This window comes from Muntiacus reevesi, chromosome 14 (genome assembly GCF_963930625.1).
Source record: "Muntiacus reevesi chromosome 14, mMunRee1.1, whole genome shotgun sequence".
NCBI lineage: Eukaryota > Metazoa > Chordata > Mammalia > Artiodactyla > Cervidae > Muntiacus > Muntiacus reevesi.
Window position 1 is genome coordinate 40182335 of NC_089262.1, and position 144179 is coordinate 40326513.

General features: G+C 36.1%; 1 pseudogene; it reads left to right on the forward strand.

The window, feature by feature from the left end:
- The first annotated feature begins 18785 nt into the window (after positions 1-18785).
- On the forward strand, positions 18786-83167 carry LOC136146421 (transcriptional adapter 2-alpha-like; annotated as a pseudogene).
- The last annotated feature ends 61012 nt before the right edge of the window (positions 83168-144179 follow it).

The following is a 144179-nucleotide window of genomic DNA, read 5'->3' on the forward strand; positions in this document are numbered from 1 at the left end:
AAATAAAAGGCATCCAAATCAAAAAAGAAGTAAAACTGTCACTATTTACAGATTACATGATACGACATATAGAAAATCACAAAGACTCTGCCAAAAATATATATTAGAACTAATAATTGAATTCAGTAAATTTGCAGGATACAAAATTAATACATGGAAGTTAGCTGCATTTATATCCACTAGTAACAAATTATAATTAATCTATGAAAAAGGAGGCAAGTATATTCAATAGGGAAAAGACAGTCTTTTCAATAAATGCTATTGGGAAATTGGTCAGTTACATCCAAAATAATAAAATGGGACCACTTTCTTATGCCATATATAAAAATCAACCCAAATGAATTCAAGGCTTATATGTAACACCTGAAATGATAAAACTTCTAGAAAAAAATATAGGCAGTAACCTCTTTGATGTTGATCTTAACATTTTTTGTATATGTCTTTCCAGGCAAGGGCAATGAAAGCAAAGATAAACAAATAGGGCTGTATTCACTGAAAAAGCTTTTGCACAGCTAAGGAAACCATCAACAAAATGAAAAAGCAGCCTACTGAATGGGAGAAGATATTTGAAAAGAATATATCAGATAAGGAAGGGATTGATATTCAAAACAAAGAACACATACATACATATCAATTAAAAAAAAACTGCTTAAAAAATGACCAGAATATTTTTTCGTAGACAACATACAGATTCCCAACATTCACATGAAAAGATGCTCAATATCACTACTTATTAGGGAAAAGGACAATGGGATATCACTCCACACTTGCAGAAATGGAATTCATCAAAAAGACAAGAAAGAAGTGCTGGTGAAAATGTGGAGGAAAGAGAACACTGGAGCACTTGGTGGGGAAGTAAACTGGTGCAGCCACAATGGAAACCAGTACAGTATTGCTGCTGCTTAGTCGCTAAGTTGGTCCACCTCTCCTGCGACCCCATGGACTATAGCCATCCAAGCTCCTCTGTCCATATATAGAGGTTCCACAAAAATTAAACATTATGCCACCATATGATCCGGCAATTCCACTATTGAGTATTTATCTGAAAGAAAGCAAAAAACACTAATTTGAAAAGATAAAAGTTCCCTTGTGTTTATTGCAGCACTATTTACAATAGCCAAGATCTGGAAGCAACCCAAGTGCTCCCCAAAAGATGAAGATAAAGGTTTGATAGATAAAGATAGCACAGATAAATATGTGTATCACACACACACACACACACACACACACGTGCTCAGTGCTTAGTCACTTAGCTCTGTCCGACTCTTTGCAATCCTATGGGCTGCAACCCACCAGACTCCTCTGTCTATGGGATTATTCTGACCAGAATACTGGAGTGGTTTGCCATTTCCTCCTCCAGGGGATCTTCCCAACCCAGGGTCTGAATCCACGTCTCCAGTGACTCCTGCATGGACAAGCAGAATCTTTACCACTGAGTCACCTGAGAATCCCATACACACATACATATGAAATATTACTCAACCATAAAAAGAATAAATCTTTCTGGTTGCAGCAAAATTAATGTACCCAGAGTATTATGCTAAGTGAAAGAAGCCAGACAAAGAAAAACAAATACCATAGGACTTCACTTACATGCATAATCTAAAAAAACAAAACAAATGAACAAACAAAACAAAACAAACTTATAGATACAGAGAACAAACTGGTGGTTGCCATAAAGGAGGGAAGTAGTAGGATAGACAAAACAGCTGAAGGGGATTAACAGGTACAAATTTTCAGCTATAAAATAAATGTCATAGGGCTATCATGTACAATGTAGTCAATAATACTGTAAACTTTGTGTAGTGACAGATGACAACTGACCTTATTGTGGTGATGATGTCACAATGGATAAAAAATATGGACTCGCTACATTGTACACACAAAACTAACATAATTTGGTATGTTAATTATAACTCAATAAAAATAAATAAATAAAAATGAACCCTTGAGTACCATGTTTTTAATGTCTTTTTATTATTTTATGTGACAAAATAGGAAGCATGCATAAACACTTCGGTTCCATTACGGTATGATGGTTATCTCAAGTAACTGCACATATGCAATTATTTAAGTTGTGAGTTAAATTAGCCACTTTTTTCATGGAATATCAGTTTTCTTTGAAAGAAATAATCACAGAGATACTGGTTCACACTGGAAACAACAGCATTTTTTTCCCCAAAATGAACAAGTAAGCCTCACAAAGAAAATAACTAGTAGATTTTTTTTTTTTTTTGCTAATAAGACATTTTGAGCTTTCAAGAAATTCTTGAAAACTTAACTGTCACCATAGGCTATGGTTTTTCCAGTGGTCATGTATGGATGTGAGAGTTGGACTGTGAAGAAAGCTGAGCACCGAAAAATTGATGCTTTTAAAATATGGTGTTGGAGAAGACTCTTGAGACCCTTGGACTGCAGGGAGATCCAACCAGTCCATCCTGAAGGAGATAAGTCTTGGGTGTTCATTGGAAGAACTGATGCTGAAGCTGAAACTCCAATACTTTGGCCACCTCATGTGAAGAGTTGACTCATTAGAAAAGACCCTGATGCTGGGAGGGCTTGGGGGCAGGAGGAGAAGGGGACGACAGAGGATGAGATGGCTGGATGGCATCACCGATTCGAAGGGCATGAGTTTGAGTAAACCCCGGGGAGTTGGTGATGGACAGGGAGGCCTTGCGTGCTGCGATTCATGGGGTTGCAAAGAGTCGTACACGACTGAGCAACTGAACTGAACTGAACAAACTATGTCAACGTTTGGGAGATCTCCATATCTCAGTAAACTAATATTTTCCAAATGACAAATGAATATTACAAAGTCTAATATGGGTAAGAGCTACTTTTAAAATGTGAAATAGAACAATGAATTTTAGCATAATAAAGTAAGAAAAATTCACTGATAAGACATTTCACATTGCAAAAACCCTGTAAGAAACTATCACTTATTTAGTTGGTAATAGTATGCAAATACAATATCTAAAATGTTCTGGAAAGGCTGTTATACCCTTTTCCAACTATTGCTCTGTGTGTGTCTGAATATTCATTTTCTATGTCAGCCAAAACAACCGAGTGCAACAGATTGAAAGCAGAACCGTTATTAGAATCTGCTGCCTTCCCAAGCCAGACATATTTTTTAATTGTATAAAAGTAAAAACAGGGTCACTCTTCTCACTATTTTCGTTTGTTTTGGAAAGTATAATTATTTTTCATTAAAATAGATGAATTTATGTTTAAATGAATTTATGCTGCAGTGTTATGAATTTATGTTTAAATGAATAAATAAAATTTTAATATCTCAACTTTAATTTCTAATGTTCTAAATATCAATTCATATAACCTACATAAGTTAAAGCACTTTAGCATCCTCAATAACTTTTAATAGTGGGGAAGAGACCTACATCTAAAAGGATAAGAACTTTCTTACACTCTCTGTAGTTACTTTCATGGCTTGCTTTTGATATTGTTGTAAGTCTCTCAACACATTCAGTGATGTCTTTGTTTAACTCAGAGCAGTACTGTGTCCAATTATTTAAGTATACTCTGTTTAACAAGGAGAAGGAATCAATTGGGTGTATGTGTATAGATGTTTAACAGAGTAAGCATAAGCTCTAGTCAACCAGAAAATCCACTTAGGATAAACAATTCATTTCACTAATACTGCATTATTTCATTAATTTTTAAAAATCCAATGGACTTAATTTTACTTTATGATAGAAAGATATTTAGACTTTAAACTTAGGAAAAAGTGAATCTTAACAAATTAGAAAAACTATTCACTCTTTTTTTTTCAATTTTTTAAAACTGAAGTATAGTACAACACTGTGATAGCTTCTGGTATATATCCACTGTTTCTAACTCACATTTTTAATCGTAGTCTTCAAAAACTGGAAGTCTATTTTTTATATCTCATTTCCATATGTAAATATATCTCACAGATGAAAAGATAAGTTTTATTTTTTAGCAAAAATATACATCCTAGAATTACAAAACCTCAGAAAAATCAGTTAGTCCATGTTTCTTAATGTGTTCAAATACCAATAAGATGATTTAAACATCAGAAGTATAACTTAAGAATAATATTGACCAGCATTTATTAAAAATAGACTATGTAAATTCATAATCTCAGAGTTAAACTGAAATGTACCCAGTATGTACTTTTAACACAAACAGAGTGAAAAAATTCATATTTATCATTTTAGCACTTAACTTTAATGGTTAAAGTTAATGGAAGTTTCCTTTGCTTAGTGTTTCATAAGAATTATATCAGTTCATTTGGTCATTTAATAAATATCTGTTGGAACACCTTCCATGTGCCAGGGATATAATGATAAACTGATAATCTGAAGTACAAGAGGCAGTCCAATATATTTTGTATTATAATGTAGGTACAGAAGGAAAGTAATGGAAAAAAGGAGAGAACAAGGGGAGAGGATAGACACTTTTTCAGAATGACTGATCAGTGATCCGAAACCTCAATAAAACAAGGGATAGAGTCAAGAAAAGAGCTGAGGGGACAGTGGGCAGACAGAAAGAACCACATACATAGTTGCACCAAGCCAAAAAAGGCTTAGTTTCACCTTGGGTCTCTGGTATTCGATATCCCAATTCTTTGAAGTAGTTACTGTTATTAATCCTTTTCAACGTATGAGGAAGGTGAGGATCAGAGAGGTAAAATTATTCCTGAAGATCTCTTTGCTAAAATCTATTAAATGCTAGATTTGCACACAAACAATCTGATTTCAGAATGTGAGTTGTGTCTATCAATAAACTATGTCACTTAATATGAATCCATGATTCTAACAGCTGACCTATGATTCTGCAGTCCCTCATATTAAACTACAAAACCTTATTATGACATACATCATAAAAAATAATTCATTTCTTATAACCTGCAAGCTTTTAAAATTTGAAACCATATTTGAATGCAGATTATTTTTAAACTATTATTATAACATATGCAAATTATGTGCAAGTTATCTTTACACTGTTCTGTTAAAACCAAAAAAAAAAACCAAAACCAACAGAGTAGTCAAATTTCTAGCCATTACTTTTAAAAAGTGATCAACTGAGAATTTTCATAAAGCCAAAATAAGAAACTCAGAATACAAATTGGGGTGTATGCTATAGATAAACAGTAAGTGACTTTTGCAATAAAATTTAGAAAAATGCAGGAATTCAAGCAACAAGGCTGAACTCCAGCATATCCTACCGGGAGACCAGAGTGCAATAAGAAAGTAATTATTTCAGAATCTGTGACTTACCTGTATCTAGACTTACCATGCCCACCTCTTCACCCATATACCCACAGCAACCCTGCCTTTATCCCTCTGCTCTACTTCCGTTTCTTCTGTTTGTAACACACTTTGCTGTTTTCCCTGGTGGTTGTTGTTCAGTCACTCAGTTGTGTCTGACCTTTGCAACCCCATTCACTGCAGCACGCCAGGCTTCCCTATCTCTTCACCATCTCCTGGAATTTGCTCAAACTCATGTCCACTGAACTGATGATGCCATCCAACCATCTCATCCTCTGTCACCCACTTCTCCTCTTGGTTAACATTTTATTAATCCCTCCTGTCTTTTCTTCCTGCCTTTCCCCTTCCCTATTTCTCTTTTCTCACTTATTTCTTACAATACTCATTTGGCTATAACTCAGAAGAGTTGCTAAGGTCCAAAATAATAACTGAAATATAGCTTCATGGGAACATGAGTATCTACATTTATGTGAATGAGTACTTGTGACTGACAAATTGTAGTTAATAAAATCCAGTGAAAAATTAGAATTTTGGGCCAATTAGTAATTTCCTATAAGTCCTTCTTATTAAGTTCCTAAATTTATACATAAAATATATCACATTTGACAAAGGGGATACTCTAGAGTAGTTCATACTCACTGACTAAGAGATAAGAAATATCTCAACAGTAAATTTGCATCAAGTCCCTGAACATTTTAATCCTCAAAGGGGTAATAGCAAGCTAATAAAATAGGAATTACCATAAAGAAACTAAACTGTAGTATGTATGATATGATCTAACAATGACTGAGACAGAAAAATATATTTAATTTTCAAAACAGCTGTTAAGGAAATGCAAAAGTGAGGCAATAATTCTGAATATAGAAAAGGTTTTATTTCTAGATATCTGTAAAAATTTTCCCCACTTCTTTTTTCTTTAATTTTCTTTATATAAAGGTTTATTGATGGTCTCTAGATGCATAGTTTTACAGTATGGTAACCAGGCAGAAAGGGATAAAAATTAAGGAATATATTCCTTAGAAAGAATGTTAGCTGCATGGGTCAGTGTCTCAAATCTAATCAACCTAAGAAAGTCTCCCAAATGTCAGGAATGAGTTTAGCAAGGTGCTCAATGAAAAGTATCCATCTGGGGAAATTTCCTGAGTGCCAGTAAACTGGAAAGGAACATCAGAGGGCCAGGAGCAAATGTTATTAATTAGTTTTTCCTTGTGTGGGTCAGAAACTTTCAACAGGAAAACAAGTGAACAAACAAAGCAATCTTTCTTCTCTGTTGACTGACTGTATAGAATTCAAATTTGAGAGCCTGGATAACTCGATTTTTTTTCTGGATCCTGTCCCAAAATTTTCTACTCTATCTGCAATTGTTCTTCTATATGACCCCATGCTCCAGCTTAACTGTTGTTTCCATACTTCTCAGGGACAACGTGATGAACCTTTATCCTTGCTTTATGCATATTTGTACTCTTTCCCCAGACTTTTTTCTCTCCACATCATTTGTCTACCTCTCTTTCAAGATCCCTCTCATTATACCTCTTTTCTTTCAGACTGCAGATCCATCAGGCTTCTTCCCTTCAAATTGTCTATAAGAGTCACCATATCTATATCACATTTCACATTAAACTATATTTCTTTCTGTTTTAATTCTATTGAGCATAATTCCTGACAGATATTTAATATTTAAGCAACATTAGGCCCATTCTCCTTCTTCTCAAACTATGTTGTATCATTTATTCGATAAGAAAATAAAATATTGATCAAGAACTCAGTTATTCCTCAATTTTCTCAAAACAATTGTGTTGTATGATATGATCTAACAATGACAGACAGAAAAATACATTTAATTTTAAAAGCAACTGTTAAGGCATATCTCTGGTGGTTTTTTCTTTCTTTCCTTTTTTTTTTTTTTTTTTTGGCTGAATTGGTTAATTCTTTTAAAAATGATGCTCATAAAGCAAGCCAAATAGCATATGCTGGATGATCTCAAACACGTATTTATAGCTACATGTTTAAGGAAAGAAGACAGCTGTTAGTGCATATTGGGTGGCTTTTCTTTTTCTTGTTTAACATTTTACCGTTTTGTTCACAGTTACAAAGAAGAATGTTTTGGTGAGTTTCATCATGGAGAAATAATGTGTGCAAAAGTAAACTTAGGCTATTTTCAGCATTGTTACTATTGTTACTAAGCAATGCTAAGTTCTAGGTATTGCTGCTCATTAATGCCTCTGGAAAACACACTGAAGAGAAGGTTTGCATCACGTTGCAGATATGTCACCTATTTTTGAAACAATACTTTAGCACTTATTTTATACTATGTTCCTAAGGCCAAGATAGACTATTTTCTCTGCCTTGTAACTCCTATTTTAAATCAAATATAATGGGCTATTTGTACCTTTCAGAATTTTAACAATAGAAATTTCAACATGGTGTGACTAAACTTAAACAAAACCACCTAGTCAAACATCAAGTATCGAAACAAAGAGAAATAGGGTGGTAAAATGTCATATTAAAGTCATCAGTAAAGTACAGGTTAGCCATATAATCAATACAAGATAAAGGGTCATTGCCATATTATTGTTGTTTGGGTTTTTTTGTTTGTTTTTGGTTTGTTCTTTTGAAGTCACATTTTATGCATATAAAAATAATAGCTTGTGAAGGAAATCATATTATTCAGCGGCCAGAGCAGGTAATGTAGAAGTGGTCTTTCTGAATGGTATTCACATGAAACAGAATGTTTAGTAATCTTTGTTTGAGGTTTGATGAAGAGAGAAATAGGTTTCAGCTTCTGAGGCTTTAAAATTGAAAAGAAAGGGAGGGTCAGGATGGGGAAAACATGTACACCCATGGGTGATTCATGTGAATGTATGGCAAAACCCACCACAATATTGTAAAGTAATTAGCCTCCAATTAAAATTTTAAAAATAAAAATAAATAAATAAAAAAAATTGAAAAGAAATCACTGTAATAATTTATCAAATGTATTTTACATTTTGTATTTTTAAGTGACTAAAAATCTCAAAGTCACATAAATTGTATAAAGTAGGTGAAACCCAATCAGTGTTGTAAAAGTGAAGAACAAGGAGAAATGCTTTGATAGCCACTGACATATTATCCGCTGGTTCATCTGGAAGCTAATATCTGTACTCTTAGGACAAGCATATCCTGGTAGGTAGCCAGGGATCTTAAAGTGTGTCAGGACCATAAAATGTGATGTTGATGTAATCTAATCACCTGCATAATTCTGACTTCTCCAAATTCTCACTTATCATATTCAAAATAATAATAAGCAGTCCTGTGAGAGCAAGTTTTCATCTTTTCACAACTAGGCTGTTCCCTGTCTTAAATTAAATTTTGTCATTACTTCAGATATTTTGCTTTCTCAATCTTCTTTCTCTGGGCTTTCTGAGGACAAGCAGAACACCATGATTCCCTGTGAGGCCTCAGATCTGTTCTTTCTTTTCCAAGCTGACCACCACTGCTCCACTACTGCTATAATTAATTAATTTCTTTGCAAGGACAAGCTATTTTCTGTTCCATGTATAATACAGCACTGATACCCATTCAGATGTTATCTGATTATCATGTTTATAATAATAACAGCCGGATTCATCATTCATAGCAAAAAGATAAATATAATTTGGGGAAGTAAAGTAGTAAGAGAATGGTCTTTGCTTGCATATAGATTTTGGTATATGGCTTCTTGAAATCTACTTTGTGGGAGAAAAATCAGAGAAAACATTATGTTGCACAGACAGATACAGCATGTTAAGAGATGGAAAAGTTGAAGTTTCTAAAAAAATATATATTCTCTCTTTATTGGTCTTTAGATGCAAAATACTTTCAAAAAAAATAAAAATGGATATTTGGGGAAATTTACAAGCTGATTCTTACTTGAACGCAAAAGAGCAAAGACATAAGTATGGTCAATATGCCTCGAGGAACAAAAATAAGGCAGGTGAAATTGCCGTAGGTTGTATCAAGACTTACTAGAATGCCACAGCAACTGAAAGAGGTGGTTGGGGGTCTCAGAAAGAGAGAATAACTTAAACTCAAGAGAAAAAAGAATACAAAATTCAAGATAGCAACAGACTAGGGCAAAACTAGCAGGAAGATGAAAGCCGTACATACAAGTGGCTTCTGTGGTACTCATAATCTTCAGATTTTTCAGATGTGAATTTTTATGCTTCATAACTCACATATAAATGTACTATTTTGTTTTACATATTTATGTTTTAAATAAAACATTTTAAATACAATAGCAAAAAATATATCATCATTTAAATAAATACAAAAAATAAAACTATATATTTAAGTGCGTAAGAAAAAATGTGGCAAGATTCACACCAAACTTGTAACAGCTTTTAGTCTCTGAAAGTGAGAATGGATTCAGAAAGAACAGTCCATTATTTTGGTGCACTACCTTTTCACCGTAAGAAGCCACTCAAACTTTTCCTTCATTAATTTGAAAACATTAATAAAAAATGGGAACTTAGCCAAAAAACTTCTTAATATAAATCTTTACAAACCATTTGCATTACAAAATATAAAAAAACTACCATCTTCCCAGTTTCACTCATGCCAAATAACATGAGTATCCATAACTTTTTTTTAACACAGCAAGTTAGAGTTGGACTGCAGATTACACTGATCTATTCTGGAAAGAGAGCCCAAGTATTTCAGCTAATATGACCTAAGATGATAGACTAGCATAAAAAATTAATATATTATATAACTAATATAAACAGTATATTTATAATTTATATAATTAAATTGTGCATATTTATATATGATATATAAAATATATAATGAAGTGGAAAATTGAATGTCATATTTTTGGTGGTATGCTTAAATATCTAGAAATAGCTGCTATGATAGTCATCGTTACTTACAATTCTTAGGGAATACATAAATGAATGTAATAACCTGAAATACTTCACCAATTTATAACAAATGCCTCTGCATCAAGGGGTAGAAATCACCTGAGGAGTCTCCCCAAATAAATTAAACTCCTTTTCCCTTCTTAAATTTCAGTCAATCAGGCTGTCCCACTTTTGTGACCCCATGGACTGCAACACGCCAGGCTACCCTCATCAGCAACTTCCGGACCTTACTCAAACTCATGTCCATCCAGTCGGTGATGCCATTCAACCATCTCATCCTCTGTTATCCCCTTCTCCTCCTGTCTTCAATCTTTCCCAGCATCAGGGTCTTTTCCAATGAGTCAGTTCTTCGCAAGAGGTGGCAAAATATTCAGCGTCAGTCCTTCCAATGAACATTCAGGACTGATTTTCTTTAGGATTGACCAGTTGAGTCTCCTTTATAGTCCAAGGAACTCTCAAGAGTCTTCTTCAACACCACAGTTCAAAAGCATCAATTGTTTGGTGCTCAGCTTTCTTTATAGTCCAACTCTCACATCCATACATGACTACTGGAAAAACCATAGCTTTGACTAGATGGACATTTGTCAGTAAAATAATGTCCCTGCTTTTTAATATGCTGCCTAGGTTGATCATAGCTCTTCTTCCAAGGAGCAAGTGTCTTTTAATTTCATGACTGCAGTCACCATCTGCAGTAATTTTGGAGTCCAAGAAAACAATGTCTCTCACTGTTTCCATTGCTTCCCTTTCTATTTGCCGTGAAGTGATGGGACTGGATGACATGATCTTCGTTTTCAGAATGTTGAGTTTTAAACCAGCCTTTCCACTCTCCCTTTTCACTTTCATCAAGAGGCTCTTATTTCCTCTTTGTTTTCTGCCAAATGGGTGGTGTCATCTGCATATCTGAGGTTATTGATATGTCTCTTGGCAATGTTGATCCCAGTTTGTGCTTCATCCAGGCCAGCATTTCACAAGGTGTACTCTGCATGTAAGTTAAATAAGCAGGGTGACAATATACAGCCTTGACATACTCCTTTCCTGATTTGGAACCAGTCCATTGCTCCATGTCTGGTTCTAACTGTTGCTTCTTGACCTGCATACAGATTTTTCAGGAGGCAGGTTAGGTGGTCTGGCATTCCCATCTCTTGAAGAATTTTCCACAGTTTGTTGTGATTCACTCAGTCAAAGGCTTTGGCATAATCAATAAAGCACAAGTAGATGTTTTTCTGGTATTCTCTTGCTTTTTCTATAATCCAACGGATGATGGCAATTTGATCTCTGCTTCCTCTGCCTCTTGTAAATCCAGCTTGCACATCTGGAAGTTCTTGGTTCACGTACTGTTGAAGCCTGGCTTGGAGAATTTTGAGCATTACTTTGCTAGCGTGTGAAATGAGTGTAATTGTGTGCTAGCTGGAACATTTTTTGGCATTGCCTTTCTTTGGGATTGGAATGAAAACTGACCTTTTCCAATCCTGTGGCCACTGCTGAGTTTTCCAAATAAGCTGGCATATTGAGGGCAGCACTTTCACAGCATCATCTTTTAAGATTTGAAATAGTTAAACTAGAATTCCATCACCTCCACTAGCTTTGTTCATAGTGATACTTCCTAAGGCCCATTTGACTTCAGGCTCTAGAATGTCTGACTCTAGGTGAGTGATCACACCATCATGGTTATCTGGGTCATGAAGATATTTTTTAGCTCTTCTGTGTATTCTTGCCACATTTTCTTAATATCTTATGCTTCTCTTAGATCCATACCATTTCTGTCCTTTATTTTGCCCATCTTTGCATGAAATGTTCTCTTGGTATCTCTAATTTTATTCTTTTTAATTAATTAAATTATTTATTTTAATTGAAGGCTAATTTCTTTACAATATTGTAGTGATTTTTGCCATACATCGATGTGAATCAGCCATCAGTGTACACGTGTCCCCAATCCTGGACCCCTTCCTACCTCCCTCCCCATCCCATCCCTCAGGGTCATCCCAGAGCACCCGCCCTGAGCACCCTGTCTCATGCATCAAACCTGAATGGGAAATCTATTTCATGTATGGTAATGTACATGTTTCAATGCTGTTCTCTCAAATCATCCCACCCTCACCTTCACCCACAGAGTCCACAAGTCTGTTCTTTACATCTGTGTCTCTTTTGCTGTCTTGCATATAACAATAACAGGGTCATTGTTAACCATCTTTCTAAATTTCACACATATGCATCAATATACTATATTGGTGTTTTACTTTCTGACTTACTTCACTCTGTATAATAGGCTCCAGTTTCACCCACCTCATTAGTACTGATTCAAATGCATTCATTTTAATAGCTGAGTAATATTCCATTGTGTATATGTGCCACAGCTTTCTTATCCATTAGCCTGCTGATGAACATCTAGGTTGCTTCCATGGCCTAGGTATTGTAAGTAGTGAATTAGTAATAGTAGTAGCAGTGAAAGTCACTCAGTCGTGTCCGACTCTTAAGACCGCGTGGACTGTAGCCTGCAAGGTTCCTCTCTCTGTCCATGGGATTCTCCAGGCAAGAATACTGGAGTGGGTTGCCATTTCCTTGTCCAGGGGATCTTCCCGATCCAGGAATCGAACCCATATCTCCTGCAATGCAGGAAGATTCTTTACCGACTGAGCTAGGAGGGAAGCCCAGGTATTGTAAACAGTGCTGCAATGAACATTGTGGTACACGTATCTCTTTCAATTCTGGTTTCCTCGGTGTGTATGCCCAGCAGTGGGATTGCTGGGTCATATGGCAGTTCTGTTTCCGGTTTTTAAAGGAATCTCCACACTGTTCTCCATAGTGGCTGTACTAGTTTGCATTCCCATCAACAGTGTAAGAGGGTTCCCTTTTCATCTGCACCCTCTCCAGCATTCACTGTTTGTAGACTTTTTGAGAGCAGCCATTCTAACTGGCAAGAGATGGTACCTCATTGTGGTTTTGATTTGCATTTCTCTGATAATGAGTGATGCTGAGCATCTTTTCATGTGTTTGTTAGCCATCTGTATGTCTTCTTTGGAGAAATGTCCGTTTAGTTCTTTGGCCCATTTTTTGATTGGGTCATTTATTTTTCTGGAATTGAGCTGCATGAGCTGCTTGTATATTTTTGAGATTAATTCTTTGTCAGTTGCTTTGTTTGCTATTATTTTCTCCCATTCTGAAGGCTGTTTTTTCACCTTGCTTATAGTTTCCTTCATTGTGCAAAAGCTTTTAAGTTTAATTGGTTCCATTTGTTGATGTTTGCTTTTATTTCCATTACTCTGGGAGGTGGGTCATAGAGAGTCAGAGAGTGTTTTGACTAGTTTTCCTCTAGGAGTTTTATAATTTCTGGTCTTACATTTAGATCTTTAATCCATTGTGAGTTTATTTTTGTGTATGATGTTAGAAAGTGTTCTAATTTCATTCTTTTGCAAGTGGTTGACCAGTTTTCCCAGTGCCACTTGTTAAAGAGATTGTCTTTTCTCCATTGTATATTCTTGCCTCTTTTGTCAAAGATAAGGTGTCCGTAGATGCATGGTTTATCTCAGGGCTTTCTATTTTGTTCCATTGATCTATGTTTCTGTTTTTGTGCCAGTACCATACTGTCTTGATGATTGTAGCTTTGTAGTATAATCTGAAGTCATGCAGGTTGATTCCTCCAGTTCCATTCTTCTTTCTCAAGATTGCTTTGGCTATTCAATGTTTTTTGTATTTCCATACAAATTGTGAAATTAGTTGTTCTAGTTCTCTGAAAAATACTCTTGGTAGCTTGATAGGGATTGCACTGAATCTATAGATTGCTTTGGATATTTTCATTTTCTTATTTCATATTTCATTTTCACTATTGATTCTTCTGATCCATGAACAAGGTATATTTCTCCATTTATTTGTGTCATCTTTGATTTCTTTCATCAGTGTTTTATAGTTTTCTATATATAGGTCTTCTGTTTTTTAGGTAGATTTATTTCTAAGTATTTTATTCTTTTCATTGCAATGGTAAATGGAATTGTTTCCTTAATTTCTCCTTCTGTTTGCTCATTGCTAGTGTATAGAAATGTAAGGGATTTCTGTGTGTTAATTTTATATCCTGCAACTTTACTATATTCATTGATTAGTTCTAGTAATTTTTTGGTCTCTTCAAAGTTTTATATGTAGAGGATCATGCAATTTGCAAACAGTGAGAATTTTACTTCTTCTTTTCCAATCTGGATTCCTTTTATTTCTTTTTCTTCTCTGATTGCTCTGGCTAAAACTTCCAAAACTATGCTGAATAGTACAGGTGAGAGTGGACACCCTGGTCTTATTCCTGACTTTAGGGGAAATTCTTTCAATTTTTCACCATTCAGGATAATGTTTGCTGTGGGTTTATCATATATGGCTTTATTATGTTGAGGTACGTTTCTTGTATGCCTGCTTTCTGGAGGATTTTTATCATAAATGGATCTTGAATTTTGTCAAAGGCTTTCTCTGCATCTATTGAGATAATCATATGATTTTTATCTTTCAGTTTGTTAATGTGGTGTATCACATTGATTGATTTGTGAAAACTTAAGAATCCTTGCATCCCTGAGATAAAGCCTGCTTGGTCATGATGTATGATCTTTTTAATATGTTGTGGGATTCTGTTTGCTAGAATTTTGTTAAGGATTTTTGCATCTATGTTCATCAGTGATATTGGCCTGTAGTTTTCTTTTTTTGTGGCATCTTTGTCTGGTTTTGGTGTTAGGGTGATGGTGGCTTCATAGAATGAGTTTGGCAGTTCATCTTCCTCTGCAATTTTCTGGAAGAGTGAGTAGGGTAGGTGTTAGTACTTCTCTAAATTTTTGGTAGAATTCACCTGTGAAGTCATCTGGTCCTGGGGTTTTGTTTGTTGGAAGATTTTTTATTACAGCTTTGATTTCTGTGCTTGTGGTGGGTCTGCTAAGATTTTCTATTTCTTCCTGGTTCAGTTATGGAAGGCTATACTTTTCTAAGAATTCATCTATTTCTTCCAAGTTGTCCAGTTTATTGTCATACAGTTGCTGATAGTAATCTCTTATGATCTTTTGTATTTCTGTGTTGTCTACTGTGATTTCTCTATTTTCATTTCTAATTTTGTTGATTTGATTCTTCTCCTTTTTTTTTTTTATTGATGAGTCTGGCTAATGGTTTGTCTATTTTAAATATCTTCTCAAAGAACCAGCTTTTAGTATTGTTGATTTTTGCTATAGTCTCCTTTCTTTCTTTTTCAATTATTTCTGCTCTAATTTTATAATTTCTTTCCTGCTACTAACCCTGGGGTTCTTCATTTCTTCTTTTTGTAGTTGCTTTTGATGTAAAGTTAGGTTATTTATTTGATTTTTTTCTTGTTTCTTAAGGTAAGATTATAATGCTATGAACCTTCCACTTAGCACTGTTTTTACTGAATCCCATAGTTTTGGGGTTGTCATGTTTTCATTTTCATTTGCTTCTCTGCATATTTTGATTTATTCTGTGATTTGCTGATTATTCAGAAGCATGTTGTTTAGCCTTCATATGTTTGTATTTTTAATAGTTTTTTTTTTCCTGTAGTTGACTTCTAATCTTACCTCATTTTGATCAGAAAAGATGTTTGAAATGATTTCAATTTTTTTTTAATTTTCCAAAGCTAGATTGATGGCCCAGGATGTGATCTATCCTGGAGAAAGTTCCATGTGCACTTGAGAAAAAGGTGAAATTCACTGTTTTGTGGTGAAATGTCCTATAGATATCAATTAGATCTAACTAGTCCATTTTATCATTTAACGTTTGTGTTTCCTTGCTAATTGTCTGTTTAGTTGATCTATCCATAGGTGTGAGAGGGTATTAAAGTCTCCCACTATTACTGTGTTACTGTTAATTTCCCCTTTCATACTTGCTAGCATTTGCCTTACATATTGTGGTGCTCCTATGCTGGGTGCATATATATTTATAATTGTTATATCTTCTTCTTGGATTGAGACTTTGATCATTATGTAGTGTCCTTCTTTTTCTCTTTTCACGTCCTTTTTTTCAAACTTTATTTTATCTGTTATGAGTATTGCTACTCCTGCTTTCTTTTGGTCTCCATTTGTGTGAAATATCTTTTTCCAGCCCTTCACTTTCAGTCTGTATGTGTCCCTTGTTTTGAGGTGGGTCTCTTGCAGACAGCATATACAGAGGTCTTGTTTTTGTATCCATTTGGCCAGTCTTTGTTTTGGGGGGCATTCAACCTATTTACATTTAAGGTAATTACTGATAAGTACGATCCCATTGCTATTTATTTATTGTTTTGGGTTTGAGTGTATAACCTTTTCTGGGTTTCCTGTCTAGAGACGATCCTTTAGCATTTGTTGAAGAGCTGGTTTGGTGGTGTTGAATTCTCTCAGCTTTTGCTTGTCTGTAAAGCTTTTGATTTCTCCTTCATATCTGAATAAGATCCTTGCTGGGTACAGTAATCTGGATTGTAGGTTTTTCTCTTTCATCATTTTAAGTATGTCCTGCCATTCCCTTCTGGCCTGAAGAGTTTATACTGAAAGATCAGCTGTTATCCTTATGGGAATCCCCTTGTATGTTATTTGTTGCTTTTCCTTTGCTGCTTTTAATATTAGCTCTTTTTGTTTGATCTTCGTTAATTTGATCAATATTTGTCCTGGGGTGTTTCGTCTTGGGTTTATCCTGTTTGGGACTCAGGGTTTCTTGGAGTTTCTTAAAGGCTATTTCCTTCCCCATTTTAGGGAAGTTTTCAATTATTATCAAGTATTCAAGTATTTTCTCATGGCCTTTCTTTTTGTCTTCTTCTGGGACTCCTATGATTTGAATGTTGGGGAGTTTAACATTGTCCCAGAGGTCTCTGAGGTTGTCCTCACTTCTTTTACTTTTTTCCCCTTCTTCTTCATTTACTTCGACTATTCTATCTTCCACCTTCACTTATCCTATCTTTTGCCTCAGTTATTCTACTGTTGGTCCCCTTCAGAGTGCTTTTGATCTCAGTTATTGCATTATTCATTATTGATTGACACTTTTTTATTTCTTCTAGGTCCTTGTTAAACATTTCTTGCATCTTCTCAATTCTTGTCTCTAGTCTATTTATCTGTAACTCTATTTTATTTTCAAGATTTTGGATCATCTTTACTATCATTATCCTGAATTCTTTTTCGGGTAGACTCCCAATCTCCTCCTCTTTTGTTTGGTTTGGTGAGCATTTATCATGTTTCTTTACCTGCCTTTTATTTATCTGCCTTTTCATTTATCTACCTTTTCATTTTGTTTAGATTGTTGTGTTTTTTGTGGCCTTTCTGTAGGCTGGAAGTTTGTGGTTCCTCTTTATTGTGGAGGTTGCTGCCTGTAGGTGGGGTTGGACGAGTGGCTTGTCAAGGTTTCCTGGTTAGGGAAGCTTGCGTCAGTGTTCTGGTGGGTGGAGGTGGATCTCTTCTTTTAGGAGTGCAATGAAGTGTCCAGCAGTGAGTTTTGAGGAGTCTATGAGTTTGGTGTGACTTTGGGAAGCCTGTATTTTAATGCTCAGGGCTGGGTTCCTGCATTGCTGGAGAATTAGTGTGGTATGTCTTGTTCTGGAACTTGTTGGCTCTTAGGTGGACTTTGGTTTCAGGGTAGGTATGGAGGCTTTTGGATCAGCTCTTGTCGATTAATGTTCCCTAGATTTAGGAGTTTTCTGGTGTATTCAGGTTTTGGATTTAAGCCTCCTGCCTCTGGCTTTCAGTCTTATTCTTACAGTAGCCTCAAGACTTCTCCATCCATACAGCACAGATAATAAATCACATAGGTTAATGGTGAAAAAATTCTCCACAGTGAGGGACACCCAGGGAGGTTCACAGAGTTACATGGAGAAGAGAAAAGGCAGGAGGGAGATAGAGGTGACCAGGAGGAGAAGAGGGGAGTCAAAATGGGAGAGAACAATCTAACCAGTAATCAGTTCCCTAAGTGTTCTCCACAGCCTGGAACACCCAGAGAGATTCACAGAGTTAAGTAGAGAAGAGAAGGGGGAGGGAAAGATAGAGGTGACCTGGGGGAGAAAATGAAGAGTCAAAAGAGGAGAGAGCAATCAAGTCAGTAATCACACCCCTAAGTAAAAATGGGTTCTGAAGATTAGATTCTTAAAGGTACAAAATTGATAACAAATACCAAAAAGCAAAGATTAAAAATCTAGAGTAGAGGTTAGACTCTCAAAAATACAATATTATAAACACAAAACAAAATCAATCACAAAATTATAAAAAATATATATATGAAATTTGCCTTAAAAATAGGCTCCTTTTTTTTGCACAGTAATAGTAGGTTATAAAAATGAAAATTAAAGGATTAATAAAGAACCTAAAAATTAAAAAAATTACAATTAAAAAGTGATAATAGTAAAAATATATGTAGGAATTTCTCTCGAGCTGTTGAGGGAGGTGTGGGGTCAGTTCGATTTTAGATAGTTCCTTGTTCCAGTTTATACTTCTTCTCAAGGTCTAGCGGCCCCTTCCAATGCTGGAAGGAATGTTAGCTACAGGGTTTTAATCTGTTGTACCTGTCACTTCAAGAGCGGTTCCCTCTTTGTTTATTTTGGCTTCTTCTGTTTGCAAGTCTCTTTGGTGTCTAATTTCCGCCCTGACACAAGGGGGTGAAGGTGGTCACTTATTCAGGCTCGCTTGTTCGGTTGTGCAGTGGGGAGGGAGGAATACTGCAAACAAATATCACTGGCATGTGTGGGGAGTGCTCGCAGTGTATGGACCACGCTGGGTTTGCCCCAGCTCAAGACAGCGTGTGCTTTCCGGGTCTACACTGCTCTGGCTCCAGGGTGCTCTGCAAGGGGAGTGTCCAGAGCGGCCCCTGCAGTTTTGTGCACTTCCCAGGTCTAAGCCACTCAGGTTCAGGTTCTCAGGTGCTCCATAAAGGCACAGACTCGCTCGGGCGTGCATTTTGTGATCTTCACAGGTCCGAGCAACTCAGGCGACCAGGTGATTGGAGAGTGCACTGTCCCAGGTGGACTGTGTGTCTTAACCCCCTCCAGGGTCCCAGCCACTCGGTTTCCTGGGTGTGCCATGAGAGTGCTGTCCCAGCTGTGCCAGGAGCTGATCTCTGGCTGCAACCCTCCTGGCAGATGTCAACCGTCCAGGATCCCCGAAGACTTGGTTAGCAACTGGGAGCCTGCTCACACTTTGGTGGAGGATACCATCTCTGGGGCCAGGATTGCCCCTTGCTTTCCTGCTCTGGCTGTCGCTTGCCTGCCTCTTTGCCGCAGGCGGGGAAGAGGGATGGGCCGGACCACGGCCAGCTAGCTCTCCTTTGGTATTCCCTCAATCCTTTATTCTCTGAATGGGCCAGGCTACGCCTTAGGTTAGAGCTTTTCGCAGGAAAGTTCTCTCTCTCTCTCTTTTTTTCTCTCTCTGGCTATCTCAGGGTTAGCTCCCTCAGATTGTCCTCAGAGCATTCAGACCCAGCCCTTACCGGAAGCATGCAACCTGCACCTCCCCGTCCAGCCGCCAATCAGTGGTGGCAGCCACGAGCATCTGGGCTACTTCTCTGCTGGGAGTTGTGGTTAGGCACCTATTCTGTGGGAATTCTTTTTTTTTCCCTCCTGGTTATGTTGCCCTCTAAGATTCCAGAACTCCCCACAGACCCACCAGTGAGAGGGTTTGGAAACTTCTCCTCCTTCACGACTTCCTCCCTGGGACGGGTCTCTGTCCCTAACTCTTTTGCTGCTCTTTTTGTCTTTTATATTTTGTCCTACCTCCTTTCAAAGAGAATGAGCTGCCTTTCTGGGTGCCTGGTGTCCTCGCCAGCATTCAGAAGTTGTTTTGTGGAAGTTGCTCAGCATTCAACTGATCTTTTGATGAATATGTAGGGGAGAAAGTGGTCTCCCTGTACTATTCCTCCACCACCTTAGGACTGCCTCTTTAATTTTCTTGAAGAGATCTCTAGTCTTTCCTATTTTATTGTTTTCGTCTATTTCTTTGCATTGATCGCTGAGGAAGACTTTCTTATCTCTCCTTGGCTAGCCTTTGGAACTCTGCATCCAAATGGATATATCTTTCCTTTTCTCCTTTGCCTTTCCCTTCTCTTCTTTCCATAGCTATTTGAAAGCCCTCCTCAGACAACCATTTTGCCTTTTTGCATTTCTTTTTCTTGGGGATGGTCTTGATCATCACCTCTTGTACAATGTCATGAACTTCTGTCCATAGTCCTTCAGAAACTCTGTCTATCAGATCTAATCCCTTGAATCTATTTGTCACTTCTACTGTATAATCATGAAGGATTTGATTTAGGTCATACTTGAATGGTCTAGTGGTTTCCCTACTTCCTTCAATTTAAGTCTGAATTCAACAATAAGGAGTTCATGACCTCCCTTCTTAATTCTGTTTGATTAAAAAGTAAAACAAAGTGTCAACATAGAGATTGAAGTATCATCCTTATTCCTAGGAGGTGAAGCAGGTGGATGAGTTCTACTTCTTTTGGCCAATATGACTTGTTAATATGTGAAAAAGCTGATGTTCCCACTCAGTTCTGTCAGTACTAAAAGTGGATCCACCCCAGAAGGGGCTGAGACCCTAAGCATTAGAATGGCCTCGTGCTCCGCATCCCAGCAGTGCTAAGGGGGAAAGGCCTGTTAAACCAGCTTCTCACAGTGACCTATTAAATAAATCACTCCACACCCAGGGGGTCTTAAGAGGTTAAAAAGAAAGAAACAAGGAAAGTCACACAAACAGTTCTTTCTCTGTCCAGAAGGTGATATCTTTTCCTCTCCTCTTCACCAACACAGAACAATGCTCAGGCTTGTTTCTCGAGGCATCTGCAGGATCTGAGAGTGTGGTAGAAATGCTCTGGGGTCTTTCCCAAACATAAATCAGAGTCTCTGAAGGTAGGTTCCAGTAGTATGAGTTTGAATAAGCTTCCAGTGATTTTAATGCACCTTAAGTTTGAAAAATGTTTTACCTTATTGCATTTCATTACATACATGAACTTAGATTTTTCTGCTTCAACATGAAGACAAATAAAATAAGACACTATATCTAAAATAATAGTGCAAATACTTTGATGAGATTTGATTAAATGAAAAGATCAATACACTGGGGTAAAAAAAGAGGCCAGTGTTGAAATACTTTTCCCATTTATTTCTCTCTTAAATTCTATCAAATACTCAGATTCATCTTTTATAACTACAACTATAAGATTGGACCAAATGACTTCTCTGATTTCTTCAAACTCAATTTTTAAAATTCTTCTTGATCTCCGAAAGTGCAAAAATCATACTGAAACATGATCTTAAACATTTTTTTAACCATTTCCTTTCCCCTGTTTTGTGCACTCTGGTCCTGTCAGTCACTCATGCAGTCAACATACATATATTGGATACTTACTGTTCAGTATCTTTGAGGAGTGGGGTGAGAAATACAAAGGTGAATAAAACCCTAACAGAATACACACACCTATAAGACAGAGGTGTATTCCCAGTAGAAAGAAGGGGAGGAAAGTGACATTGTGACTTAGAGAAGAGCTACTGTAGCCATTTAATTAAAAATCAGAATGTATTTATGATAATAAAAACAAAACTTACAACTTATTTGTTGGTTATTTCATTTTTAGTGATTTAGTGAATAAGAATTGTTATTTGCACTAATTAGAATGTTAGGTTTTCTTAGAACTATTATTCTTTGTGCCAAATTATTATATAGAAAACAGACTTAAAAAAAGGGAAAAAAAGAAAACAAACTTTCTTTTATACATTCTTACAAAAAACAAGCCTATTTTCTCCTGCTGATGCATGCTCACCTGGAGAAAATGAGCTTCTGCTCTGCCATCTCTCTTATTTTGCTAAGACTAGATTTCAGTTGGGGTTTGCCCTCAAAACAAAAACAAATCTTTCTCAGCTGTCCAGTTCTGTTCCCTGAAACACTAACAAAAAACTCTTCATCCAAGGGTCATTATTTGAGGTTACTCAACTGCAAACTTCTACCCTTAAAATCTGAGAAACCACCCAAGTTCCTCTTAGCCTCAAGGTGACTATATTGATATTCTTAGTTGCCATAAAGTTATTAATGTATTTTCATGAATTGAGTCCAACTTTTAATAAAACATAGGTTTAAGGAGCACAGTTTGCTTCTCTGAATTTACCTAGACTTTTATGGAGAAAGGTGGTTCAAGAAAACAGTGGTTGTTCCAAACATTTTTTCAATATTTTTTTGACCTACATGCTTAGATCTCAATTGCATTTTGACTTTGAGTATTGTCATTAAGAGGAGTGGCAGATCCTCATTTAAAGTCACAAATTAAATTTACTTGGACTGAATTTTGCATTTACATTCATTCCCAGGACAATAATCAGCCAAGTCCTAAAGATAGCTCAAGACTGATTCTCCCTCACTCACAACTTCAGTCTTCCTGTATGCTACCCAGTCTATAACTACTTTTACTCTGTCAAGAGTCTCAAGCAATGCACTCATGCATTCTTTAATTTATTCTTTAATGTATATTGCAAGGGGCTTTCCCAGGTGGTGCTAGTGGTGAAGAACCTGCCTGCCAATACAGGAGACATAAGAGATGATGGTTCAATCTCTGGGTCCAGAAGATCACCTGGAGCAGTGCATGGGGGATGAACCCCACTTCAGTATCTTTGCCTGGAGAATCCCATGGGCAGAGGAGTCTGGTGGGCTACAGTCCAGAGGATCTCACAGAGTCACAGAGGCAGACATAGCACAGCACACATATGCAAATCTATTGTGTGCCACACACTCCACTGAATGCTCCAGCAAATACAGCATTGCTTAGACACTCAGTTCCCTAAGATCTTGCAATCTTAAGGGAAAGATGTTTGAATGCAAGTGGTTGAAATATACATGGAGAGTCCCCTGTACAAACTTCATTACAAATCTACTTCAAAATAAAACATTAAACATATACTAAGAAGCCAAAACAAAAAGTTCTGAACTTTCCAAAAATATTTTTTATTTATATCTTTATTGTAGATATAAGAATAATTCTTTATAAAAATTTGCTCCACAAAATATAAATGGATTGCTTAGAACATTATAAAGAGTCCAAGTTTACTTGAGGAGTTATAAGACCCTAGTCTTATTCTCAGACTGATGACTCTCCATGCATGTGACCTTGACAAAAATAACCTCTCTGAACTTCAGTTTCTTTATCTGTACAAAAAGAGATATTAATACCTGTTTGATTACCTTTCAGGGATAATATGACAGTAATATAGAGGATGAAAAGTAGAAGTTAATTTTAACTTGTAAACACAGTAAGTGCATTTTTATTTATGACTAAAGAGCTAAAAGATAATGGACCAATTTATTTAACTATTGAACATCATCCTTAGTAAAGGATTTCTGAAGGATTTGTGAAGTCTTGTTTCCTATTTTCTCTTTCTTGTGCAGTGAGTCACATCCAAATGCATAGAGGATAAGAAAGTCTTACTTCTACTTTTCCTCCTCTTCATTTCTGATTATTATTAACAAGTAAAAACATTGTCCGCCTGAAGCTTCACCCCTTTTCCTTGCTCTTTCTCTCTCTCTAGGACAGGTGCTAATGAGGAACAAAATGAGAAAAAGCAAAGCATCAGGAGAGCAAGGACTTTACATTTCACACAGAAGATAATCAAACTCTAAATAATTATAACTTGATATCAAAAGAGTGAGAATGTCTATGAGTTTCTATAATTGCTTTTTCTAAAATAGAAACAGCATTTCAACTTTTGTGATATTTAACATTTCAGGTTCTGATTCTTTTTAGGGAATATTTACTGGGTATTTCTAAACTGAGGGCTTATTCAAAGGGCATCTTTTTATATAAATCAATATCCAGACATGTTGAAAATAATTTAACCGTTTTGAAACCAATTCTAGCTCCTTTACTCAACTAATTTCAGGGCATCATATTAATTTCAATAGAACATAGTATTAGATTAATTTACATTATAAATCATGGGTAAAATTTTGGTCTCAGTTTAGTCTGAAGGGCAACAGACTGTGACACCAACCCTGCCACAAAATGCGTGACCACAAGTCAAGTAAACTCTACAGGTCTCTATTATCTTGTATATTAAAAGAGAAATTAGTTCTAGTTGATCCTTATGCTTACATCTACATTTAACTTTCTGGTTTTTATTTCTTTCCTTCATATAATTACTTGCTACATATATACAAGAAAATTATTATCAAAGATTAATTTGTGGAACAATTTCTCTGAAGTTAACAGCCATATTTAGGGAAAAGATCTTTCTCCAGGACCTCAAAAATACAACATTCTAAATATTGAGACTTACGGACCATGTCATTGCAATACAAAAATCATATCAGGTGGCAGGATTTCCCAGCTTTGGCCCTATTAATACTTTGAACCTGATGACTGCGTCAAGGGAGAGGCTGACTTGTGCACTGTAGGATTTTAACTGCATTCCTGACCTCTACCCTCTAAATGCCAGGAGCACTCCCCCAAATCTCAAAAAATTTTCATACATGGCCCCAAATGTTCCCTTGAGGAAAGGAGACAAAACCACCCCTAGCTGAGAACCACTGAACTATAAAAATGGTCAAATTCTTGGGTTATCAAGATTTGTTACTCCAAAATCCCTATTTTTTTTTACATAAGTATATTTTATGGTCCTCAAATACCGAAAATTTTCCTGAAATTCTTCAATTCTATAAGCAGCATTACCAACATAATTATTATTCAATATTTCTGACTATAACAATAATTTCCTTTAGAATTAGATAGTGAAAATATACATGGTATATTAATAGACTAAGATATTTTTACTTCTACAGTTATAAGACTGTTAATTTCCAAAAGAAAATCCTGGGGCAGCAAATTGCTATGGGATTTTATTTTTAATGAGTGAGCTAGAAAGAGATTGAACAAGAAAAGGTAGTTTCTTATGATGATAGTTCAATACGGAAGAAAACAGGCTTAAGTCTCTGGAAAATTAGACAACCGTCATGCCACTTCCTCTAAGAATAACCTCTAATAAAGCAAAATTTTTCCTGATGTGGTTTGAGAAGGAAAAGTAGAAAGTGGTTTGAAGATGGGGCGAGCGTACCTAAGTCACGTGTTGACCATTTTAAAGATAATGCAGTTGTAAGCCACAGTGGTTACTCTTAAGTTATGAAGAATTTTCTAATAGTTCATGCCCTGTAGGTTTACTACTCATTCCAAAGAGGTTTGCTTGAAACATGCTGTCAACACGATTTTTGATAGTTATTTATATTTTAGCAGACTGTTTTGTAAAAGATATAGGTGCTTTTAAAAAGTAATGCCTGAGGACAAGGCATGACTCATATCTCGGAAATAAAAACTTTTTAAAAGTGCTGCACGTTGCAGGTGCTGTGAAACTAAAGACTAGAGTGGCAAGTGTTTTTAAACACACAAGTATATGTAGGCCTACACTATTTAGTCTTCTTTCCCTGTTAATATATACATTCCATGAGAAGATATTCCCGAGATTTTTCTGGAGAAGTATGTCAGGGAAAAAGTTTGATTACCTTCACTTCCTTATGGTTCTCTGCTAAAGTTAAATTTAGTTGAATTCTCTGATTATTTAGAGTTTGATTAACTTTATAAATACAAAATTCAGATCTACAATGTCATTAGCATCAATTGGCCCATTAATGATTTCATTGTCTTGGTTTTACAAACAGGCAACATTTTCGATCAAAAAGTGAATTGGTATTATGTGATACTGGGGACTAAGACATGTATTCATGTATCTTTTAATGAGCTCATTTCTTTATGTATCTACTTTTGATCATCTGTTCATTTGATAATCTTTTCAGCTTGCATGGCACATGGTTAAACTGTGCTCAAATTTAAGTATACAGAGGTTCAAATTTTATGTTAATAACAATGTCTTTGCAATAGCAATAATCTTGTTCAACTGATCTCATTCCATTCTCAGGTTCTGACCTATATAGGTCTATTGATACGGTTTTTTTGAATTATTTACACACTAATTCACAAAGCTATTGTAAGCAATCTCTCCAATAGATTCAGAAAACAGAAAAACATTTTAGGCAGTGAAGATATACTTCACAAAGACACATTTTCCTCTAACTGTAACCTAATTAACAATTAAAAGCCATTGAGTTGCTGCTTGGGAAAATGAGGTGTAACTATAAATTAATGACATTGGTTTTGCTAATGTGTCTTTGGAACTCAAGCACATTAACTAAGACTCACACCACACATGTTAATCCTAAGATTCAAGACAACCAGATCTTGGAAGGTACATTACTCTAATTAATAACCTGAGTCAAGGTCTATTCATTTCAGTTCCTTGGTTTACTTTTCTAAACTCAAGTTCCACCTTGGAGGTGTTTTCTTAGGTTCTTAGGTTTCTGATAGATCCTTGTAAAACACTCCTGTTAAAGACAAAACCTAGTAAAAAGGAAATGACTTGCCTTTCATATAGAGCTTAGAAGATTTTTTGGGAGAGATTGGCCTAATCTAGAAATATTGCTTCTGATACATAATGCCCACATCTTTATGCTAAGCATCATTTTAGGGAAAACATTTCAATCTTTCATTATTTTGAGTTAAGTATCACTTCCTAAAAATAATACATTAATAATACTAAAGCATTAAGCCACTAACCCCTTAGGCCCATTTTTTTACTACTAGAGATGCTATTAATATATAGCAAGGAGCTCCAAATTTTATGAACTAAGCACTTTATGTATATTCAATAAATATGTTATTTCACACTTACTTGAGCACATGAGGCTAAAAGACTTGTAAGCAGATAGATTTTAATTCCAATTCCCACATAACTTGGAATGTAATTTTAGACATTTGATCTTTTGAAATGAATTTTTGCCGGTTTAATAAATAATAAGGGCTTCCCAACTGGCACTAGTGGTAAAGAACTCACCTGCCAATTCAGAAGACATGAGACATGGGATCCATCCCTGGGTCAGAAGGATCCCCTGGAGAACTGCATGGCAACCCACTCCAGTATTCGTGCCTGGAGAATTAAGGAGTAGTCTCTGACACACAAAAATACACAGAAATTATTAAATTATTAAATATTATTTATTAATTTTTATTCAGTATAGATTCTACTTTGAAAATATTTTAAAAGATTTATATTGAAGAAAATATATGTTTTTAATTATTCAATTTCACATATTTACAATCAATTTACACTGAAAATACAATTACTATCTTATGGAGCATGCATAAATTTTGACTATAGAAAGAGCTTCTCACTATAAAATTTTGAGTACAACTGCCATGGGAGAAAAGACTGTCTTAAGACCACACAGTATATCATACAAGTAATTAGAGCAGGAATCAGAGGGCATGAGTTTGAGTCCTGAATCCACATTACCCAGGTGTGTGACCGTGGACAAGTAATTTAAAACCATAATCCCAATCTCTTAACCGAAACGATGAGAATAGCACATTTTAACATTCTTAATTAACAGAAGAGACAAATTGAACTATGTGAAATCACTTTAAAATCTTAAGTACTAAAAATATAACTTTAAATAAAACTATTTCTATCTTGAACAGGAAAGGTAGTCATAAAGTGAATGGATTCCAGACAGGTGGCAAAACTGTAAAGAAGGAAAAAAGATCGCCAAAATTAAACTCAGCCTATTTACGCTGGCATGGAAATAAGAACCAACTTCTAGCCAGTAGAGGAACTTCCAGCTTCACTGTTTCCTGGATTGAGGAATGTTTGCAAAGTTACTTAAATTTTCTATGACAATTTTCCCATATAAAATGAGGTGAGAGAACTATAAATTGGCTAGTAAGTATTCCCTTCCCCCTTATTAATTAAATCCACATTTGTTTAGAATAGTTGGATATCCCCAGGCAAAGAGGAAAAAAACAAAAAACAACCTCACCATTCTTTCAGCCATGAGTTAGAAATGAGAAACTGGTGGCCAAACAATAGCCAGTGATATCATAAGGGTGGATCAAAATGAAAGGTCATTTAGATAGATGGTGGCGATAACCCTATATGCAAAACAGAAAAAGAGACACAGAAGTACAGAACAGACTTTTGAACTCTGGGGGAGAACGTGAGGGTGGGATGTTTTGAAAGATCAGCATGTATACTATCTATGGTGAAACGGACCACCAGCCCAGGTGGGATACATGAGTCAGGTGCTCGGGCCTGGTGCACTGGGAGGACCCTGAGGAGTCGGGTGGGGAGGGAGGTGGGAGGGGGGATCGGGATGGGGAATACGTGTAACTATATGGCTGATTCATGTCAATGTATGACAAAACCCACTGAAATGTTGTAAAGTGATTGGCCTCCAACTAATAAAATTAAAAAAAAAAAAAAAAAAAAAAGAAAGGTCTTTAGAAGGAAGAGATCAAGCTGAGTTGGACTATAAAGAAAGCTAAGTGCTGAAGAACTGATGCTTTTGATCTGTGGTGTTGGAGAAGACACTTGAGAGTCCCTTGGACTGTAAGGAGATCCAACCAGTCAACCCTAAAGGAAATCAGTCCTGAATATTCATTGGAAGGACTGATGCTGAAGCTGAAATTCCAATACTTTGGCCACCTCATGCGAAGAGTTGACTCACTGGAAAAGACCCTGATGCTGGGAGGGATTGAAGGCAGGAGGAGAAGGGGACGACAGAGGATGAGATGGTTGGATGGCATCACCGACTCAATGGACATGAGTTTGAGTAAGCTCCAGGAGTTGGTGATGGACAAGGAAGCCTGGCATGCTGCAGTCCATGGGGTCGCAAAGAGTTGGACATGACTGAGTGACTGAACTGAACTGAAGGATTTAAGAGATAAACTGGGGAAAATAAGAAAGTCTTGGATTGATTGGGGACAGTTGTCTGCTATCAAAATTTTAGAAATTAGATATAGTTTTATTAATAGAAATTCCATTCAGTTACAGAAAGGTATTGAATCATGTTTTTCTTGGTGAAAAGATCCAGCCACTATATAAATCCTATAGAAATATAAATGTATATAACAAAGGCGGTCTCAAATGGAAAGAAAACTACACTCATCTTAAAGTTCCCCCATGCTTGGAGGACTGGTAGATTGAATGCACAAGTGTCTCACTAGGACATGCTTGAGAGATGGTGGAAATAACACTATAGTTTTGGAATTGTTCAAAAGTTTTCCTATGAAAAGGATTTCCCACAAGCATCACTTAAATCAAAAATAAGTAATATAAGATAGTCTCAAAAACTAAAATACAAGTGGGTGGCAACTAACAGCAATAGCTACAAGACCTGTCTGGTGTTAGTGGCTATAGAGAAGAAAGTAACAGGTTGTCTTATAAGCCTGAAAACTCGAAAATATATATAATACATTCTTATTGATAACTCAACAAAGTCACTTGAAGATACCAGCTAAAACTGGGAGGGTTTTCAGAATACAATAGGAGATGAGTAAAAGATGTCCATGTAAGATGACTCATGAATTTTAAAAAACTAACTAGAAAAACCTAAGACAGGGGCATGTCAAAAGAACAGAAGAGCTAATTTAAAGGGATTATCACTGGCTTGGACTTCCCTTGTGGCTCAGACAGTAAAGCGCCTGCCTACAATGCGGGAGACCAGGGTTCGATCCCTGGGTTGGGAAGATCCTTTGGAGAAGGAAATGACAACCCACTCCAGTACTCTTGCCTGGAAAATCCCATGGACAGAGGAGCGTGGTAGGCTACAGTCCATGGGGTCACAAAGAGTCGGACATGAATGAGCGACTTCACTTCACTTCAAAGATAAGATAAATTGAAAATAACTAAGGATATTGATAGCAGGAGAACAAAATACATTAAATATGCTTAGATCATTGAATTCATAATGATTTAAGAAACAGAACAACTAATTGGTCAACTTTGTAGAATCTTAGAAAACTATTTAGTTTGAGAATAAATAAGTTTGAGGTAAACAAAGTTTGAGGTAAATAAAGTTACAAATCAAGCATTAGCCTTCCCCTTGTATTGTATTAACCAGTACAAATCTGGTTTGTATTGTCTAGTCTTTCACAAGTCTCTTAGGAAACAGACATGACCTCAAGTCTAACAGTGGCGGCACAGGCCAATGTAGATGGGATGATGACCATTAGGAAAAAAGGAGACATCAAACAAAATCTATGAAGATGCACGAAGTTCGGTGCTATATAGATCCCAACTTCTGTCTTCTAAATGAATTAACATTTGTGTCTTGACTAACTTACTTAATCAATTAATTAGTTGCAATTCTTGTATCAGAATATTGTCTAGAGTGTCTCCCAAATTATGCTAAATAAATCAGTACAGGGGCATTGAAAAAAAAGTCAATAAATATATGATAAATCACTCAAAGTTTATAAAGTGATTTTATAAAGGGAAAACACAAATAAACAGTAAAGAGCCTGGTAGGCTACAGTCCATGGGTGTCACAAAGACTCCAACATGATTTAGTGACTGAACAACAACAAACAGTAATTGAATTGAAGTTCAAAAGTAAATGAAGGAGATTCTGGGAAGATAATAATAAAAGTGTCATAGTCTCTGACACTCTCCAAATTGCAACACAGAATAAATCTAACGACATAGCCAAAAGCCCAAGGACAGCATTTCTAATGAAACTTTGAATATCCATTAAAGTCAAAATAAAAAGAGACATTTGAGTGACATTAACAGTCATAAGAACTGCATGATTTCAGTGTTGGTGCGGGATCAAGTGGAGGAAAGAAGTATGTCATCTAAAAATCTGAGAATAGAAAAAGCCTGGAAATAGTCAACAGATATTCATTGGAAGGCACATAAGCTCAGATAATGACAGAACAACAGCTGACACTGGGAGAGATTTGGCTCACCACAATAGCAGATGAGTTCCAGTGGCCTACAGCATGACCACGGTGAGGGGGTACAGTACACCTCCTTATAGACTTGACACCTTGCAAGATGTCCTTCCTGCACACAGCGTCACACAATGGGAAACAACACAGAGTAGAAACAAAATTGAATACATAAGGTGTAATAGCGATGATTTACCGCCTGAGCCACCAGAAAAGTTTAAAGGAAACAGAATGACCACATAAAAGTAGAGGCAGGTAGACATAGGCAGGCAATCTCAGAGCAAACTCTCTAATTTTAACACAATAGGAAAACCACAGAAACGGGAAGTGTGAACTTAGAAAATCGACTCTGAACTACATCTAGGTGTGTGCACACTCAGTCATGTCTGACTCTTTGTGACCCCATGGACTGGGGTCAGGCTCCTCCTAAACCTAGCAGGCTCCCCTGTCCTTGGGATTCTTCAAGCAAGAATACTGGAGTGGGCTACCATATCCTTCTTCAGGGGATCTTCCCGACCCAGGGATCAAACCTGAGTCTCCTGCGTTGGCAGGCAGATTCTTTACCACTGTGCCACTTGGAAAGCTTAACTATAAGGAAAACTAATTTTATGTTAAAATGAGCAAGAGAAAACTATTGAGGTCAAATCCCATACAAAAAAAAAAGAAAAAAAGGAACAGAATAATATCTGTAAAATGCCTGCTAGACATCTTGTAGAAGAGATAAAAACAATAATATTCCTCTTTAAAACAAACTAAAATACATTAATAAAATAATTAAAAACATGAAAAAATAAAATTAATTAGAAATAGAAATACTCAAAAAATAAGAACATAGAACTCAGGAAAGTAAAAAGAATAAAAGGAAAAATAATTATTTCAGGAAAAGACTAAACTAGAAGGTACACAAGAGTGTAAAACAGATTACGTATTAAGAAAAATAAAATACTAAATAAAAAAACAAGTTCAAAAGTAAAAGGAAATGACTCAAGAAAAAACTGAATATTAAGTAGACAAAGAATAGACAGGCTCTTATGTTTGACTCAGTTTAAGACAAGTGTTTAACTTAGACCAATCAATTGCAGTGGGGGAACAGCATCAAATTGTAATGTATAAAAACAGTTTTCTCTGATGTTTTCTAAATGCACAGATATTCCTTCAGGCCTCAACCACCAGGACAAATCTGAATAAATTGCACATACATTTTTTTTTAAGTTTATAACTTGGCTCATCTCTTCTTCAGTATTAATCTATAATCACTTATCAATACTACTCAGGATTCACGGGCTTCCCTGGTGGCTCAGTAGTAAAGAATCCACCTGCCAATGCAAGAGACGCAGGTTCAATCCCTGGGTGGGGAAGATTCCCTGGAGAAGAAAATGCAACCCACTCCAGTATTCTTGCCTGGGAAATCCCATGGCTAGAGGAGCCTGGCGGGCTACAGTCCCTGGGGTCACAAGAGAGTTGGACATAACAACTCAAGATTTATAGGCAATATTTAGAAATAGTTCAACATTATTGTTAATATATTCATGTGCACAAAAGATCTTTTTTCCAATATGTGTTTTTGTTGCATATATCAGCTTTTGCTGATTGGAGAAAATATTGTTTTGAAACTCACTTCTGCTTAATAGTCCCTAAAATATACAAAGACAGGATCTTCTATTAAGCCAAAAAAAGCTAGATTATACACACAATAATACCTTTATTAAAATCCTGCACACTCAGAAGAACAAACAGTTCAGGAAAAGACAAAAGCAGAATAGTGTGCCTCCCAAGAGCACTCCCCAATAACCCTGTGTGGTCATCGGTCTCAAAGCCTGTTTCCAGGAAATTCAATCTAAGACAGCAGGATCCCATTCAAAAGCTACAAAAAAAAAAAAAAAGAAAGAAAGAAAGAAAAGAAAAGAAAAACTTAAGTTTTTTTCCTCTACAAATGGAGATCTTCCACTCCAAGAAGCTCCTTCCTGTCTTCTTGTCTCTTCCTTCATTCCAAACTCCTCCATTCCCTAGTCCAATCCATTGTGAAATTTGTCTTTGAGATTGTCTTTCCTCCCTAGGTCAGTTTTCTCAGACACTCTGAGATAAAGACTCACAAGAGAGTGATTTTTTTAGAGAAGTTCCTCAACATAGGAATGTGGAAAACATTCTGGGCAGGCAAGGAATTCAAGGAAGGGAGAAATCTCAGTCAAAGTTTCATGGAGCATCACTTTGGCTCAATCCCACAGAGAAGCTCTGAAGGCAATGTCAGTCTGGGGTAAGAAAGTGGAAGTATTTCTAGGCTGCAGCATCACTGGTTAAAAGCCAAGCAGGGAGGATGTCAATTCCCAGGGACTTCTGTCCTCCAGACACACAACAGTTTCCATCAGCTGGAGGGCAATTCTCCACAGGGCCCAGGGGCTGACCTGAAAGCACAGTGGGAGTCCAGGAGCAGAAAACAACAAAGGATACAAGAGGATAAGAAAGGACTGCAAGTAGGCTACACATTGAGCTTCTTCTATGCACCTGCAGATTACTGTCCTTTCCAAAGCAAGCAAATTCAGCTCTCCAGGCACTTCTCTGTTCATCTGTCTTCTATAAACTACTTCTGCCCGCAGACTGGGAATTGAACAAACAGATTCAGTGTTCTCCTTATTAAAAGAGATTTCTTTTTTCTTTAGTGTTAGGAAAAGCATAAGACTTTTAAAATCACATTTATACAAATTTCAATCTGTTTAATAAAGTTTCAGATTGTAGAAAACAATAGATATCTAAGTGAAATGGAAATGCTGTTTTCTGGTCAATTCAAGGTAAAACTAAACATAAGTAATTATGTTGGCCCTGATTAGCTGCTTGGAATAGGGTAGCACATTTTGATGGATTATCCAAATAATTATCTAGAATTTCTATTTAAATATCTTTCTACAATTTAACCTTAGTGTATGAACTTAACTACTTCTAACCATAACTAATAATAATAAATAGTAGTAATGAAAAGTAAAGATTAGCAATGAAAAGTTTCAGAAAAAACTAATTACTTCAATTTAAAGTAAAAGTCCACTTCCACAATACTAGGTGACATCATTCAATTTTGTATTCTGGCTTTTCTTCTGAAAAGAGGAGAAATGTAACAAAATAATACCTAAATTTAAAATCCTGAAGTGAAAGGAGCTAAAATAAAAACTGTTTTCCTTTAATGAGAACAGCATAGTTAAAACAGCTCCTCTTTTCTATTCACTTCTCCAAAATATTATACTACATAAAACCTGGAATCTTACTTCTATTTAAAAGATAAAGTGAAAGCATTCTTTAACAATACACAGAAAAAGAAAGTGAGAGTGTAATTCTTAATGTGATATTTCCCAGTTTATTATTGAAAACATTTCCAGTCACATGGATTTGAGTCTTATTTCTGCCACTAACTAGCTCTGTGATCTTAGACAAATCTGTTTAACTTCTCTAAGCCTCAGTATTCTCAATAATATGTTGAGTCGGGCTTAACAGTATTAAAGATCATTTTCAGGTGAGGGTGGGATGTTCTGAGAGAATAGCATTGAAACAAGTATATTATCAAGGGTGAAACAGATCACCAGCCCAGGTTGGATGCATGAGACAAGTGCTCACGGCTGGTGCACTGGGAAGACCCAGAGGGATGGGATGGGGAGGGAGGTGGGAGGGGGGATCGGGATGGGGAATACATGTAAATCCATGGCTGATTCATGTCAACGTATGGCAAAAACCACTACAATATTGTAAAGTAATTAGCCTCCAACTAATAAAAATAAATGAAAAAATAATAATAAAGATCATTTTCAATATTTAGAGTATGAAATAGGATATATGGCTACAACACAACGGGTCTGACTTTTAACAAGCACTGAAGAATTTTAAAAATTAAAAAGTTTCTGTTCTTTAATATTGGTATGTGGAAAACTATACACTTATTCTCACTTATTCTATTGATTTTACAATTACACCAAACACTCGTTAATTTTGGGGGGTCTTGTACTATGAGAATTTTGGTTGCTATACAAAGAAATAAGGTTGACTAATTTAAGTACATATTTGCCTTTTAAAACAAATAAGATAGTATAGCCTACTAAACCACTGTTTTTATTAAATTAACTTGGAAGGAATTTTAATTATTTCAAAAAGTAACATCCACCCTAGTGGATTCAGTTCAGTTCAGCTCAGTTCAGTCGCTCAGTCATGTCTGACTCTTTGCGACCCCATGAATCGCAGCACGCCAGGCCTCCCTGTCCATCACAAACTCCCGGAGTTTACTGAGACTCATGTCCATTGAGTCGGTGATGCCATCCAGCCATCTCATCCTCTGTCGTCCCCTTCTCCTCCTGCCCCCAATCCCTCCCAGCATCAGGGTCTTTTCCAATGAGTCAACTCTTCACATGAGGTGGCCAAAGTATTGGAGTTTCAGCTTCAGCATCAGTCCTTCCAATGAACACCCAGGACTGATCTCCTTTAGGATGGACTGGTTGGATCTCCTTGCAGTCCGAGGGACTCTCAAGAGTCTTCTCCAACACCACAGTTCAAAAGCATCAATTTTTTGGTGCTCAGCTTTCTTCACAGTCCAATTCTCACATCCATACATGACCACTGGAAAAACCATAGCCTTGACTAGACGGACTTTTGTTGGCAAAGTAATGTCTCTGCTTTTTAATTTGCTATCTAGGTTGGTCATAACTTTCCTTCCAAGGAGTAAGTGTCTTTTAATTTCATGGCTGCAGTCACCATCTGCAGTGATTTTGGAGCCCCAAAAAATAAAGTCTGACACTGTTTCCACTGTCTCCCCATCTATTTCCCATGAGATGATGGGACCAGATGCCATGATCTTAGTTTTCTGAATGTTAAGCTTTAAGCCAACTTTTCCTCTCCTCTTTCACTTTCATCAAGAGGCTTTTTAGTTTCTCTTCACTTTCTGCCATAAGGGTGGTGTCATCTGCATATCTGAGGTTATTGATATTTCTCCCGGCAATCTTGATTCCAGCTTGTGCTTCTTCCAGTCCAGCATTTCTCATGATGTACTCAGCATATAAGTTAAATAAGCAGGGTGACAATATACAGCCTTGACGTACTCCTTTTCCTATTTGGAACCAGTCTGTTGTTCCATGTGCAGTTCTAACTATTGCTTCCTGACCTGCATACAGATTTCTTAAGAGGTATGTAAGGTATAATCATTGAGAAAAATGGGTGAAAAGTATAAAGGAGTTCACTGAACTACCTTTCCAACTTTGCGTGTTTTTAAGTAAAATAAGAGCTTTCAAAAGTATATAACGGATTCAATATACCATTTACAGTAATACCTGTACTAGCTAGGGTTCTCCAGAGAAATAAAACTGATATGATAAAACCAACTGTCACAGCATCCTAGCCAAATATTGAGGAATTAAAAGAGTAAGGTATAAGCATAAAGTAATGTATTTGATTTAATCCCCAGTTTGGCATTTTCTTCTTTTGACATAATAGTTTACGCCAAGGATATTGCCAATGTTTTTAACTCTGCTATACTCAGAATAGTAAAAAAAAGAAAAAATACTAATAATGAATGATAATTCCAAAAGCAGAATTAAAAAAAAAATTGGCAATATCCTTGGCCTAAACTATTATGTCAAAAGAAGAAAATGCCAAACTGGGGATTAAATCAAATACATTACTTTATGCTTATACCTTACTCTTTTAATTCCTCAATATTTGGCTAGGATGCTGTGACAGTTGGTTTTATCATATCAGTTTTATTTCTCTGGAGAACCCTAGCTAGTACAGGTATTACTGTAAATGGGATATTGAATCTGTTATATACTTTTGAAAGCTCTTATTTTGATTAAAAACACACAAAGTTGAAAAGGTAGTTCAGTGAACTCCTTTGTACTTTTCACCCGTTTTTCTCAAGGACTATATCTTACATAATTATAGTACAATATCAAAACCAGGATTTTCACAATGCACAATGTGTGTATGTAATTCTAGGTCTTTTGTCACATGTGTAGATTCACATAACCACTACCATTATTAAGCTATAGTACTATCTCATCATGATAAAGATTTATCTTGTGCTAGCCCTTTATAATCACACCCACCCAGCTTCCTTTCAACTCTAGCCCCTGATAACAGCTAATCTGTTTTCCATCTCTTTAATATTACCATTTCTGTATATATGATGAAATTAAAGAATATATCCTTTTGAGATTGGCTTCTTTTACACAATATAGTACTTTTGAGATTTGTCCAAGTTGTACGTTTCAGATGTTTATTGCTTTCTACTGCTGAGTAGCATCCTTGGTGCAAATATACTACAGTTTAACAAGTCACCTAAGAGGGACTTTTTTGTTGTTTCTGTTTGTTTGTTTTTTTATACTACAGATAAAGCTGCTTTGAATAACGGTGTTCAGGTCTGTGTGTGGACATAAGTTTTCTTTTTTCTGGGGCAAATGACAAATAGTGCAATTGCTGGGCTGTATGGTAAGCACTTGTATGTTTCCTTTTAAGAAATTGCCAAACAATTTTCCAAAGTGACAGCAAAGTTTTATATGTGAGTGAACCAGTTTCTCCACACACTCACTGGTTGTTGGTATTGCCACTATTTTTATTTTAATTTTTCTGATAGGTATATGGGCTTCCTTGGTGGCTCAGACAGTAAAGAATCCACCTGCAATGCAGGAGACAGATTTGATCCCTGGATTGGGAGGATTCCCTGGAGAAGGGAAAGACTATCCACTCCAATATTCTTGCCTGAAGAAGCTCATGGACAGTGGAGCCTGGCGGGCTGTAGTCCAAGGGGTTGCAAAGAGTCAGACGCAACTGAGTGACCAAGCACATAGCACAACAGGTATGTTGTGGTGATATTTCACAGTGATTCAAATTTGTATATTTCCTAGTGGATACCGAGTTCAGACATCTTTTAACATCTTTATTTACCATCCATATATTCCCTTCAATAAAATGAAACTTCATGTTTTTTGTCTATGTTAAAAATGTATTGTCTTCAACTAATAAAAATAAATGAAAAAAAAATGTATTGTCTTCCTTTTTATAGCTGAGTTTTAAGAGCTATGCATATATTCTAGATATGAATCCTTTGTCAGATATGTGGAATACAAATGTTTTTATCAATGAGCAGTTTTATTTTTATCCTCTTAGATCTTTCAGAGAGCACAAATTTTTGAGTTTTTTTGATAAGGTCCCATTTATCTTTTATTTTTAGAATATGTTTTTGGTAGCATGCTTAAAAACTCTTTCACATGCCTTGGGCCCAAAGATTTTCTCATGCTATCTTCTAAAAGTTTTATAATTTTACTTCTTGCTCTTAATCTAGAAGCTATTCTTTGGTAAACGGTCTGAGGTTTGGATCAAGGTTTTTTGTTTTTGTTTTTTGCCCATAGACATGCAATTAATCTAATTCCATTTAATGAATATACTAGCTTCCATTTAACTGCTTTTGCAACTTTGTCAAAAGTGTGTGGGAAATAGTTTTGTGGGGTCATCTCTGGGTTTTCTATTCAGTTCCATAGATCCATGGATCTGTTCCTCCACTAATATGACATAGTCTTCAGTACTGTATCTATATTATATCCTTAAAATTTCATAGAACAGTAACTCCAATTTTATCTTTTTTTGAAAATGTTTTTGTCCTTTTTCTTTTCATATAAATTTTACAATAATCTTGTTAATATATACAAAAATTCATATTGAGATTTTGATAGGAATTATGTTAAATCTGTTTACTAATTTGGGAAGGCCTTGAGATCTTTACAGTGTTGAGTATTCCAAACTATTAGACAGTCTGTCTCTTCAATTATTTAGATCTTTGATTTATTTTTCATCAGTGTTTAGTAGTTTTCAGCACACAAGTCATGTTCTTTGCAAATTTCTCTTTTTGAGTAATTTAAATGGTACTATAATTTTTATTTCCATTTTCACATTTTCATTGCTAGAAATAAAACTATAGTTGATTTTTCTGTATATATTTTATATCCTATGGCCTTAAACTGGCTTAGTGGGTAAGATTTTTTAATTCAATATTTTGGATTTCCTATATAGAAAATTGTCATCTATAAATAATTTTATTTTTTTGTCTTATTCATTTTCTCAAATATTTTGTCTTCATTTTCTTTGATTCCTGCTCTATATTTATTATCTTCTTTATTCTGCTTGCTTTCATTTGCTCCCCTTTTCCTAACTTCTTGATATGGAAACTTAGACTACTTATTAAGGATTTTTTTCCTAATTAATATGCAAGCAATTAGATTTGCATGTTTCCCTCTCAACACTGTTTTAGCTGCTTTACACATGTTATAATGTACTTTTATTTTTGTTCAGTCCAATTTGTTTCCCTTGAGACTTCTTTGACCCATGGATTATTTAGAAGTGTACTGTTTAGTTTTCCAGTGTTTCAAGGATCTCCTGTATGATTTCAATTTTACACTGGCTGAAACTTGTTTTATGATCCAGGCTATGGTTTATCTTAGTATATGCTCTGTGGGCAACTGATTTTTAAAAAAGTTATTTTCAGCTAGGGTTGTGAAAATTATTCTATAAATGTTGGTAATATCCTTTTGTTTGATAATAGTGAGAGTTCTTCAATATTCATACTGATTTTCTATCTAGTTGTTCTATGAATTATTGAGGGGTATTGAAGTGGTGGCTCAGATGGTAAAGCGTCTGCCTACAATGCAGGAAACTCCGGTTCAATCCCTGGGTCGGGAAGATCTCCTGGAGAGGGAAATGGCAATCCACTCCAGTATTCTTGCCTGGAAAATCCCATGGATGGAGGAGCCTGGTAGGCTATAGTCCTTGGGGTTGTAAAGAGTCAGATATAACTGAGCGACTTCACTTTATTGAAGTTCCCAATTATAAATACATTTGATATTTGATTGATTGTTCATAATATTTTTAAACAGTTTATTCCTTATATTCAAAGATTTTACTCGATTTTTTACATTTATCTTTTACCTGCATGCTAAGCCACATTGGTAGTGTCTGACTCTTTACAACATCAAGGACTGTAGCCTGCCAGGCTCCTCTATCTGTGGGATTCTCCAGGCAGTGGGTTGCCATGCCTTCCTCCAGGGGATCTTCCTGACCCAGGGATGGAAACTGCATCTCTTACCTCTTCAGCATTGGCAGGCAGGATCTTACCACTGTGCCACCTGGGAAGCCCCTAATATCCAGTCAATTTCTATGCATTCTTAAAAGTTCTGATAATTCAATTAGTGCTCTATATTCTAAGTAAATCATCATTTCATATGCAAAGTACAAACATATTCACTTTGTTTTCAATTCCTTTACATCCTATTTCTTTTGTTATTTACATTGGCTAAAAATTGTGGAAAATATTAAGATGATTGTCATCATTGTACCTCATTTACATAATTATCTTTTCCAGTAGTTAAAAATGTTAATACTTAATATGTTATACAGCATGGAAAATATGCCACAACATAAAAATTCCATACTGAACTCACTTTTAAAAGTGAGGGTGCAGAAAGGAGAAGGGGAGAAACTTAGTGACTGAGACAATTCTCTTATGCACCTTCAGCAACATCTAAGGGAAACTGGAGGTCAGGCAAAAATATTCTCCTACTGAGTAGTATATGCTTCGGTCTCCTTACTGAACTCAATAGGATTAACTGATTTCTATTGCTCCAAGACCTACTCTTTTTTTTTAACATCCTCTCTGTATTTTCTAATTTATGTTTGTCATTTGTTATAATGAATATAGATAGATATATTTTTATCAGGATTGAATATTGTAAAAGGTAGTGATTCATGTATGTCATTAACAGAAAAGTAAATACTGAAGAGTACAAAATGTTCTGAGCTTGTATAATGGAATCTAAAAGATGTTCATATGTTTAAAAAATAAATTCATCTTCTATTTTCAAACTATTTTGCAACAAGCACAGACTGTTTTAGAATCTATTTTCTCTTCTACCAATATAGGACAAGGTTACAATGACCAGAAAGTCAAAGGACAGAGATAATTTGATCATTATGGTGGTTTCCCATAAAATTTTGCATTTATAACAGAGAGTACAGATCCAGGTAAATTGGAGAAAGAGAAAGAGACAGACAAAAACAGAGCTAGATAAAGAAAGAGGGAGATAGAAACTCTGCAAGGAAAAACTGAATTTGTGTGAGTGGCTGGCCTACTGGTGTTATAAAAGTAAACCAGTCTATAATAAATTTAACTAAAATTTTTAACCATAACTATGGTTTAAAAAAAATTGTAGATAATTTTTGACACAATGTTGATAATTGGGTGCTCTATTGTCCATAATCATGCCATCCAAAAAACACTTTTATACAAACAGAATGAAATATTTATTTGAACAAAAAGTAGAGTATTAGGAATCTTAAAAAACAATAATAATACTGGTGTACCAACCCACTGGGCTTCCCTGGTGACTCATTGGTAAAGAATTCACCTGCCAAACCAGCAGATGCAGGAGACTCAGGTTCAATCCCTGGCTGGAGAAGAGTCCCTGGAGAAGGAAATGGCAACCCATTCCAGTATTCTTGTCTAGGACATCTCATGGATAGAGGAGCCTGGTGGACAACAGTCCATGAGGTCACGAAAAGTCAGACGGGACTTAGCAACTAACTATGTGCACACATATCAACTCCTTAGTTAATCTTCTTTCAATAATATTTTTCATAGAAGAAAGTTATTATGCATTTCCTGAAAGAATGAAAGTAAATTTAATTTAAATGACCTATGGGTATATATACTTTTAACTCACCATTTTTCACTGGAATAATTATAAGTATGCATGTATAAATATATTTTAAAAGAGATCAATATTTTAAACAAAATAAAAATTCTACTTAAAAGTCTGTTTTACAGAAATAGTCACCACTCAATGCAATTATCATGTGAAACTTAGAGGAAAAATAATCAGTCCCACCAGGCTCCTCTGACTATGGGATTCTCCAGGCAAGGATACTGGAGTGGGTTGCCATGCCCTTCTCCAGGTGATCTTTCCAACCCAGGGATCAAACCCAGGTTTCCCACATTGCTAACTAATCTTAAATATACACCCAGGGAGAATATGAGAATGCAAATATGGGTAAACCAGGATTTGTAATGTATTTATTTTTTATTTAAACATTTGATAAGATTTTTTCAAAAAGAAATTATGTGACAGAAATATGTAAAAGGAATTATTTCCTGGCTTAGAGAGAGGAAGCAGGAAGAGGGTAATTGAAAAGTCCTCCTAAGCCTGTGTAAACAACAGATTCCCTGAGGAATACACTTGGACCAGGCTTTACATTGTATATTATAAAGTCGATACTTAAAAGTCTGTTTTACAGAAATAGTTGTCCCTCAATGCCATTGTCACGTGAAACACAGAGAAAAAATAAACAATCCTTAGTAATAAACAGTACTTGTTCTGTCTTCAAAACAAGGTTTTGTAACAGTCAAGGTTCAATGTAGCCTAAAACGCTGATACATGTAAGTAAGAATGTCATTAAGCTCATATTGTATTCATTCAAGGGTGAAAAGAACTGAGAGGAAATGTGAATCCTGCTTTTCAAAACAACCCTGGCATTAAAGATATGCAGAATGCTTGAATTAGCTCTACACATGCAAAATCATTTGAGGAAAATACTGAAAAGGAATTCATCTCATTTTGGGCAAATTGACCAACTCTGAGGTGAAATACCAAATAAGCCAACATAAATTGTTTGTGCTTGGTGAGGGCCAAGGACTGTGGGGAGACTCATGTCTAACTAATCTTGAAGTATTCACCCAGGGAGAAAATGAGAATGTAAATATGGGTAAACCAGGATTTGTATTTATTTTTCATTTAAACATATGATAAGATTTTTCAAAAAGAAATTATGTGACAGAAATATGTAAAAGGAATTATTTCCTGGCTTAAAGAGAGGAAGCAGGAAGAAGAAAAGTGGAAAGTCCTCCTAAGCCTGTGTAAAAAACAGATTCCCTGAGGATGACACTTGGACCAGCTTTACATGGTATTTTATAAAGATCTCCAATCTTTCAAATAATGTTAAAGTTTCCATGGACTCAAATGTCATTCTGATGGATAGAAAGCAGCCTTAATGTAAAAAAATATGAGTGGATAGAAAAATAGTAACTGATTTTTAACCTTCTATATATGATATGTTTGTCAAATTTATTCCCAAATCTACTTACAATGAATTAGATTCCAAAGAAAGAACTAAACCAAAGGACTACATTTTTTTTTTCATTTATTTTTATTAGTTGGAGGCTAATTACTTTACAATATTGTAGTGGTTTTTGCCATACATTGACATGAATCAGCCATGGATTTACATGTGTTCCCCATCCCAATCCCCCCTCCCATCTCCCTCCCCATCCCATCCCTCTGGGTCTTCCCAGTGCACCAGTCCTGAGCATTTGTCTCATGCATCCAACCTGGGCTGGTGATCTGTTTCACCCTTGATAGCATACTTGTTTCAATGCTATTCTCTCAGAACATCCCACCCTCACCTTCTCCCACAGAGTCTAAAAGTCTGTTATGTTCATCTGTGTCTCTTTTTCTGTTTTGCATATAGGGTTATCGTTACCATCTTTTAAAATTCCATATATATGCATTAGTATACTGTATTGGTCTTTATCTTTTGGTTTACTTCACTCTGTTTAATGGGCTCCAGTTTCATCCATCTCATTAGAACTGATTCAAATGAATTCTTTTTAATGACTGAGTAATATTCCATTGTGTATATGTACACAAGAACTACATTTTAAAAGTCAATGTAAATTTCCAACTGTTGACCAAAACCATCAGGGTGGAATTTTGACTAAATGACTATAAGTGAAAAATAAGTAATGCTGGCCATCGTAAAAACAATTTATTAGAAGAAAAACAAATTATTCATGTACCATTGTACAAAGACAACATTTGCTTGTGCTTGGGAATCTTTGTTTTGTTTTTTCCACTGATCCTCATAAAAGCTAAAATTTTTAAAAGAATAGTCCTGTTCCTTATAACTCCCTGATGCTGCATCTATTTACACATGTTATCTCTGAAGAGAGAATGCAGTATAGTTCAGAGCCAAAACCATCACTTTATGGATGACAGAAATTTAAGGAGTTAGTTCTACTTAGAGAAGAAAGTTAAAGCCACATAGGAATGCTGTTTGCTATTGTTTTTGCTGTTGCTCTTATTGTTCATGATGGTAGCGGTTTTTGGTGGGGTAACTATTATTATTATTCATCTTTTTCTGGAATCTACAACTCAAGCAGGTGACCTGATAAAACAATATTTGGGCTTCCCTGGTGATTCAACTGATAAAGAATCTGCCTGCAATACGGGAGACCTGGGTTTGATCCCTGGTTGGGAAGATTCCCTGGAGAGGGGAATGGCTACCCACTCCAGTATTCTGCCCTGGAGAATTCCATGGACTATATAGTCCATGAGGTCACAAAGAGTCGGACACAACAATATTTACCATAGGCCAAATAATTTTGAATTAAATTTTTGCTGATGAAGAATCTTCTGCCCCATTAACTGTCACACTCTGTGCTCATAAGAAGATATCAGTGACAGATTAGACCAGCTCTTCACTAGACCTCAGATAAAAATAATTTTCATTTATTTTGGTATGCTATTATTTGGCTTCATTTCTACTTGGCTGTTCTGACTTGCCATCCAAAATGAAATTAGGGTTTGATTGTAACGAAAAGAACTATAGAGCCCTGATTCCCTATTTCAGATAACATTAAGACTTAGAATAAAGAGAGAAATTAGTTTACCACAGAGGTATGACATCGTATCTCTAACTAGTAATTCAGTAATTTGCCTGGCTTTGTCTTTAACTCACATCTCTCCTCTGTGATACCAAGGCAGCTATAAGAAGCTAGTTGAGGATTCCAAGAATTAGGATTTCATCCACCTCAAATACAGTTTTATCTCCTTAGAAATAAGAGACAAGTAAAAAAATAATTTTCTGCTACAAAGGACATTCTAAGATTAAATGATAGAAGACTTTATATTGGTTCTGATGTGGTAAATATAAGATGCTAAGGGGAAAAATGCAACCTCTAGGAGATTTTGAAGGCCAAAACAGTTTTAAACAGTAACAAAAGTCGTAACAATATCAGTCAATTTCATTCAATTCAAAGGCAAGATCTGAAGGAACTGCCACAGTGAGTCAGCATCTACCTAAAGAGAGCCGTTGCTGTTCGGTAATAATGGTGGTTCACTTCATTGTCAGTTTTGTGGCCTGTGGCCATTTGTAATTGTGTTCTTGATTGACAGTGGTTGGATTGAAAATCAGGTTGGAAATTAATGAACTCAACACAGGAAATCCACTCTCGCTTTCAAAAATCACTTAATCAATTACAATCACTCCATATTCTCATCACTCATGACTTAATCCCTGGAAACTTCCTAAATACTGATGCAAAAATAAATAACTATTTTGAAGATACTGAATATTTCTTGATAATTCCTGAATTCAAGAAGTTATAACTCAAACAAGGAGACAAGATTAACACATCTGATATAGTAACAAATAAAATGTACAAAATTCTTCTCTGAGATAGAACAAATATAAGCTGACCGGAAAATGATGCTGCAAAGATTTTTCTAGACTGAAAGTAAAAGAATAAAAAAGGGGGAAAATGTAGATTTCTTCAACTCAACATTGATTATGGGTTTCCTTGGTGTCTCAGATGATTAAGAATCTGCCTACAATGCAGGAGACCCAGGTTCGATCCTTGGGTCAGGAAGATTTCCCTGGAGGAGGGCATGGCAACCCACTCCAGTATTCTTGCCTGAAGAATTCCATGGACAAAGGAGCCTGGTGGGCTACACAGGGCCGCAAAGAGCCAGACACAACTGGATGACTAACTCTTTCACTTTCATTAGTGAGAACTCTACAATTTTCTAGGTAAAGGGGACAATTAATCAAAAGTATACTCGGGTATTTTATGTATGAAAGTAAAGGTCAAGTGATCAAACCATCAGAACTGCAGAGAGAGCCCATTTAAGCCTTAGGAAAAATAGAAACAGAATCAATTTTCTTTTTTCTTTTTTTTTTGTGATTGAAATAATTAAGATCTAGTCTCTTAGCAGGCTTGACGATTATAATGCAATATTGTCTATTTCACTATACTGTGATTAGATCTCTGGGACTTATTTGCTACTAGTTTTAAATTTCTGCCTTTAACATAAGACAGGTACATTGAATTATCACTGCAATGGCTATCATATGGCAATATATAAACATATCAAATCAACATGATATAGACCTTAAATTTACATGATGCTATTGGTGGACTATAGTTCATGGAGTCTCAAAGAGTCAGACAACAATTTAGTGACTAAACAACAACATATGTCAAATATTTTTCAATAAAAAAAGAAAACAGAACTCAAATGCCACTAACAGTACAAGTTTGCTCTCTCTCTCACTCTTTCTTGCTCTCTCTCTCTCGCTCCTCAATTTCAGGCAAAGTTAGAAAAAGAAATCTAGGATCAGACTGGCCTAACTTAAGTGAAGTGCCTATCTTGATCTGGCAAATAAAATGACCCTCCTCTCTCCCTGCCAGTGGGTAGAGGCAAGTAAAACATTAATCTATGAAGCAGGTTTCAAAGGAAAAATAGGGCATGCAAGAAGTTAAGGATTCTCAGTAAATAAATAAACAATACAATTTTCCAACTTTGGGGAATAACAAAATTTATCAAATTAAACATTCTAGTCAATTACAAAGCATATTACACATTTACACGTAAAATTACATATTGTAGATGGCATACATATTAAAATGTCAAAAGCACATATATCTAAAGTTTTAAAAATACATCCACACCAAAGTTTCAGAAGCACTAAGAATATTCAAGAAAACAATGAGGAAAGAAGACCCGAACTCTAACTCATGAAAACAGTAAACTTTACTAGTTAACCTGAAAGAGTAGGTAAATGTACACACACACAAAAGCCAAACCAACAAACAGCAACAAATATACAAAAAAGTATATTTTGTTCAAGAGGCATTGAAAAATTATTCAGAATTTGTTGCTCCTTTATTTTTTTTAAAAAATAAGTAAAAATAAAGCATTCACACTCCGGCTATGTGCTGTGGTAGTCCGTCAGTCACGTCTGACACTTTGCAACCCCACAGACTATAGCCCGCCAGGCTCCTCTGTCCATGGGATTCTCCAGGCAAGAATATGGGAGTAGGTTGCCATTGCCTTCTCCAGGGGATCTTCCCAACCCAGGGATCAAACCCAGGTCTTCTGCACTGCAGGGGGATTCTTTACCACTGAGCCACCAGGACCTTGATAGTATCCTGCACGCTGTGCTGTGCTTTGCTCAGTCACTCAGTCTTGTCCAACTCTTTGAGACCCTGTGGACTGGCTCATCTGTCCATGGGGATTCTCCTGGCAAGAATACTGGAGTGGGCTGCCATGCCATCCTCCAGGGGATCTTCCCAACCCAGGGATCGAACTCAGGCCCCCTGCATTGCCGGCAGAATTTTTTACCATTTGAGCCACCAGGGAAGCCTGAGAATACTGGAGTGGGTAGCCTATCCCATCCCAGGAGATCTTCTGGACCCAGGAATCAAACCAGGGTCTCCTGCACTGCAGGTGGTTTCTATACCTCCAACCTACCAGGGAAACCCAATATACTTCATAGCTAAGAGCCATTCCCAGTGGAAAATAGAGGCAGTATATTTGTAATTAAAAGGTGGTGCTCTATTTGCTTGTTTTGTATAGTAATTTTCTTGGCTTGTCAAATTTGATTACTAAAAAAAATCACCTATTATAGAAGTGAATTGAAATAAAATTGGCACAATTATTAAAATGGATGAAGTATTACTACTGAGAGATAAAAAATTACTAAACAGAAAGATGTCATATATTAAGCTGCCTTTTTCTCTTAAACACTAGAAATTTTAAATCTCCTCAAATGTAGCACTTTCTTAGGTGAGAATTTTCCAAGAAATATTCTGTTTTTTAGTGTAAAATCTGTGCAGATGTCAAACATCTGATGGTGAAAAGGCAAGATTATATTTAGCTTTAACTCAGACTCTTTTGGAAAAGTGGATTTATGTTTACTTTACAAAGGCATATGTTCATTTTGAGTGTTAGTGTGTTGATGAGAAGAGAAGAGAAATATTTTAAGGTAACAATTATAAAGGCAAGAGGAATTAAAAATAAATAACATTTGTTGCTGAAATCTCAAAGATTACTTAATCCAAACAAGTTAATATGCATGAAACTATATTTTCTAGTAGATATGACTCTAGAAAAATTGAAAGTGTCTAACATAGATGCTTATTAGAGTGTCTATGTTAGTGTCTACATAGTATGTTCCCATTCTAATATGTTTCCCATTTCTACCAAGAGTCTAATAAAAATATTATAAAGTCAAGCATAATCAAGTTTAACTCAGTATATATTTCTGCACTGTATATGCAACTAGATCATTTAAGGGTTATTCACTGTATTATAAAAATTCTTTTCATTTCTGTTTAGTTCCTAACCAGCCAATGAGTAAACTATATTAGCATGTCAAAAGCTGACATTTAAAACCTAAGTTTATTATTATTAAGACTTAGATATGTGTGCTAAGTTGCTTTCATAGTGTCTGACTCTTTGTGACCCTATGGGCTGTAGTCTGCCAGGCTCCTCTGTCCATGGGATTCTCCAGGCAAGGATACTGGAGTGGGTTTTCATTTCCTACTCCAGGGGATCTTTCCCACCCAGGTATGAACCTATGCCTCTTAGTGTCTCCTGAATTGGCAGGAGAGCTCTTTACCACTAGGGCCACTTGTGAAGCCCCTAACTCAGATATAACTGGAAACAAAAGCTACTTTCTTGCAATTCCAAGATTGCTGGAAAGACTGCCACCAGCCTAAAACAATCTCTCCATGTTTGTTAGTACCTATACTTCCTGTATAGGAGTTTACAATTCTTCTCATGGTTTTGAATCCATTAGAATTAAAATCACATGGAAAGGGTAATACTTTGAGGAAATTATCTGTTAAATATCCTTCAGAACAAGGGAGATTCAGATTAGAATGGCTATTATCAAAAAGGCAAAGAATAACAAGTGTTGGGAAAGACATGGGAAACGGGAATTCATATACTATTGGTAGGAATGCAAATGGTATAATGCATTTGGTATAATGCAAATGCCATTATAGAGCAGTGTGGAGGTTTCTCAAAAACTTTAAAATAGAATTACCATATGATCCAGTAATCCTACTTCTGGGTATATATGCAAATAAGCAAAAGCAATCTATTGAAGAGATACCTGCACTCCCATTTAACTACCACTTACTCAAAATAACAAAGATGAGAAAACAACATAAATGTCCATCAATGCATGAATAGATGAAGGCATGAATGTGATATATACACATAATGAAATTTTATTCAACCTTTATAAAAAGGAAATCCTGCCTCTTGCAACACCACGGATGAACCTGCAGGATGTTATGCCAATTGAAATAAGCCAGACACAGAAAGATAAATATTGCATGATGTCACTTACATGTGGAACCTAAAATAGTGTAACTTATAGAAGCAGAGAGTAGAATGATGGTTGCCAGGGGTGGAGGGGTAGAGTACTGGAATTAGGAGATGTTGGTCAAAAGGTACAAAGTTTCAGTGATGCAAGTTGAATGAGTTCTGGAAACATATCAAGGGGACTACAGTTAATAGTACTGAATGCTATACTTGGAGTCTGCTAAGAAGCCAAATCTTAAATTAGGTATTTTCAGTATACACACACAATGGTAAGTTTATAATGGTGACAGATAAGTTATTTAGCTTGATTGTGGATCTTTTCGCAATGTATAAATATATTGAAACACCAAGTGCACCATGTTAAATCTATACAATTTTTAAATGTCAAAGATTTCTCAATAAATTTATTTTTTGAAAAATAATATAATTTGAATAGGAAAAAACATCATGATTCTGGGATGTAACATGGAAAGAAGAAAAACTTGGGTAGGAATGAGAAGTAATTTGGGGAAGGATAGGCTTCCCTGGTAGCTCAGCTGGTAAAGAATCCACCTGTAATGCAGGAAACACCGGTTCCATTCCTGGGTCGAGAAGGTCCCCTGAAGAAGGGATAGGCTACCCACTCCAGTATTCTTGGGCTTCCTTGGTGGCTCAGATAGTAACGGATCTGCCTGCAATGTGGAAGACCTGGGTTTGATCCCTGGGTTGGAAAGATCCCCTGGAGTAAGAAATGGCAACCCACTCCAGTATTCTTGCCTGGAGAATCCCATGGACAGAGGAGCCTGGCGGGCTACAGTCCATAGGTCACTAAGAGTCAGACACGACTGAGTAACTAAGTGCATCACAGCACAGCTGAGAGGCTTACTCAACACCCACAAAGGACTTTGATGAATCAGGAAACAAGTTTAAGAAACTACAGCAAGTAGCTAAAGACTCCAGGATGTATTACAAGTCCTAAAGCACTCAAAACAATCATACCCAAATAATATATCATTTAGGACTCTACATTTACGATAAACTGTTTTTTTTTAAATAAAGGGAATAATAAAACAAAAATTAGATTTGTGGTTACCTGGGGGAAGCTGGCAGAGCACTTAGGCAGTGTCAATGTTATTGCCAATAATCTTAAATTGGAAGGTGGATTCTCAGGTGTTTATTTTAGTTTCATGCTTCACAGTTTTCATATACCCTTTGATATAACTCAAATATTATTAATTTTAGAATGAAGCACAGAAGAAAATAGTTATGTTCATACATTGCTGAAGACTGGCACTAGGTTGAACAAGGCTAAGTGTGTGCAGAAGTACTGGAAAGAAGTCTTGGATTTCCTTTTTTTTGTTTTTTTTTTTTTTTGCATTAATGATTAGCTCCCAAGCTGCATGCATGAGGACTGGAGGTACTGCCACAAGGCCAGGAAAACTCTCTAGGAGGTATGCATGATAAGAACTCTGACAGCTCTCTGGCCCTTTGAAGACAGAAGCAGACAAAGAAATTGAAACTGGACACATGAATCTGTCTGAAAGGCAAAACTAACCCTGGAGAGCAATATCAGAGCAAGGCAGTAGCTAAGTCAAGAAATATTTCAAGTTGTTGTGCTATGCTTAGTCACTCAGTCATGTCCCACTCTTTGCAACCCCATAGACTGTAGCTTACCAGGCTCCTCTAACTGTGGGGATTCTACAGGCAAGAAAACTAGAGTAGGTTGCCATCCCTCCTCAAGGGGATCTTCCCAACTCAGGGATCGTACTCAGGTCTCTGCATTGCAGGCAGATTCTTTACCATCTGAGCCACCCTGGTGAACAACGTCAGAGCAAGTGAGTAGTTAATTCAAGAAATATTTCAAGTTGCAAGAAGACATAAATAACATAGGAGGTATTTCAGAGTTTAAAAAAAATAAATTTTATTAAAAAATAAAAGGATAAGACAAGACAAAACAGAGACAAAATATTTACAGAAAACATATCTAATAAAGGACTGTTACCAAAATACACAAAAACTTTTAAAATGTAGCAATAAAAAAATGAACAGTCCAATTAAAAAATGGGCAAAATACCTGAACAGATAACTCAGCACAGAAGATATACAGATGTCAAGTAAGCATATGGGAAGATGTTCAAAGTCATATGTCATTAAGGAACTGCAAATTAAAACAATAATGAGGTACCAATAAATATCTGCAAACAGTTAACTCATTGGTAAAACCTCTGATACTGGGAAAGATTGAGGGCAGAAGGAGATGAGGGCTTCAGAGGATGAGATGGCTGGATGGACATAAATGTGGGCAAACTGCAGGAGATGATGAGGGACAGGAGGCCTGTCCCTGCAGGCAAGCTGCAGTCCATGGGGTCGCAAAGTCAGACATGACTGGGCAGCTGAACAACACCACCACTAAATAACCTATTGTGTATTAGTCGCTCAATCATGTCCAAGTCTTTGCAATGCCATGGACTGTAGCCTGCTAGGCTCCTCTATCCATGGAATTCTCCAGGCAAGAATACTGGAGTGGGTAGCCATTCCCTTCTCCAGGAGATCTTTCCAACTCAGGGATCGAATCTGGATCTCCTGCACTGCAGGCCGATTCTTTACCATCTGAGTCACTATAGAAGCCCACCTATTAAAATGACAAAAATCCAAAACACTAATACCACCAAATGCTGGCAAAGATATGAACAAAAATTACTCTCATTCATTGCTAGTGGGAATTCAAAATACTTCAGCTATTTGAAGGACAGACTGGCAGTTATCTTTTATCCTAAGATCTAGTAATCATGCTCCTTGGTGTTTACACAAGTGAGTTAAAAAATTAAGTCCTCACAGAAACTGTACACATATTTGGACAGCAGCTTTAATCATAACTGCATAAATTTGGAAACAACCAAGAAGTCATTAAGTAGGAGAATGGATAGACCAGGTTTGATATAGCCCGCCCATGGAATATTATTCAACACTAAAAACAAATGAGCTATCAAGCCATGAAAAGAAATGGAGGAAAATTAAATGCATATCACTAAGTCACAAAAGCCAATCTGAGAGAGCTAAATAATGTAGGATCCCAACTGTAAGACATTCCAGACAAGGCAAAACTAGAGAGAGTAAAAAGGTTAGTGATTCCCATTTGTTGGGGCAAGGAGCGAAGGAGGGATGAATAGACAGAGCACAGACAATTTTTACATTGATGGCATTATTCTGTATGATTCTACAATGGTAAATGCAATTATTAAGCTGCACAGAATGTACAACATCATGAGTAAACCCTAATATAAACTGAGGACTTCAGGTGATAATGATGTGTCAATGTAGGTTCATTAGTTATAGCAAATGTACCACTCTGGTGGGAAATATTGACAGAAGGGAGGTCTTATCTGTGTAGGGTCTGAGAATAACTGGGAATTCTTTGTACTTTCTATTCAGTTTTGCTGTGACTCTAAACCGCTTCCATTTCAAAAAATCACCTTGAAATCGCTGAAGACCAGGTATAATCAGAAAGTGGGTAATGAGATATACTGGCATCAGGAACACAGATAAGCAATCTCCACAAAAGATTCAAGTAAAAGTAAGTTATAATATTAAATCAACTTTCAATCCAGCAAGAAAACACATTTCAGCCTGTAAAGAATCAAAGTTTAGATTATCAATATGAAAGTAGGTGAGCCATGTTTTTTTCAGAAAGGATAATTGACTGAAGTAAAAAATATGAGTGCATAAGTAAATTTAGATGTGGATCCAATAAGTATATTCCCTTTAAAAAGAAGTCAGGCTTAAAACAGTAGAATAGTGCTCAGAAATGCAAAGATTTGAATAATCAAAATCAACTCTCCTGTTAATATTGCCATTATAATGTGCATTCAAGAAGCAACTTCTACTAGGTTTGAGCAAGCTTGTCAGATGAGTAGAATAGATGTCAAGCTCCATCTAGGATAGGACAATTCTTATATCCTGTTCATCTCAGAGATCTTAATTTCATCAGGTTTGCTCTGAATAAGATTTAATCTTCCAATGTGAAATTTTAGATACACTGTCAGAATAATAGAATAGATTGCTACAGTAAGACCAACAGCAGAAACTATCAGAAAAGCTCTTTTTAAATGATGATCCAATTATAAAACTATGGGATTGTATTTCCAAAACCCAGATAAGGAAACATATCCAGGTATAGGAAGCATAGGGGGCTGAGTCCCAAACAAGATGACCCCAAAGAGACATACAACAGGACATATCATAATTAAAATGGCAAAAGTTAAAGAGAGGATTCTAAAGGAAGCAAGAGAAAAACAAAGAGTTGTTACAAGGAAACCCCCCATAAGGCTATCAGCTGGATTTCTCTGCAGAAATTGTTCAGGCCACAAGGGAGTAGCAAGATATATTCAAAATCCTGAAAGGTAAAAACCTGCAAACTAGAATACTCTACCCAGGTTATCATTTAGAAGAGAAGGAGAGACAAAAAATTTCTCAGAAAAGCACAAATTAAAAGAATGCAGCAATACTAAACTTACCCCAGAAATGTTGAAGGGTCTTCTCTAAATGGGAAAGAAGCAAGAAACTATATGAAGGAAAAAAAGTCACAATAAGAAAGGCAAATATATAAAATGATTGAAGATCAATTAAATAATCCAGCACATAGATTAAAGAATAATCAAAAAATTCAGCAAAAGGATGAACAAGAAGATGTAAAACAGGACATCAAAATCACAAAATGTGGGGGAGGGGAGTAAGAAAAGGTTGGTCTTTTAGAATAAATCTACACTTACATGACTTCCAGTCTGAAGCAAGTGGATATAGTTTTGGATTAACGTACTTGAAAATCAGGTTTATCACATATCAAAGACATACGATAGACTTAAAAAACAAAATAAACACAAGCATAATACAAAAGAAAACCATTAAACTACAAAAGGAAAAATGAGAAAAAGAAAGGAACAAAGAATAAGCACAAAATCAACTGGGGAATAAAGTTTAAAATAGCAGTAAATATACACTTTTAAATCATAACTTTAAATATCAATGAACTAAATGTTATGACTAAAGGACTAGAATAGCAGATTGGTTAATAAAACAAGAACCTACAATATGCTGCCTATAAAAGACACACTCTAGGGCAAAAGATACACACATACTGAAAGTGAGGGAGTGGAAAAAGACACTCATGCAAATAGAAATGATGAGAAAGTAGGAGAAGCAATACTCATATCAGACAAAATAGACTCTAAAACAAAGGCCATAAAGAAAAGAAGCTTACCATACAATGGTATGAGTCAATATAAGAAGAGGATATAGAATCATCAGGCAGCATCACCCCTCAGCATTTTTCATTCTGTCTCATTTTTCCCTTCTTTAATTTCTTTCTCTCTGAGTCAACTGCAATATCATCCACGTAAGAAGGTATCATTTTCTAGATGCAATCCTTTCTATTACCAAGAGCTTTTACTTGAGGGAAAGCACTGAAAGATTTTTTTTTCTAATCCATAAAAATTCTTGTTCTTACCCAAAACTAGAAACAATAGAAAATTTAAGCTTAAAAAAAAAGATCTCAAATTGCAATTGTAACACTGAGGGAAAACAGTAACTATGTTGTATATGAGTTTATAAAAATCTTACTTGGGCTACCTGAAGCTTTTGTTTGTTTGTTTGTTTAAACCTGAAGCTTTGCACTCTCACTTTTAAAGTAGATTTTTAAAATATTTAATTAGCTTTCGTATCAGCTGATTCATGAAACCTGGGCAGACTTTATAGTCAAGAACTAAGCATAAACGAAGGCACTATTCTATTTAGAAGTCACTGTTCCTTTGACCTGGATAAAAATATGTATGACTATGTTAGAACTCAATTTGAGTTCAGATCACATAAAACAAGTATAATGACGAATTATACAAATTTCCTACAAAAGAGTTAGTTTGTTGTTGCCAAAACTGAATTTCTAAAAGCCGGAATACTTCTCATGCATCAGCTTTTTTAAAAAAATACTTCAACTGAATAAGAACAAAACTTACATGAAAGTGTTCTTAAGAGTTTGGGGAGTGAGAAGTAAAGGATACAAGCAATAGAAAATAGAACTGAACCATTTCTTGAGTCTCCTTATGCAAGTTTTGCTGATTCTTTAGTGAGTCAGAAGATTAAAAAAAGAAAAATAGTTACAGATTCCATGTTACTCTTTTTTAAAACATGTGCCCAATACAAAACTTCTTTCCCCAAACACTTCTAACTTCTTACATTGGGAAGGGTACAAATTTGGCACCTTCTCTCTCAGAGCCAGGGCTGGCGCTGCGGTAGCCTGTGGCAGGTATGGGAACAAGCCTCTGATGGGGGCTCTAGGAATGCGAACTCTCTCAGGTCCAATCTTTGCTCGTCCTTCCCTGTTTTTCCCAACTCCTTCCTCAGCAGAATGGTGAGATGAGTGACACACTTGGATATGTTTCCCTGCAACCACCAAATGTCTCTCAGTTAATAAACGAATCCATGGACTAGACATATTTAGACAGAGATATATAAAGCATTATGTCTGAATCACCTGTTAAGCCTGAATATACAAGAGGAGTTTGTAAGTAATGAAAACAGTCTTCTAGAATTCTCAGCAACATGGTTAAAAAAATCCAAATTCACACAGTTTTCAGTGGTAAAATGTACTATCTGTAAATAGCTAATGGGCTTCCCTGATAGCTCAGTTGGTAAAGAATCCACCTGCAATGCAGGAGACCCCAGTTCGATTTCTGGGTTGGGAAGATCCCCTGGAGAAGGGAAAGGTTACCCATTCCAGTATTCTGGCCTAGAGAACTCCATGCACTGCATAGCCCACTAGGTCACAAAGAGTCAGACTTGACTGAGTGACTTTCACTTCACTAAATAGCTAAATACAGCCAGTACTGGAATTTTGAAACTTTTAAGGAAAAAAAATCAAGTAAATTATTCAAAAAATACTAAATAGTCCATAAAATATTAAACACTAAAAAAATACTTCACAAAATAAAAATAGCAGCTAAACTTTTATCATGTTCAAAGACTCTCTGGTCAAAATTAAGGTTAACTTTATTCCAATCATCTCATTTTCTCTTAGCATACTAGATTCCAAAAATTAGAATATTTTTATTTTTTAATTAAAAATTATTTCTAAGAGACATGACTAAATGTCTTGGTACTTACTAGTTTCCCAATCTACTCTAATCCATGAACTATCTACTAAAATAATGACCTACCTCTCTCCTTACCTGATGCATCTACTGTACATTTTAATGTATATCATATTGTCTAAAATCTATTTCTCTTCTCTAGAGTGATAGTGGATATTCACAACACTGGCGCTGATTCCTCCTAAGTCACCCCAAAGAGAGAATATTATATTTTGACTAGTTCTGATGCCTTGTGTATTTTTATCAAATAGAAAACAATTGCATTGTTGTATATTTGTCATCTTCTTGTCAGTAGGAATTAAGATTGGCATTTCTTTTTAGCCTCACTATTTCAATATTACCTCACTACTAGTCAATGTCCTTCAAACACACATGAATTGTTGTGTCCAAACTGTTCATGAAAAGGAAGTTAATCTGTCCACAATGGTCACTTCTCTTCTAAACATGTTGCATGGATGACATAGAAAGAATATCATAAACAGTCTGAAGACAGCCAAAACACACAAAATAATGACAACATGTCTTTGCAACACCTTAAAGTCTTCCAGAGAATGTATTATGATATATATTTCATTTATTTTAAATGAGCCTGACTCTTGCTACAGAATATTCAAATCAACATAAAACTGTGTAAGGTATAATAGTTTCTTATAGGATACGGGAAACTGAATTTGAAGAGGTCACTGTCCAAGACTGAAAAAACACTCTAAACTGAGAAACTAGCCACTCTCCTCCTTAGAGATGATCTATAAGCGTATTGCTGCTGGTTGAGATGAAGTCTTCCTCAGTCTCCATCAAGAGGATCAAATTATATTCACAAGATACTGTGAACATAACACTTTAAAGAAATTAGTCATCCAGTTAAAATGTAACTTAACTGACTTAAAGATGATCCTTGTCTCTTTAGCCCAGAAGGGACACTGCCCATGCAAAGGAGAATTTTACTTCATTTTGCCAGGCAGAAGCTTACAAGGAAAAGGGAATAAGAAGTTAATATAATCAGATGAAACTGTTCGCTAATATCATCCAGCTCTCCTTCCACTGGTTCTATATAAACCAAGCTACCTTTTTGCATTTTCATGTAAATTTTTTTCTAAGAGAGAATATGCTGACCAGCTGTATTTCCTTCCTCTTGGCAGATTTATTTCTAATTATGAATTACAGAACTAGCCTTCTGGCTCATCATGGGTCTCTTACAAGTTTCATTAGCATGAGTCAGTTCCCCTGAGTCAGATCAAGTCTGTGTTTAATGGTGGGATTGAATTTCTGGGCTCACAAAGCTGAAAATCTAGTCTCTAAGGACCAGCAGACCCACAAAGGTATCACATGCCTAGGGACTATAGCTGAATTTCCAACTTAACTTTTAGCATGTCTCTTTAAGTGAAAAAAAAAAGTATTTGAAAAGCAGGCAATTCCGTTTCAAAAGTTCAGAAAAAGATAAGTTACCTAAGAGGTTAGGTAGGCAAATCCCAAGGGAGAGGCCCTCTCAGCACTATTTCAGTTCTCACTTGGCCAGTCTGAAAGTGCAGAGTGAAGCACAAATGTAAGCATTTATTAGCTGAATCACATCAACTCAGATAATTATATCTCAGTCAAATCAGGCCACAAAACCTGCATGTCTGCAACTCTAAGAGGGTTAGGGTGGTCAATGCTTACTTTATCAGACAATTGCAACTGTCCATCTTATCTGCCTAGATAGATAAAAACTTGCTCCTTCTTAGGTAACTATAGGCAACTGTTTAAAAAGTACAAAATAAAATTTAGAAACTCATCATCTGTTCTTTCTAATTTAGGTTAATGTGGAGATTCTTCAGTTGTCCAAGGTGAGAAATTATATAAACCAATATTTAGAATATACAGAGTCACAATATAATTTTAAAGACAGTGCATTACATACATGTAATTCCAGTTGAACTATTTTAAAATCCTAAAAGATGATGCTGTTAAAGTGCTGCACTCAATGTGTCAGTAAATTTGGAAAACTCAGTAGTGGCCTAGAAAAGACCAGTTTTCTTTCCAATCCCAAAGAAACACAATGCCAAAAAATGTTCACACTATCGTACAATTGTGCTCATTTCACATGGTAGGAAGGTAATGCTCAAAATCCTTCAAGATAGACTTCAGCAGTATGTGAAGCAAAAACTTCCAGGTATACAAACAGGATTTAGATAAGGCAGAGGAACCAGAGATCAAACTGTCAACAAACTTTGGATCATAGAAAAAGCAAGGGAATTCCAGAAAAAAAATCTCTCTCTGCTTCCTTGACTATGCTAAAGCGTTTGGCTGTGTGGGTCACAACAAACTGCAGAAAATTTTTAAAGAGATAGGAATACCGAACCACCTTACCTACCTCCTGAGAAATCGGTATGCAGATCAAGATGCAACAGTTAGAACTAGACATGGAACAACAGACTGGTTTCAAATTGGGAAAATAGTACTTTAAGGCTGCATATTGTCAACCTGCATATTTAACTTCCATGAAGAGTACATCATGCGAAATGCCAGGCTACATGAAGCACAAGCTAGAATCAAGATTGCTGGGGGAAATATCAACAACCTCAGATATGCAAATGATGCCACCTTAACCGTAAAAAGTGAAGAGGAACTGAAGAGGCTCTTGATGAGGGTGAAAGAGGAGAGTGAAAAAGCTGGCTTAAAACTCAACACTCAAAACACAAAGATCATGAGTCCCATAACTTCATGGCAAATAGATGGGGAAAAAGTGGAAACCATGACAGATTTTATTATCTTGAGCTCCAAAATCACTGTGGACAGTGATTGCAACCATGAAATTAAAAGACATTGGACCTTTGGAAGCGACACTATGACAAACCTAGACAGTGTATTAAAAAGCAGAGACATAACTTTGCAAACAAATGTCCATGTAGTCAAAGCTATGGTTTTTCCAGTAATCATGTATGGATGTGAGAGTTGGACCACAAAGAAAGCTCAGCAGCAACAAATCAATGCTTTCAAATTGTGGTGCTAGAGAAGACTCTTGAGAGTCCCTTGGACCAGAAGGAGATCAAAGCAGTCAATGCCAAATGGAATCAACCCTGAATATTCACTGGAAGGACTGATGCTAAATCTGAAGCTCCAACACTTTGACCACCTGATGCGAAGAGCTAACTCATTGGTTAAGACCCTGATGCTGGGAAAGATTGAAGGCAAAAGAAGAAGGGGCTGTCAGGATGAGATGGTTATATAGCATCACCAACTCAACAGACATAAATTTGAGCAAATTCTGGGAGATAATGGAGGACAGAGGAACCTGGCAGGCTACAGTCCACAGCGTCATAAAGAAATCAGATACAACTTAGTGACTGAACAACAACAACAATGGACACCATATTTCAACACTAAGATAAGGTATGCATTATGTTCTCAGCAACCCAAGAGACATGGAAACCAATCACATATACTGCAAGTAGTCCTGACTCTTCTCTACATATCAAAGACAATGTTGTTTCATTGGCTTACTGGAATATATTTTCTGAAATGCAGCTGGAAAATGTGTTAAATAGCCATAACCATATGAAAAATAATGCTGATACTATTTTATTGGAAGCATTATTTATTTACAAAATATTCTGAATAAGCTGAAAGATACTATGGTGAAACATATTTGAAAAAAGTATTTAGAATCCCCTTTTCTCAAGATTGCTTTAACTATTCAGGGTATTTTGTGATTCCAAGCAAATTTTAGGATTGTTTTTCTATTTTATGCAAAATGTCACTGGAATTTTGATAGAGATTGTATTGAATTTGTAGATCACTTTGGGTACTATGGACATTTTAACCCTTTCAATCTATGAACACAGGATATATTTCCATTTATCTATGTCTTCTTCAATTTATTTCCTCACTGTTTTATATTTTTCAGTGTACAGAACTTTCACCTTCTTGACTAAATTCTTTTCTAAGTATTTCATTCTTTTTGATGCTTTTATAAAAGGAATAATTTACTTAATTTCTTTTTTTGGATAGATCATTGTTAATATATGGAAGAACAACTGGTTTCTGTATGTTGCTTATATCTTGAAACTTTACTGAATTTGTTTGTCAGGTCTAATAGTTTTTGGGAGTGTCTTTGGGGTTTTCTATATAAAAGATCAAATCATCTAGAAAAAGAGACCGTTTTACTTCTTCCTTTCTGATTTGAATGCTTTTGTTTTTTTTCTTGCCTTATTACTTTAGCTAGAACTTCCAGTACTACATTGAATAGGAGTGGTGAGAGTAGGCATCCTGTTTTGCTCCTGATCTTAGAAGAAAAGCTTTGAGTTTTTCACCATTAAGTATGATCTTAGCTGTGGGCTTGCCATAGGTAACCTTTATTATGTTGAGATACATTCTATCTAACCTAATTTGTTGGGTTTTTTCACTAAATGGTGTTGAATTTTATCAAATGCTTTTTCTATATCTCTTTAGATGAGCATATGATTTTATCATTTCTTTTGTTAATGTAATCTATGAATTGATTATATTATAATCAATTTAATGTAATCAATTGATTACATTGTTATCAAATTAATAGATTACAATTGTAATCTATTATTGAACAAGAGAACCAAACCTGGAGTCATCACACTACCTGATTTCAAACTCTATTAAAAAACTGTAGTAATCAAAGCACTATGGTTATGTCATAAAGAGGCATATAGATCAATGAAACAGAATAAAGACCCAGAAATAAACCCATGAATATTTGATCAAGGAATTTTCTACAAAGGTCCCAAGAAAACACAATGAAGAAATGATAGTCTCTTTAATAATTGGAAAACTTAATAAGTGAATAAATGGAGTTGGGAAAACTGGATAGCCACATGCAAAAAGATAAAACTAGACACCTATCTTACATACATACACAAATGTCAACTCAAAATAGATTAATGACTTAAATGTGGGGCTGAAACTGTAAAACTCCTGGAAGTAAACATAGGGGGAAAATTCCTTGACATTAGGTTTTGGCAATAATTTTTGGGGGTTTAACACCAAAACAAAGACAACAAAAGAAAAATAATTAAGTGGGACTAAACCAAATTTAAAAATTTCTGCCCAGCAAAAACAAACAAAAATCAAAAAAACTTTTTAAAAAGTATACAAAATGGAGAAAATATTTACAAGTCATCTGTGTGAAAAAGGGGTTAATATCTAAAATACATTAAAAAATTCATAAAGTCAACAGCAAAAAAAAAAAAAAAGACAACCTAATTAAATAATAGCAAAGGCTCTGAATTTAACCTAATTAAAACATGTCAAGTTCTGACATTTTCCAAAGAAGATCTACAAATGGCCAATTGGAATATGAAAAAGTATTCGGCATTACTAAACATTTGGGACCCACAAATCAAAACCACAATGAAATACCACCTCAAACCTGTTAGAATGCCTATTATCAAAAAGACAGAGATAATAGACACTGGAAAGAATGTAGAAAAAGAGAATCCTTGTATACTATTAGTGGGAATGTACATTGGTATATCAATTATGGAAAATGGTATGGAGTTTTCTCAAAAAAATTAAAAATAGAGCTGTCAGCAATCTCACTTATGGGTATATATCTACAGGAAATGAAATCACTGCATTGAAGAAATACCTTCAAATACCAAAAATTCCCATGTTTGCTGCAACTTTATTTAAAACAGTCAAGATATGGAACAACCTAAGGGTCTGCTGACAGATGAATGGGAAAATGAGATATACACACAGACAATGGAACATTATTTATCCTTAAAAAAGAAGGCAATTCTATCATTTTAGCAAATAGGTGAACCTGGAGGACATTATGCTAAGTAAAATGAGACAGGAAAAGAGACATACTAGGACTTTGCTGATGGTGTAGTGGTTAAGAATCTGCCTCCCAATGCAGGGGACCCAGCTTTGATCCCTGGTCAGAGAACTGAGATCCCACATGCCTTGGGGCAACTAAGCCCTCGTGCCACAACTAGGGAAGCGCACATGCCACATCAAAGAAACCACAGGCTGCAGTGAAGACCCAGCTCAGTCGAAAGTTTTTTAAAAAGAAGACAAATACTGTATGTTATCACTTATATGTAGAATCTTAAAAAAAAAAAAAAGTTGAGCCAGAAAGTATAATGGTGAGAGAGGTAGAAGAAATGGAGTGAGATTCATTAAATGGTACAGACTTTCAGTTACAAGGTGAGTAAGTTCTAAGCATCTCTTGTATAGTATGGTGACTCCGGGGAATGGTCGTGTTAACTAATTAATACCTTGACTGTAGGAATCACTTAAAAACACATATATCAAATTATCACATCGTATAATATAAATGTTTTATCATTTTACTTGTAATAACACCTCAGTAAAGTTGGAAAAAAATTAAATCAAATAAAATTTCCTTTTCTGATTGTCATGGTACATTTTTCCAAGTCTTAGAATAGTTCATGCCAAATCCAAATCTCTTTTCTTCATGGGGATGATGCTGAATCAGGTCAAGTGGAGTAAGAGGATTATAGATGTATTTCTGCTAATGGATTTAGCAATCTGGCCTCAATCATTTTGAATCATATAAGTCAAGATAAGAAATATTGGGTAAAGGTGTGGACATGATACTTGGAACAAAGAAAACTGTCTCACGGTGGTGTTATATGATTTATTAAATAACACATGCATATAGTTCTAATATGAGTGTAAGCTATACTAGGATCATGAAAATTAATCAGTAAAGATTTCAGTTCACTAACAGTTACAAATGCCACACCTACTGTGTGAAATATCGGATAATGATGAACTGTTACTTTAATGAAAAAATCATTATACAGGAAATATAGGCAATAAGAAGAGATGTCTAGACAGGGAAAAAATTAACCATTCTTTAATTTCATAGGAAACCACTACCAAAATGAAGAGGAGTTGACTGTTGTTGTTGTGTAAAGTGTATGAACTGATAGTCTCTCTAAAAGAAAGATGATGGCCAGGAGTTTCTATTATAGTCAGTCTATAGCACATTTTTTTAATGGCAAGAAGTCATTTCTTGAATTTGAACTGTAGATAGTGAAGATGCACTGCCCCCAGGTGTCTGCACTAGGATTTATTGAATTAAGAAAAGCATTATTTTTTGCTCAAGGCAAATTGGCCTTCAAGAAAAAGAAATTTGTATTTTTTATCATCGTATTTTGTGTTTTTATTAGAGCTTTGGTTCTTTCTTCAGTTGTATCACAAAAGATAAAAATGAAAATACTGAAGTAGCAATATCTTCTTGAAGAGAACTGAAGAAACTGAAGAAACTATTATAATTGCAGGTATATTTCAATGGAAATTCTTTATTTGAAATTCTTTATCACAGAAGTATAATAGGGCATTTATCAACATTGCAAGCTTTTATGGCATAGGTAAAAATGTTGAATTGTGTTGAGAAACCAGCTATCTTAAAACATATGCCAGAAAAATAAACAATTTCTTTTAAACAAAATAACAAAATAAACAATTTCTTTTAAAAACCTAACCCTCCTAGGACTTTCTGTTCATGCATGAAATAATATATTTGAAGCTATATATATATATATATATATATATATATTCAAAGTTAGATCAAGAGTAATGTATACTGCCTTTTTAATGCATGTAATATATTTTTCTAAATGCTTTCATGTGCATTATAACACATGATTTCATCTTGGAGTCTGGAATCAGTAATCCAGCAAAATGAGTCAGATATGTTCCAAAGAGGGAGTAGTATTGCAGCATTTTAAGTATATATTCAAATGCTAATACCCAAGACTATTACTTCATAACACAGACCCTTAGAAAATGAAAAATTCCACCTACATTTTATTCTCCTGAAACAGTCACTAATGCAAGTGTGAGACATAATTGCAAAGTACATGCAAGTATGAGAATAATTGCAAAATTCTGCCAACCCACTTCACTTTTCTTAAAAGGCAGTACACATTATCTCTAAGAAGTTTGCAGAAATAAAATTAATGAAGTTTAATTCTGTAAAGTTGCAAATGTACCAAAAAGTTGTTAATCTTAGATACATACACAGGTACAATAAGAAAGACCAAATAGTCCTTGCTCATTTAGCTATTTAAATTTGAAATAAAACAGACCTGAACGCCTACCCCTGTTGACTGAAGTGGAGTCTTTGACCATGGTCAGTATAAGTCAAAGGTTGTCCCCACTGGGTTTATCAACTAGTTTCATTCCAGAACTCTACTTCAGTCTCTCAGACTTCAATTTTCCCAGCACCTAACAATAAAGATTCTAAAAATTCTCGCTCAAGGGAATAAGAAACACAAGTTTGCTTCGTGTGTGTGCTTAGTCGCTCAGTCATGTCTGACTCACTGGACCCCATGGACTGCAGCCCACCAGCCTCCTCTGTTCATGGGGATTCTCCAGGCAAGAATACCGGAGTTGCCATGTTTTCCTCCAGGGGATCTTCCCAACCCAGGGATCAAACCCAGGTTTCTTGCTTTGCAGGCAGATTCTCTACTGTCTGAGCCACCAGTTCAGTTCAGTTTAATCGCTCAGTCGTGTCCGACTCTGTGACCCCATGAACTGCAGCACGCCAGGCCTCCCTGTCCATCACCAACTCCTGGATCTTGCTCAAACTCACGTCCACTGAGCTGGTGATGCTATCCTACCATCTCATCCTCTGTCGTCCCCTTCTCCTCCTGCCTTAAATCTGTCCCAGCATCAGTGTCTTTTCAAATGAGTCAGTTCTTTGCATCAGGTGGCCAAAGTATTGGAGTTTCAGCTTCAGCATCAGTCCTTCCAATGAATATTCAGGACTGATTTCCTTTAGGATTGACTGGTCGGATCTCTTTGCAGTCTAAGGGACTCAAGAGTCTTCTCCAATGCCACAGTTCAAAAGCATCAATTCTTTGGTGCTCAGCTTTCTTTAGAATCCAATTCTCACATCCATAAATAACTACTGGGAAAATCAAAGCTTTGACTAGATGGGCCTTAGTTGGCAAAGTGTCTCTGCCTTTGAATACGATGTCTAGGTTTGTCATAGTTTGTCTTCCAAGCAGACAGCGTCTTTTAATTCCGTGGCTGCAGTCACAGTCCACATATGTAAATTACGAATGATAATAATTTCTCATTTATCTCATAAATTAATTTGTTAGAATGAAACTGATAAAATGCCAAGTCCTATAAGAACAAGGTTATATTCAAATTAAAATTTTTATAGAGGACTTAATCTCTCCCTTTCTGTGGATATCTCTAAATGTAATTCATAAAGCCTAAGTGGAAAATGATAGCAATATCTGACTATTTACAATTTAAAACTATTGTAAAATAAAATAGCATATAAAATAAATGACCCAATAGAAAATACATTATGATTGTGATAGATAAGCCACCAGGGAAACCCTAACAAAAATATCCTAATAGCCAAAATTGCAAGAAATTGGTGTTGAATAAATCAAGAAAGGGAAATTGAACTACATACATTTCTGTCTCTGTTTTCCACAGCATAAGGACACATATTAGAATACTGCATAAGAGCTTCTGCTTGCAGCAGATCAGGAGCTAGTAAGGCATTTTTTTTTTTTTTTGTCTTTGGAGAACAATTTGATAATATTTATTAGAACAAATATGCATAACCTTTGATAGAGCAATTCCACAATCAGTAATATCTCCAAAAGTATAAAAAATGATGCCAGTGCAGGAGATGCAAGAGACACGGGTTCATTTCCTGGGTCAGGAAGATCCCCTGAAGGAGGGCACGACAACCTACTCCAGTATTCTTGCCTGGAGAATCCCCATGAACAGAGGAGCCTGGAGGGCTACAGTCCATGTGGTCATAAAGAATCGGACATGACTGAGTGACTGAGCATGCATACACAAAAAGTATACATGGGATATCAAAAATCAGGATAAATGCATTAAAACATGTGCCTTCATGATTAAAAAAAGAAAGAATACAACAAAGATTAAGTATCAGGACTATAATAAATGCTTTTCTTCCCAGGAAGAATGAGTATTTTTGTTTATCTATATTTTATTTGTTTACCCATTTTTTAATCATTTTTAAAATATGTCCTAAGTACCTGGTTTCCTGCATGCCCTTGGACACAGCCAGATAGAATAATAGCCAGTCTTTAAGGTTCCACAAGTTAGTGAAAGGAAAAGCCATGAAACTTTGTTCTGAAAGATCAGAAGAAATTTGATTGAGCTTAAAGACAATTTTGAGTTCTTCAGGAGGATCACAATAGGAATGGACATCTATATATGAAAGCAAGAGGACATGAAATATCCCGACCTACTCTGCTTTAGCCCCATGCTTTTGTCTGGGGATCTGAAGATTAACAGAACCCAGGGAAGAGATAAGTAGGTTGTGTGAAAGTGAAGTGTTTGTGGCAGCTGTGGATATCAGGGTGGAAAAACGGTCAAGTCATGTCAAGATATATTAACAAATGGTCTTAGAAAACAATGAGATATTGGCTATAAGACGGAGGAATGATGCCAAGTTTTCTAAGAATTTTTTTTTTAATTTTGACACCAAGAACTAAATGGGATAAGCAAGTAGAGAAACAAGTTTTGGAGAAACATGAGTTTTGTTTTCAGTATAGTAAATCAAAGCTGTCTCTTCAGAGTGAATCTTTGTAAACAGGTGGACACAAGGAAATAAAACTAAATAAAAAAGTAGCACTGAGAGTTATCAGTAAGTAAGTGGAAATTTATGCCAGAGTAAAATGGTGAGCCAAGTTAAACAAAATACAGTAAAATGGGAAGGGAGAAAAGAATGGAGTTCTGAGCAAAACCAAACAATACACAGAGGATACATTAGAAAATATCTACAAAGGAAACAAACTGGACTAGTCTTCAAAACAAATTTCCAAATAACTATCCAAAAAAAAAAACTGTAAGATTAATTAGGAAAAGGAAGTAAGGAGTAAAAGAGAGTAGTAACTAGTTGGGGAGGTCCCACAGACCCTAATCTATAGTACCTGATTTCTAGGAAAAGAAAGCAAACATGCAATCAAAATTAAAGGAATTGGATATACATTCACTAGGAATGCCATGTCCTAGGATTCCTACAGAAAAGAGGTTTTCCTCATGTGAGATACTCATGTGCTTAGTAATACACATGTTTTAGGTGTACAGTTTTTATTAAGCTGAGAAGAAAATGCTTAGAATAAAAATATTTGAAGTTCCTTGATTTATTCCAACAGAGATTTGTCCTTGTGCTTTATGATATTTTCCCATTTCTCAGTTTTCAGTTATATATAAAGTAAGCATAGGTATTCTTGAAATTGAAACATGAATAAAGCAGAGTCCAGAAATCAACATCTGATTTTTTATCAAAGGTGCAAATGCAATTGAATGAATGAAGTAAGCATGATCTTTTAAATAAATGATGCTGAAACAATTGATGTCCATATGCAAAAGTAAAAAAAGGGACCTAGATGGAAATCTCATATCTTACACACACACATACACACACACACACCACTCAGAGTGGGTAACAGACCTAACGTAAAATGTAAAATTACAAAATTTTTAGAAGAAAATGTAGGAGAAAAATTATGTAAATTTGAGTTTTGAGATGAGTTTTTAGGTATAATATCAAAAGTATGATCCATTAAATAAAAAAGGTAAGTTAGACTTAATTAAAATTAAAACTTTCTGCTCTCCAAAAGTCATTCATAAGAGAATGAAATGACAAGACAAATTATGGACTAGAAGGCAATATTTGCAAAAGATCTGTGACAAAGGACTTATTCAAAACATGCAAAGAACTCTTAAAACTCAGCAATAAGAAAATGAACATGGTTAAAATTAAGCAAAAGATCTAAAGAGGTATCTCACCAAAGAAGATAAACAAATGGCAAATTAGCATAAGAAAAGATGCTCCACAACTTTTCTCATTAAGGAAATTCAACTTAAAGCAACAATGAGATACTATCGCACACTTATTAAAATGGCTAAATTCCAAAACCAGACAAAGCCAACTGCTGGCAAAGATACGCAGCAACAGAAACTCACTTTCATTGCTTATGGGAACACAAATGGTACAACCACTCTGGATGGCAGTTTGCAAGTTTCTTACAAAACTAAAAGTGGTCCTATCACAGGACGACAAAATTCCATTTTTAGATATTTACTCAAACGACTTACCCATGTACATCCACATAGAAATCTACAGCAAATGTTTAGAGCAGTTTTATACATGATCATTAGTTAATGATAATGTGTTCATATTGGTTCATTAATTGTATGACAAATAGACAATACTAATGGAAGATATTAATAATAGAAGATACTGCATATAGGGTATACAGCAACTCTGTACTAACTGAATCTTTTATGTAAATCTAAAGCTTTCTAAATTTAAATGTTTACTTCAAAAATTAACTTTGACATGGGATAGAACCATTTTATAAAATACTGAAATTCAAATAATAGTTATTAGTGACTAATCTAATTCAGGTAACATGATTCTTTAGGACACTAGCCCACCATCTTCTAAGTTTGCTGCTTTCCAAACTGCCATTCCTTGACCCAACAACTTGTCTCTCGATTGATTGGCCTGTAGTGTGGTAATAAGAGCTTAGACTCAATAACAAATCTACTTGGAAATCTATAGGCAACCCTGAGAAAAATGTTCTCTGTTTGGGGGAAGGGGTATTAGAGAAAGGAGAAAGACAAAGGAAAGATTCAGAGTAAACAGCTAAATAAAGCACAGATGAGGATAGAAAAGATGCAGGCCATGAAAAAAACTGAGACCGTCCCCCCTCCTTCAGATTGGAATATCTATGTTTAACAAAGAACATGATGAAATCTTAGATTGAGTCATTGCGGTAGCAGTGATGTCACTGGCTCAAGTACAAGTGCGGTGAGATTAAAGAATGAAGTTGTTGTTCACGCCCAAGTTAAGAAATGAGTCTTTCTAGTCTCATTTTATTTCAAACTTTTTTCAGATTTTAATAGTGAGAAGTGAAATTCTTTGCTGAGAAGTAATTAAAACCATACAGCTAATTAAATAAAAGCAGATTGGAAAATAAGCACATTTTTAGTATACTGAGCTTGTGAATTTACTGCAAAATGTATGCACTGGGAAAACAGCTTTGCTATGAATTAATCCCCAATGGGCTTTTAAACTAAAATCATTTACAACCAAATTCAATTTTTAAGAAGTCATTAAGCTTCTCTTGAACAAGATGTTTATTTGAATATTGCTTCTATTAAGTATTCATAAAAAAAACCCTAAGCATTTAATCTGACATAGTACCTAATTGACATAGAGGCCAGATATCAAGATTATAGTAATCACTGACACTAACTGACTTTGCAAACTTTGGTAAATCAATTACTAGTGTGAGTCAACCCCACTCATAGTACATATAAAAAGCTATTTCTGTCCCACCAATCACAGAATTGTATTAAGGTTCTAGAAAATTCAGTGTTTAAAATATACAACATGTAAGAGCATCTTGTAAAATTTAAAAATGGCTAAGTAATATAAATTGAAAAGAATAATCCAAAATAATAAAATATATTTAAAATATAGTAACTATCCACTATTTACTAGACAGATAGGTTTTAGGAGGAGTAGTTATATAAACTGAATTAAGTTTCTAAAAGGAAGCCTAAGGAAGTGAGTCATTAAAATATCTTAGCCATTAAAATTTCCTGGTAAATCCCATGTCCTGAGAACTAATCATGTCCATTTTAAATTTCAGGTATATGTTGAAAATTTCAACTTTATAATAATACAACAATTAATTTTATTTATTGAAGCTCTTTTAAAATATACAGGCACAATTTTTCAAATTTCATAAATATCATTTCATCTAGAGAAATTAAAATAAGAATCTATTTAAACTGAAAAGATAGTTTCAATACTGAATAAAAATAAAATATATACAGTAATATAAATGGACTATAAAGATTCCATGTTACTTTGACAGTATTATTTTATTTTAGCATAAAACTACAAAATGGAAAGGTCAAGAGATAGACAATCTACCAGACTGATAATCAATGAATTTACAAAATTTGTCTAGACAGTACTAATAAATACTGTAGATACAATAAATTAACCAAAGGGCCAAGGAATGCCGAGAGCCCAAATTCCCACCAGAGATGTTCAATCATAAATGTGCTTGTAAGCCCCAGTCTAGGATTCTAAAATTAGATCAATTTCTAATTATTACATTATGTATACACCAACTGGTCTGATTCCCTGAAATAAACATGGACTCTTCTTTTTTCAGAAATCCATAGTAGTTGGCATTTCTTATTACATTCTATCTTATTTTATAGCAATTGTTTCTTCAAATTATTTGATCACAAACCCGCCTGGGTTTTCTTTATTTATGTTTTGCTTTTTTTTCCCAAGTTATCATCTTAAATAAGATGTTCTTTGGAAAACATTTGGGAAGTGGTTGTTTGTAACCACTGCTGTATTCATCAAAAGATGACTTCAAGAACACACTTGAAAAATGTGCCATGCCTTATTCATAGATGTGTACAGTGCTGGATTTACAGTGTCAGGTACACAACATATGACACTTATTGAAAAGCACTCACCAGTAAATTCTGCTTCTCATTTGAAGAATTTAGTAGGCACAGCATTTTGAAATATGATAATTTAATGTCCAGAAAGACTAAAAAAATCTAAAAGATACCACGTATTAATTTATAGTGAAAGCATTTAAGGCAAACTTAAAGAACTTAAAAATTACTAATTATTTTAGAAATGATGTAGTCTTAATGCCACCATTTAGTAAAATACATATAATAAATAAAATACTTTTATTTAAAAAAATAAAAAAATAAAATATTTTTATTTAAATAAATAAATAAATAAATAAAATATTTTTATTTTTAAACTTTTATTTACATATAAAGAAACTAGTTGTGAAATAGTTCTCAAACTTTACAGTAGATTTTATGTTCATTTAAAGATACAGGTATAAATTACAGAGGTTTAAATATTATCTTAATTTAAAAATATTGGATGTGAAATAAATAATAAAGTGTTCAAGCATTAAAAATTGTGAAATATCAACATCTCACCAAAATGGCTAAAATTTAAAAGACTGACAATACCAAATACTGATGAAAATTTGAGTAACTGAAATGTGTTGATAGCAGAAAGTAAAATGGTAAAACCACTTCAGAAAACTACTTAAATATTTTTTAAAAATCAACACATATATCTCAAAAACTCAATCATAAAGACATACATCCAATTGAAATAAATACATGCCCATAAAAAGATATGTACAAAAGCTGGAATAACCAAATATCTATCAAAAGTTAAATAAATGCATTGTTGCTTATTATTTATTCAAGGCATTCTAAGAAACAAAGAAAATGAATGAACTACTGCCATGTAAAGACAAGGAGAAACCTCACAAACATAATGTCGTGATGGAATAGAACTAATAACAAGCTAAAACTGTAGTGGATACAGATTTTCAGACATTGGGCAACAGGTAGCAAAGAGATAAAAAGTGAAGTGAGCCCACAGTGTGGTCCATGACTAGTGGTACTCTACACTCAGTGATGGACAATAGACTGATGGTCTCACTGAGCCTTGGAGACAGAAATTGGAATCTGGGGACTGAAGAGGAGGCTGAGAGAGAGAAAGCATCTCCAAAAGAGAGAACTAGGGAATCTAAAGATATTGATCATACGATTAATCATCTAAACTATTTTGGGGAACAAAAGACCATACTATTAATAATCATGACAGGACAACACATATAAATTTGACATGTCTTTAGCAAACAGATATAATCAATCCACTTCCATTTTCTTTGTTTCCACAAAGAATTTCTGTTGAAAGTTGGTCCTAAACTTGATTCTGAAACATGTTGGTTGTCTCTGTTGGAGGCTCTTTTCCTGCCAGACCCAGTTGTGAGATTCCCTCCTGCAGTCCGTGTTCATAGTGCACCTGGTTTATATGCATATATGCACTCACTGTTAACTGAAACTCCATGATGGATTAGAGATTCTGGCTTGAACAAACATAGCATCGCTCACATACTTTGCCAAACTCAGCTTCCATGGATCTTTTTAAAGGGCTGTCATGGTTCTCCAATCTCAAAAATATACTAAAAAATGCGAATTGTGCACTTTAAAAGGTTAAGTTACAGTCAGTTCAGTTCAGTTGCTCAGTTGTGTCCAACTCCTTGAAACCCATGGACTGCAGCACACCAGGCCTCCCTGTCCACCACAAACTCCACTTACCCAAACTCATGTTCATTGAGTCAGTGATGCCATCCAACCACCTCATCCTCTGCCATCCCCTTCTCCTCCTCCTGCCTTAAATCTGTCCCAGCATCAGGGTCTTTTCCAAGGAGTCAGTTCATATCAGGTGGCCAGAGTATTGGAGTTTCAGCTTCAACATCAGTCCTTCCAATGAATATTCAGGACTGATATCCTTTAGGGTGGACTGGTTGTATCTCTTTGCAGTCCAAGGGACTCTCAAGAGTTTTCTCCAACACCACAGTTCAAAAGCATCAATTCTTTGGTGCTCAGCTTTCTTTATAGCCCAACTCTCACATTCATACATGACTACTGGAAAAACCATTGTTTGACTAAACAGACCTTTGTAGGCAAGGTAATATCTCTGCATTTTAATAGGCTGTCTAGGATGGTCACAACTTTTCTTCCAAGCAGCAAGCATCTTTTAATTTCATGGCTGCAGTCATCATCTAGAGTGATTCTGGAGCCCAAAAATATAAAGTCTGTCACTGTTTCAATTGTTTCCCCAACTATTTGCCATGAAGTGATGGGACCGGATGCCATGATCTTCGTTTTTGAATGTTGAATTTTAAGACAATTTTTGCACTCTCCTCTTTCACTTTCATCAAGAGGCTCTTTAGTTCTTCTTTGCTTTCTGCCATAAAGGTTGTATCATCTGCGTATCTGAGGTTATTGATATTTCAATCAGCAATCTTGACTCCAGCTTGTACTTCATGCAGCCAGGCATTTCGCATGATGTACTCTGCATTTAAATTAAATAAGCAGGGTGATAATATACAGCCTTGACATACTCCTTTCCCAATTCGGAACCAGTCCATTGTTTCATGCCCAGTTCTAACTCTTGCTTCTTGATCTGAATACAGATTTCTCAGGAGGCAGGTAAGGTGGTCTGGTATTCCCATCTCTTGAAGAATTTTCCACAGTTGGTTGTTATCCACGCAGTCAAAGACTTTGGCGGAATCAATAAAGCAGAAGTAGATGTTTCTCTTGTATTCTATTGCTTTTTTGATGATCCAACAGATGTTGGCAATTTGATCTCTGGTTCCTGTGCCTTTACTAAATCCAGCTTGAACATCTGGAAGTTCACAGTTCACGTACTGTTGAAGCCTGGCGTGGAGAATTTTGAGCATTACTTTGCTAGTGTGTGAGATGAGTGCAATTGTGCAGTAGTTCAAGCATTCTTTGGCATTGCCTTTCTTTGGGATTGGAATGAAAACTGACCTTTTTCAGTCCTGTGGCCACTGCTGAGTTTTCCAAATTTGCTGGCATATTGAGTGCAGCACTTTCACAGCATCATCTTTCAGGATTTGAAATAGCTCAACTGGAATTCCATCACCTTCACTAGCTTTGTTTGTAGTGATGCTTCCTAAGGCCCACTTGATTTCTCATTCCAGGATGTCTGGCTCTAGGTGAGTGATCACATTATCATGGTTATCTGGGTCATCAATATCTTTTTTGCGTAGTTCTTCTGTGTATACTTGCCACCTCCTCTTAATCTCTTCTGCTTCTGTTAGGTCCATACCATTTCTGTCCTTTATTGTCCCCATCTTTGCACAAAATGTTCCCTTGGTATCTCTGATTTTTTTGAAGAAATCTCTAGTCTTTCTCATTCTATCCCATTTTAAGTTTCACAGAGTTGAAATAAATTTCTATGTCCAAGATGGAGCCACTCCATCTTGGCACATCTTTGGTGCCATGTCAGTACCAGAACTTACATAACTTTGCTATCCCTGTAAAGCCATTTGATTAGAAATGCAGTATATCCAGTCAGTCAATCCCAAATACCAAACCAACCCTTGGCTCTATACTTGCTTCCCTGTGCTTAATCCATTTTTCATTTTTCTTATCCTTGCTTCTTATTCTTTACCCTATAAAAAAGGTTCCTGCTTTCTGCCCTATGTTGCAGTTCTCTGTATTCTTGGGAATGAATACTGCCCACTTCATGAAATATTAAACTATTGAAATGTTACAAAGAATTTTTTTTAACTTATGTCGGGCATAAAACACTAGTCCAAACTTTCTACCAAGTGATTTTAGTTTGGGATCCTCATGAAATCTCCACTTCAGTCATGCTGTTCTAAATTTGCATCTCAGCAGACTTCCCTGATGATCCAGTGGTTGATAATCCGCCTGCCAATGCAGGGGACATGGGTTCGATACCTGGTCTGGGAAGATTCTACATGTTGACCAGCAACTAAGCCCGTGCACCACACTCTGGAGCCCACAAGCCACAACTACTGAAGTTCAAGCACCCTAAAGCCCATGTTCGGCAACAAGAGGAGCCACTGCAGTGAGAAACCCACCCAGTGCAACTAGACAGTGGCCTCCTGCTCACTGCAACTAGGGAAAGACTTCACACAGCAACAAAGACTTCGTGCAGCCAAAAATTAAATAAATAATAAAAATGGTAGATATGCACCCAAAATAAAATCAATATATTTAGATTTCAGAAAGTACAAATGGTGAATCTCCAAATTTCTCTCCCATAAGGTTAGCTCTAGTTCTCTTAATTGGTGCAGCAATCATTTCATTGTGCCTCCACTTTATCTCCTATTCCAAAATCTAGCACAAGTGATTTGAGCATCTAGTTGGGGAAAGGAGACAGGTTTTCTCTGTATAGCATGTCTCTTCAAAAGAATTGACATTAGAAGGACAGTAAGGGGAGGATCAGAGCTAGCTAAAGAGTATTCTTCTATGTAGTAAATAAAAATTTTGAGAATTCCTCCTTGCAAGGACTTGATTTAAGCCATCTTTATATAGCTCTCACTATAGTTCATGTTTTACATTTATCTATTTATCTGATCTTTCCCTTCAAACTATAAACTCCCTGAGGGCAGGGTCTGTGTCTTCTCTATCTTACAGTTTTTTCATATCACCTCTCCCAATTCTCTGCCTACAGAAGGCCCTTAACTGTGTTTTGAATTAATAACATTGGGTTTTATTCAGGTTTGGAGTTTAGAATGCTGCATAATGGTTCTCTTTCTGGAACTCATGCTGCTCATAGTGGAGAGCAGTAAGTAAACAATTCATTATAGGAATGAATAAACAATCCTGCATTCTGTGAAAGCATCCAAGGAAATGCTACCTATGAGGTCTTCTCGGTAGAGATTTGGACACAGGATAAAAATAAAAGCAATGTTGCGGGCCCTCTCTCCCAACAACTTCAAATATGTGCTTTGATTTGAAACAGATGGATTTTCTTTGAGCACAATACTCTGACAGTTAAAAATAAAACAAATGCCCTTTCTGATACTTTAGAATACCCAAGGCCCATGATTCAAGAAAATATATGGAGAAATGTCATCACTTATTTAACTCCTGTAAAGAGTTTCCAAAATAAAATTGCTGATGCTGCTTAGCTTGGTTCGTGTAAATATTTTTAAAGGAAAGACTCTAGATGCTTTTTTGTGCCTCAGCACTATGATAGATAAGATGTAAAAAGACTCTTAAGACCCTAGAAATAAATCAATAATATTTTTATATATATTAGAAGCTGTTTTAGTTCACAGAATACTCAGAGAGGCCTCATTTGATTTCTTTCTTGTAAGCATTTGGGAGATACAAGTGTTTTATTTCAATTTTATAGATGAGGAAACTGAAGGGTACAGAACTGAGGTGATTTTTCCAAAGTCATCACGCCAAGTTTAATGCGTCCACATCCTGAACTCTTTTATTTTTTAAATCATGCAGTTTTGCTACTGATCTTTTGGTACTATAGTGTTATTCCCCTTTATTCTACCTTGGTGTCTGTGAAAAATATTGCTAATGAGGTACTTTCCTCTAGCAGGGTTACCATGTGATAGCAATTTCCACCTTGACTCAGAGCAGTAGGAAAAATAACAAAGGAAAAATCACAAAGAGCATCTGCTGATGATAGCAAAGGCTGTAGAGGGGCTAGAATGGAAAATTCTGGGAACAAGACTAAAGCTTCCCTTAAAAGCTACAGAGCACTTTATGCATGGATCTCTGAACAATTTTTCTTCAGTCATCAGTAGATGACAATGATCTAGAATGTAGCACTGCAGTAAGCAATTTTAAGTGGGCTAACCATAGAAAATGACCTGAGAATTTGCATGTACTGCCACAATTTATACACAACCAAGAAATTTTATGGTACAGCATTAAATAAGAATGACAGCTAGTTAATGTCTATAAGTGGTGACCTTCCACTTCCCTCATGTCTTTGCAATAGCAGTGGATGCCTTATACCAGTATTGATTCCTGCCATTCTAAAGCTGCTTTCAAAGGCTTTTCTACTGCTGCAGGAGTGCCAATGCAGCTATATTGCTCCGCTTTAACTAAGCTCTTTCCATTATAATCTAAATCCTACATGCTTCATGCCAATTACCATAACTATCGGCTTTAATCTGACATTTCAAAAAAAACAGAATTTTAAATATCAAATACACATTGCATATTTCTCTTCCTACAAAAACATTCAAACTGTGCCAGTACTTGGTTTCAGAAGTCATTCATCTGATCAAAAATTAAGTAATCAACTGGTTGAAGAAAAACTCTCAAGTCAATTTTGGAAGAATTGAGGAAAATTTTATTATGGACTAGATGTTAAATGATATTAAGAAATTATGTTCTTTTATTAGGTGTAATATGATATTATGCTTTTTAGGGGGAAGTCTATTTTTAGGAAATACCAACTGAAGTATTTGTAGGTAAAGTGTAATGATATCTGCAACTTACTTGTTGAATTTAATCCAAAAGTAAATATACATATGTATACACAGAAAGTTATAGATGATAATATAGATTAAACAAATCAAGCAGATATAAAAATTACTGAATAGTTTGTGGATATATTTGCTAACAGAGGAACTGATGTAAAACAAATAAAACAAAGTTCCTGACTTCATAGTCCAGTAGTCTAATTAAAGGTATGCAAATATAATAACTATTGTAATTTGTAATGAATATAGTACTAGCAGTGGAGGAGGTAATGGCAACCCCCTCCAGTATTCTTGCCTGGAAAATCCTATGGACAGAGGAGACTGGCGGGCTACAGTCTATAGGGTCGCAAAGAGTCAGATATAACTAAGCACGCATGCACACATAGTACTAGCAGTAGGTTGCAAGATACTTGAAAGCATAAAAGGGGAAGAAAATAATTCTACCTACAGATGTGAAGTAAAGATTTCCACAGGGAATGATGCTTATAGAGGGACTTAAAAATATATACATGAACAGGGAAGACATTGGCAGAGGCAAGGGATGGGCATCAACATAGAAGCCTGAAATAGCATAAAAGGGTTAGGAAACAGCACACTCTAGGTGACTAGGCCACTGAGCATGAGCTGGAAAGAGTGAGAGATGAGTCTAGAAAGTCATGCAAATTGGGGATCTGATAAGAAGAGTACATTCTACTAAAGAGTTGCAACATTTTCCTAGAGGCAGTATGAATCCTTAAAAAAATTTAAAATTGTTGTTAACTTGACTTATTATGGTGCTCACCCCACCATATATACAAATATGGAATCATTATTGCATATATCTGAAACTAACAATGTTACATGTCAATTATATCACAATTTTTAAAGAGGTGTTAAGAAAAGGATGGGCTTCCCAGGAGGCTCAGTGGTAAAAATTCCACCTGAAAATTCAGGAGATACCCAGGGTTGGGAAGATCCCCTGGAGGAGGAAATGGCAATCCACTCCAGTATTCTTGCCTGGAAAATCCCATGGACAGAGAAGCCTGGTGGGCTACAGTACATAGGATCACAAAGAGTTGAACACAACTGAGCAATTACACATGCACATATGCAAGAAAGGGTATGGCATGCTCATTAATTCGTGACTTATCAACTGAGTAGTTATTTGAACTCTTGGATCAAAACAACTTCTTGGTTAGCATCTTACAGAAATAATCCTAAATATCCCAACAATTTGAAGAAAATAATGACAATTTTTCTGATTAAGTGAGCCAAGTCTAACCAATTAGGCCCAGAGAAAGTATACCAATGGAGATTATATACTGGAAGCTGTTAATTAAATAACACATAAATAAGTATGTGCCAATTAAGAAAATATGACATGCACTTATAAGGACTAAAAACTAAACCAAAGAAAAGATAATTTAAGGAAAATGGTTCACAAATATTAGAAGATTAACTTTTAAAGGAAACCAACCCTGATGTTGGATATTATCACCAGTTCAATGGACATGAACTTGAGCAAACTCCAGGAGATAGTGAGGGACGGGAAGGCCTGGCATGCTGCAGTCCATGGGGTCACAAAGAGTCAGACACAACTTAGCAACTGAACAACCCTGGGTGTTCATTGGAAGGACTGATGCTGAAGCTGAAGCTCCAATACCTTGGCCACCTGATGCGAAGAGCTGACTCATTGGAAAAGACCCTGATGCTGGGAAAGATTGAGGGCAGGAGGAGAAGGGGACGACAGAGGATGAGATGGCTGGATGGCATCACCGACTCAATGGACATGAGCTTGAGCAAATTCAGAGAAACAGTGAAGGACAGGGAAGCCTGCTGTGCTGCCATTCATGGGTAAAGGGTCAGACACAAGTTAGTGACTGAATAACAGCTTTGAATAAGTTTTCACCAGTGTGTTAATCCACTCATGAACACTGAATTTTTTTCATCAAAGATAATTGGCTATTCATTGGTTATTCATGAAACTATGTTTCCATATTGATTTTTTTAAGCCTATATTTACCTTTTAAAATTTGGCCAGTGTAAGATTAGCTTGGTTGCATCCTCAGAATCAATTTCCCTAATTTTTTAATTTTAAATTTTTCTTCACAAATCATATATACTGAATACTGTAAGAAAGTATATTTTAAGTAATTTTTCATTTTAGTTTTGTCAGATGCTGTGTATATGCTGGTAATGCTGTATATTATCACCCTACATATTTAACTACTATGCAGAGTACATCATGAAAAATGCCAGGCTGAATGAAGCACAAACTAGAATCAAGACTTCTGGGAGAAATATCAACAACTTCAGATATGCAAATGATACCACTTTAATGGCAGAAAGTGAAGAGGAACTAAAGAGCCTCTTTTTTAATTTTTTTTATTGAAGGATAATTGCTTTACAGAATTTTGTTTTCTGTCAAACCTCAACCTGAATCAGCCATAGATATACATATATCCCCTCCCTTTTGAACTTTCCTCCCACCTCCCTCCCCATCCCACCACTCTAGGTTGATACAGAGCCCCTGTTTGAGTTTCTGAGCCAGACAGGAATTCCTGTTGGCTATCTGTTTTACACACGATAATGTAAGTTTCCATGTTACTGTTTCCATACATCTCGCCCTCTCCTCTCTCTCCCCATGTCCACAAGGCTATTCTTTATGTCTGTTCTTCCACTGCTGCCCTTCAGTACCATTTTTCTAGATTCCATATATATGCATTAGAATATGGTACTTATCTTTCTCTTTCTGGCTTACTTCACTCTGTGTAATAGGTTCTGGGTTCATCCACCTCATTAGAACTGACTCCAAGGTATTCCTTTTTATGGCTGAGTAATATGCTATTGTGTATATGTACCACAACTTCTTTATCCATTCATCTGTCAATGGACATCTAGGTTGCTTCCATGTTCTAGCTATTGTAAACAGTGCTGCAATGAACAATGCGATACATATGTCTTTTCAATTTTATTTTCCTCAGAGAATATGCCTACAAGTGGGATTGCTGGGTCATATGGTAGTTTTATTCCTAGATTTTTTAAGGAATCTCCATACCATCTTCCATAGTGGCTGTATAGTTCCCTTTTCTCCACACCCTCTCCAGTATTTACTGTTTGTAGATTTTTTGATGATGGCCATTCTGACCAGTGTGAGGTGATATCTCATTGCAATTTTGGTTTGCGTTTCTCTAATAATAAGAGATATTGAGCATTTTTTCATGTGTTTGTTAGCCATCTGCATGTCTTCTTTGGAGAAATATCTGTTTAGATCTTTTCCCCACTTTCTTGGGTTGTTTGTTTTTCTGGTATTGAGTTGTATGAGTTGCTTGTATATCTTGGAAATTAATCCTTTGTCAGTTGTTTCATTTGCTATTATTTTCTCCCATTCTGAGGGTTGTCTTGTCACCTTGCTTATAGATTCCTTTACTATGCAAAACTTTTTAAGTTTAATCAGATCCCACTTGTTTACTTTTGCTTTTATTTCCATTATTCTAGAAGGCGGGTCATAGAGGATCTTCAGTTTGATTTATGCCATCAAGTGTTCTGCCTATGTTTTCCTCTAAGAGTTTTATAGTTTCTGGTCTTACCTCTTGATGAGGGTGAAACAGGAGAGTGAAAAAACTCATGTTTCAGAGTGAAAAAGTCACGTCTGACTCTGCAACCCCATGGACTGTAACCCAGTAGGCTCCTTTGCCCATGGGAATTTTCAAGGCAAGAATACTGGAATGGGTTGCCATTTCCTTCTCCATGGGATATTTCTGACCTAGGGATCAACCCACGTCTCCTGCGTTGGCAGGCTGATTCTTTACCATGGTGCCACGTGGGAAGCCTGCTATGTATACAACATACTCCTAATAGCATGAGACGTTCTAACTTCACTTTTCAGACTTAAAGCTTTTTCAGGGCTCAATGTAACACTATTTACTTTTTTCCTCTAATGTATAAGAATGAGGAATTAATGGCTTATAATCACATGGTTATAATCCAGTATGGAAGAAAAATAAGAATTTTAATGCAAAGATCTATTTAGGACATAGTTTTTGAGAAATTTTAGAAATAAAGTAAATATACTTAAGTATAGTTTCTTAATAGATTGCTGGAAGAGTACTCAAAGAAAAGAAAAGAAACTTCAAAGTAAACAACATTAAAATTCTTAGTAAGCACTTGTATACTAGATCCCTAGGAGGAATTATAACATCTGCTGGGATTTTTCCTAATGTGAATTTCTGGGCTACCAATTAGAAATGGAAAATTACTCGAGTTGTGCATGTAACCCACAGTAACTAATCAGAGTCTAGGATTCTCCCACACTAGCCTTTGGTCATACCACTAGAAGGAAAGAAAGAAAATGTTGACATTCTCAAAGAAGAAACAGGGAGGTCTTTATCTACTTAAAACTAGGATGGGTGGAGTAGACGGAAGCAGTGAGGTTCTGAAATCTCCTTGAAGCGGCTCAGATTAAAGAAGATCAAAGCCACAGTCTTTGCTACCTGGGGAACGGACAGTTTGGGTTCCTTTAGCAATGATCCCTCTGATAAGCCACCTTGCAGAGGCTGCTCCTCCTGCTTCATGGAGCTTTATCTCAAGTTCCAGTTTCCTTTTTTCCTCTGCTTACCGTGTTTCATTCGAGGATTTGAGTACAAGAAACATCAAAGTAATCATACTTATGAAATAATGACCTCAGATTTTCCTGTTCTTGACCCTAGCTGAACTTCTCAAGAAGAAATGGCCCTTTTACAAGCTGTGATGGACTGTGGCTTTGGAGATCGGCAGGAGTAACCAATCAGATGTGCACCAAGACCAAGGAGGAGCGTGAGAAGTACTATATGAAGCATTTCATCAATAACCCTCTGTTCGCATCTACCCTGCTGAACCTGAAGCAAGCAGAGGAGGAAAAACTGCTGACACTGCCATTCCATTTCACTATGCAGATGACCCTCCCCGACCTACCTTTGACTCCTTGCTTTCTCAGGACATGGTGGGATACATGCCAGCTCAAGCAGATTTCATAGAGCAGTTTGACAATTATGTGAAGTGGGACTTAAGAGATATTGATTTTGTCGAAGATGACTGGGACATTTTACACACTCTGAAGATGGCTATAGTAGCTATCTATCATGCCAGGTTAAAGGAGAGACAAAGATTAAAAAAATTATGAGACATGGATTAATCAACCTTGGGAAGTTTCAGTTAATGGAACATCGATACCCCAGGGAAGTCCAAGAGCTTTATGAAAAAATGAGGCGATTTGCAAGGATAGTGGGGCCAGTGGAGCCTGACAAGTTCATTGAAAGCCAGGCATTGGAATTTGAACTCCGAAGGGAAATCAAAAGGCTCCAGGAACACAGGACAGCAGGCATTACCAATTTTTGTAGCCCCAGAATCTACAATCACCTCAAGAAGGGGAACCCCTCAAACGCAGAATGCACTCCGAGATCCTCCAGTACATCCAGGACAGCAGCGCCTGCCTGCAGTGGCTCCACCGGCAGGCTGACATTGATTCTGGCTTGAGTCATTCTCTTCGAATGACTTCGAATTCAGGTACTAAGTGTACTGCCCTTGAAACTCAGTGGCCTCCCTGGCACAGGGAAGTTGAGTGAAAAAAAAAAAAAAATGGAGCTCTGTCAGATGGTGAGATTGGTCCCAGGAGCTTATTTAGAATACAAGTCTGCTCTACTGAACAAATGCAACAAGCAGGGGGGCTTGAAACTGGCACAGGCACGAGCACTCATCAAGATGGACGTGAACAAAACCCAGAAAACCTGTGGTTTCCTCATCTGAGAAGGATACATCACCAAAGCCTGTGAGGCTCCCCGGGAGTGTTGTGGGCCAAAGGGCTGCAGGGCATTCTGGAGCCTCGTTTTTGAACTGACTTCTCATTGAGAAAAGAGGGAAAGCAAAAAGGAAATCTTCAGTTGTATTAGAGTCTACTTTCTTCTCCACCCTGCTTTAAAATACTCCTGTTGTTGGTATTGTGCTGCAGAGTGATGTGCTAGATAAGCTATTATTAATTGTGTGTGGGCATTCATTCCTAACACCTCTTGTAACTAAAACAAGAACCATAGTACCTCACATCACAGTATTGGTAGAAATAGAACTAAACCGGTCTGTAGTCCCAGGAGTCCAGTTCAGATCCTTGTACCTGCTTGGGAGGTTGGTTTTCTGATTATCTGTTTTGCCTTCAAACATTACAGACAGATGTAAGATAAAGAGGTTATATAGAGAGAAAGCTTTCTCCTTCTGTCTGAGGTTTTCTTTTTAAGCTAACAACTTGTGTTTATGAGCAGAAATGAGGAAAACCTCCCCCCAATGGTCTTGTCCCAAACTGTACCTGGAACTTGAAAGTCTGGCTCTAAAATCTGCAGTCTGACTCTCTCATCTGCAGAAGACTTTTTGAGTAGGTTACACCAGATATAAAATGTCTCTGTTATTTTTAGAATGAATGGATTAAAATGTTTTGCTACTTAAAAAAAAAAAAACTAGGATGAAGAATGCAAGATGCAAATAGCCAGATTAGTATTACTTTTTAATCAAGAAGCACCTGAAATAATCCTGCTAAGTTTTCCATTGAGTTCATGGCCTAGAAAATTTAATACAGCCCTCAGGGAGCCTGTGGGCACAACACAAAGGTGCCATCTAAAATTTGAAATATTTAAAGTCCCAGTATAACCTTTAAAAATGCTTGCAAATTTTGTATTCTTCTCCTTAATATATCAATGCTTCTTTTGAAGTAAAAATGGCTTCAACTACCTACAAGTTAAATTATTAGCCTTTTTCATAAATCTTTGAATAAAATCAATGCTTTCTAAGAGAACCATGCTTATTTCCAGCTTTATATTCCCAAAGCATACTCAGCTGGAGAAGAATGACCCAGAAAAATTCTAAAGGTTTCCACGTAAAGATCATATGCTTAGAATAACACTGAGGTCTCTAGTGCTCCAGAGAAGGACTATCTGCTCTTCAGTTAGTGAAGACTTTTGGTATTTTATTCACTCATTCGTGTCTGATTCTTGCAACCTCATGGACTGTAGCCCACCAGGCTCCTCTGTCCATGGGGATTTCCCAGGCAAGAATACTGGAGTGGGTTGCCAGGGGATCTTCCCCACCCAGGGATTGAACCTGAGTTTCCTAAAATGTAGGTTCCCACCAGGGAAGTTGATATTTTAAAGATATTTTTAATAACTAGGGGAACTACTAGTACTATGGTACTACTGGTCTTGTCTAGAGATCAGAGAAGAAAAAGAAATTATACTTTAGGTTAAACTAAGAAAAATTCAAGGGAAAAACAAGGATTTTCCTAGCTTTGGCCATGCTATGCTCATCTTTAGAGCAACAGCAAGTGAACTTAGACGTGAATGCCACGATTTTGCCAAAAGAAAACTGTAAGGTTTTAGGTCCCACAGTAGTCAGATAGCATAAGGTGAGGCGGTATGATTAGAAATCTGAACAAGAACTTTCTTTTCCTTCTTTTTTCAACTGATTATATAATTGACTATATTTGTTGCAGTGTACAACATAGTTTTTAAACACATACACATTACGAAATGACCTCCATAAATCTAGTAACCATCTATCACCATACAAAGTTTTTTTTTCCATTTATTTTTATTAGTTGGAGGCTAATTACTTTACAATATTGTAGTGGTTTTATCACCATACAAAGTTTTAAATTATCATTGACTATATTCCCTATGCTGTACATTACCTCCACAGGACTTATTTATTATATGACTAGAAGTTTGTACTTCTAGCTAGTTTGTCTAGCTTCCCTGACAGCTCAGTTGGTAAATAATCCACCTGCAATGCAGGAGACCCTGGTTCGATTCCCGGGTTGGGAAGATCCACTGGAGAAGGGATAGGCTACCCACTACAGTATTTGTAGGCTTCCCTTGTGTTTCAGCTGGTAAAGAATCTGGCTGTAATGCAGGAGACTTGGGTTCGATCTCTGGGTTGGGAAGATCCCCTGGAGAAGGGAAAGGCTAGCCACTCCAGTATTCTGACCTGGAGAATTCCATGTACTGTATAGTCAATGGGGTCACAAAGTCAGACACAACTGAGTGTAAATGCTTTGCTGTGCAAAAGTTTATACTTATTAATCTCCTTTGCCAATTTATCCATTCCTCCACCTGCCTCTCCTTTGGCAACCCACTGGTTTGTTACCTGTATCTATGAGTCTGTTTCTGCTTTGTTTGTTAATTTGCTTTTATGTTCCACATACAAGTGAAATTATACAGGATTTGTCTTTCTCTGACTTTTCTCACTTTGCTTAATACATTCTCGATCCATCTATGTTGTTGTAAATGGAAAGATTTCATTCTTTTTCATGACTAATATTCCATTTCATAAATTAACAACATCTTCTTTATCCATTCACCTATCAATGGACACTTAGGTGGCCTCCAGGTTTTGGGAACTATAAACCACTGTGCTGAACAAAGGGTTGCATATATTTCTTCAAATTAGTAAGTTTTGTTTTCTTTGTATAGATGGCAAAGAGTGGAACCGGTGGGTGGTATGGTAGTTCTATTTTTAATTTTTTGAAGAATCTCTATGCTGTCTACCATAGTGGCCACACAAATTTATATTCTAACCAACAGTGTAAGAGGGTTCCCTTTTCTCCACATCCTTTCTAGCATTTATTGCTTGTAGATTTTTTGATGACAACCATTCTAACTGATGTGAGGTGATACCTCATTGTAGTTTTGATTTGCAACTTTCTAATAATTGGTGATATTGAGAATCTTTTCATGTGTTTGTTTTCCATCTGTATGTCTTCTTTGAAGAAATATCTATTTAGGTCTTCTGCCATTTTTTCACCAGGTTGTTCTCTTTATTATTGAGCTGCATGTGCTGTTTATATATTTTAGAGACTAATCTTTTGTCAGTTGCCTCATTTGCAAATATTTTCTCTTTTTCTGAAGACTGTCTTTTTGTTTTGTTTATGGTTGGTTTTGCTGTGAAAAAACTTTTAGGTTTAATTAGGTTCCTTTTGTTTGTTGGTTTTTTTTTTAACATTTTTTAACACTTTAATTTCATTTATTATATAGAACTCATATTTATTCTTAAAACTAATTTATGGGTTATCTTTGCTACTTTTTTTTTTAAAAAAAAAAACCAGGGAGTTTTATTTTTTTTATTTTTTTTTTCAGTTCTACCTTTCTTTGTTTCTTTTTTTTTTTTTTTTTTGTATTTTTTTTAATTAGTTGGAGGCTAATTACTTCACAACATTTCAGTGGGTTTTGTCATACATTGACATGAATCAGCCATAGAGTTACACGTATTCCCCATCCTGATCCCCCCTCCCACCTCCCTCTCCACCCGACTCCTCTGGGTCCTCCCAGTGTGCCAGGCCGAAGCACTTGTCTCATGCATCCCACCTGGGCTGGTGATCTGTTTCACCATAGATAATATACATGCTGTTCTTTCGAAACATCCCACCCTTACCTTCTCCCACAGAGTTCAAAAGTCTGTTCTGTACTTCTGTGTCTCTTTTTCTTTTTTGCATATAGGGTTATCATTACCATCTTTCTAAACTCCGTATATATGTGTTAGTATGCTGTAATGTTCTTTGATTTCTTAAAAAACTGGAAATAGAACCGCCATATGACCCAGCAATACTACTTCTGGGTATACACACTGAGGAAACCAGATCTGAAAGAGACACGTGCACCCCAATGTTCATCGCAGCACTGTTTATGATAGCCAGGACATGGAAGCAACCTAGATGCCCATCAGCAGATGAATGGATAAGGAAGCTGTGGTACATATACACCATGGAATATTACTCAGCCGTTAAAAAGAATTCATTTGAATCAGTTCTAATGAGATGGATGAAACTGGGGCCCATTATACAGAGTGAAGTAAACCTTTTGTTTGTTTTTATATTCATTACTCCAGGACATGGGTTACAAAAAAATCTTGCTGCAATTTATGTCAGAGAGTGTTCTGCCTATGTTTTCCTCAAGAGTTTTAGTGTCTGGTCTTACTTTTATGTCTTTAATCCATTCTGAGGTTTGTGTGTGTGTGTGTGTGTGTGTGGTGTTATGGAGTGTTCTAATTTCATTCTTTTCCATGTAGCTATACAGTTTTCCCAGCACCACTTATTGGTGAGACTGTCCTTTCTCTGTCGTATATTCTTGCATCCTTTGTCACAAATTAGGTATCTGGGTTTATCTATGGGCTTTCTACACTGTTCCGTTGATCTATTTTTTTGGTAATGTGCCAGTACCATACTGTCTTGATTACTGTAGCTTTGTATTATAGTCTGAAGTCAGGGAGCCTGATTCCTCCAGCTCCGTTTTCTTTCTCAAGATTGCTTTGGCTATGTGGGGTCTTTTGTATTTCTATATAAATTGTAAAAATATTTTGTTCTAATTCTATGAAAATTCCCATTGGTAATTTGATAGGGATTACACTGAATTTGTAGACTGCTTTGGGTAGTACTGTTAAATTTTTTTTTTTATTCTTTTTGTAGTTCTCTCCTTCTTCTTCTCTTGCTCTCTTCCCTTGTGACTTGATGACTATCTCTAATGTCATAACTGAATTCCTTTTCTTTTAATGCCTGTGTATCTACTGTAGACTTTTGGTTTGTGATTACCATGAAGTGTATAAATAATGACATATAAACAACCTAAAACCTATATATATATATATATATATATATATATATATAGGTATATAGGTTATATATTTTAGGTTATAGGTTATATATTATATATATTATATGGTTATAGGTTATAACCATATATATATATATATCATTGTCCCCTTTAGGCTGTCTATCTCTTAAGCTGAAATGCATTTTAAAAGCCTTATATTTTCATACCCCCCCAAGGTTTTATATTTTTGATGTCATATTTTGCATGTTTTTATTTTGCATATTCTGTAAGTGGTTATTATAGATTTGGATGATTTTTACTATTTTTGTCTTTTAACCTTCTTACTAATTTTGTAATGTTACTGTATGTTTGCATCTACATGAGATTTTTTTCTTTCATAATTTTCTTATTTCCAGTTGTAGCCATCTCTTCTCCACTTATAATAATCCTTTTAACATTTCTTGTTAGGCCAATTTAGTGGTGATGAACTCCTTCAGCTTTTGCTTGTATATAAAACTCTAAATGATAATCTTGCCAAGTCAAGTACTCTTGGTTGTCAATTTTTTCCCATCATATCACTCTACTTCCTTCTAACCTGCAAAGTTTCTGCTGAAAAGTCAGCTTATTGTATTCTGGGAGCTCCCTTGTACATAACTAGTTGTGTCTCCATTGCCACTATTAGTTTCTTTATCTTTGCTTTTTTCATTTTAATTATAGTATGTCTTGGTGTGGACCTCTAGATTCATCTTGTTGGGGACTCTCTGTGTTTCTTAAATCTAGATGTCTGTTTCCTTGCCAGGTTAAGGATGTTTTCCGCTATTATTTCTTCAAAAAGTTATTTGCCCCTTTCTCTATCTCTTCTCCTTCCAAGACCCCTATAATGTGAGTATTTGTGCACTTGATGTTATCCCCAAGGTCCTTTAAACTGTACTAATTTTTTTCATATTTTTTTCTTTTCAGCTTGCATTATTTCCACTATTCTTGTCTTCTAGATCTCTGGTCCATTGTTCTATATCATCTAATCTACTGTTGATTCCCTCTAGTATACTTTTTATTTCAGTTGTATTCTTCAGTTCTGGTTAATTCTTTATACATTTTTTATCTCTTTGTTGAAATTCTCATGGTGTTCAGCCATTTTTATCCCAAGTTCTGTGACCATATTTATGACCATTATCTTGAACTTTTTATTGAGTAGATAAAAATATTTCCATTTTATTTAGTCCTTTTTCTGAAGTTTTGTCTTGGTCTTTCATTTGGAACATATTCTTCTGTCTCCTCATTTTGCCTAATTCTCTGTGATTACTTCTTTGTATTTGGTAGGTAAATTACATCTCTCAACCTTGGAGAAGTGGTTTTATGTAGTAGATGTCCTCTGGGACCCAGAAGCACACCCCGCTCTGGCCACCAGAGCCAGATGTGTAACAGGTATTCCCAGAGTGAGCTGTACGCATCTTTCTGTTGTGGTGGTACTGACTGCTACAGTCACACTGGTATTCAGGGCTGGCTCCTGGCCCAGCTGGCTGCAATGCCCAGCAGTGTATGACTGTCGGTACATTGCAAATAGGGTAGGCCCTCAATGTGACTGGGTATAAGGTACAGTGGTATATTACTGCTGCTAGGGGGCAGAGATCCCCAGTTCACAACCATGCAGAGGTCCTGGTAGGCAAGGCAAGCCCCTAGCACAACGGGCTATGAAACATGGTATTGCATAACCACTGCAGGAACTGGTTGGTGGGGCAGGCCCCTGGAAGTAACAGACTAGAAGGAGTATTTCAAAAGGGCACCCCCTCTAGTACAGCTGTCTGCAAAGTAGAATAAGATCACAAAAATCACTGCTGCCAGAATCTCAGTCCTCAGGGAGTGTTACAGCTGCCTCCTATCTCTCTTCAAGTTTAGCAAGTGGCACCTTTCAAATTGCTGCCTCTACACTGGGACTCAGATTGAGTGAACTTCTACATGTGCCCTTTAAGAGTGGAGTCTCATTTTCCCACAGTTGCTTGGCTCTCTAAACATAAGCCCTGCTTAGTTTTCAAAACAACATTTTGGGGGCTCATATTCCTGGTACAGACTTCCAGGCTGGAGAGCCTGAGTGAGGGTCAGACTCCTTGCTCCTCAAGAAAGACCTCTGTAGTTGTGACTTTCCTTCCACTTTTCTGTTTCACAGTACTGGAGATACGGGTCCTGACTAGACCGTATCTCCAACCCTCCTACCTATCTTGTTGTGGCCCTTTCTTTATATGTATTGTGGTGGAACATTTTTTCTACTAATCTTCAGGTCATTCTCAGAGATGGCTGTTCTGTAAGTAGTGGCAATGCTGGTATGCCCATGGGAGGAGGTAAGCTCAGGATATTTCTACTTTATAATCTGGATTCAGACCTTGAACCAGAACTTTCTGCTGGGGTAGGGAAGAGTGCCATCGCTGATGAAGAAAGGTACTATCTCTGAACGCATATGATAAGTAAAAGTGAAAGTGCTAGTTGCTCAGTCAGGTCTGACTGCGACCTCAGGGACTGTAGCCTGCCAGGCTCCTCTGTCCATGGAATTCTCCAGACAAAAATACCGAGTGGGTTGACATTTCCTTTTCCAGGGGATCTTTCTGACCCAGGGACTGAACTCGGGTCTCCCACATTGCAGATTCTTTACCATCTGAGAGGTGCTAGGCATGTACAGATGAGTCACTAAAGTCCCGTTTACCCTTCAGATCTCAGTCCAGCCATTGTTCCCGCAGAGAGGTCTCTCTTGATTCTCTGGTGTTAGTTTCATCATTCTCCTCACATATCCTATAGACTCTTAAATCAATAAATATTTGTGTTCTCAACTTAAATGTGTGAACCTTTAAGGTATACTGCAGGCAGTGTATCTTATTCTCACTGTCTTAAATATAGTGAGCCCTCACTAAATGTAAATTGGTTACTAGACTAATTAATGACCACTTTACTTCAGACATCAGTGGTAAATAAGTAATAACAATTGGCTTTATGCTACCTCTCTCTTTCCCTCTTTTCATTAATACATTCCTTCCATTTATGAGAAGTGTATATATGCCTAAATAACCTTAAAACCTTTCTGTCATGGCTTATTTTCTGAACAAAATGAAAGCAGACCTATCTTATCTTTCCCAGATTCATGTATGTTGGATTAGCAGGCTACCCTCAGCAGCTCTGAGTGCTGCTGAACTGCCCTTCATTCATATCAATATCATAATTTTGGTGAGGCTATTAAACATATAACATAATACCTGGTGAAACAGCTTAAAATTAAGATACAATACAGCCAAGATAATTGCAATAAACTGGAAAGATACATGGAGAAGGTGAGTTTCTTATTTATTAGGGCTCTTTCCAAAAATAAAGATGCAAATTTTTAAGAGAGAGGAAAACAATTTAAAACACACACAAAACAGGTCCTATTCAATGAATTATGACTTTTTGGTTATTTCTCCCAAGTAGTTGTGAATGCAGACTGTAAAATATTAATCAGGTTCAATCTCTATCATGCAGGACAGATGGAAAACTCAGATATAAAGGCTATTAGTCTTGATTCAGGTCATTTGGAAAAGTATATTCTGGAGCTAGCATGCACTGGTCAGAGATTAGAACAAATGTGATTGGACAGTAAAAGCAAAATGATGTCATTGGTTAAGTCATCTGAAACAGGTGGTCTGTAGGCTGCACCTTAATTCCCATACCATCTTCAATCTGTCAGATAAAATTAATGACTCACTCCAAACAACAAATGACTGTTGTTTGGGGCTACAGAACAAATTCTTCTGCAAGGTCACTACATATGAGCACCACACACTTTATTCATCTCTGACTGAGACAATCAAGGGAGAAATAACAAATTTGAATCTGACATTGCAGTCCTACCACTGTGGCATTAGGAAAGCAAGAGAATCAGGACCTTTTATATAAAGAATATGACATGGCCAAAGTGCTACAAGGAATAAATGATTTAAGAAAAGAAATTTGATTCTCAGATAGATGATTTAGAGATCAGACATATAGAAAAAAGCCCCATCTCTAAAATGTTGACATAGCAAAGGAACCTGCTATAGTATCAAAAATTTATTTTCACTAGAGTCAAGGAATTTAAGAACTACAGCATGTGGTGGCACACAGATTTTTTTTTCAGGCATTCTGTCATCTGTCTCAGCACTGTACTCAAATGGGTGGGGAAGTCCAAGTGAGTGAGGAAGTCCAAGTTTGCTAGGCTACAAATTGTTGATTTTTTTTTAGGAATGAATGGACTAAGTAACTGACCATGGATTTCCCATCACAAGAGTTCAATCATAGGCCAAAATACCACTTAGTAGAGATTTTAGGTATAGATACAGTCTTTGACATCCCTTCTAAGTTTCATATTTCAGACTACCAAATTATCCTGTACTTCTCCAAATCACATATAGCTCTTATAATTATTTCTTTAACAGCTTTCTTCCTGTAAGTACCACAAGGTCAGGAGTTAATTCTACCTCCCCCATTGTTGTGTGCTCAGAGACTAGCACAATGTCTAACAGATAGTGTTTAATAAAATGCTGTTTATTAACTTACAAGTCTTATAAACCTAAAAGAGAGTGACTGTTGAATTAAATGTTTTGAAATAAAATTGGCATGAGCTGTGCTGTGCTTAGTCGCTCGGTCATGCCTGACTCTTTGCAACACTATGAATTGTAACCCACCAGGCTTCTCTGTCCATGGGGATTCTCCAGGCAAGAATATTGGAGTGGGTTGCCACGCCCTCCTCCAGGGGATTTTCCTGAGCCAGGAATTGAACCCAGGTCGATTTAGTATCTGAGCCACCAGGGAAGCCCAAAATTGGCATGACTTCCTCCTAAACTTAAGTGGAAGGTATTTTAAAGAAAGTTTAGATTACTGTAACTTCTGAAGTTTCAAGTTAAAAAATGTGGAGTTTCAAGCTGACTTCATGTTTCATTATTACAGGGAAATAAATATCATATTAATAATCATAAATATCATTTCTAGTTTCCTAAACCACTCCTAGTAAATATTAGTAGGTATGTGTGTAAAAAAAAAAAAATATATATATATATATATATATATATATGAGAGAATACATAGAATAGGGGCTTCCCAAGTGGCACTAGTGGTAAAGAACCCATCTGCCAATACAGGAGACATAAGAGACGCAGGTTTGATCCCTGGGTGGTGAAGGTCCCCTGAAGGAGGGCATGACAATCCACTCCAGTAATCTTTTTTTTTTCACTCCAGTATTCTTGCCTGGAGAATCCCACGGACAGAGAGCCTGGCGGGCTCCAGTCCATAGGGTCACAATCAGTCGGACACAACTGAAGAGACTTGGCATGGACATGCACACATATAGAGAATATATGTAGAAGAATCATATAAAGAGAGATAAAGCATAAATTATATAAATAGAGGCAGTTGTATTATTCCAAACTTTTATTTCCCTTGAATTATCATTGAAATGATAAAATTTAGTTAAATATTTTCTTCCAAATAAATAATGTTGCTACTTAAGTCAAAATTCTTTTGAAAGTTTTAGAAATTTTTGACAAGTGCAATAATAAAAAAATAAAGATGCTATGAAATTAGGTATGATTAGATGGATGAAACTGGAGCCCATTATACAGAGTGAAGTAAGTCAGAAAGATAAAGAACATTACAGTATACTAACACATATATACGGAATTTAGATAGATGGTGGCGATAACCCTATATGCAAAACAGAAAAAGAGACACAGAAATACAGAACAGACTTTTGAACTCTGGGGGAGAACGTGAGGGTGGGATGTTTTGAAAGAACAGCATGTATATTATCTATGGTGAAACGGACCACCAGCCCAGGTGGGATACATGAGTCAGGTGCTCGGGCCTGGTGCACTGGGAGGACCCTGAGGAGTCGGGTGGGGAGGGAGGTGGGAGGGGGGATCGAGATGGGGAATACATGTAACTATATGGCTGATTCATGTCAATGTATGACAAAACCCACTGAAATGTTGTAAAGTGATTGGCCTCCAACTAATAAAATAATATTAAAAAAAAAAAAAAAAAAGAAAAAAAAAAAAAAAGAAATTAGGTATGATTAACATTGGGAAGAAAAATCATAAAATCTAAAAAGACTCTGCCTTCATATTACTTCAAAACTGACTTCAATTTCCCATTTTATTTTCATGAAACTAAAAATCAGAACTGTAGAATATAGTGTGGTTTATTTCAGAAAGATGACAGCCATTATTTTGCATACTCAAATGAGAGACAACTGACTTACATCAAAGGACTGACAATGAGAAGTTTACGAATTTTAACTTAAAATGTGCAAACTCTGAATATACAATTTCTATTGTTCCCTTCTTTCACTTTTTTTTCAAATATCACACTGATAGCATTAATTGTATAAATCAGGGATTTCCCACACCTCTCAATGTCAAGAGCTGCAAACTCAGGGCTTATAGGTGGAATGCCTGCAGACAGATGTATCTGTAAAACTGAATGCCTTTACAAGGATCATTTATCCACCAGTTTGCTGTAGTTGACACCACTTTCCCTTATTCTACACTAGCCTTCTTACACATGTGCACAATCTCCCTGGCACTTTCTGAGGTCATTTGATTTTTTTGACTCCAGACTTAGACAAACCCCTAAGAAATCACAAAACCTTTTTTCATTTTATTCAATCAAACTATCATGCTTCATAGATATATGTATAATTACGTGACTTCGTGGAAATAATTCAGTGCTCCAAAGGTAGTAAAAATATTAATGCAACATAAAAAATTCAGAATAAAACATATATGAATAAATAATGAAATTTAGAAAGATTATGCAGTATCTAGGCACATAGCCAGATGTTTTTTACACAGTATATTATTCAGTGCTCAAAACTATGAGAAAGGTAATATCATTATCACCATTTTGTAGATAAGAGTACTAATGTTCATCAAGATAAATATCTTACCCAAGGTCAGCTAGTAATGGCTAGACGGAAATTCAATCTAAGTGCATTGACTACATATTTGCACTGTAAATCACAGTAATATTTTATGTGTGTGCATGCACGTGTGTGTGCATGCACGTGTGTGTGTGTGAAGACAGAAAGACAAAGATATTGATATATGAAAGGGCAACTTTTCCTTTCTTCTCATGAATGGTTTCTTGAAGAATGTAGATTTTGACAAAGATAATACCTTCCATTTATATTATGCTGAACAGATCACTGGCTGAACAAACTTCAGTGACCATGCAGCCATTTGGCAGAATAGAATCTTCAACATCATTATTATATGGGGTGTCAAATTGTATTATAATACACTAAAGCATTTATTATCTTTATTGCTTTTTTTATTGATGTGATGGATACCACAGGACATAATGCCTGAAACTATAACAAATATAATTTAATATAATGACTTTAAAGAAATAAGTTGGAAAAGGTATGAAAAGATAGCAATAGCTTGTTGTATGGCAAGAATTGACTGACATATTTTACATGTAGAGTATAACAACAATTTTTATAACATTTTCTATAAGGATGCACTCTAGTTTTTGTTTTAGTAATATGAAAACTCCTTATTAACTGAGTAGATTTAATAAGCCAGGACCATAAATTTAGCTGAATATGTACTTCAGTTTTAGCAATACATAGCTTGATTGTACTCATGGAATAGTATGAGTTTGCACTTTCCATATCAAAAATAGCACTCTACTGTATGCTGTTAATAGTAAAGATCAAATTATATAAAACAAGAGAAGCACTTACATTGCAAACACCAGTAATCATAGCTGTTATTAATATTAAAATGTAATGATACACATGATGATACCATTAAAGATGTAGGAATGGGAAGAGCACAATGATTAATTTCTATAAATCAGACTTACCACCGACCTTGTCTTCTCTCTGAATATGAATTTGTGATTCCTGGTTGGTCTGATGTGATAAGCATCTGCAGGGTGATTGCCTATCAGATGACAGGTTTAATTGTTAGTTTTGAATGACTAGACTCAGAAACAGTACTAACCACAGAACATTTTTAGAAATAAAATGAAAAATAATGAGATTATTTTCTTGATTCAGCAAGCATCCTTCATCTTGTCTCTCTTACTGAATGCATCTATAAATCCTAAACATAAGAGATGGAGCAGCTATCTGAGAACATTAGTCTTTTCTTATCTGGTTTCAACAGAATCTCAGATCTGGAAGTGGACATCAGCATGCACAAGAAGCTATGGAGGAGAAGGCATCAAGTCAGGCAGGAGGACTAGGAAGGCGGCCTCATAATGCTCAGAAAGAGAAGTGGACAGCTCTCTCTTTCTTCTCACTGTGGTCTCTTGCCCAAGCCCATGATGACTCATGAAGGCTTAACACTATGGGGGAGGATAAATATTCCCTCTGATAAATGGAGCCATGAAGCCAAGATGTGGGAAGTATATTGACTGCTTTTATGTCTCTCTGTGATTCCACTGTTTGACTCCCAACATGATCATATTCAAAGGAAATGAGTGGAAGAACAGTGCAAATAAAATCCCATATTTCAAGCCAGAGGATTCCTGGGGAACCAGAAAGTATTAATGAGATTATAAAGAGGGAGAGTATTGGTAAATAATGCTTATAAATGAATTTATGAACTACTGAACTCACCACTGAACTGTGCATATATACTTTTGACCCTAAACAATATATAATAGACTTTTTGAAAACAAGTAAGGTATAGATCACTGTCTAGATCTCAGATTGACTATTGGGTAGAACACACATGTGGCAGATACAAAGAACACTCTAAAGGCTTTGAAATAGAACCGATGTGGTAAACACAATCAAAAGAAGGCCAAACTAGAACTTTTCGTCTGAGTAGCATTGAGTGTTTTTCCTGCTAAAACAAAAATGTAAATATTTCTAATAAAATTTTAAGAGACTCTGTCTCATAAAGCAAAACGTCCATGATACAATCCAAAATTACTTGGATATGAAGAATCAGGAAATCTAAATTTGCATGGAAAAATCAATCAACATACATCAACACCAAGTTGACAGAGATATCAGGACTTGTTTGACAAAGACTTTAATTAAGCTGTTTTTTTCTTTTTAAATCTTACAAAAAATAGAGACAGAAACTCTTGAAATGAATGGAAAGCTAGAAACATGCTACTAAGAAACAGAAGTTACACAGAAAATCAAATTGAAATTTTCTAACTGAAACAATAACCAAAATTCTAAAATATCATTTGATGGGCTCAATAATCAGAGTTGAAAGGACAGAGCAGATAAAACTTCAAAAGAGATCAACAGAAATTATGCATTTTCTTTAACAGAGAGAAAGCATTTTAAAAATACTTGAATGCCAATCCAGTGGAAAGCTCTCCTGGTAGACAGGTTACTACCACTGGTTCTTCTGACAGTATTAGTCTGAACCGATATTTAACTAATGTCAGGCTTTCCTCTCCAAGGACACGGGGTATAGCTGGAATACTATAGGCTCACTCATGAGTATTTTCTGCTGTTTCCCATAATCCAATTGTGTGATTTCTGATTCTAGGCTTTCAATAATTTGTAAGTGTTCAGTTTCTACACAACTTTATCACCTGCTAAGAATTTAAAAATCACATTCTCTGCTCAGCTGTTAATGCTAGGATCCATATTAGTTTCATAAGCTTTTCCCTGTTAAACAGCTTTGTTTGAGCCTTTTGGCTTATGAATTTTATTTCTGTTTGTTGGTAAGAAATGTAAGAGTGGAATGTTAATAAATGTCAGTATAGTTCTGTAATGTCAAGAATTTTAAAATTTTAAAATAGATTGGTTAAAAAATGCTTCATATTTGAAAAAACTGAGAACTACCATCTTAAAAAAAAACAGAAAGTAGAAATAGGAATTAGTGAAATAGAAAACAAAAATAATAAAGGAAATCAATGAACCTAAAGACTGATTAATAAAATTGATAAAATCCTAGCAAGACACACAAAGAAAAAAAATACAGAAGACATAAATTCCCAGTGTGGAGAATTAGAGAAAGAATATCACTACAGAGCATGTAGACATTAAAATGGCCATTATGGAACACTACTCTACACATATAAATTCAACAACTTAGATAAAATGGACCAATTTCTTGAAAACTGTAAACTACCAAAACTAATCTAAAACTAAATAAATAATCTGAATAGTTTTGTAACTACTAAAGAAACTGAATCAATAGTTTAAAATCTTTTAAAGAAATCTACAGGTCTGCATTTTTTTGCTGATGACTTCTGCCAAACATATAAGGAAAAATTAACATCAATCCTATAAAACATCTTCCTGAAAATAGAAGAGTAGAGAACACTTTCTAACTCATTTTCTGAACTCCAGCATTAGTCGGACGCCACAGTTGGGTAGACAGTATAAGAAGAAACAACTACCTACCAATATTCAAGGAAGCAAAAAAATCTTCAGCCAAATAGTCATAAATCAAATCTAGCAATATATTAAAAGCACAATAAACCACAACTAAGTGGAGAATTATAGTTAGAATGCAAAGTTAAGTTAAAGTCGCTTACTCCTGTCCGGCTCTTTGTGACCCCATGGACTATACAGTCCATGGAATTCTCCAGGTCAGAATACTGGAGTGGGTAGCCTTTCACTTCTCCAGGGGATCTTCCCAACCCAGGAATTGAACCCAGGTCTCCCGCATTGTAGGCGGATTCTTTGCCAGCTGAGTGACAAGGAAAGTCCAAGAATACTGGAGTGGGTAGCCTATCCCTTCTCCAGCGGATCTTCCCGACCCAGTACTTGAACCCAGGTCTCCTGCATTGCAGGCAGATTCTTTACCAAGTGAGCTATGAGGTATGCAAAGACTGGTTAGTATTTGAAAATCAACCTGTATAATCTCTCACATTAATAGTAAAAAAAAAAATTATCATTTCATGTAGAAAAAACATTTGACAAAATTCAATATTTATTCCTAATAAAAACTCTCAGCTAACTCAGAATATAAAGGAATTTCTTCTCTCTTACTCGAAAAAGTATTTAGAAACCTTCAGTGAATATCTTATTTAAAGATGAAAAACTGAATGATTTGCCTCTAACACTGTGAACAAGATAAGGATGTTGGTTTTCACCACTCTTATTCAACATCTTACTAGAAGTCCTAATCAGTGAAGTAAGCCACCAAATAGAAATTAAAGGTATATGGATTGAAAAGGAAGAAATAAGATTTTTCCTATTCATTAATAACATGATTGTCTATGTAAAAAATAATAATAAGTCTATTTTTGAAACTCCTAGAACTAATTTGTGAGTAAAGTAAAATTACATAATACAAGGAAAATACACAATATATTTCTATATATCACCAATTGGAAATTGGAACAATTATAAACCAAAATTAAAAAATAATAGTATGTACAATATCTCCAAAAAATGAAACTATTAAGTATGAATATAATAAAACATCTGAATGCTCAAAAGTGAAAACCTGATGAAAAATTAAAGATAGCATAAATAAATAAAGAGGTCTATGTCGGTTACTACATATTAAAATTACTTTCAATTATAAATTTCTGACAGTGTAAAGCACTAGTTTGAATGTGGAACAACTGAAACTCTCATTCATTATGAAAATGCAAAATGAAACAGCCATTCTTGAAAACAGCTTGACAGTTTCTTGCAAAGTGAAGTATGGATATATTTACCATATGACTCAGAACTTCCACACCCAAGTATTTGCCCTAGCATAATGAAAACATATGTTTACATAAAAACTTTTTCCACAGATGTTTTCAACAGCTCTACTTATAACCCTCCAAAACTGAGAACAACCCAATGTCCTTTAGTAGGTTAATGATTAAACAAACTGTGGTACTTTTATGCAATGAACTCAACAGTAAAAATGAACAAACTCAATACATACAGTAGTTTAAATAAATCTCAAAAACATTATGGTGAGTGAATTAAGCCAGTCTCAAAATGCTGTGTACTGTACAATTCAATTTTTATGATATTCTCAAAAAGACATCTATAGTGACAGAGAACAAATTATTGGGTACCAAAGTTTAGAAGTACGGGCAGGGTATTACTACAAAGGGGTAGCAAGAGGGAGATTTTGGGAGTCACAGAGCTCTTCATGTAATTTGTGTAAACACCACGTTACTGTTGTAGTGTTTACACAAATTTATAAAATTCACAGAGCTGTACCTCCCAAAAGGCAATTTTACTGCATGTTAATTTTTAGAATTAAATGAAACTAAAATATAGATCAACAGAAACTACTTGTATTCAGGATAATTCTCAGCCTAAAATAATGGGGAGCTAAACTAATATTGCCTTAACCAAAAATGCTTTATTTTTCATATCTAAAAAGTCTCCAAGTAAGCATAAAAATGATTAGCTGCTTGAAAATGCTGTCAATACACAGGTACTTTCTATTTGAAGGTCATTATCCTTAGCCTATTGACTTCTCATCCTCTTGCTAACGTTGCCTCTTGACTAAAATATGGCCACTCTTGCTCCAGGCATTAAGTTCTTGCTTAAGGCTGGAAGATGTGGTTAAGAAGAAAATCATATCTTCCTTTATCAAGAAATCAAAGCCTTTCCAGAGACCACTCACTCCAGCAGACTTCTCTTTACATTTTATTGGCCAAAATTGAATCATTCACCCACCGCTGTACCCTGATTGTGTATTCAATCACTAGTGAAGAATTCAGTTGTTGTTGCTATTTAGTCGCTAAGTTGTATCTGACTCTCTGATGACTCCATGGACTGTAGTTCACCAGGCTCCTCTGTCCTTGGGATTCTCCAGGCAAAACTATGGAGGGTGTTACCATTTCCTTCTCCAGGGGATCTTCCTGACCCTGGGATCAAACCTGCATCTCCTGCACTGGCAGGTGGGTTCTTTACTACTGGGCCACTGGAGAATTTAGGGATTACCTTAATTCTACAAATCATGATTAATCTTCAGGGGCTAGAGTAGAGGCCTACTGCCTGAAAATTTAGCAAAATGTACAAGAAACAGTTTCTGCTAATTAAGAGCATGACCTAAAAATATCTTGTCTATTATTTCCACATGATACATGAAATTTTTTAAAGACTACTTCACTCTTAAAGTATATTCTTTTTCTCTAATTAAAACAATCATTTCAGATCTCACCACAGTACTCTAATATATCCAGCCTATATGATAAAGAATGCTTTGGGGATAAGATTAAATTTATTTGTATTCAAAGACTTTAAAAAATACATTAAAAAATGTACATGAATATATACACAGAGAAACTACTGCTTTGAACAAAGTAAACTGCTACAAATATCTGACAGAAATGTTAACAGCCAAAATGTTTTCATTCTATGCACAAATCTTTCAAAACATTTTCTTTCATACAGTTTTCCAACTACCTTAAGAAAGAGTATTTTCTTCAGAATTGCCTGAGTCCCAATATCATTTGCTTAAGTACTGCATGATAACAGGGCATTGTCAAGTAAGTAAAGGATATTTGAGGAAGGCAACAAAGAGGTGAGAATATATTCTCACAAAGTTCACATTTCCTTTATATTTTAAAAGTCTGCATTGTTTTGGTGCAGCCTTTGCTCTCATTTTCATCATTTAAGCTCTGAGCAAAACTTCCAACCAGATAAGAAACATTTGGTACCTTGGGTTGTTTGTCCTTTTATAGCCTTGCTGATCTTTGCTTCTGGCAGCTCCTTACATTTTGTGGTTTCCCATGGAGTATGCAAAACACAAAGCAAGGTGTATTTTAGTCTAAGGTGGTGTCAAAGAACAATATCAAGTGTTCGTGTAAGCGTTTGCCAGTGCATCAGCATTTTAAAAAGCTCAGACGGAAATCCAAATGGCATTCAAGCTCTTTCTTAAGATCTTATATAAGTCATCTTGCTAACCTAATGGTACATTAAAAAAAAAAAAAAACTAAGGTCTTCTGAGCAGTGAGCAGGTAAATCAAATATAAACTGCTAACTACATGCTGTACCAGCTATAAAAGATAGGTACAGTGTCTGGTTACCTTCCCCTTCGGGAAAAAGAGGAAGCAGTTGTTCTGTCAGGGGAGTGTGCTATTTCTTCGGTTCTGTCTCGTCACAACAAAAATTTGGAGCGACGGACATTAAAGCCCTCGAACAGATGGTGTCACAGTTATCAGAGAGATCAGTGTTACAGCTCCATTTTATTTAGAAAATAAAGGAAAATACATCCCCGAGGCGTGAGGGCATGCCAACCCAAAGGATGCGAAGAAAGAGAGAGAGAGAGACCCCAGCCCTTTGGCTCCTCTTTTTATATGTTTTTCTCCTCCCCCTGGGCCTGTCCTATGTAAATTGGGCTACCCAGGAGTACTGTTTGTTCTACCTGGGTCCTCACTCCTTGGAGCCTCCTCTGTTCTATTTTCACGGGCTTTTCCCTTCCTTGTCTTTTAGCCACCACCATTCCGGACTCCTTTTTCCTATTCAAACTACCTAACAGTTCTAAGCAATTTCTGTCCATTTCAGAAGATGACAAGTTTCTTTAAAGATGGCAACCTATTAAAAGTAAAGTGGATATGACTGAAATTTCACTCATCATCTAGAAGAAGCCAAACAAAGTAAAGTATCCTTCTTCCCACTCTCAGTTCAATTTCTGGCACTTGGTTGAAACATTCTGTGAGGAGAGAATGAGGATGATTCTCTGAATGCACACACTGAAAGAAAATTGTACTGACCACCATGTTCAATGAATAGATTTATCCAGGTAATGTCATTTCAGGAATCTAATCCAATACCACAGGTCAGGTTTTGTTCACAAAATATATTCTGTAAAGTTATAAAATTGTCTGTTTCTGTGAAAAGTCCAATAGTTTACTTGAAAGTGTAATTCACTAAATTTTAAGATAAGTTTTAAAATTCCCAGCACTTCCTTTTACTCTTAGAAAATTAATTTAAATTCAGCTTCATCAAGAAAATAGCATCTATCAGATATAAACTCCCATACATTGATTACACTTTATTCTTACCTACACTTGCTTTCACTGAACTTTACCTCTAAGGCTTCTGCCTGAAAGGAGTTTGGGGCAGGGGGTATTAACTCACAAGACAAAGAATCCCTCTTATAATACTCAACTTCCACTGGGATTTTATTTAATGTTTTATATAATTGATACTACCTCTCTGGTAAACTTCTTCTAGCTCCCACCAATCAACTGTTGCCCTTTCAAAACACAATATTAATTTGATGTTATTACTGTCTTCTCTTTATTTCTTTTACTCCCAAATTCCTGTAATGAATGGTGAATGTAAGAGAAAATACTTTTCTCATTGTATTATTCATTATAAACAATCTTCTCTACTGTTAAGTGTGTGCATGTGTGCACATGTGCATATAGACACACACACACACACCCCTCCTCACATCACTCTTCAGTGCAGGTCAGCGCGCCATGTAATAGTCATTTGGAGATCTACACTCTTTCCATCTTGTGAAACAATCTTGGAGGAGAAAGAGAGATTAATACTGTGGTTTTATAATGACTTTCTCATTTTAGGGCTTCCTAAAGTGGTGGCTCTGATGGTGAAGAATCACCCTGCAATGCAGGAGACCTGGGTTTTATCCCTGGGTCAGGAAGATCCCCTGGTAAAGAAAATTGCTACCCACTCCAGTACTCTTGCCTGGAGAATCCCCAGGTGGGCTATAGTCCATGGGGTCACAAAGAGTTGGACATAACTGAGTGACTAACACTTCCTCATTTTATATATCAGCAATGCAATGTTAAGTGTGGAGAGATCAGAAACTAGTTTAAGAGGCTGTAGAATAAAGGGAAGAAGCACAAGAGCACTGCTAGTTGTCATAACTAAACATAAGGTTCACCTCCTTTGGAAAGCATATCCAAAGCCCCAGATATACCAGTCCCAGAGTTCAAATCCAGGCTCCACTACTTACTAGGTGTATGACCTTGATCAAATTAGTTATCATATCTGAAATTCAAGGTATTTATCTGTAATGTTAGTAAAGTAACAGCACCTACCTCAAAGGATTATCCTATAAATTAAATGGATTACTATCCATAGGGTATTTTAAAAAGTACAGATCACATAACAAGCCAACTCAAAAGGTTAGATTTTATTTTTCCATATTTTCCCCTAGATTATAAATTCCTTAAGTACTGGCACTTTGAAAACCTTAACAGTGCCTGGCAAACAGTGTTTGCTTAATACAGGCACATCAAATGTGTAGCACATATAAGTGAGCAAATGAGTGATGGTCGCTCAGTTGTGCCTGACTCTGCATCCCCAGGGATTGTGGCCTGCCAGGCTCCTCTATGTATGAAATTCTCCAGGCAAGAATACTGAAGTGGGTTGCCATATCCAAAATCTCATGTAATATACATATATACAACATATTGGAGAAGGAAATAGCAATCCACTCCAGAATTCCTGCTTGGAAAATTCCATGGACAGAGGAGCCTGGCTCGCTGCAGTCCTTGGAGTTAAAAACAGTCAGACATGACTTAGAGACTGAACAACAACAGTACTATATATATGTATGATGTACATATATATAAGCTCATATAATGCTTTTATGCATTCCATAAGATAAATATTTTAATCTCCATTTTAATAGATGAGGGAAAAGAGGTTAAAAGAAATCATATAATCTACCCAAAGTCATACAACTAATCAGAATTCAAATCCAGGCCTCTCTTTCTGTAGTGTTCTTTTCCATTACTGTACACCATCTAGAAGTAGGTGAGCCAATTTACCTACTATACAACCACAGCAGCATTTATTACATAGCTAAAATTATTTTTTGTGTGAATCTTCTCCAATTCTGCCAATTATTCAATTAGCAGGCAACATGCTATATTTAATTAATGGCCAGTGTTAGCAACATGGATTAAAAGAACATGGATCAAAGAACAAACTGAATTAGAGGGAGAGCCAATTAATTTTTAAACAATTGAATATCTTTGGTGAGGGAAGACTCATGATGACTCCAAGGTTTGTAGCTTAGCCATTAACTAAGATTTAGAGCATTGCAAAAAGAGAAAGTTGGGGAAGAAAGCTGTCTAGGCAGGGTTGTCAAGTAAGCAGCAGGACAAATAGACTCAGTGCTGAAAAGGAGAGGTCTGCTCCAGATACAGGTGTAGGATGCATCATCATATAGATAGTCTAAAAAACATAGACGAAAATGAGTTCACTCAGAGATTTAAATCAGACTTTTTTAGGTGTGTGAAAGTTCAGGCAGCATACAAGCAAAGTGAACTAATAGTAACCTAACATCTCTCACTTTTTCCAATGCATTCCATAGTTCTAATGTATTCCTGGATATAATTATTTTACCTACTCTCCAATTTATCATTTCTTCAGTTGGTTAATGGTATTAAGATATTAATTAAATGAGACCATTAGACTAAGGTGGTTCTAATGCCTATGTAAGGAAACGAAACTCTAACCTAGAGTCAATTCAAGTAAACATATTTGTATCTGAGGAGGTGAAACTTATGAACAACCAATCACAAACAGGAAACTAGGCTTTCCCAGTTAAGGCAATAACTAGAGTTACAGTCAATCAAACAATTTTCTTGCTTTGCTACCACATAGGGGCTCTTCAAAAGCCTTTCCTCTGAGTCCTGTCAGCAAAAATCTTCTAACCACTTTCTGTTTGCACGCATGCTAAGACACTTGAGTTGTGTTTGACTCTTTGTGACCCCATGAACTGTAGCCCACCAGGCTTCTCTGTCTTTGGGATTCTTCATGCAAGAATACTGGAGTAGGTTCCAGTCCCTTCTCCAGAGGATCTTCCCAACCCAGGGATTGAACCTGTGTCTCTCATATCTCCTGCATTGGCAGAGACGTTCTTTACCTCTAACACCACCTGGAAAGCTTTTGGGTTGGTGCTGCTCAATTCAAATTGATGCTTGCTAAAATTCTTGAAAAATTTAATGTGCCTCAGTTTATTTTTCAACAGAAAAAAAAATGTACAGCACAAATGCAATACACTACGTTGCATTTTAAAAACTGACCTTGATTATTGTCTTCTAAAATGAAAGATTTGAACTTGAAGAAGTTTCTAGCAACTTTTAAATGAAGAATGAATGGGAGCCAATGAAGTATCAGTGAATAGAAAACCCAATTTTAGAATAAGACACCAATGCTATTTGGACACTAATGACCACCTATCCTAAATGGAAATCACTTTGTTTTTCCAGGATCTATTCTTTCTTCTGGTAAAAGTATCGCAGTTTTGATTTAAGGAAATAACTTTTCCCTATAGAGTACAGCCTTTTAAGATTGTAAACCAAGGAGTTTAATTCTCTTCTGACCAATGGGTGCATGGATGACCCCAGTTTGGTGAGTAAAATCTGGTTATCTCTCAAAACTAAATGAAATTTATTCAGAAAATACATCTATTACACTCTCCACATATCAGACTCATTCTAGAAATAAAATATGGACTTGTGCTTCCCAGAAAACTATTTGATTTTGAATGTATGCTTTACTTTCCTATGTACTAGATTATTCTATACTAATCACAGGAAATATAAATCACAAAATGGAGTATTTGTCCTTCATTAACATTATTAAAGATGAAATTTTACTTCATTTTTACCACAAATATCTAGACAAAAATATTGAATTTAAGAAAAATTAAAAATAGCCTACAAACAATGATTGTTTAAAAATAATATTTAAAATATTAGGTGTTGTATAGGATCATAAATAGGGAAGACTTTCCAAAATATATAACTAGCTCACAACCCATCTCACTGTCTAACCTGCTATTTTGGTAGAAGTGATACAATTATCATTAGAAACAGTTTAAGTATTCTTTCTTCAAATTCACCTGGATATGGTCTCCTGAGACAAAATGTAGATACCTTGAAGCTGTGGAGGGGATCAAGCACCCTAAGGATAATGGCACTGTGGTTGTTGTTTCTGTGGTTTTGGAGAGCGTACTTGGAGCTGGGGCCCCAGAGCTCCACACTAGAATTCCAAGTCGCAGCTCTGAGCTATAGATTCACAGCCCTTGCAGGTACAGTTTACCTTTCTTGCCTCAGGTGTTTCCCCAACTCTTTTGCACCAGAACCTGCCCCCTGACTCCCCTGCTCCAAAAGAGCCCCAGCACTTTGGGAGCAAGGCATAAAGGAGAATTTGGGTTTACTTGACAGGTGGTATGAGCCACACTCCCTAAGAAAGCGTGTGAGACAAGAAGCCTCAGGCACCTGAAGCACCTAGGTATGTGTCATCCCAAGACTCCTTGGAACACCCAGTAGTCTCGCGAGATCCCAAGAAATCACCCTTCCTCTGGGAAGAGCGGTTGACAGCAGCCCCCGCCAGCCGCCCCCGGGATTGATTTTGCCTTTCTCGGAGCCTCGGAGCGTCAGCCGCTGGGCTCATCCTCACCCTGCCTGCCCTTCCACGGGACTTGCACTTACTTCTCCAACACACCAAAGCCACACAGTACGCCTCGCTGGCTGCTTCTGTGGGTTCCCGTCTGCCTTCCTGGGAAGCCCCACACTCCACCCGCCCACAGGCCTCAGCTCCACCCTCAGTCATTACAGATGTTAAAAAAACAACTTTTCCTAATGAAGCAGCTTAGCGGAAGGGGCCAACTCCCCATAGCAGGGTGCTGGCAGAAGGCTGGGTTAGAGAGAAGGGGCAATGTCTTGAGACTGTTCTTTAGCAGAAAGGCTTGAGGAGCAGTCTCCTGAGGCAAATTCTAGATGCCTCACAGCTGCCTGGAGGAACGACTGCCCTCGAAGATAAAGGAACTGTGAGCTCGGCTTGCTGCAGCCTTTGACCTTGCCAGACACAGACCTGGTCTCCTAGGAGCCTGTACCTGTGTCTTACTGCTTCGGCCTGGTGTCCTGCACTTCCGGAAAACGGCAGATTCCAGTCGGTGCAGTGCAGTTCCCTCCGTAGGCAGGGCCTCAGCTGTTACTGCCCTTCATCTCTGCTGGGACAGAGTCCCACTTCTCGCTCTTTGCCAGCCCCCAGGACAAATTAGGGCCACCGTGTGACTCATTGTTGGGTCCGTTGGGGCCAGGGAAGTGTCTGCAAGGATGCGTCTTCGCTTGCTAGGGGCCCCGAGACAGACTTCAGAATGACGAGCCTGGGTAGAGTCACGCAAGGCCTGGTCCAGCAGGTGTTCCTTGGTTCTGTCAGTAAGTAGCTTCTTGCTTTGAGTTGCTGGGTGAGAGATCTAGTTAATGCAGTTGTACGGAATTCGCTTTGACATGATCTCGCGAGATTGACCAGGTTCAAGGAAGGGCGGGAAGGCATAGAAACCTGTATCAAGGTGACACAGGCCGCCGGAATGAATGAGTGGGCGTCTAACTTGCTGAGATTATTATTCGTGTGAAATGGGAGAGGAGGATGAGGGGGAAGGTTCCTAAGATTTACAGCCAAAATGATAATTAATATAGTATTATTAAATATTTGTTTATACATGTAAAATAGATAATATAGAAAGATACTCATGAATCACACTTCTGTATAAAAGTAGACAAACATATAAACAACCATAATTTCGTCACTATTATTAATGAGCATTATAATTATTACTTTTTAAAAATTTTTTAAGGTTTCATAGTTGTAGCAGCAGCAACAAAACAGCCCTCTTTCCCAAAGTTTCTCTATCAAAAAAATAAATAAAAATAAAAATTCCCTGGCTTACTATTTAGATTTAATTTAATAATCTAGTTAGCCATTTTAGATTAATTATAGGTTGGATAAAATAACCAATAGTTAAGAATGACATATTTGCACTTAGTTGAAGATCTGGGGAATGTAAAGAAAAATAGCCTAACAGTAGAAAGAGGAGTGTGCAGACATACCAGATCATCAATCCTCACTGTCAGTTCCCAGGCATAAGTCTATTTTCTCTCACTCTGAGTCCAGCTGTCAATCACCTGTTGTTAGGAAAAGTGGAAAATTAAGATAGGAAAATTGTTACTCTCCCTACTCTTAGTAATCAACAAATTCCAAGAATAGAAGACAATCAAATGGAAATTAAACCAGTCCTCACAGAACTTACTAAATGAGGCCTCACAGAAAGTACTAAATGAGGATTGTTCCAAGAAATAATCTTATAATGGTTTTCTGTAAAATGTCTAAAATTAACTTTAGACAGAAGAATTTTTCTTACATCTCTCTATTCCTTTGTCTTTTTTATTCCCTCTTCTTGCCTTGTTTTCCCCTTTATACCCAATATGTATGTTATTTTCTCTTACAAGCAGGCAGATTCATTTCTCAGGGGAAATAAAATGATATCTAACATTTTATAAACCTTCTTCCCATTTCTTTTAGCTTTTTAGTTCTGAATGATACTGGAGATTATTTATATCCTTAGACTTTCTTTAATTTTTAAAAACATATAGAATAGTACCTAGAAGAAAATAACAATAACCAAAAGATATATCCATTTTTAATAACTTATCCTTTTGGATCACAGTTGTTTATTTTTAATTCACTTTCTTATTTCTCAGAGTTACATTATTATATACCTCAGGCTTTATTTTCTGGTATATATCCATTTTTAGCATGTTCCTCAGTATGAGTTATATGTTTAAATGAGTCCAGTATTTTCAGCTTATCATTATTAGAATTCATGGCCTCTGTTTTGATGTTTGTTTTGTCAATCCTGAGATTTGGTTATTTGTTTTATACTAGGGATTCTACCTCACTAGAGTTGCCAGATATAGCAAAGAAAAATGTGGGATGCACAGTTAAATTTGAACTTCAGATAAGAAGTATTTTTGGGTATAAGTATATGTATTATAAATAATATTGTTTATCTGTTATTCAAGTTTAAGTGCACAAGCTATAGCAAATAAAAATATAAGACATTTAGTTAAATTTTAATTTCAGATAAACAATGAATAATTATTTATTATAAGTATTTTCTCTGGCAAATCTATACTCCACCAAATTTAGAATGAGGGTAGAGTGGAAGGACAGGACAGTTCTATGTGGGATCATTTCCCCAGTTCAGAATGTAGCACTAGAACTTCAATTCCAAAGGCCAGGGTCTCCACTATGCTTCTTCAGAGGGTAGGAGCTGGGGGATGGGTGAGGATCAACATTCTCTTTTCCTCCAAGTTGGGGATACTAGTGGAAATTCTCCCCTCACTAAGAGGGATTCTGAGCTTGGCTTTAATGTGAGAGGAACCATACCAGGCTGTGCTTTTCTGTTCTGCTCAGAAATATGTCTCATTCTTCCCAGAAAGTCTGGGTTTTTGTTTGTTTCTTTGCTGTGGTTTTTAAATTAAATTGTCCTATTTACCCTATGTGAATGGTGTTGGCAAATTTATTGTTAGTTGCTTTTTTTCTCTTTTCCATTTTTTTCTCATGTTTTCAGGGTTTGACAGGGAGAGTGGAGTCTATGAAGATCTTGCTTAGCTTAGAAATGCTGTCTTTAGAATTTCTTTTAAATCTACACACTTTATAAATAAAATTGTTTCGGGTAAAATCTTACAGTAACAGACAAGAGCATTTAGTGTGTTGATTGGTATTAGAGACTGCCTGACTCTCAGGCCTTTGAGTTAAATCACTCATGTTCAAAACTCAGTTCTACACTTTAGTCTCTGGAAACCCAAGCAAGACTCAGCTTCATTAAACCTCACTGTCAGCAGGGCATAATAGCACTGCCTTCCTTATAGATGTTTTCTGAGGATGAAATGAATAAGGCATGTTATTTAACAGTGTCTGGCACATAGAAAATGCTCAGTAAACATTGATGACTCTTTATTTCAACTATTAAAACATATCTTTCTTTTGTTAGAATCACAAAACATTAGAACTGGAAGAAACCTTCACACTTGAAAAATGTTAAATGCATGTGGTAATTTATTATTTCTAGGTACAATAAATAGTGAATAAGGTACTGCTGTCCAAATGTCACGTTTCTCAGCATTATTGCTTTCCTGGGAGTCAGTTCAGTCAGTCAATTCAGTTGCTCAGTCGTGTCCGACTCTTTGCGACCCCATGAATCGCAGCATGCCAGGCCTCCCTGTCCATCACCAACTCCCATAGTTCACTCAAACTCATGCCCATCGAGTCGGTGATGCCATCCAACCATCTCATCCTCTGTCGTCCCCTCTCCTCCTGCCCCCAACCCCTCCAAGCATCAGGATCTTTTCCAACGAGTCAACTCTTTGCATGAGGTGGCAGCTCATGCAAAGGAGTTTCAGCTTCAGCATCAGTCCTTCCAATGAACACCCAGGACTTATCTCCTTCAGGATGGACTGGTTGGATCTCCTTGCAGTCCAAGGGACTCTCAAGAGTCTTCTCCAACACCACAGTTCAAAAGCATGAATTTTTCAGCGCTCAGCTTTCTTCACAGTCCAACTCTCACATCCATACATGAACACTGGAAAAACCATAGCCTTGACCAGACAGACCTTTGTTGGCAAAGTAATGTCTCTGCTTTTTAATATGCTATCTAGGTTGGTCATAACTTCCCTTCCAAGGAGTAAGCGTCTTTTAATTTCATGGCTGGCACCAGCTGCAGTGATTTTGGAACCGAAAAAAATAAAGTCTGACACTGTTTCCCATGAAGTGGTGGGACCAGATGCCATGATCTTAGTTTTCTGAATGTTGAGCTTTAAGCCAACATTCTCACTCTCCTCTTTCACTCTCATCAAGAGGCTTTTTAGTTCCTCTTCACTTTCTGCCATAAGGGTGGTATCATCTGCATATCTGAGGTTATTGATATTTCTTCTGGCAATCTTAATTCCAGCTTGTGATTCTTCCAGCCCAGCATTTCTCATGATGTACTCAGCATATAAGTTAAATAAGCAGGGTGACAATATACAGCCTTGACGTACTCCTTTTCCTATTTGGAACCAGTCTGTTGTTCCATGTCCAGTTCTGACTGTTGCTTCCTGACCTGCATATAGGTTTCTCAAGAGGCAGGTCAGGTGGTCTGGTATTCCCATCTCCTTCAGAATTTTCCACAGTTTATTGTGATCCACACAGTCGAAGGCTGAAGGAGGGGTTATTAAGGAAAGTCAAGATTTATCTATAGTAAAAACAGAAATACTGTATTTAGAATGATTTTTCTAAATAACATGTTAATTTCTGATGCTAGGAACCTTCCATTTCTCAGACTGGGTTTGTTTTTTAAACTGTTGGTGGTGGTGTGAAATAGGGGTCTTTGAATGAGGTAAAGACAAGGCAATACAAACAAGTAGACTCAAATACCTTATGGCTTAAAACTAGGAGCAAATAAACAGATTTTTTTCAGCATTTGAGTTCACTGTGATGCCTTCCTCAGTGACAAGGGATGTCCCTGTATAGTGTAACAATGTCTATGGCTGGTTTTCTCCCCAGAAGGCAGTATGCGTAAGCTGCAATTCATGTCCTTCAACAATTTCAGGGCCCAAGAGGGCACTTGCTCTGCCAGACTTCATGCAAAGACTTGATTCAGTAGCCTGACAAGCATGGTTATTTCTCTTGTCTGAGCTCAGTTTTTATTTTAAATTTTAAAAAATTATTTTATTATTATTTTATTTGCACATTTTGATTTATTAAGTGATTAAAAAAAGAAAAAAGTTATATTTGGAAAATTCAAACTGTTGCTGCTAAAGCTTCTTTTTTCTAAATGCATAGGATCTAGACAATAACATTCAGTATTGAGACATACTGATGAAACTAAGATTACAAGTTCAATTCCCTCATGAACCAATTAGCTTCTTTTGTTTCTCATTCAGAAGATGAGATGGTCATTCATTCAGCCATTTATTAAGCGCTTAGTATTGGCCAAGCCTGGGCCACAGTCTAAGGAGAGATCAGTGCTTAGTTAGGACAAATCTTTGCAATCAAAGAGCACATTCAATTGACTGTGCCCCTGATTCCATCTGGCCAAACTATAAAAGTATTAAAAAAATCAAAGAAATCGAAGAAAAGGTGAAGAAAGAAATAGAAATGTAGTACAACTTCTGGAAACTAACCTGTGGTGGAATCATTTTTGTATACAAATGAAAGTTTACTCATCTTAACAGATACTGCTTTCACAAGTCAATATCCAGTAACAACAATAGTGAATAATATTGATATGAAGCATGACGGTTCCATTGCAGGAAGTTTGGTGATACAAAAAAGGAGAAAAAGTAAAGTTAGACTCAAGATCACAGTCCTTGAGGAAACAGACTTAAGTAGTTAAGACAACTTGTTCTTGCAACAAAGAAGTCTCCTTGACATTTCAGAAGTGGGCTCTTTTGTAGAGTTAAAGAAGATAGGGGCTGAGTCAGACAACTACAGATATGTGCAAATGAAGAGCAGATTCTTTTAATTCATACAGTAATGTCAAACTATTTTAGAGTCTCAAAATTCAATTATTGTTTGTCCAATTAGGAGCTAACTCTGGATGTTATAAAAAAGAGATTTCCATTAATCGTTTGGTTGATCATACTGTGAATTCAATAAAGATTTTTAAAAACATGAAATTATTTTAAATGTTTTAAGGGACACTTTGAGTAACACAAATCACTATTTTATTTATGGAGTTAAGGCCATTCAGACATCCTCTGATAATGTGTTATACAAAAATATAAACTTGTGAAAGTAGGAATTAAGTGGAATCAATAAGATAGCCTTCCTAGAGAAAGAATATGTCTTGCATGTTTTGAGACTACTGGCTGCTTGGTAAGTTCTTTCTCAAAACAACAAATGTTATTTCTTCTATGCCATTCCATAAGCCCTACTCCTACAAAAAAAGATGAAGGTTAAAAATAAAAAGAAAGGAAGGGAAAGAGAAGGAAATAGAGAAAGAAAGGAAAGAAGGAAGAAAATAAAAACCAATTCAGTGTAAAAACAAATTTGTGTGTATAAAAATCAACTAACAAATATAGTCAAGTAATCTAGTCTTCAAAAATAGATGAATGAGTTATTTCAAAATCTTCATTGAATCTGTCCTCCACAGCTAACAATAGATAGTCCTGGTCTGTTATTTCATGAACTTAATTTTTCCCATGGTTGATTCTGTGCTTCAGCTTTTTTCATGTGGGCTGTGGACCTAAGGGTCCATTTGTTCTGTCTGTTTTCATGAGAAGCTTGAAACATTGGCTCAACAAATTTGGTCAACCTTCATGAAATAAGTTTTTCCTCTTCCTTTCTATTCTTTTTCTTCTTCCTTCCTTCACTTCTGGATCCCTTCCAACTCCTAGTACAATATGTTTTGATTTTGTTTTGCTTTTTACTACTGACCATTATAGAGATTTTCTTTCCATGTAGAACTATTTCTCATCAGAAGCATTTGGGCAAATTATATTGTAACCAAAAAACAATAAAGTATAACTGGTATTATAAATTTAGGTTAATTTTATTTATTTTTTTAGGTTAATTTTAAATACTTGAAATAATAATTGTCACTTAAAATGCTTTTGAGTTAACTTTAGTTCAAAGCCATGCTTAAAATTTCAGAAAGGAAAATTAAATCTTTACAAAAAGTAATAAAGCTTATTAAACTCCAGTAATTTTGAAACAAAATAGAAAATGAATTCAAATATACTTCTAATATTTAATGTACTTTTTTGCATAAATGTTGCATTGACTACATGCATTCACAGGAGACAAAAATAATATGTCTAGACAGCTGATGGCTACGTGAGTAGCCTGGAAGTTTTTAGGGTTCAGAACTGAACATATTTAGTTAGAAGCCTTTCTATATGATTTCACAATTAAGATACATTTTAAATTACATTTTGGATAGTGGCCAGCTCTTTTCAGAACTTTATTTATCATGTAAAAAAATTCTAAGAACCTTTGAGTCATAGATGGCAGCAATTGTAACACTTCCTGTCAGAATTATTATTTTAGGGAATATGTAAATTATCTTCTAATGGACAAAAATTTCTGAAAGTTATGAAGAATAGATAGGACTTTTGCCCATGGTTTCTCCTATAAAAAAATAATCTGCCTTGTTAATTCCAAAGTCATCATTCTTCATACATAGGGAAATATATTCCATAATGCTGTACTATGAATAGTACATCCTCATCTCAGCAGATATGAAAGTTGTACTCTAGCAAGAAATATTTGGGGACAACAATCTCGCATATCGATTTCAACAACACATTTACATTTCAGTCCAGGGTTCCTTGACCATATATTGTCACCTCACATCAAAAAGAAAGCAAGCAAACGAATATAAACAACAATAAAACTTGACTACATATACATGTGTTGAGTTCCAGGTAAAGTACCATAATGCAATTCAACCAATAATGAAAAACCAATGACAAAGCTTTAGAATGCCTAATATTTCACAGCTGTTGTTGTTAAGTCACTCAGTTGTGTCCGGTTCTTTGAGACCCCATGGACTACAGCACACCAGGCTTCCCTGTCCTTCACTATCTCCACAACTTCTTAAATAGTTTAGCTAGTGTTCTGCACAACTTAGTATCCTTGAGGCAAAGCCATTCATTGGAGCTGACAGTTTATGCTTTCAATCACACAAGGTGCAATTCAATGATAATTCCACTGGAAAGACATATGCTAATGGGAAATGCAAACTGCATATCTGAGAAACTAAAATGTAAATATTGTTAAAAAAAAAAAAAAAGCATATGAAAATTAAAAAAACAAAACCCAGTAGAGAGACCCACTGAAGTATGAAGAAATGGCTCCAAACAGTGGAGACCTAGGAAATAGCAGCAGCATGAAAAAGATTAATTTGTCCTGTATTAATCATGAGTCTCTCTCTCTCTCTCTTTCAGTCTCTGCTGCTGCCTCTGATTCTCTCTCGCCTTTATGAAACAAAGAAAGAGGAATTTGAAAATTATAGTTTTTCATGTGACTAATCTTAACCAGTCCACAAATAAAATTATTCCCATACATCTTAGAAATTGTGGGAAGCTTCATCTGAGTTAATAATGCAACATGAGATCTATAAACAATTGCACTGATGTAATAGATACACATTTGACTTTTAAAATTTAATTTTCTCCTTTTAATATATCTTGATGTACTGGAAAATATTTGTGAAATATTAATCAATCTTTTTCCTGCTACTTTCTCCCATACTGTCCTTTTTGCTTTTTGCCATGTTCAAACTACTATTAGTTTCTTTTTTTAATGCCCATTTCCTCAGGAGAGGGATACATTAGATAAAAGGAATTTGAGAGTCTGGGAAACAAGGAACAGGTTCTCAATAGCCTAGAGAGTCATAAGAAAGTATCAACACCATGGATAAATGGGCGGAATCTGAGAATAAGAAGGTCAGTATGCTACCTGGATAATAAAACACCCCAGAAGCAGTGAGACCCCAGGGGAAAAAATAGATATCTATTGTGCATGGGCTTCTCAGGTGACATGGTGGTAGAGATGCAGGTTCAATGCCTGAGTCAGAAAGATCCCCTGGAGAAGGAAATGGCAACCCAATCCAGTATTCTTGCCTGGAAAATTCCATGGGCAGAGGAGCCTGGCAGGCACAGTTCGTGGTGTTGGAAAGAGTTGGACATAACTGAGCATGCACCTGTAGCAGTGCTTGGGCAGACAGGGCTGTAGACAAAATTCTCAGAGTTCCCTGAGCTGGTGAGGCAAGAGGGCAGTCAGACAATTCCCATTATCACAGGAATGGCATGCAAACAGAAGTACCCACTGATCTAAAATATGTTAAAGACAGAAACATAAAGTTGTATTTCCTTACATCTAATTTCCATGGACTGAGATTTGTATCCAGCTAATTTTCAAAATAATTATCACTTTAAAATGTCATCCTCCATCCATATGGCATTTCTGGGTTTAGCTGAGGAGTTAGAACATGGAATCTGACTGCTTCATTTCAAATCCTACCTCCTCTGCTTATGAGCTGAGAAAGTTATTTAGCTGCTCTGTGCTTCATTCTCCTAATTTAATAAAAATAACACATACTTTCTAAAGTCATTATGAGAATTAATGTCAATGTCTGTGCTACTTAAATACCTAATAATGAAACACGAAATAATATATAAAAACAGATGACATCGAGAGATGTGGCTTCCAGTTCAGGATGGTGGAGTAGAAGGATGTGGACTCATCTTCTCCTGTGAGACCACTAAAATTGCAACTAGCTGTTGAACAACCATAGATAGGAGGAAGAGAGGAGAACCGGCCAAAAAATACACCCCACATTCAAAGATAAAAAAGAAGCTGCAAGAAGAGGGTAGGAGGGGTGAAAACATGATAAAATTAAATCCCTTAAGTGCTGGCTGGGCGACCCACAATCTAGAAAACAATAATACCAAGGAAGTTCTCTCACTGTTTCGAAGGTTCTGAGTCTCATGTAAGGCTTCCCAGTCTGGGGATCTGGAAAAAAGACTGGGAATCACCAGGGAATCTGACTTTGAAGACCAGTGAGATTTGATTATACAACATCCCTAGGACTGGTTCACATACTGCTGAAGACTAGCTTCAAGGATTTTGAGCATTACCTTGCTAGCATGTGAAATGACAGCATTTGTATGGTAGTTTGAACATCCTTTGGCATTGCCTTTCCTTCGGATTAGAAAGAAAACTGACCCTTTCCAGTCCTGTGGCCAGTGCTGAGTTTTCCGAATTTGCTGGCATATTGAGTGCAGCACTTTCACAGCATATTCTTTTAGGATTTGAAATAGCTCAGCTGAAATTACATCACCTCCACTAGCTTTATTTGTAGGCGTGCTTTGGTATGTGAACTGAGAACTTCCAGATGTACAAGTTGGATTTAGAAAAGGCAGAGGAACCAGAGATCAAAATGCTACCATCCATTGGATCATAGAAAAACAAGAGAATTCCAGAAAAACATGTACTTCTCCTTTATTGACTACACTAGAGCCTTTGACTGTGTGGATCACAATGAACTGTGGAAAATTCTTAAAGAGTTGGGAATACCAGACCACCTCACCTGTCTCCTGAGAAACCTGTATGCTGGTCAAGAAGCAACAGTTAGAACCAGACGTGTATGAAACAACAGATGGTTCTAAATTGGGAAAGGAGTATGTCATGGTTATATACTGTCACCTTGCTTTTTTAACATAAACAGAGTACATCATGTGAAACTGGTATCAAAATTGCTGAGAGAAATATGGAGGTGATATGGATGTGGATATCCTCTCCTCAGATATGGAGATGATACCACTCTAATGGCAGAAGGCGAAAAGGAACTAAAGAGCCTCTTGATAAGTGTCAAAGAGGAGGGTGAAAAAGCTGGCTTAAAACTCAACATTCAAAAACCTAAGATCATGGCGTCTTGTCCCATCACTTCTTGGCAAAAAAGTGGGGAAAAGTGACAGATTTTATTTGTTTGGGTTCCAAAATTACTACAGACAGTGACTGCAGCTATGAAATTAAAAGATGCTTGCTCCTTGGAAGAATAGCTATGATAAACCTAGACAGCATATTAAAAAGAGACATCACTTTGCTGACAATGGTCCATATAGTCAAAGTTATAGTTTTTCCAGTAGTCATGGACAGATGTGAAAGTTGGACCATAAAGAAGGTTGAGCACCAAAAACTTGATGCTTTCAAATTGTGGTACTGAAGAAGACTCTTGAAAGTCCCTTGGATAGCAAAAGAGATCAAACCGGTCAATTCTAAAGGAACTGAACCCTGAATATTCATTGGAAGGATTGAGAGTGAAGCTGAAGCTCCAGTACTTTGGTCACCTGATGTGATGATCAAACTCGTTGGAAAAGACCCTGATGCTGGGAAAGATTGAGAGCAGGAGGAGAAGACATCAAAAGAGGATGAGATGGTTGGATGGCATCACCGACTCAATGGACATGAGCTTGAGTAAACTCCAGAAGACAGTGATGGTTGGGAAGCCTGGCATGCTGCAGTCCATGGGGTCAAAAATAGTCAGACACAGCTGAGCAACTGAACAACAACAACAACACAGGACTGAGGGAAACACAGACTCTACTCTCGGAGGGCACAAACAAAATCTTGTGCAAGCCAGGACCCAGGGGAAAGGAGCAGTGACCTCACAGGAGAATGTACCAGACCTACTTGTTAGTGATGTAGGGTCGCCTGTGGAGGTGTGGGTTGGCAGTGACTTGCCATGGAGACAGGGGAACTGACATCATCAGTCCTGAAGGGGGCCTCTTGGCATAAATACTCTTGGAGGTTGCCATTATCCCTACCATAGAGCCTGTAGACCCCAGGTCTGGGTCGCCTCAGGCCTAACAACTAACGGGGAGTGTGCATAGCCCCACCCATCAGTGGATAATTGGATTAAAGTTGCCCACCAGAGCAAGACCTAGTTTTTCCCCCACCACCAGTTCCTCCCATCAGAAAGCTTATACTAGCCTCTTGGCCTCATGCACTAAAGGGCAGACAGAAGAAACAAGAGGAACCACAGTCCCTCAGCAGCTAGAACCAAAACCACATCACAGAAAGTTAACCAGGATGAAAAAACAGAGGATTTTGTCTCAAATGAAGAGACAAGATAAAACCCCAGAAAGATAACCAAATGACATGGAGATAGGCCAACTTTCCAGAAAAAAAATATTCAGAATAATGATAGTGAAGACGATTCAGAATCTTGGAAAAAGAATAGAGGCAAAGATTGAGAAGATGCAAGAAATGTTTGCCAAAGGCCTAGAAGAACTAAAGAACAAACAAACAGAGATGAACAATATACTCTGCTGTGCTTAATCGCTCAGTCATTTCCAATTCTGCGACCCCATAGACTATAGCCCACTGGGTTGCTCTGTCCATGGGATTCTCCAGGAAAGAATACTGGAGTGGGTTGCCGTGTCCTTCTTCAGGGGATCTTCCCAACCCAGAGATTGAACCCAGATCTCCCACATTACGGCCAGATTCTTTACTGTTTGAGACACCAGGGCAGCCCAAGAATATTGGAGTGGGTAGCCTATCCCTTTTCCAGGGGATCTTCCTGACCCAGGAATTGAACCAGGGTCTCCTGCATTGCAGGCAGGTTCTTTACCAGCTGAGCTATCAGGAAGTCCAGAATCAATAGCAGAATAACTGATGCAAATGAATGGATAAGTGACCTGGAGGACAGAATGGTGAAAATCACTGTTGCAGAACAGAATATAGAAAAAAGAAAGAAAAAAAATGAAGATAGCATAAGAGACCTCTGGGACAACATTAAATGCATCAATATTCCCATTTTAGTTGTCCTGGAAGAAGAAGAGAGAGGGAAAGGGTGTGAGAAAATATTTTAAGAAATAATAGCTGAAAACTTCCCTAACGTGGGAAAGGAAATAGTCAAACAAGACCAGGAAGCACAGAGAAGCCCAGGCAGGATAAACCCAAGGAGGAACACACTGAGACACATAGTAATCATAATGATGAAAAATTAAAGACAATCTATTACAAGCAACAAGGAAAAAATTGCAAATAACATACAAGGGAACTCCCATGAGGTTATCAGGTGATTTCTCAATAGAAACTCTACAAGCCAGGAAATAGTGGCATGATATATTTAAAATGACAAAAGGTAAGAAACTGCAACCAAGAATACTCTACCCAGCAAGACTTTCTCACAGGTTTGATGGAGAAATCAAGTTTTCCAGACAAGCAAAAGTTAAGAGAATTCTGCACCACCAAACCAGCTTTACAGCAAATGCTAAAGGAACTTTCCTAGACAGGGAAGCACAAGAGAAGGAAAAGACTTACACAAAGTAAACCCAAAACAATTATGAAAATGGTAATAGGGTCATGCATATTGATAATTACCTTAACTGTTAATGGATTAAATGCATCAAATGAAAGACAGATTGGCTGGGCAGATGAGAACATGTGCATGTATGCACTTCCACTTATCATATCACTCTACTTAACCCCCCAAGTTGTATGTAATTATTTTATATTGTTAGGTTAATTATGTTTCCATTACGGCTTGCCATTGTAATTATCTTTTATTTTTTATCTGGCTATTGATTGTGAAAACTGATAAACATCTTTTGCTATTGTAACTTAATACCATTGTATCATGATTTGTCAACAGAAAATAATAAAATTCTATATCACTAAAACTATCAAATAGAAAAACTTGTAATCATTTTTTTAATCAGATGCATAACTGAATTATCTTAGAATTTTTTGAAAAATGCAAATGCCCAGGTAGTGCTATTTTTCTCCAAAGTTCCAGATGTATTTCTTGAGCATCCATGAGCAGCCATGTTAAATAATGAGCAGCCATGTTTGAAAACAATTGGACTATATGATGATCTTTTACTTTTATTTAGTTTGTTTCACTTTTTCTGTTTCATATTCAGTGCTCCCATTTCATCTAGTTCATATTTTCGTTTCTCTGTCTCTTTTTGTTGTTGTTGTTCTTTATTAAGCCTTTATCAACCGTAGTAGAAAAGCTTCTGTATGCACACATATACAGTATGTATAGTATAGTATATATATATTTTAAAATGTATTAATTTTTGCTTAGCTAAAAAAATGCATGACATTTTGGTTCCACTTGTTTGATTTAGTATGAGTAGAGTGCTAGATTTCTAATTTATAGTCACTCAAAACTTTGATATAGTTCCATGTATTTTAGCAACTTGTATTACTGCTAAAAGTCTAGGAAATTTATTATCTTAGTGATTTAAGGGCTTCCCTAGTAGCTCAGTTGGTAAAAGAATCTGCTTGCAGTGTAGGAGACCTGTGCTCGATCCCTGGTTTAGGAAGATTCCCTGGAGAAGGAAATGGCAACCCACCCCAGTACTCTTGCCTGGAGAATTCCATGGACAGAGAAGACTGGTGGCCTACAGCCCATAGGATAGCAAAGAGTCGGACATGACTGTGTGACCAACTTTCACTTTCTTTCAGTGATTAAAAAAAAACTTCTAATTCTGTTCTGAGAATATAAAGAAATGCTATCTTTTAAAAAAAAATAAACAGAAAATTAACAAGTGATACTCATTATTATTAACTCATTACAGATTTTTTTTCAAATTTCACAAAATTTTATGCTAGTGTCCATTATTTGTTTTCTTACTTTATTCAAGACTCCACATTGTATTTAATTGCATTGAACAGCTTCAGCTGCATGCAATAAATTCTGGTAAATTCTCTTTTCATTTTTATTCTATTACAAGTATTTTCTAATTTTCCTTATTATGGCTTCTTAGATACACCCATTATTTAAAAGTGGACATTTAATTTCCAGATACATGAGATTTTGTTTAAAGTATCTTTAATATTAATCTCTCACTTTAATACTAATTTTTCATTTAAATGCTTTCTTCTCTGCAATCACACTCTGTGTTTTTTTCAGTCTAACTTTAGTGAGGCTTTTGATGGCTAAGTTGAAGATCTCTCTTGGTAAATGTCACATTGCACTTGAAAATACGTGGGTTATTTTCAAATATCTTTTGATTTTGATTTCTAACATAATTCCACAGTAATAAGAGAACAGACTCTGTACAATTTCAATACCTTTAGACCATGACATTTTTTCACCTGGTTTTATGTCCTTGATATATTCCACCATCTCCTACTTTACAGTCTATGAGAAGTTGAATAGAATTTGTTTCTTACTGTTATGTAAAAATTATATAAATCTTAATTATGTTGAATTGGTTCACAGAGTTTTCAGGTCTACTATATCCTTCTACTTCTCTGTACATTCATTCTGTTAATTTTTGAGAGTTTGATATTGAAACTCCAACTAAAACTTAATTTATCTACTTAAAAAGAGTGTAATATATAATGGGACTATATATAACCTTGTTCTGTATTTTCCAAGTCTCCTATAAATGTGTTATCTTACTTTCATAATTTAAAAAAATAGGTGACATCAAAAAATGAAGAAACTGAACCAGTTTGCTTGAGGATAGTACAAGCGCTAAATAAAGCACTGTGGAGAGCAGGCTGAGGGAATGCACGAACCAAATTCCAAAACCATGCCAGTCACAACTACATTTCTTCATTAAAGGTCCCCATCATGTATTAAGAAAAAGGTGCAGAGAAGTGAGACATTTAAATACAACATCACCATTCATAAACCATCACTGTTAACAATGTGATGCCCTTCACGATATATACTTTTAAAAATTATCATTTTTTAATATATATCATAATACCCATTATGTTATATAGCAATATATGTGTACTTTATACTGTTTATAGTATTTTTCACCTAACACCACTATAAAATCATTTTAATATTTATACATAAATGTTTACCTCACTTTTAATTCAAACACTACAAATTTTTTATCTTGATTGTGAATAAATAATGCCAAATTACTTTCTAGATCTTAGCATTTTATAATAAGTAGATATTTATTATCTAAAAACATGTCTTAAGTGTTCTTTTCCACCAGTACAGTATTGTACATTTTCCTCCCTATATTATAATTATGTTTTTGAATATCTCAGAGTCTCAAAACTAGCTGCTTATCTGACAGGAATTTGTGATATTACATAAGGCAGTATGAGTCTGACACCTGCTGGCTACCTGTGAAGTTGCACAATTACCTGTTTAAATTGCAATTTCATTTTATAGGACAAGGAGAATCTGGTCTCCATGTTTTTTTGTGAAGTAAAGATCATTTGTCATTTTTGGCAGGTATTTTGGATTTTAATTTTCTTAATAAATATTTATTACTTCATATTTTTGATTCTTGAAATATTTTAAGTTGAAGTTTAAGAAAGACTTAAAACTCAATATTACTTAAATTTTATTTTAAAACCGTCATTTGACAATACTTTAACTTAATATCAAGTATAATATCTTAGCAATCTTTTGTAAATTAATATTACCAAATCAATTATTCTTTAAAGCATTTTTTAAAACAAAGAAATATTGCTCCACCATTCAAATAGAAAATAAAATTCCCATTCAGGAATTTTTACTATTAGTTTCTAAAGCTGAAACCTATCAGCTTACCAGTATTGTAATTATAATGACAGTATATCAGTATTTTGATCTTTGCACTACTTAGAATTTTTTTCCCCCACATAATCATTAGCATCTTTGCTTTTCATGGATGCTTCGAGTACATCCTGATTTATTTAATCATCCACCTTTTTATTTAAGTCTCACTATTTCCAATTTTGCTTGACTCAAAATTAAACAAATTAATCATTTATCATAGATACTTTATTTTAAAAAATTAGACGTTCTTACACTTCAGAGATTTAAAGTAGTGTCCAAGATGAATGTTCTTTGGGCATTTAAAACTAGTATTAAATATATGTAAATTCTAAAGCCAACTAGGTATGATAGATATTTATGTTGTAATCTGAAATATTTCTAAAAGACAACTATTTATTTGATCTGCATTTGTGTGAAAAACTGACCTAAGCATAAGAAGGAATGAGACATAGTTATCTCACTTCTTGCACTAAAAAATACCATTTTTTGTGGAGATTAGATGCAAATGACCATTTCTAATGCAAAGCAGAAGTGAATCACTGAATGAATGGAAAAGGTCAAAGAAAGATGTGACTTCCAGAAAGAATATTCAAGGAAGGCTTCATCTATTTAAGTGAATTTAAATTTAAAATTGAGGTATGAACTCCATGTTTCTTCTTTCACCCACTCCATTTCTACATGTTAGCAAAATTATGATTTTTATGGTCTGAATCATATGAGAAACCTATGAGGTACTATTACTAGATATTGAAGTGGGATTAGGTGGAATTTGCTGCATAATTTCCTATGATTAATTATTTTTAAGAAATTGTGGCACATTGTGGTCAAAGGAATACTAGTAGGGCTGACTTTCTGCAGATAAGGCTATTTTTCCCAGATTTACCTATTCCTTGCAAGATCAGATTCAATCCACACATTACACAATCACTGCCTCTGTTATGACATATTAATAAAGACACACATATTATGACATACTAATAAAGATACAGTGTGGCTTTCAAGTAATAGAAGGAATTTTACGAAGATGCTCAACATACAAAGTAGCTTAAATTGCAGCTCCTGTGTTAAACCATGTGGGAAGAAGCCTGTGAAAGAGCTGGTCAGACAGATGTACAGAACAGGCTTTTGGACTCTGGGAGAAGGCGAGGGTGGGATGTTTCGAGAGAACAGCATCAAAACATGTATATTATCAAGGGTGAAACAGATCACCAGCCCAGGTTGGATGCATGAGACAAGTGCTTGGGGTTGGTGCACTGGGAAGATCCAGAGGGATTGGGTGGAGAGGGAGGTGGGAGGGGGGATGGGGATGGGGAAATACATATAAATCCATGGCTGATTCATGTCAATGTATGACAAAAACCATTACAATATTGTAAAGTAATTAGCCTCCAACTAATAAAAATAAATGGAAAAAAAAAAAAAGAATACCAAAGCAGAAGGAAAATTTAAAAAAAAAAAAGAAAAAGAAAGAAAGAGCTGGTCAGATTTCCCCAATACCTACTTTCACTCTTGCTTCCTCTCACTGAAACTTGCCCTTCTTAGAGGAGCTATAGCAGAAAGAAAAAAGCAGCCCCTGACATTAGAGAACCAAGCTGACACCATAGCCACAGTGTTTTTAGAAGTTGTCTGGGTGCTCATGTTCTTGTCTTGCTGGACATAAAGAATCTCACAGAACAAGAAGGTCACTCTTCAACCATGAAGCTGTGTGACAAAATAAGACTGCTTAACAACAGTATTGTCTAAGCAGAAAAAAAACAAGGTCGCCAAACAAACAGCAAAATATCTAATAGCTTCCTCTCCAAGCTAATATGACTACATTGAGTATATTTCTTCTTTAGAATGATGTACTATATAGTAATATACTTTATGCTCACTTGGACCCTTCCTCCAATCACCTAGCTAAAACTCAAGTCTTGTAATAAGTTCTTTCCAACACACTTTTTGAGACCCCAATGGTTTCCTATGGTGTATGCACTTCCAATGTGTGTTACTGGTGATCTTTGATGGAGAAGTACAATTAACTTTTATGTTAATCTTGTATCCTGCAAACTTAACTCATGAATTAATTTTTCTAGGTGTTATATTTGGTTGTTTTGCCAATTCAACAATTTTCTGTTGACTGTCATATTGCCCACAAATAAAGAGTTTTGCTTTTTCCTTTCCAGTCTGAGCACCTTTTATTTTTTGTATTTCACTGGCTGGCTGTTGAATAGAAGAGCTCAGAGTATAAATCTTTGCTCCTGTTCTTAGAGGGAAAGTAGTTTCTCACTATTAAGTACAATATTAATTGTAGTTTTAATCGATGCCATTTATTAAGTTAAGAAAGTTCCTTTCTATTTTTACTTTCAAGAGAGTTTAAATTAGAAGCGACTGTTATAATTTTTTGAAATGCTTTCTCCTGCATGTAATAAGATGCTCATATAATTTTCTCTTTTAGTTTGTTACTAAGGCAAATTCATTAATTTTTTAATATTAAATAAACTTTGCATTTTGGGGGTAATCCAGTTTGGTCTTCCCAGGTGGCGCTAATGGTAAAGAACTTGCCTGCTAATGCCGGAGACATAAGAGACACGGGTGTGATCCCTGGGTTGGGAAGATCCACTGGAGGAGGGCATGACAACCCATTCCAGTATTCTTGCCTGGAGAATCCTGGTGGAGCCTGGTGGACAGAGGACCGAGGAGCCGGGTGGGTGATAGTCCATAGGGTTGCAAAGAGTCAGACGCGACTGAAGCAACTTAGCACATGCATTTGATCATGATGTGTTATTCTTTTAATATATTGTTGGATTTGATTTTGGTGAAATTTTGTTAAGAATTGTTCATGCATATCATGAGAGATGTTGATCTATAGTTTTTTCACCTTTTTATTGTAACCTCCATGTCTAGTTTGGATATTAGGATGATATTTGACTCATAAAATAGTTTAGAAGCAACCCATCCACTCCTATTTTCTGTAAGCACTTTTTTCTTCCTTAAATATTTTATATTTTCACTCCTTTTGTTTCCTAAGATAAATATGCTGTCATTTTTATTTCTATTTCTTCAAATGTAACTTGGTCCCCAATCTGCCTGAAAGAAGGGGAGGAATTTTAATATCTATCTCTGTATCAGTGACTTTTCACAATTTTATTATGTGGCCTCTTCACTCTCATCTCTGTCTGCTTCTTCTGTTCACTGTTATATAGCCACACTGATTTGTTGGCTGTTTTTCTGAGTATTCCAAGTATACTCCAACCTCAGAACATTATGCTGACTGTTTTCTATGCTGGGAAAAATCTCTATATGGCTCTTCACCTCCTTCAAATTTTTATTCAAATAGCACTTTTTCATTGATGCCTACATAATCATCCCGTGTAAATGACAAATTTCTAGCACTTCCATACCACCTTTCTTATCAGCAGTATAATTTTTCATAACACTCATCCCTTTTTAACTTTCCATACAATTAATACATTTTTATGTTTCTCTTCTGCTTCCCCAACTGGAATGTAAACCATAAGAGAGCAAGAAACTTTATCTTTTTTGTTTACTGTTGCATAATTAGAATCTAGAACAATGCCTAGAATAGTCTATTGTCAGAAAATATTGTTGAAAGAATTAATTAATTATTGAACAAATGATGACTAAATTAAATTTATGCTTTGAAAATAATATTTGAAATAATTCTTTTTGTTTATGATCCATCAGTACTATGATATACCTGATTTTATCTTTGTCTAAAGTGAAAGAAATGGAGAAGAAATTGGAGAAGGAAATGGCAACCCATTCCAGTGTTCTTTCCTGGAGAATCCCAGGGATGGGAGAGCCTGATGGGCTGCCGTCTATGGGGTCGCACAGAGTTGAACATGACTGAAGCGACTTAGCAGCATCAACAGCAAAAAAAACATCTATTTCTGCTTTATTGACTATCTCAAAGCCCTTGACAGTGTAGATCACCACAAACTGTGGAAAATTCTGAAAGAGATGGGAGTGGCAGACCACCTGACCTGCCTCTTGAGAAATCTGTATGCAGGTCAGGAAGAAAAAGTTAGAACTGGACATGGAAAAACAGACTGGTTCCAAATAGGAAAAGGAGTATGTCAAGGCTGTCTATTGTCACCCTGTTTATTTAACTTATATGCAGAATATATCATGAGAAATGCTGTACTGGATGAAATACAGGCTGGAGTCTAGATTACCGGGAGAAATATCAATAACCTCAGATATGCAGATGACACCACCCTTATGGCAGAAAGCGAAGAAGAACTGAAGACCCTCTTGATGAAAGTGAAAGAAGAGAGCGAAAAAGTTGGCTTAAAGCTTAACACTCAGAAAATTAAGGTCATGGCATCCAGTCCCATCACTTCATGGCAAATATATGGGGAAACAATGGAAACAGTGGCTGACTTTATTTTTGGGGGCTCCAAAATCACTGCAGATGGTGACTGCAGCCATGAATTTAAGAGATGCTTACTCCTTGGAAGAAAAGTTATGAACAACTTAGACAGGATATAAAAAGCAGAGACATTACTTTGCCGACAAAGGTCTGTCTAGTGAAGGCTATTGTTTTTCCAGTAGTCATGTATGGATGTGAGAGTTGGACTATAAAGAAAGCTGAGCACCAAAGAATTGATGCTTTTGAACTGTGGTGGAGAAGACTCTTGAGATTCCCTTGGACTGCAAGGAAATCCAACCAGTCCATCCTAAAGGAAATCAGTCCTGAATATTCACTGAAAGGACAGATGCTGAAGCTGAAACTCCAATATTTTTGTCACCTGATGCGAAGAACTGACTCATTTAAAAGACCCTGATGCTGGGAAAGATTGAAGGTGGGAGGAGAAGGGGACGACAGAGGAGGAGATGGCTGGATGGCTTCACTGACTCAATGGACATGAGTTTGAGTAAGCTCTGGGAGTTGGTGATGGACAGGGAAGCCCAGAGTGCTGCAGTCCATGTGGTTGCAAAGAGCCAGACACTACTGAGTGGCGGAACTGAATTGATACCTTTTAGGGGCTTTCCTGGTAGCTCAGTTGCTAAAGAATCCACCTGCAATACAGGAGACCCTGGTTCGATTCCTGGGTCTGGAAAATCCCCTGGAGATGAGACAGGCTAACCACTCCAGTATTCTTGGGCTTCCCTGATGTCTGAGTTGGTAAAGAATCCACCTGCAATGCCAGAGATCTGAGTTTGATCCCTGGGTTGGGAAGATCTCCTGGAGAAGGACGTGACAACCCACTACAGTATCCTTGCCTGGAGAATCCCCATGGACAGGGGAGCCTGACAGAGTTACTGTCCAGGGGGTCGCCAAGAGTTGCACCCGACTGAGCAACTTTCACTTATACCTCCTGCCTTCAAACAATGGATATTCTACAAAGCTCAGTTTTGGTGTTCATGAACAGATCCAATTTATGACTTTAATTAAACCTGCCACACATTTGATTTTTAAACTTATGTATCCAATTCATTTTTCTATCTCCCCCTCCCCATTCCTTCCCTCCCTCATGATTTAAACTAAAAGTGAGATCTGTTATCTAGAAAAGAGTAAGGACATCTTCAGGCAAGACTTGGTCCTGCTCAAACTTTTATCACCAATCACATTTTTTTTTTTTTTTTTTTACCTTTTTCTTCCTCTAGTCTTCTGAAGTGCTCTGTTGATCCTTAGACTTGACTTACTTGTCTCTGGAACATCTGAGCCCTTCCCTTATGGGGGGCAAGTGGTTATCAAAGATGTAGACCTCACTTTCTTTAAAAGAAAGAGATATTTCTCGTTTCCCATAGTCCCAGAAACATCCCTCATATCTCACTGACTTTGCTTTTTGTGTGTAACTGAGTATTTTTATTATACTTTTTATAAGTATATAGTTGAGTTATATACTTTATATAACTTATACATACTTTATATATATAAACATGTCAGTTCAGTTCAGTCATACAAAAGTTATAATTGATGTGCAATATTATATATGACAAGTAAACTGTATAATTATTCAAAAATGTTAAAGATTGTGCTCCATTTGTGGGGCAGGGGTTGGGGGGGGGGTGCTTCCCGGGTGGTGCAGTGGTAAAGAATCAGCCTGCCAATGAAGAGACACAGGTTCAATCCCTGGGTGGGGAAGATCCCCTGGAAGAGGAAATGGCAACCCACTCTAGTATTCTTGCCTGGAAAATTCCATGGACAGAGGAGCCTGGTGGGCTACAGTCGATAGGGTTGCAAAGAGTCAGACATGACTGAGTGCACATACATATACTCCATATACTCCATTTATACTTAGTGCAAAATATTGGCTATATTCTCTGTGTACAATATGTCTTTGTAGCTTATTTTATACTTAATAGTTTATACCTTTTAATCCCCTACCCCAATATTGCACCTCCCCTGTCTCCTCTACCTGCTGGTAACTACTGCTTGTTCTCTATATCTGTAAGTCTGTTTTCTGTTTGTTTTATTTTTTAGATACCACATATAAATGACTTTAATTTGCCCAATCCTGTACTAATCACTGAGAATAGAACTGGTACAAATTTATTAGCTTAAACAATTTAATCCCAATAGCTGAAAACAGGAAAGAATACTTTGAACATCATAAAGGTGGAATAAATGTCAGGGAAGATATGAACAAATGTCTACTACATTCAGTTCCAGTTTTCTAATTTTTATTGCCCTCCACTCCAAGTAGGATATTCCTCAAAATGGCATCTCAAGTACCTTCCTTTTGTCTTTCACCCCAGTAACTCATTCTCTACTCATGTTTTGGGTCTTACTCACAATTTACCTTTAAACTTTCTGAGTCACATTTTCTTCCCCTTCTCAATATTCCTTTAATTTACTTTATTCCTCAGTTATCTATATTTCTTTCAATCCAACTAGATTATACATACATTAGAAGCTCAGGATATGTTTAACATCTTTCATATCTGCCTTCAGTATCAAATAGATTATCAAGCACATAATTTGCACTCAATAAACAATTGCAGGATAATCCTATTATCATCAAATAGGCAACAGTTTGAGGCAAAGAGCAATGAAGTTGAAAGTAGACGTGTGCCTTTAGTATCAGCCGTATCTCTTACTCACTGGCCAATTTTGCACAAGTTATTTAACCTACAAGCCTCATTATTACTATTGTTACTCTGTCCAAGCTCATACTGCTCATCACAGGACAAGCCAATCAATCAAGAGATGAGGTGTTGGGGTAAGGAATAACAACCTTATCTGGAAGGTCAGCAGACTGAGAAGATGGTGACCTAGTGTAGTGTCCCAAAGAACCATCTTACCCGAGTTAGAATTCAAACTACTTTTATACTAAAAGAGGAGGGGATGTGGCAGGTTATTGAAAACTTTTCTGTTCTGCAATCCTTTGTTCTTGCAGCTGTCCTTGGTCTGGCTACAGTATTCCTATAAAACTCCAACAAGACAATTATTATTTTGTTTTCTGAGACTGTTCACTATACCTTTAAAAGTTAAGCCTGGGAGGCAGTGCCTTGAAAATGGGCTGTCATTTATAATTCTGTCTATAAGCAACATTCTTTTACAGAGGGACTGAGCCAACATGAATAAGCACAGATAACAGAGCACAAAGGTTAGAGTTAGAGGAATAGATTCAATATAGACTCATGTTTGTTCTTCTCTGTTACACTCTATAAAATAAGCAAATTTCTATATGCTATGCCTATCTCACATTCAATTGTGGAATCAGTTAGAATGAAGTATTTTCAAAAGTAAAGAACATTCATATAGAAATTCAGAGAAGAATCTGGCAACAGATTCTGAAGTTTTTAGGGAACACTTGCAGGAGGAGATTTTAAGTGTGAATACCCTTAGAATGAGGAGCTGGAAAAAAAAAAAAAAGTGTTCCAGCTGGGGGAAGGGAGGAGGGCCAGAAGTTCAAGAAGGAATATAACATTTTCCTTGAACCACAAGAAAAACAGCCTAACCTACACTTATTCCTTTCAAATGTGATTGGAAAAAAGAAGACTTTTGTCATGACTCTTGACAGTTGGAAATGTGGAATTTTCCAGTGTTTTAAGTGATTCTCAACTCTGACTCCATGAGATGTCAGGAGTTAAAAATCACAGAAAGGGAAGGAACAGTAAGAAACTATCTGGTTCTTACCACTTTAGTTAAGAGAATATCTTAACTTTCTAAAGCAGACAAGAGACCAACTTATATATGAAAAGCTTTCACAAACTCCTTTAAATGTAAATTCTTACTGTATCATTACATTCATCATAATACACATATAAATGCATTTAGTGCCAAATGCCAAAATGGCACCAATGCCCAAAAGCCTTCATTTTGAAGAGTCAGACTGTCTGCCAAACAGAAGGCTACAGAAAGGCTGCCACAGAGAAGTTCTTTGTGAAAACAACTATAGTCCTGTGAGATAACAGAAAATGCTACTGAACCAAACTTGAATCTACTAGCCCACAAGCAGTAAAGTCAATCTACTGACACTGTGTTGTGGTGGAGGAGAAGGCAGTTTATCGTAATGTGCTAGACAAGGAGCCTGGGGCAACTAATGTTCAAAAAGCCCAAGTTCCCCAGTGGGTTTCCAGGGAGGCATTTTTAAAGGCAAGGTGATTACAGGGTTTGTGACCAAATCAGCTCATGTATGATCCCCTGATTGGTTGATGGTAAAGTAACAGTGCAGTATCACAGAAGTTAATGTTATTAATCCTCAAGCTCCTCTAGGTCTTGGGGCTACATACTCATGATCACCAAGTGCTTAACTTCTTCTGTTTTATGGGCATTTTAGCATCTGTAAAGCAACTCAAGAAGTGTGTATGAGACACTGTTATCTAAATAGTCAGAAAGGCACTAGATCAGAGGACATGGGAACAGGGTCTGTTCCAGGAATACCCTATACGGTCCTGCTCAGTTACAAAAAATATACGTGCTGTTCTCTGCCCCTAGTTCCTTGCACAGTGCTCCTAAAACCCTTAAATTCCCTAAGTAATGAAAACTGCTGCTGCTGCTGCTAAGTCACTTCATCGTGTCCGTCTCCCAACCCCCACTTCTCCAGAGAATGGAAACAGGCTGAAAATGTAGTTAATAACTAATCGTGCCCATTCCCTGGTGGCTCAGGCAGGAAAGAATCTACCTGAAATGCTGGAGACTTGGGTTTGATCCCTGGGTCAGGAAGATCCCCTGGAGAAGGAATGGCTGGCAACTCACTCCAGTATTCTTGCCTCGAACATCACATTGCCAGAGGAGCCTGGCGGGCTACAGTCCAGGTCACAAAAGAATCATGAGGTCATGACTTAACAACTAAACAACAACAATATACAGAAGCCACTACAAAAATCCCAATAGCATGGGAGCTTCCAAGCGAGTGAACATCTCCACCTGCCAGGAGGGTAACACCCTCTCCCCTAAATCCATGGGACAGAAGCTCCCACACAGCCCTCCCAGACTTTGCCCTATATATCTTTTTATCTGTAGCCTTTATCATTTTCTTTAATAAACTGGTAAATGTAAGTATTTCCTTGTGTTCTCTAAGCTTCTCTAGCAAATTAATCAAACCTCAGGAAAGTGTCATGGGGAATCTTTGATTTGTAAAAGTTATGGACAACCTAGGGACCTTCTACTTGCAGTTAGCATGTGAAGTAGGGTGGGAGCTATCTTGTGGGACTGAGCCCTTAATCTGTGGCATCCAACACTATCTCTAGTTTCAGAGTATTAGAATTTAGCTAAGTTGTAGGATACCCAACTGGTGTTACAGAAAATTGCTTAGTGTAGGGGGGAAAATGTCACATATTTGGTGACCTGAAGTGTCAGAAATGAGGTGTTCTTTGTGAGTAAAGGAGGCACGCTAGGGATAAACAAAGGAGGAAACCTGAGTTTCTACACAAACCTTACCTCTACACCTGATTCTCTCCATGGCTATAGCCTCTCATTGTTGGCCTGTGGTTAAGGTAAACGTGATATTCCTGAGAGAAATATAAAATACCCAACAGGATTATTACCTAACGACAAGGACAAACAGGAAAACAAATGGAGGTCATGAGTTATGTTTCAAATCCCTGGCCACATGACTCTAGCAAACAAATGTAAGCAATTGTAAAAACAACATTTACAGGACACCAATATACTTTCTCTAGTATTTGAGCCATCTAATTTTAGGAAGGAATTCTTAGGAATTATACTGATAAGTTTAAAACAATAATCACATAATATTAATTTTCCTAAATAATCAGCTGAAATCTTTCTTAAATAATGCTACTTAAGTTTTTTGAACTCAATGATACATCTTCATAAATTTCAACTTTCTAAATATTTTATAAGGAATAGATAATATCCTTATGAATAATAAATATAATGTTCTTACTTAATTCATATTTATTGACTTATTCATGTCACTATTCATGTGCATTTTTTCACAAAAAAAATAAGTGTAAGAGAGTACTATATTTCCTCAGTATTTACCTTTAAATATAAGACATTTAAAGGTGTTTCTCAAGTGAAAAGATTTTTATTGCTGGTAGGAGTACAGAGAAAGAATACCACACTCGCTGTTGAGTATATAACAGCCCAATGCTTACCCATATATATTTATTAATGATGATTTAATCCAACCAGTCCATCCTAAAGGAGATCAGTTCTGGGTGTTCATTGGAAGGACTGATGCTGAAGCTGAAACTCCAGAACTTTGGCCACCTCATGCGAAGAGTTGACTCATTGGAAAAGACCCTGATGCTGGGAGGGATTGGGGGCAGGAGGAGAAGAGGGTGACAGAGGATAAGATGGCTGGATGGCATCACCTACTCGATGGACATGAATTTGAGTAAACTCCGGGAGTTGGTGATGGACAGGGAGGCCAGGCATGCTGCGATTCACGGGGTCGCAAAGAGTCAGACATAACTGAGCGACTGAACTGAACTGAACTGAATTATATTTAAAATTTTCAGCTAGAAATCCCAGTGTCAGGATTTTGTTTTTATAGATAAATCCACAAACTGTATCAAAATATATGGTCAATATATGCTGCAAATAACAGCAACAACAAAAGACCAAGTACAAAATCTGTTTTGTCTACAGGAGATTAATGCGTTTGGGGATACTTACTTACCAAAATGGAAAACAAAAATGACTGCTAATAGTTAAAGCTCTTCAAAGTGCATAGTCAAATGTAAAATTCAAGGTGCAAAATGTGGTGTATTATATTATCTCCTTTTTGTATGAAACAGCAACAAAAAGAATATATGTGAAGACACACCTCAATTTTCTTTTGCCTTCTTTTTGAAAAAACTGGAAGAACTCAGAAAAAAATTAAAAGTTTAATGATAACTGCCTTTGGGAGGTGGAATGAGGAAAATAGGGGAGGAAATTTTTATATTTTAATCCTGTAACTTTCCATACTGCTTGGTTATCTATCTTTGTATGTCTGTAGTTTTTACTGTTGTTTCTAATTGCTTTTAATACCACTAGTGTTATGTGTAAAGTGAGATTAGAGGCTAATCTAATCTTTTCCTTTCTGGACTATTATGTGCTTTTTTAAAGAGAATCATAAGTCATAGGTACATGTTTTAACAAAGAAAATTGTAAGTCTGGCTGCTTAGGGCCTTATACATGGCTATGAGTGTGGGGACTTTGCAGGAGAGGAAGATGTGTGTAATGTTTCAAAATTATTTAACTGCATAACTTTTTTTAAAAAGAATATCCTCAGAGACCAATATTTCCCACAAGAAACGTTAGAAAATTTTGACTTCACCTATCAATAAAATATGCATTGAGTGTGTTCCTTCTTGTTGTTGTTAATTATAGAGATGATAAAATATAGTTGACTTAAGTCCTATAAGTCCTTTTGCCTTGATTCATATTTTATAGCAACTAAATTTATAATATCATAGTTTAGACCAGAAGTCAGCTTTTTTGGGAAAAAAAAACAGATAGCAAATATTTCAGGCTTTGTGAGCCATATGTCTCTGTTGCAGCTTCTCAGCTCTGAAGATATAGAAGGAAGCAACCATGGACAATGTATAAACAACTGGGCATGCCTGTAACCCAGCAACATTTTAACTATAAGACATATAGTAGTCTGGATTTGGCTCATGGGTCATAGATTGCCAATCCCTGATTAACATTATTTTTCATGCATATTATTTAAAATAAGAATCAAAGAATTCTGTAAGTAGTAAATTGTATTTTTGGATCCGACACTCCATAATTGGCTAGGCAGTTCTATTTAGCCAAGGGTAATTCTCCTGGATGGCTGACAGCTGAGAGCTGTCTGCCTGCAGCATTCCCAGCAAGTTTTGAGAAAAATTCCCTTAGTCCATAAAGGGGATTTGGGGACACACAGTTTTCACTATGATCCTCATTTTAACGTATCCAAATCTGATTGCTATCAATATATATTTACTTATTTGTTCAGTGCTAGAATATACAAAAAGTATTTTCAAAACTGCCAACCTATCTCACTGAGGGTTTGAAGGAGGAACACCAGTAACTAAAGTTCAACACTGGTTTAGCTGTTTTTTGATCTTAAGGTATGTAATTCAGTCACTGTGTTCAGAGGTTACTAGTGTTCTTTTTTTCTTCCCTTCAGTGTGCTCTTGGTATTTATTTGAAATATACTTAGATTGGATTGTTTCTGTTTGTATTTCATTTTAGGATTTTTTCTTCAGCCTCTGTTAGTTTTATTCATTCGTTCACTCCTTCACTCTGGTTTGGGAAACATAACATGGTTCCATAAGTCAAACCTATGCAAAACATACACTCAGAGAACTATCAAAGCCCTCCACGTCCCTTCCCCCCATTCATAATCCTTAATTCCTCCACTGTGATCTCACCCTTTCACTATGAGTAAACACTCTCACTCTAACAAATAATGTTGCAATTCAATTTAAGCAAACAAGTTTTTCTCTTTTTGGAGCTGTATCCTCAGAGTTAATTCATAAAAGTAGGATTGCTTGGTGTTTTATATTATTACATTTTAAAATATTGAACCCTTGAATTGCTGACTTAAATTCCATTTATGTATAGTGCATTATTTCATTACTGTGGTAATAGACTCTGTTCACCAATATTTTATTTCATATTGTTGCAATAACATTTATAAGTGTCATTAGACAGTAATTTTATATTGTTGTACTGACCTCATCAGGTTTGGGCATCACTGTTACACTTTCATCTAAAAAAGAATTAAGAAATTTCACATAGCATTGGGAAAATTTTATTTTTAAAGGTTTTATAGAATTTTCCTGTAAAAATATCTGACATTGATGTTTTTATGTAGAGTATTTCTTAGAAAATGTTCTCTATTTCTTCTACAGAACTTATGTCTTCTAGAAACTGTATCTTTTTAATCTAGGCTTTTATATTATTTATAGGAAATGTCAGCAGTTTCATATGCTTAAAATTTATTCTCAATATCTTATTTTATTCATTGTCATGTATTACATTTTCTGTTTTGTTCCATTTTTCTTCCATTTTTTGGTGTTTCTTTCCATTTTTCTAATTAAATCTGTTAGTGGTTTATTCTTTTCAAAAAAATAAGAATTTGAGTTATAAATTAGATACAATGTTTTTATGTTCCTACTTCATTTAATTTCCATTTTTATATTTATTAGTTCCTTGTGTGTGTTTGATATGTATGTGTTGCTTTATTTGGTGTTCTTTTATTAGATTTTTGAGTTGGGGATTGTATTAATTTTCATTTTTTCACTTTTATTAATATAAATTTTTAAGGTTATATATACATTTTTCATTGATTCTTCATAAATTCTGAGATGTAGTAATTACTTAACATTTTATTTTAAGATAATTGTAGATTTACATGCACTTTAAAAATGTGATACAGAGATCCGGTGTATCCTTCATTCACCTTTTCCCAGTGATAACAATTTGCATATCTATGAAGCTTATTTACATTTCACCAGTTTTTCATGTGTTTGTGTGTATTTACTTCTATGCAATTTTATCACTTGTATAGATTTGTATAACTACCCATCACAATCTACTGAGCAGTTTTATTAAAGACCCCTTATGTTGGCAGTCTGATCCCTAGCAACAAATAAATCTGGTCCTCATTTCTATAATTTTATAATTTTAAGAATCCTGTATAAATGGAAGGAAACAGTATAGAGTCTTTTGAGATTGGCTTTTTTCACTTAGCCTGATACTTTAAGATCCATCCAAGTGGTGTACATCTATAGCTCATTCCGTTTTATTGCAGAATGGTATTCCATGACATGCATGTAGGACACTTTATTTCACCATTTGTCTTTGGTTCAGTTCAGTTCAGTCACTCAGTCGTGTCTGACTCTTTGCGACGCCATTTACTGCAGCACACCAGGATTCCCTGTCCATCACCAACTCCCTGAGTTTACTCAAACTCAAGTCCATCGAGTCAGTGATGCCATCCAATCAGCTCATCTTCTGTTTTCCCCTTCTCCCACCTTCAATCTTTCCCAGCATCAGGGTCTTTTCAAATGAGTCAGTTCTTCGAATCAGGTGGCCAAAGTACTGGAGTTTCAGCTTCAGCATCAGTCCTTCCAGTGAATATTCAGGACTGATTTCCTTTAGGATTGACTGGTTGGCTTTCCTTGCAGTCCAAGGGAATCTCAAGAGTCTTCTCCACCACAGTTCAAAAGCATCTATTATTTAGCACTCAGCTTTCTTTATAGTCCAACTCTCACATGCATACATGACTACTGGAAGAACCATAGCTTTGACTAGACAGACTTTTGTTGGCAAAGTAATGTCTCTGCTTTTTAATGTGCTGTCTAGGTTTGTCATAGCTTTTCTTCTAAGGAGCAAGCGTCTTTTAATTTCATGGCTGCAGTCACCATCGCAGTGATTTCGGAGCCCAAAACAATAAAGTCTCTCGCTGTTTCCATTATTTCCCCATCTATTTGCCATGAAGGGATGGGAATGGATGCAATGATCTTAGGATCATGATTGTAAGATGCCACTATGGTAGGACATCTGAATTGTTTCCAAGGTTTAGCTGTTTTGAATAAAACTTCTCACAAACATTCATGTACAGGATTTTGCATGGACATACATTTTTGTTCCCCTTGAGATCATGTCCAAGAGTTTAATTATTAGGTTGTAGAGTAAACAAGTTTAGTTTTATAAAAAACCTGCCATATTTTTGTCGCATGATTGTATCATTTTATATTCCCATTAGCAAATTATGAGTGGTCTGGTTTCTCAACATCCTCATTAGCATTTGGTGTTATAACTACCTTTTTATTTTAGCCATTCTGACACATGATAGGACTACCTCAATTTGGTTTGAATTTGCATTTTCTACTGGTAAATAATGTACCTCTTTTCACATGCTTATTTGCCATCTGTATATCCTCTTCAGTGAAATGTCTTCTTATGTTTTTTACCAATTTTCTAATTGAATATTTTTATTATTTTAGAGTTGAATTTGAGAGTTTTATTTTACATATTCTAGCTACAAGTTCTTTTTCACATATGCAGTTTCAAATTTTCTCCCAACCTCTAGCTTGTCATTTCATCCTCTTAACAGGATAGAGCAAAGATATTGTAGAGCAAAGATTTATAACATTGATGAGATCAATTTTATCAGTTTTTACTCCTATGGGTTATGCTTCTTGTATCAAATCTAAGAATTTTTCACCTAGTCTTTCACCTTTATCTTGAAGATTTTCTTCTATATTTTTTCTAAAATCTGATAGAGTTGCACTTTACACTTAAGTTCATAATCTATTTTGGTTAATTTTTGTAAAAGGTATGAGATTTAGATTTAGATTTATTTTTTCTCCTATGCCCAGTTGCTCCAGCATTGTTTTTTGAAAAGTCTATCCTTCCACCATCGCATTGCTATTACATCTTTGCCCAAACTATGTTTGCAAAAATATAGCTGTTCTTCTACCAATACCACATACTCCTGATTCCTATAGCTATATAAAGAGCTTTACTATCAGGTAAACTCATTCCTCCCATTTTATTCTTGTTTTTTTTTTTTTTTTCTAAAGTATTTTCACTATTCTAGGTCCAGTGATTTTCCATGTAAATTTTAGGATATGCTTATCTATGTCTACCAAAGAAACTTGATGAAATTTTTTTTTTTAAATAGACATTACATTATAGCTATAGGTCAATTTGGGGAGAACTGACTTTTTTGTTATACTGAATGTGGCAAGTGAAAGTGTTAAGTTATTCAGTCATGTCCAACTCTTTGCGGCTCCATGGACTTTAACTCACCAGGCTGCTCTGTCCACGGAGTTCTCTAAGCAAGAATATTGGAGTGGGTAGCCATTCCCTTCTCCAGGGAATCTTCCGAACTCAGAGATGCAATCCCGGTCTCCTGCATTCTTTACCATCTGACGCTTCAGTAAATAAACATAGTTTGCCCCTTCATTTATTTAGATCTTTCTTTATTTCTTCATCAATATTTTGTAATTTTAACCATACATGCATTTTACATTTTTGCATTTATTACTTAAGAATATCATTTTCTCTGGAGCAACTGTGATATTGTATTTTTTGGTTTGATTTCACTCTTAGTACATGAGTTAATTTTTGTCCTCTTAACCTTGTATCCTGTAACCCGAGTTCACTTTTTTAGTTTGAGAAATTTATTTTTCTGTGTGCTGTGCTATGCTAAGTTGCTTTAGTCATGTGTGACTCTTTGGAACTGTAGCCTGACCCTATGAACTGTATCCTGCCAGGCTATTCTGTCCATGGTTTTCTCTAATTAAGAATAATGGAGTGGGTTTTCATTTCCTTCTCCAGGGGATCTTCCCCAGCCAGGGATCAAACACATCTCTTATACCTCCTTCATTAGCTGGCATGTTCTTTACTACTAGCACCACCTGGGAAGCCTCTTGTAATATTTTACATAAACAATAATTGCAACAGTAAATATAAGCCATTTCTTTCTTTCTTTCCACCTGTAAGCATTATTATTATTTTTCTTACTTTATTGCACTGGCTATAGTTTTTATCATTATTTTTTGAAGTTCTTTCATTTTAAATTGCATTTTCTCTTTCACCAATATGTAAATTGTCTTTTATGTATTTTTCATCCTTTGACATCTTGGAGACTTACTGACTCAGGAGAGACCGCCTTCTCAAGGCAACCTAATTCCTATAGACAGTAAACAACTTACCTGGAGCTCGTCTTTCATAAGAAAATCAAACGATTCAAAGCCCATACTCCGAACCACTTCCTTTATCAGGTTCTCAGAATCTGGACCACTCTCTTCCTGTCCTAAATACCCCAAAGCCTGGTGTCAGACAACTAGAGACAGCCCCTTTGCTCTAGAGTCTGCTAAAATTCTTTGCACTAGTCAGTACTTAGACAACGTATTAAAAAGCAGAGACATTATTTTGCCAACCAAGGTCTGTATAGTCAAAGCTATGGTTTTTCCAGTAGTCATGTATGGATGTGAGAGTTGGAACAAACTGTGGTGTTGGAGAAGATTCTTGTGAGTCCCTTGGACTGCAAGGAGATCAAACCAGTCAATCCTAAAGGAAATCATTCCTGAATATTCATTGCAATGACTGATGCTGAAGCTGAAACTCCAGTACTTTGGCCACCTGATGCACAGAGCCAACTCATTGGAAAAGACCCTGGTGCTGGGAAAGATTGAAGGCAGAAGGAGAAGGGGACAGCAGAGGATGAGCTGGTTGGATAGCATCAATGACTCAATGGACATGAGTTTGAGCAAGCTCCAGGAGATCGTAAAGGACAGGGAAGCCTGGTGCTGCAGTCCATGAGGTCACAAAAAACTGGACATGACTGAGCAACTGAACAACAACCAGCCAATCCGAAACCTGTTTCTCCTGGAACAGCCTTGCCTGTTCCTTCCAGCAGAAACCACAATAAAACTTCTTGCCTACACACACACACACACACACACACACACACACATATATATATATATTTTTTTTTACTCTGCTTTCTGACCAGCCCTGGTGCTTCTCTGTGGACCCCCAAAGCAAGGTATGCCCCTTTCTCTTGGGATCTGTGAGTATAACAAACTATCTTTTCAATGGCAGTTGTCTCCCGATCTGTTGATGTTGTTATACTTAAATATAAAATCCATATTTTAAAATCATCAAAGAGCTGTTTAATAGAAGTCTTTTATTTCTGGTGGAAAGACTCTTTTGATTTTTGTGCCTTGTAACTGATTTCTAGATTTATTGCCTTGTTAAAAAATCAGTCTATTCCATTTTATCAGTGTGTAGAAAACAGAATCTAACTATAAGGTCTACCTAGTTAATTTCATTGTACAGATCTTTTATATACTTACTGTTTGTTGTCTTTGTGGCCCTTTGGACTATAGCCCACCAGGCACCTCTGTCCATGGGAATTCTCCAGGCAAAAGTACTGGAGTGGGTTGCCATGCCCTCCTCTAGGGGATCTTCCCAACCCAGGTCTGCTGCTTTGCAAGCAGATTCTTTACCATCTGAGTCACCAGAGATTTTAATCTTAGAAAAATATGTAAAAAGTCTCTTATTTTTAAAAGTATGTTTCCATCAGTGTCTTCCTTACATTGTGTGTAATGTCCACTTTATATAGTTATTTGGTGCATAGATATTCATAATGATTACATTTTCAATTTAAATTTTGGCTTTGAGATAAGATGTAACATTTTTTTCCATATTTAATACATGTTGACTAAAGTTCTTCTTGTCTGATGTCAGAATTGCAACTCATGCTTTCTTACCATTTCCATTTGCCTGGTATACCTTTGTCCATCCTTTTTAACCTTCATAAATCTTTTGTTTGGGTGTGCTCTTGAATGCATTGCAAAGTTGAATCCCACTTTGTCAGTTAAACTGGAAATCTTTTTCCTTTCAATAGATGAGTTATGCCCATGCATATTTTTTTGAAGTCTAATATGTTTAGTCTCTATCTGTCCCAAGTATTTATGTTACAATTACTATGTCTATTATATTTACTTTCTCTAAGAGATATGCTTACTTTACACGTTTATTTTTAAAAATAAATAATTGTGTTCTTGTCCTAATGGTTATCCTTATACCTTTTTCAAGAGTCCCTTTATTCTAGTCTTCTTATTTAATTTTTCCTATCTCATTAGTTTGTAATGGTACCCTTTAACTACATATATCATCTGTACAACAGTTAATGGATTTATTTTTACTCTTTTTCCCAACCCCTTCTCCCACTCTAACTATATTGTTTCTATCATTATAAGATATGCTAGTAAGTTATCTTTTAATGCTCCATTCCACAGGTTTTTCAGTCTTAGATCATTAGTTTATAATATTAAATGCTCACTATCTGTTCTTTTTTTTTTCATTTATTTTTATTAGTTGGAAGTTAATTACTTTACAATATTGTAGTGGTTTTTGTCATACATTGACATGAATCAGCCATGGATTTACATGTGTTCCCCATCCCGATCCGCCCTCACTATCTGTTCTTTTGCTGCAGTTTCCTCTTGGCTGAATAAAGTTTCTGCTCTCTTAGATTGCTTAAAAAGTAATCCCTAATATCTTGAACACTTCACATTTTTCATCTGTCACCTTAACACTTGAAAGACAGTTAAATAGGTAAAAAAAGTCCTTATTCATATGTTCTTTTCTTGAGTAGTCTGAAAATACTGCTAATTGTTTTCTTTCTTTATGATTGCTTTTGTGGAAACTGATGAAAGTCTAATTTTGATTTGTTTGTCTGGTTAGGCCTGGAAACCATGTTAATTTCTTTCTTTATTTTTAAAGTTCAGTAGTTTACTGAAATATGCCTATGGCTTGCTTACTCTAGATCAGTTTTCACAGATAACTGGGAAGCTCTGCAGATTTATATCTATTTTATTTCTGGAAAGTGTTCCTGTCTAATAAATATAGGATATTAATATTATTCCAGTATTTTTCCTTCTTTAGTAATTTGCTATATTTATGTATATTTTCTTTGCTTGTCTATTTCAACCACTGCCTCGCTGATAAATTTTACTCCTAACATTATTTTAATTTTTATCCTCTTTGATGTTTTCCTAGTTTTATTTCTGAGGTATCTTGTAATTTAGTCTTATATTATTTTTCTCTCTTTTCTATTTCCTTTTTTCAGATCAATCATCATTTTATCTCTTTATAGTTTTGGTACAATTCTGTTCTTTTTAAAATTTCTAATTCACTATTATTGGGATTTTGTTATATTAACAAATGTTTGGAAATATTTTATTTCAAAATATTAGCTAGTTTCCTTCTGTGATGTGTGTGTGTGTGTACATACGTGTGTGTCTACTGGAAACTTTCATTAGCTATAACAGTTTAATTCTCATTTGTGATCTTATCACTTCATGGCAAATAGATGGGGAAGCAGTGGAAACAGTGGATGACTTTATTTTTCTGGGCTCCAAAAATCACTGCAGATGGTGATTTCAGCCATGAAATTAAGAGACGCTTACTCCTTGGAAGGAAAGTTATGACCAACCTAGACAGCATATTAAAAAGCAGAGACATTACTTTGTCAACAAAGTCTGTCTAGTCAAGGCTATGGTTCTTCCAGTAGTCATGTATGGATGTGTGAGTTGGACTATAAAGAAAGCTGAATGCCGAAGAATTGATGCTTTTGAACGGTGGTGTTAGAGAAGACTCTTGAGAGTCCCTTGAACTGCAAGGAGATC